Raw genomic sequence first — 144,179 nt, 5'->3', positions numbered from 1 at the left:
CTGTTAGGATTTCTGGGAGCTGAAAGCCAAACATCTGGGGACCCACAGGTTGAGAACCACTGCCTTAGTGCAAGCTTTGGACAAGGTAAAGTAAATCGGATTAATAGAATTATACAGTTGGAAGGGAGCCTCCTTCTGAACCCACAAAGCAAAATTCCTTAGCATTGCAGAAATTGCACACCCATCCAACCTTTGTTTTAAAATCTCTAGTGATTAAAACTCTTTCTCATTACAGTGTAGTCTGTTCCAGTGTTCAACAATTATTACTGTCAAGGAATTTCTTTCTATCGCTTAGTCAAATTCCCTCTTCTTATAGTTTGAATTCATTGGTTTGGGTCCTATTACTGTAAAGCATATCCAGCAGTAAAATTTTCAGTTGACTAGCAGTAAAGTTGCTAGATAGCATTCCAACATTCATGTGCACACACCATTTCAATATTAATTTCTTACCATTTTTATCTGACATATTGAAAGGGTGGTGCTTAAATACCCTAAAAGGCACCAGATTCTGTTTGATCTTGAAAGCTAAGTGGGGACAACTCTGGTCAGTACTTGAATGGGGGACTGGCAATTAAAAGCAGGTGCTATGGGCTATATATTTTTTTAAAAAAAGACCTGAAGAAACCAACTCTTAACAGAAACATTAATGCTGGCTCCCAGTGACAAAGGACTCTTGCCACACCTTGGACACAGATATATATTCTTTCCTTTCCTTACTTAGTTTATCCATAACTCACAACCTCTGAGGATGCCTGCCATAGATGTGGGCGAAACGTCAGGAGAGAATGCTTCTGGAACATGGCCACACAGCCCGAAAGACATACAACAACCCAACTCTTGAGTGTTCCTTGCCTAAGAAAAACCTATGAAATTGGTAGTTTATCCTAATCAGCAAGGCAGCTTGAGATGCACACACAGATACAATATTTCATGGCTAGTAATGACAAATGGAAAAGGTCATTTTTTCACTTTCTGTGTTCCAGTTTGTCTATGTGTGTATTATCATCATCATAACATCATTATTTTGTTGTTTCTTTCTATATCACCATCAGTGGACACTATGCATTTAAAAAAGAAAAAGAAATAGTTTCCCTGTCCTCAGGTTTACAATGCAAAGACACGAAACACAAGGAAAGACACAACACACAAGGAAATGGGTGTAGAAATTAAGCAGATCCAGCTGATGCCCTTACATTTTTGGTCTCTCCATGGCCAGAACAATGGCAATGGGATGTAATGAGGATGTCTCAGTTTCTTCTAGGACTAGACATGATGAAACTATGCCTGCCTCTTCTCCTCCATGGACACCAAGGCAGGGGCAGTTGGGATATATGGAAGGTCTTTTATCTGCTTCTGGGTTTAGGTGTGATGGATCTGTGTTAAATGCAGTTAAACTGCATTATATGCCACTGTAGGTGGGGCCTAAATTAGTCAGTTTATTGGATTAAAAAGTGAACCCAGAATCTGGAAATATTGTCAAATATAGTAGTTTCTATACTTCTACAGCTCCTCTCGTAATCATCACAGATAGAGATTTCAGCACAGCTGGAAACTAGCTTGCTTCTTCATTCATTAGCAATAGTGACTGATTAATATTGACAGCCTTCTAATTGTTTTACAGACCTTTGTCCAAAAGATCAGTTTCATTAAGTGTCCTGATGGCAAGAGAGGAAGAAAACGTTGGAAACAAGCATCAGTATTGGAGAAGTTGACCTGACCCAATGGGATAGGGAATAGGCTCCTTTAATATTGTTTCTCCTTCAGTTATTTTGAAAACTATGTACTGGCAGCCCTAGGCTCAGAATCATTTCAGTGCGGATGGTTCATCAAAGATCTGGCCAACTATATCTAATTTATTAATCAGTATTAATAAATTGTAAGACATATGTGTATTTGCCTGATATAGGATTTCTGACTGTCACAATTCACTCTGTGCTACAAAAAAAGCTCTAGAGCTTTCAGGACTGTAGTTTGTTCTGTGGGACCCAGTTACAACATCTCACTTCACTACAGCTCACTGGTCATAGGGAGCTGGATGTGTCATTCTTTAGTGCCCTACTGACCAGCACCAAAACACTCTTTTGGTTGGTGCAGCAGCCTGGCTTTTGAGGCGGTTCTTGGGGAAATTAGAAATCATGACAGTAGTACTGAGGTAATAAATGTGAATAACAACATTTACAAGATGGTAAGTCTAGCTTACAATATCATAAGTACTGAACAGGATGCCAGCACAATCATCACCACTGTCAGTTAGGTCTGGGGCAAGTCCAAATTTTCCATCCCACCTGGAGCACAGTCAAAATCTAGAAAGGATCTGAGTTGTAAATACATTGTTCCTTCTGTTCTGTTTTCCTCCTGACTGAAATGAGATCTCCGATGTTGGAGAGATGAAATGAGAAAATCTTTCAATGACAGTTGAAGCAGGGAATCCAATACTAGATCTTCTCTTTGGAGAAGGCTTTTTAATGTAGCCTGTGTTCCTTAAAGTGTAATCCAGAGATATAACTATCTACACTGTAGAATTAATGCAGTTTGACACCACATTAACTGCCAAGTTTCAATGCTATGGGATCATGGGAACTATCATTTAGGGAGGTACCAGCACTCTTTGGCAGAGAAGGCTAAAGCTTTTGTAAAACCATAATTCCTATATTTCCATAGCATTGAGCCATGACATTTAAAATGGTTTCAAACTGCATTGATTTTACACTGTAGATACATCCCAAGAAAGTAAATAATCATTGTTTATTTTTTGATCCATATCTTACAATTGTCTATGTGAATAAACTCAAAGAATAATTGGACTCTAAAAGACATTTATTCTAAGTAGCATCCCTGTGTCATTTCATATCTCTACTATATAACTTGTATGATCCAGCATACAAGTTACCAATAATGTGGTGTTTCTGAACAAATAGAATGTATGTCAAGGACAGAACGCCACAAGATTCAAAGTAACAGAGTTTATTAGATTACAGAACTCAAAAATGCCCGTAAAACACAAGGGCCAGGCAGTTTTTGCCTTTAGGAGCAAAAAGGGGCAAAAGTAAATGTTCAAAAGATAAACCGGATTAAACCGGAGTTTAATCCGGGTAAAAACAAACTGCTTGCTTCAGCCTGGGTATAAACGAAACGAAAGCCAAGGAACAAAAGATACAAAGAATGCAACTAATTGGCAGCAGATTCCTCTCTGCTGCCAACACTGTGCTTAGAGTAACTTGCGTCGCTCCCCCACACACACAGCAGACAGGATCTCCAACACGAGTAAATCAGCCAAGGATTGTAGCAGTTGAGTAGACCAGTTCCGTTCCGTAGATCAAAGCCAGAAGCAGACGTTTGTAGTTTTTCCAAGTCCAAGAAGGGGGGGAAGACAAGCCGTGGTCAGTTCAGTCCGAGTTCTCAAAGCAGGAGATGGCGTCCGTCAAGAAGACGACGGAAGGTCAAGCTAATAAGAGTAAGCACAGGTTTGCACAAACAAATGCCCACACAATCCCTCCCGCCGTCTGACCCTGGATTCCAATCAACTTACGTCACAGCACAGGAAAGCACACAAGTCTTCAGGGAAGCGTCCCACACACACACGGATCCCAAGCGTTTGCCCAGATTACCTTGCCCAACGCAATTTGCAATTGCTCTCAAGCCCCATTTTATGCCAGTTACAAATCTTCATCACTGTCAGCTGTCCTCCTTAACCCGGGCGTTTCCTCATCACTTTCCTCGTCAGAGCTGGAACACCTCTGACTACGCCCAACAGCATCTCCAGCTGTGGATCCCGTCCCATCCCTCCAGCTAAGCCATGGGTCTAATCCTGAAGGTCCCCATTCATCTTCTGTCCCATCATGGCCAGTGGCACCCACTTCCTCCCTTACCCGAGTCCAATCCATCTCATCCTCCTCTGAGCTAACCAGCCCCTCCTCCATTCTCTCCGTAAACCCTTCGAAAGACTCCTCGTCAGAAGGTGCTGCAAATATGTCTCGCAGTCTTTTTCTCTCTCGCTCCTCGAGAGTATCTGACTCTCGAGGAGTCTTACGCCCACGTCTGTCAGTAACAGAGCCATGAGGCTCAATCATAACACTATCCCCTCTCACAAAGGCCTCCTCCCCCGATGGCGGAGAAGTGGCAGTGATACCTTCCGCTATAGCACCACGACGACTAGAGGTATCAAGTTTCAACAGCGAACGATGAAAGACTGGATGGACCTTTAAACTAGACGGTAAACGCAAACGAAACGCAACAGAAGAAATCTTTTTAACGATAGGAAAGGGACCCAAATACCGAGGCGCAAACTTTCCCCCAGCCTGTTTAATATGTTTGGAAGATAACCACACCAAATCCCCTTCTTCCAACTCCTCCCCTGCCTGCCTGTGGCGGTCAGCCTGAGTCTTTTGCGTTGCCTTAGCTTCCAACAGTAAGCGACGGGCAACATCATGCAATGCAGCCATTTCCGAAGAGCGGTACACAGGGTCCGAAGAGACCACATTGGTCGACGGCGCCACACCTCCCCGTGGGTGAAAACCATAAGTTAGCTCAAATGGCGTATGCTGACTAGACGTGTGCACCGCATTGTTGTAAGCAAATTCCGCCACCGGTAACCACTTTACCCAAGCCGTGGGTTGATCTAAACAAAAACAACGCAGATACTGCTCTAAGAGCCCATTAACCCGTTCCGACTGTCCATCCGTTTGCGGATGGAAAGCTGAAGACACGTTTAACTTAGTCCCCAAACACTCATGGAAGTGTTTCCAAAAGCGTGACACAAATTGCGGAGCCCTATCTGAAATAATCACCTCGGGTGCTCCGTGCAAACGATAGATGTGCTTTGTAAATAGTAAGGCCAACGTAGGGGCCGCCGGAATGGTTGAACAAGGAATAAAATGAGCCAGTTTACTAAATAAATCCACCACCACCCAAATACAAGTATAACCCCCAGACTTAGGTAAATCTGAAATAAAATCCATGGAAATGATTTGCCATGGCCTCTCCGGAACAGGTAAAGACGATAACAACCCTCTAGGGCGCCCAACAGGCGTCTTACTCTGCTGACAAACGGCGCAGCTGTCACAAAAGCGCAGAATGTCTTGCCGCATCTTTGGCCACCAGTAGCTCCTGGTGATAAGCTGTACGGTCTTGAACCTGCCAAAGTGCCCAGCCATGGGTTCGTCATGGTGGGCTCTAATCACCTCCAACCTGAGGGTCCCCACTGGTACGTAAACCTGCCCCCTACGCACCAATACCCCGTCTTGATCCTGGAGATGCGGCAGTATGGTACGGTTACCTGCAGAGAGCAGCATCAGTTGCTCCTGAGTCCACACATCATCCTTCTGAGCCTCAAGGATCTGGTCATGTAACCCAAGCTCATTATCTACAACACACAGAGAGGCAGTAGGCAAGATGGTCTGACATACTACCTGCTCATTGGTCTTAAATTCCGGCTTGCGGGATAAAGCATCGGCCCGCAAGTTTGCCTTCCCCTCCACGAACTGCACCTTGAAGTTAAACCTGGAGAAAAACAAAGCCCAGCGGATTTGACGCTGGTTTAACCTCTTTGCTGTTTGCAAGTGCTCTAAGTTCTTGTGATCAGATCTGACCACGATCTGGTGCCGTGCCCCTTCAAGCCAGTGCCGCCACACCTCAAACGCCACCTTAATCGCCAACAACTCCTTCTCCCATATGGTATAGTTCTGCTCGAAGGGTGTTAGTTGCCGCGAGTAAAATCCACAGGGACGCAAGGTCCCTGAGGAATCCTTCTGAGACAATACAGCCCCCAACGCGTAGCTAGAAGCGTCCGCTTCTACCACGAACGGTTTGTCAACATCAGGATGGGTTAGTATGTTGTCCGATTGAAAACTAGACTTTAGTTGTAGAAACGCCTCGTGAGCTTCCCGCCCCCACACAAATGGCTGTTTCTTGCGCAGAAGCTGCGTCAAAGGTACCGTGAGCTTTGCAAAATTCGGAATAAACTCCCGGTAGTAATTAGCGAAACCCAAGAACCTTTGTACATCCTTCTTAGTCTTCAGCTCCTGCCATGAGTTGACGGCGTCAACCTTATGTGGGTCCATTTTAAGTTCCCTACCTGACACTACATGACCTAGGAACTCCACTTCAGGCACATGAAAGACGCACTTGGAAGCCTTGGCGAAAAGCCCATTAGCCCGCAGTCGGTGCAGAACCTGCTTGACATGTTGACGATGTTCTTTCTCGTCCTTAGAAAAAATCAAGATATCATCCAAATAAATCACTAAAAATTGGTCAATTAGGTCCCTGAACACATCGTTCATGAACCTCTGGAATACCGCAGGAGCATTACAAAGCCCAAAAGGCATGACTCGGAACTCGTGGCATCCGAAACACGTGTTAAATGCCGTCTTCCATTCATCCCCTTCCCGTATACGGATTAAGTTATAGGCCCCCCGCAGGTCAAGCTTGGTAAAGACCTTAGCTCCTTGCACCCTTGATAACAGTTCCGAGATTAAAGGGAGCGGGTACCTATCCCGAATGGTGTATTTGTTTAGGATCCGATAGTCACAGACCAGCCTAAGTTCCCCAGTCTTTTTGGCTACAAAGAATACTGGTGCCGCAGTTGGAGAACTAGATGGGCGAATAAACCCCTTGGCTAAATTTTCATCTAGAAACTCCCGCAAAGCTTGCCTTTCCGGTACAGTCAAGGCATACAGCCTCCCTGCTGGCAGTTTCGCACCTTCTGCCAACTTGATGGCGCAATCATATGGCCTGTGCGGTGGTAATTTGTCCGCTTCTCTTTTACAAAATACATCAGAGAACTCCCCATACTCAGCAGGCACTCCCTCCATATCAGAATGAGTAACATTTAGAGTGCAACAGTCCTGCCTCTTTAAGATCACTTTACGTGTTGCCCAATCTACTTGTGGGTTTACTACAGCTAGCCAATCCATCCCCAGGATCACATCATATCTAGGCAAGCTCGTAATATCCCACACAAACGTTCCCGTTACTCCCTGCACCTCCCACGTTACTGCTGAGGTTTCATGGTTAACCACCCCAGTCTCCAGCAGTCTCCCATCTGCTCCTTCCACCCACACGTCGCATGCCTTGCGCACTCTAGGAATGCCATGCTTCTTAGCAAACTCAATATCTACATAGGAGACCGTAGCCCCTGAGTCCAGCAGTGCCAAAGTAGAAACAAGTTCCCTTCCCCCAACAGATAATGTAATGGGTACGAAAACATGCTTCCTCCCCTCAGTTGACTGCTTGAGGAGCCCTAGTGCGTTGGACTCACGTCGCACTAGGGCTGGCCTTTTCCCGAAAGCTGGGAAGGTTTCACATTACAATTTTTGGCAAAATGCCCAGCATTCCCACAGTACAAACACAAGCCCAGCTGCCTCCTACGGCTCTTTTCCTCTGTAGACAGCTTTTTAAAGACCCCAAGCTCCATGGGCTCTTCCCCCATCACCACAGGTGCCCTGGTTACATGCATGGGTGGCGCACACATTGCTTTTGAGTGTTTACGAGCCTCGAACCTTGCGTCTAAACGCAGCACCTTAGCTACTAAGGCGTCCCAGCTTTCAGCCGGCTCCAAGCGTGCTAATTCATCCTGGAGCATATCACTTAACCCGGCAGTAAATAAAAGCATGAATGCATTTTCCCCCCAATCCAGCTGGTGGCGATACAGGTTAAACTTATTTAAGTAATCCAAAACAGTCCCCTTTCCCTGTTTCAACCGATACAGAGCCCACCCAGCGTTCTCCGTGCGGAGAGGATCCCCAAAAGTATCAGTTAACAACTTTTTGAAATTATTCAAACTGTCCTTGACTGGGTCATTTCCCAAAATTAAATTAGTGGCCCATTGTCCTGCGGGACCGGTCAACAAACTCAAAATAAAGGCCACCTTGCTAGTGTCTGTAGGAAAAGCATGAGCACTGAACTGAGAAAAATAAAGCTCCACTTGTGCCAAAAAGGTTGGCAACTTGCACCTGGTTCCGTCAAAGCGTTCAGGAGTCAAAACATGTCCTTTCACAGCCTGAGCTGTTTGGCTAACGGTAAAAGCCGTTTGCAATTGATCTACTTTGGCCCTTAACTCATCCATCGTCTTCCTGACGGGTTTATTGCTGCAATAAACTTTTTATGGGCGTTGGGCAATCTGTCAAGGACAGAACGCCACAAGATTCAAAGTAACAGAGTTTATTAGATTACAGAACTCAAAAATGCCCGTAAAACACAAGGGCCAGGCAGTTTTTGCCTTTAGGAGCAAAAAGGGGCAAAAGTAAATGTTCAAAAGATAAACCGGATTAAACCGGAGTTTAATCCGGGTAAAAACAAACTGCTTGCTTCAGCCTGGGTATAAACGAAACGAAAGCCAAGGAACAAAAGATACAAAGAATGCAACTAATTGGCAGCAGATTCCTCTCTGCTGCCAACACTGTGCTTAGAGTAACTTGCGTCGCTCCCCCACACACACAGCAGACAGGATCTCCAACACGAGTAAATCAGCCAAGGATTGTAGCAGTTGAGTAGACCAGTTCCGTTCCGTAGATCAAAGCCAGAAGCAGACGTTTGTAGTTTTTCCAAGTCCAAGAAGGGGGGGAAGACAAGCCGTGGTCAGTTCAGTCCGAGTTCTCAAAGCAGGAGATGGCGTCCGTCAAGAAGACGACGGAAGGTCAAGCTAATAAGAGTAAGCACAGGTTTGCACAAACAAATGCCCACACAATCCCTCCCGCCGTCTGACCCTGGATTCCAATCAACTTACGTCACAGCACAGGAAAGCACACAAGTCTTCAGGGAAGCGTCCCACACACACACGGATCCCAAGCGTTTGCCCAGATTACCTTGCCCAACGCAATTTGCAATTGCTCTCAAGCCCCATTTTATGCCAGTTACAAATCTTCATCACTGTCAGCTGTCCTCCTTAACCCGGGCGTTTCCTCATCACTTTCCTCGTCAGAGCTGGAACACCTCTGACTACGCCCAACAGCATCTCCAGCTGTGGATCCCGTCCCATCCCTCCAGCTAAGCCATGGGTCTAATCCTGAAGGTCCCCATTCATCTTCTGTCCCATCATGGCCAGTGGCACCCACTTCCTCCCTTACCCGAGTCCAATCCATCTCATCCTCCTCTGAGCTAACCAGCCCCTCCTCCATTCTCTCCGTAAACCCTTCGAAAGACTCCTCGTCAGAAGGTGCTGCAAATATGTCTCGCAGTCTTTTTCTCTCTCGCTCCTCGAGAGTATCTGACTCTCGAGGAGTCTTACGCCCACGTCTGTCAGTAACAGAGCCATGAGGCTCAATCATAACAATGTATGAGTTTGTTTCCCCCACACAAATGAAAGTTTAAATTTCCCTAGCACAGTGTGTCGATACAGGAATAACGGGATACATTAAGGTTAAAAGGTTGACTAAAAATCTTCAAGGTCCCATCTGTTCTTAAAAATCTCTGAGTTGGTAATAGGAAGACCTTAATAAGAGCAAATCCTTCATAGCAATGAACTTATGGCCTTTAAAAAACCTAATTCAACACAATCTCATAAGGTTTATGCTGCCTGTTAGCAGGAAATAACTCTGTACCTCCTTCATGGATATCCGAGTCCCTATTTACCACTGGTTCTCAAAAAGGTGGGGAATTTTCTCCTACAAAATTCTCCTCCAAAGCTCTCTGTAATTAGAACCATGATAGGACCCTTATGTACTTTAATATGTATTTTTATGTGGGGAAAGTTGTATTTCCTTGTCATTATTATCTCTTTCTTATAAAGTTCTTCACAGGCTTAGCGTTATCGCATATAATATTTCTTTCCTAATGACTATCTCTCTGGTTAACAATTCTAGGTTTTTCCTATAACTAGAAGGCGGTGGTGATTGCTGGGAAGGAATTTAGTGGCACCTTGGAAACTGCCATTAAAACAGTCGTTACCGTTGCAGTATCAACTAGAGAGCTACTTTAGTGAAAGTCTGTCACTTGCTGTATTGTGAGCGATAAGTCATAGGCTTCAGTGTCCTCATTTTTAATAATATTGATTTGTTATGAGCTTCTAGCAAGCAAACAGGATGGCTTTGGGATTAGAAAATGATCATTTGCCCTGACAAAATGCACCACCCATAAATTAACAGAGCAAAATAAATGTATGTTTGCCATCAATCTTATTTTCTTGCAGATTTATGATGCTGCTCATGCTGAGTTCACTTCATGCTGAGTTATCACAGTAAGTCCTTTCAGGGTGAATAATGAGAAAGAGTAATAACTCATGCCTATCATTGAGCAAATGGCAAAGAGGTGGAAAAGCGGTCAATCAGCAGCAGTCATCAATCCATCTTTCGACAGCCTTTGCCATGTTAAAACATTTCTAAGTGTAAAAGCCCGCAAGGTATTTGAATGACAGAACGCTAGACTACTGTCTGCATATCCTGTTGTTGTGCAAATGGAACACAGGATATCATCTCTTGAAAGGTAGGTATTTGCTGGGACAATGACCAAGGTCACCCAGGAAGCCTACCTGGTCACATGGGCTACAAGAGATTTAGCACAGTGATTGAAATACACTCCCCCTTCCTTGCAAGGACTTCAGAGAGACAGCTGAGTGAAGCAATACTTTGCCATTTGGAGCATTTTACTTGCACAATCCCCAGTTGCACCACCTTTCCAAATCCTGTGTAAGGAGGCATACTGTACCTTCCTACACAGGTGCAAATGTGCTAAACTCCTCCGACGATACAACATTACTACACTGGCAAGAAATTTTTCCACCACCCCCACCCACCCACCCCCCAACCCACACACACACACACACACACCCTTTATATTACATATTGAAGAAGACATCCTAGTCATAATAATGGAAGGCCAGAAATTAGAAAAGGCTGCTGCTTTGGTCCACAACTCCCTGAACCTGCCCCATAAAGTACTCTTTTAAGGTCAATATGAATTGTGCATGGGTACGCCCAAATCACCTATCAACTTCAGTGACCTCATGGATTTCATAGTATTTTTTGCCTATTCTGAAATACAGCTTGTAGCATGTGGTATTTATTGTTGGTTTTTGGAATACATTTCTAAGTCTTCCTCCTTACAGACTGAACAAATAAAATCACTTATATTCTTACAAACTACAGAAAAAATATGAAAAGAGTTGGGTTTTTTTTTTGGTCAGGTGTGACTTAAGAAACTGCAAACCACTTCTGATGTGAGAGAATTGGCCATTTGCAAGAACATTGTCCAGGGGACGCCCTGATGTTTAATGTTTTACCATCCTGTGGGAGACTTCTCTCATGTCCCTGCATGGGGAGCTAGAGCTGACAGATGGGAGCTCACCCTGCTCTCCGAATTCAATCCACCAACCTTTCAGTCAGCAGTCCTGTCGGCACAAGGGTTTAACCCATTGTGCCACTGAAGGCTCCATATGAAGAGGTAATATCGTTTCTATTTTCTGAATGAATTTGGGGGCCTAGGAAATAAAACTTCAATTGACCCATTTGATCTATGAATTCAGCAAATATTTGTATTCATTTTGTTGACACTGGCAGCTGGTTGTTTTCATGGAAATGGGTGGTAAAAATAATCTGGATTTTAGTTTGAGTTTTGAAAGAGCTACATGAAGTGCTGGATCCTATCTAACAAAATAGGTTTAACCTTTTACGTAGTGCCTTTAAAGCTTAGATAAAAACCTGGATCAAACTCACCATCCCACTGACAGAGAAGCTACCACCCATCACTGTACAAGCACACAGATGTTATGAACTTCACCCATATGGCTGTACACATGTGAAATGTGCAAAGAGCAGTGGGCTGAACTAGTGGACATCCTTCCCACTATACATTCACTGAGTATAATGTAAAAATTTATCTAACTCTAGAAAATCTTCCTTTAAAAAGTTCTGGTGAATCTTCTAAAGTAGTGGTCAAGATGAGGGGAGAAGAAGAGATGAGGGTGACAATTTACCAGGAAAATGGGACCCGGTGCCCATGCAAAGAACATAGCAATATTCTTCTACTTCTCTGCTTGTTGAAGAAAGCCTGGATTGTGTTTTGAGAAATGTGCTGGAAATGAAGGGAGGCCTCTGATTCCTTGTGATTGGAATTTGTCTACCCATATGAAGAGCTTGACAGAAGTCTTCATTAGACAATGTAAACATAATACTTCAACATATGGAAAGCACATACCAAATGAACACAGGCATGTTAATCCAAGTAAGAGAAAACTGACCCCATCAGAAAAAGGGCTACAGAAAGTGTAATAATGCAGGAGCAAGAGGTCAAAATTACCATTTTACTGAAATGAGACAAGTACCATACTATGAAGACAACCAAGGCACAAGTGGACTTTTAAAATAAGCTGCAGGTGGTGATTGTGGTGTTCTTTTCTCTCTTCTACTTTAAAGTTATCTGAGCTTGTATGTGCTATTGATCCACAAGTTCATTTCCCTCAGCTTGAGAATTTGCCTGAAAGGAATTAATTGTTAGAAAGAAGCAGGGGTACAATCAAGTTAGGTGACCCTGCCATTAGGAGGAAAGGAAGCAGGAAGCAGGAGCTATTTTGTGTTGACAGAGTAATGCTTTCATTCTAATGTATCATTGGGCTAGCTCTGAAAAGCTGCTCCACACCCAGATTTCATGATGATGGCTGAGATCCTGGATCAGGCGATGTACAGCACGCACATAACTATGATACATCTCCCACCAAATATCCCTAAATACCACCTTTCTTCTATAGTTGACCCAATATGATGAGTAGTGCTGTGCCAAATGGTGCAACTGGTCTCAAGCCAAAAGGACATTCAGCTCTTGATATGTTCATAGGTGACAGTTAGAGGTTACACAACAGATGCATGGAATATGAGAAGCATTAATCAAGGAATGCTAGTCTTAGAGAAACAAGAAATGGGAACATTGCAAAACCTTAGGTGAGCAAACTAAAGTGAACACTAATGAGATATTTTGAGATAGTTATTTACAAAGTGTTTTACTCAGGAGAAACAACTCATTTGAAATCTAAAATTGATGAAGAGTTCTGTGGATACCATGTTTTGCAAAAAAAAAATAAAAAATGAAAGGATCCTAGAGCAAATTATGCCTGAACTCTATAGAAGTCGATGACTAAATTGAGACTTACCATATTTTGGCCATATAATGAGAAGAACATTTCAATTTGATGCTGGAAATTTGGAGTTTTAATAAATCTCGTGGCTATTGAGGGATATCTGGCAAGCTTCGCTAACTGTGGATGTTTCAAGTCAGGAATCAGAAACTAGGAATCTCACCAGATTGAAGGCAAACAACAGAGAATTTGATCAAAGGGTACAAGTGTAAAAGCATAATCATTAGCAGACATTTTTATACACATGAATTCTCATGCACTAACATTGCTTCATTTAGAAACTGTCTCCCTTTACCCTTATTGGCCAGTGCCAAGAAGCTGGCCAGTGTTTCCCAAACCTCTGATTGATTAGAAGTTGGGTCCTAGCCGGTGTGTGTCCTGATTGTAGGAGGCAGCAGTGGCATAACCAGGTATCTTCTCCCAGGTGGGAAGTCTTCCAATGCTCTGGCAGAGGCAGTCTTGGGGTGGAGATGTCTCCAGAGGGTTATGCCAACCCTTGGGTGTGTAGCAATGAACTGCTGGAGACAAAGAAAAGTCCAAAATATGGTTTGACAGGATTATGAAGATACCAGTTCCTACTGGCAATCAAAGTTTCATCCTAGACTTTTGTCCTGTAGATAGCTGAGATCCCCAAAGGGGAAATTCTGGGCAGTTGGCAGATGGACTCCTGCTGAGATCCATTGAGATTCTTTGTTTCATCTCTAGTTACCACACAGGGCATGGAACGGATATCTGGAATTGCTCAAGAGAGGTTACTGAAGTTCATAGGTTCATGTACATTTACCTTCATTTGATAGTGTTTAATAAAATAATAATAATAATAATAATAATAATAATAATAATAATAATAATAAAGTATAAAAATATAAAAGAGAGTTCATGTGGTGTCTTTATAATAGGCTTATAGAGGGAAGAGGGGGCAAAGAGAGGAGGTCTTACCATTGCTGAGCATAATAATACAGTAGAGTCTCGCTTATCCAATGTAAATGGGCCGGCAGAATGTTGGGTAAACGAATATGTTGGATAATAAGGAGAGATTAAGGAAAAGCCTATTAAAATCAAATTAGGTTATGATTTTACAAATTAAGCACCAAAACATTATGTTATACAACAACTTTGACAGAAAAAGTAGTTCAATACACAATAATGCTATGTAGTAATTACTGTATTTACTAATTTAGCATCAAAATATCACGATGTATTGAAAACATTGACTACAAAAATGCATTGGATTTTGGATAAGCGGGTGTTGGATAAGTGAGACTCTACTGTAATAATAATAATAATAATAATAATAATAATAATAATAATAATAATTCATTATTTATATTTTCCTTTTCTCTCACACAGCACTCAAAGCGGCTTACAACATATTAAAATCACATAACAACAATCAAAGTACATTAATAATATAAGCATACTAGGATAAACAGATGAAGAAAAACAACTACAGTATACATTCAAGTTCATGAGGCATCATATTGAGACATAAGGTGGGAAAGGTTATTTACTTTATCTGTTTATATTTTATGCCCTCTGCATGTGTGTAATTTGCATTGGTAAAAATAAAAAATAGAAAGAAATATAGAGAAATACATTGTAGCAGGGGTTTGGAAATGGAGTTTTGGATACACTGTGGCTGCCTAAATTGTAGCTTGCCTGGGAAGGGGGGGGGAGAGAGAGAGATTGTTAAACCATCTCCAGCGAAGCTCCAGAGATTTGCTGCTGTGGACCCGCTCAGGCTGAACAGTCACCAGCTATCATGGGAGGCTTTATTGAGCAAGATGGGACTGTCTGGCACTGCAATGGTCTCTTGCTGCCTCGATGCAGACTGTTTGTCACAATATTTCATCAGTTTTTTGTGCATCACTCGTTTTCCTACATATTATTTTTATTTTCCTACATATTATTTGGAATCAAGTCACCTACTGTTCTATAAAATGTTCTACAAGATGGAGACATATCATCATTATAATTTGGACCTGGAACTCCACAGGTGAGGCACAGCAGAAGTGTATAGGGCCAGGACTCACAAAAAAAAGTATCAGGACATCTTGATTTTCAGTGTGCCTCCCTCTTCCCACACAGTTTTCAGTTTCCTCTGAACTTAGCTGCAAACTTAAGAGGAGCTTGAGGAAAAATGTAATTTCCTATGAGGTTTGTGTGTGGGGGGGGGGAGGGTTATACCTCTCATAGTGCGATTTTTTTTGGAGTAGTCTTGTGTAGAGCAATTATAACCAACTAGTTTTATAAAAGTACTACTCTTTCTGGACAGGAATACAACTAGAACTTCTTTGCAGGCAGAGATCAACACAAGTGTCTGACCCTCCTAAGGGGCTTGGCTGTGAGGACTGTCATGATGAACACATGCAATTCAAAACTGACCACAAAAAATTGTACCACAGAGCTACAATATAGCAGTCATACAAAAAATAAAAACATAAATAACTATTTTTAAAAAGCTTCAAAATGAAAATAGCTAATGGCATTTGGGGACCAAGGACAAAACAGGAAAGATTTCAACTATGTCTTCCTGTACGCAATAATGACAAACCTCCCCTGTGCTCAGTGGGGCATGCAATTTTCCTGCTTTTATTTTTAGATACCAAATACTGTCTTTGTATCTGTGGCCTTATGACTTTCTTAATTTCTTCTGTATGTAATGTGTTTTGAGAATTTGTAATGAGCTAAACAGCCTCATATTGTCCTAGGCACTGGAGGTCGTCAGAAAAATGTTGACATTAAAAACCACCAGTGTTCATAAATGCTTTTATTACCCTTTCAAGGTTGGGAGAGCGGCTGGAAGCTTTCGCCTCAGCACAGTCATCAGCATAATTTTGAAAGTCAGCGAACCTCCCAGCACCATCTTGTTTTAGACATTTTAAACAGAGAGGGGAATCAAAGTACACTCTTCCCCATAGAGCGGGTGTTATTAGTGTCATAAAGTGTGTGAGAAAGAAAATTGTAAAGTAATCATAAGGAATTTTTATACAGAAGAATCACTATAGTTGAAAGTCAATTAATGCCCTTGACAGAAACATTAGTACACATCTTGACATAATACTTACAGGAATAGGAGTCTTACATGGAGAGAGTATTTTAAAAATCTCTCCGAAAGACACAGTGTTACCGCTACTATAATGAATTGACTGATGAGTTTGCTTTTGACCTGCCAACCTCAGAAACAGAAAATGTTCCATCCACCAAAGTCTGTGATCCGTATCCCAGGATTCAGTCAAGGCTAGTTAGAATGGACATGATTTTTTTTTTCCTACAAGGGATAACATTATAATTTATGGACCTATTTTAACCAAGAACAAAGTTTTGAATCACTGTCATAGAAAGGATTTCATAGCCAAGCCGGGGGGGGGGGGGGGGATGGTACAAAGCCCTGAACTTAAGCTTATTGAACTGAAGCCAGAGGTAGATTTCTCTCATGTCAGCTGTTAGAAATGTGCCAAGCTTTGATGTCTATGAAAGGCAATGTTCACCAGAGGAGGCATTCTGAATGCTTACCCCTTTGGACTAAAATTGGTAACAGCGTATGAATGCCTATATATATATATATATATATATATATATATATATATATATATATATCCTATTCCACATCATGTCTTGAAACATATTGGTAATCCCTATTACAGTAGACCTATTGAATCCACCACTGAAAGCTGAATAATTATGTCAATCTGATTTGTATTGAGAAGAATGCTAGAGGAATATCTGCCAATATCCCTATTGCCTCAGACCATGGCTATTAACTGCTGAGTGTAAAGCCTGATGGAGCGAGTAGAGACTTCCAATTTGATTAGGAACTCTAATAAAACAGTATTCCAAATTGTTTGATACCCTCTATTCATGTTCCCTTCAGAGCTCTCAACTCAAAGGCAAAGGTCAGGGACTGAGAAAATGGGGATGGGGAAGTTGGGTGTTGCCCTGGGCATGTTTAGCCTGCAGAAGAGAAGACTAAGAGAAGACATGATAGCCATGTACAAATATGTGAGGGGAAGTCATAGGGAGGAGGGAGCAAGCTTTTTTCTGTGGCCCTGCAGAATAGGACGCGGAACAATGGCTTCAAACTACAGGAAAGGAGATTCCACCTGAACATCAGGAAGAACTTCCTCACAGTGAGGGCTGTTCAACAGTGGAACTCTCTCCCCCAGACTGTGGTGGAGGCTCCTTCTTTGGAGGCTTTTAAACAGAGGCTGGATGGCCATCTGTCGGGGGTGCTTTAAATGCGATTTCCTGCTTCTTGGCAGGGGGTTGGACTGGATGGCCCATGAGGTCTCTTCCAACTATACTATTCTATGATTCTATGATTCTTTGTAGACCTACATCTACGTAATTCCTAAAGCTTGGTAGTAAATTAGCTACAGAGAACTAGTTATTAGGCTTGCTCAAATAATTCGTTTTCCCCGTTTACCGTTATTGATTCGTTTTTTTCGATTGTTTTGAAGCAATATCGAACCTTGGTTGTCCACACGTCTGGATATCGCAGTTTCGAATCGCGAGAGGCCGTTTTTTCTTATTTCTTCGTTTTTTTCGAAAAGAAAAAAAAGCTTTTGCAAAGCACCCAAACTCCTTTCCTTTTGCCCCTCAGCCAATGGGAGGCTCAGCCAATGGGAGGGGGCGAGGGGGAAGGAGGCCGAGGAGGAGGAGGAAGACGGAGGGGGGAAATGGCCGCCGCCGCCGCCGCCTCGCCTCAGCTCAGTGCATTAATTAATTGGGCCTTAATGAGCCCCCTTCCAAGCCAAACCCACCAGAGAAACACCCTCAATGCAAACCTTGCAACGTCCTTCTCTCCTTCTTGGACACAAAGGCAAAGGGAGGAGGCACTTCGGGTTCCCAAGCGACCTGAAAAGAGCCATAGAGAAAGGGAGAGCCAGTGCGCATGCTCCACCCTCCAAGGCACACAAGGGGGAGTTCGCATGGGAGCCGGAAGTGTTGGGGCCTCCGTCCCTCCTTTGCTTTTCCTCTTTGGTCTCCCTATCTTGAACACAGAACACGCATGAAAAAAAACACACCATAATTTCACAATATATAGTTTAAATAACAAAAGGAAGAGGAAGGAAGAGGCCCGGGATGCGAGGGGGTGTGGGCCAGGCCCGTCCTCGGCTGCTCCCAGGGGCCCAGATTCGCACCCTCCCTCCCCCCAATACAGGTCTCCATTCCATACTACGCTACATGAACTTGAATGGATACTGTGGTTGTGTTGTCGAAAGCTTTCATGGCCGGGATCACACTGTTGTGGTATGTATTCCGGGCTCTATGGCCATGTGCCAGAAGCATTCTCTCCTGACGTTTCACCCACATCTGTGGCAGACATAGAGGTTTTGACGTCTATGCGAAGCTAGGCAAGTGGGGTTTATATATCTGTGGAAGGTCCAGGGTGGGAGAAAGAACTCTTGTCTGTGGGAGGCAAGTGTGAATGTTGCAATTGGTCACCTTGATTAGCATTGAATAGCCTTGCAGCTTCAAAGCCTGGCTGCTTCCTACCTGGGGGAATCCTTTGTTGGGAGGTATTAGCTGGCCCTGATTGTTTCCTGTCTGGAATTCCCATTTTCTGGGTGTTTCTGGGAAGGTAATGGCACTCCATGTAGTCATGCCGGCCACATGACCTTGGAGGTGTCTATGGACAACACTGGCTCTTGGGCTTAGAAATGGAGATGAGCACCAACCCCCAGAGTCAGACATGACTGAACTTAACGTCAAGGGATACCTTTACCTTTACCTACACACACACACACACACACACACACACAAGCAGGGACTATATATATATATATACACAATATATATCACACACACACCAATTTAACAAAGTTTCAGCCACAAAAACAAAGTTTCTGAAGTAGAACAATGACTTTCACAGTAAAGACAACCCAATTTAACAGGAAATAAGACTTTCAAACCAGGAACAGATTACTGCAATTATTAAAAAAAGGTTTATTATAAAAGCTATGAAAATTTGCCAAAAATCAGAGGATAAGGGAAACGTTCCACATTTTGGTGAGCTATCAGTGTTAAATGTGTTCTACCACTGTACCAAGTTTGAAGAAGATCACTCAAAAAATGAGGGCGGGAGAGCCCCCTAAGTCCCCCCCCCTTCGGGCTGTTTTTGGGCCACCGCGCATGCGCATCCGCCATTAACGAATTAATTTAGAAAATAACGAATTTTCATTAATTTCGAAAAATTTTGGGGGCCAAATTCGTTATTAGCAACAAAAACGAAAAAACTGCCCCCTCTAGTATTGAAACGAGTTTAGAATCAAATTTTTCATGGATCGATCAAGCCTACTAGTTATTTATAGTGAATTCCTTTTCCAATAACAGTCATAACTACATAACATTACAGTTGTAGCTTAATGTCATTCCATTATGCCAGAACTGCAGCTTTTGTAAAGGTTTTCCCCCATAGTTACAACAGAGGTGGGATATCATGTATTTCAGAACTTATCCTCGGCCTGATGTTGCTACTGTGCATTTTGTTGTGGGCATTGAAGTGTCAATGAAAAGAGTGTGTGCTCTGTACCACAGCTAAGCAGTTTCAAGCATTTAGAATTATTGAAAGGAGTTTGTAATGATAAATTCAGAGCTTTTATTTTTCAAAGCATAGCTACAGTAATACTCAACATTTGCTCTTCATATTATAACTATAGCTAATTACTTTTTAAAATTACTTTTTAAAGTTCTGCTTCTAGCCTACTTTAAGCCAAACTGGGCATTTGGCCCAGTCAGAACTAACAAACCCGCATCTATAATCACACTGCAAAGTTGTATACAATTCTTCAGTTCTCTTTTTGGTATGAAAACAGTGGCTACTTGTTTGACCACAGAATCATACTGGAGGACCAAGACATTCCTAGAGAAAGTACCTCTCTAGCCATTTATACATCTATGGTCAGCGTAAGGTCAGAAGTTCATCATAAAGTTGTGCTGGAGCACAAATTCCTAGTAAGATGTTTTCTGAGGAGATACGTGTGTGTGTGTGTGTGTGTGTGTGTGTGTTTTATTCAGTTTTTCACTTTCACAGTGGTTAGTTTATTTTCTCCAGATGTTTTCGAAAATGAAGTCCTAGTTGGTTAGTTGGTTTTAAAAGGCAATGTTGGCTTTTTTAATGTTGTGCCAACTGTGCAGATTGTTCAAGATGTAGTTGATGGGGGCAGGAAGAACATGTTTAATGGGTTGCAATTCCTGTGTTTCCAGATAGATGTAGGAATTCAAGCTGTTATCTGGTAAAGAAATCTTAATCATATGACTGTTATAGCATAAATACTACAAAATCTTGATAATATCAGTGTTATTAAATTAATAGATGTATTTATTAAATCTGTATAAAGTTGTGGATGAACAACGCTGGGACTCCTTTATTTCCAATGCTGGAGAGATGTGTCATAGGACCATTTTATCCAAGCTGTTCCAGCAACATTCACTCTCTATTTGCCTTGGAAAGAAAATCAGATGGAATGCATGAAGACAGGTGAAAGGTAAGTCTCCCTTTTATATTTTTCAAGGCAAGATAAGGAAAAATATCTTCACCCTTCACACACCCCTGGGCTAGTGACCTTGGGATTTTTTTGTGAAGCATGGTTTTATGCCATATGTGGTTCTGTTGATAAGGAGCATTTAATTTGGATGTGAGTGCAAGGAGCTTTTGATGCTTACAGAATCATTAGCACATACATTAATGGGTCTTTTATCTCATTTACTGCCATATGGTACATTTGCAGAGACAACATGGCTTCATTTCACTCTCAATGAGAATGGGGAGCATGTTTTAACTATGTGATTTTATGATAATGTGTGTTGGTTGTCCTTCATTTCACATTCAGACTGGAGATGGCATGTTGGGTAAAGACCAATGTGGTTTCCACATCTGTAGTATGAGGAACCTGCTGTTATTGCAGACTTTACAGAACTATCATATTTCAGAGAAATTTGAGCAACCCCTTAAAATCTGAAATAAAACTTGAAGCAGAGTTGACACACTATGAGAAACAACTAGCTGCCCCAATGTAGACACAGACAACATTTTGCCATCATACCTTGCAAATAACATGCAGAGAGACACTATTTAACTGTGGGGGAAGGGAAGGAGTACTGCAAAGGTGACTACATTTTCCTTTCAACAAGTAATAAGCTAAGTGTAAAAGATTTTCACTGAGGAATCAGTTAGAGCAAAAGGTTAAGCCTTATCACTTGTTGCAATTTAAATCCAATCCAAATTGCAAACATGCACAACTAGAGTGAGAAAATGAAATAATAATAAAAAAAGAAAAACAGTAGGGGCTCTAATATAGGAATTAAAAGAAATGTAGTTCTCCTATACTTCAGCGAGCAAGTGTCCTAGGAATCAGGTGGCTAGATTACAAAAACTAATATCAAGTAGTTAATTCAGTCTGGATCATCACAGCATATGCAGCAAGTTGAAGGGAGAAGTGAGTTGATGACTATCAAGCCAGACCCAAGGTCATTCAGTAGGTCAATAATCCAGATAAATAAAGCCAGTAAAAATTAAAACAGGATGGAAGAGTACTGATAGTTGTCAAGAAGAAGGGGTGAAAGCACTAAGGAACAGCTGGGAGATTCAAAGTAAGTTTTCTTTAAACACCAGGTGCCTAATTAGGTCAGTGCCTCCTACTTAATAACTTCTGGGAGAAGTGCAATCTCTCATCTCTTCATCACTTAATGAATGATGGTAATGGGTTTGCAACACCTGCAGCCTCTTGCTGGGGAGCTGACGCTCCCCTCGACTTCAACGGTTAGTTTCTCTGACGCATAGAGTCCACCAGCACCAGGAACTGCAATCTGCTTCCTCCTCTACTTCTGAATCCTCCAACTTGAGAGGGTGAATTATGACAGTAGATGGACTTGACATTCTCAATGAAAGTGGCATTATCCCAACTTCCAAAGCCTGGCCTTCCTATTTTAAAAGTCCATATCTCCTTCAGCATTTGAATATTTGCAAGTCTTACACTTCTCGAGGAAGTGTACACAAAACAATGTTTAATACAGGTAAAATGTTGGGGGAAAATACACATAAGCACACTTTAGTAAATTGGTAAGAGTTGCATAAATCAGGTAAATTACACAAATATATGGTCATGTTGGGAAAAAGAACACTGAAACATACCCACATTTTAGTGTGGAAAGAAAACATAAAGTCTTGCAACATGATTCACAACTAGAACAGGAAATGGAGGGACCCAGAAATACTAAGGGGGACATTTGCACATCCCTGCTGTAATCACAGGTTCCAATATCATGTTTATTTTAGTCCAGAAGTAGGCCTGTTTTGTTCTAATATTTGCTATCTGAGCAGCATGAAAGTAGATTTTGACGAGTCAGTCCTCAATAGAGAGTTCAAATGTAGATATAATTTAAAATTATCATTTTAGAACCCCTTTCCACTAAATAAAATGAAAATACTTGAACAATTCTTTTTGTAACAACCTAAAGCCTGTCTTTAAGATACCAGAGGATGCTGTGTTCTTTTGTATTGTATCTAGAAACAATCTCTGTAAGGTGGTCAGGATAACTTATTAAATATTTTAATTAAAGCTTGTTTCAGCTTGTGCATACTTCATGTTTGTCAGTGAATAAGCACTTAAATGTTGCTGTGAGACATGCTTTCTAGCTACAAATGTTTTTTCTTGTTCTTTTCCTTCTTTTCCTTAAAACAACCCTTCACTTTCTCAACAGATCACTCAGGAAAACGTTTGAGTTTGATCATGCATGAATCTATTGAGAACAACTCAATTTCATGTCTGAGCAGCACCTCTAGCATATATTTTAGTAACAAACCACAAACTGTCATCAGCTTACTAGGAAATCTTTCGTAACCTCTTTGGGAAAGAAAGAGCAAATAATGAAAAATAGCAGGTTCAGCCAGTCTTCATTTTTCCCTAAAGAGATTTCTGGCAGAAACACATGGAAGAAATACAAACATTTGCTCTCCTTAGCATACTTAGGTTGGAGAGAAACCTCAAGGCTGCCAAAATGCTGGCCCTTGTTTTGGCAGATGAAAAATCTACACAGAGATATCTGTGACTGCCCATGATCTGTTTTGGAAATTTTAAGAGCCTGTATCCTTGTGAAAATGAGCAAGTACCATGTTAGAAGACTACCAGAAAGGAACCATCACAATGTTTATTGGACATTTTGATATTTTTTCTGAACTGACAAAATAATTAGATTACAGTGGCTAATTTGTTATTTTGATAGTTTGTCCTCCCTTAGGTGACTCCTCATTGTCAGAGTATGATGGCCTTCCAAGTTCTTTGAAGATGCCTGGCATGAGGGTTTTTTTAATGTATGGAGGCGGTGCACAGCCGATCAACACACAGTCTTCACAAAGTGAGGGTCCCAACCAGTGGGGTGATATCAGGATGATGGTAGCTTCTTAATCTATTGCAGCCTTCTTCCACCTTGACAGCCATTGTAACATGTACCATGTTATCTTCTGCCTGATCCGCTGTTGAGGTCTTCGGATTGTGCTTGGTCTGGAACCTCCCCTGCCCTCCCCCCCAAAATCCGGGAGTGCATGACTCCGGTGATTACACCCGCAGGTTCCATCCATCTTGCCCTTGGCCGCCCCCTCTTCCTTTTTCCTTCCATTTTCCCCAGCATCATGATCTTCTCCAAGCTTTCCTGACTTCTCATTATGTGACCAAAGTACTTCATCTTTGCCTCTAATATCCTTCCCTCCAATGAACAGTCTGGCATTATTTCCTGGAGTATGGACTGGTTTGATCTTCTTGCAGTCCAAGGCACTCTCAGAATTTTCCTCCAACAGATCTCTAGTTGATGCAGATACTACAGTAAAAAGAAGGGAATGGGAATTGGCAGTCATGTGCATGGAGCAGGGGATGGAACCTCTGCCCAAAAGAGGTCCAACTTGACGAGGCTTCTTCTATGCCTGTGCAAGTGCAAAACAACATATATGTGTGAGTCACAGAGACCAGTAAGAATCCTTATTTTCAATAGCAATATTTCACAATGCATAACCAAAGGACCACTACAAATAGATACCTACCACAAGTGCATTAGTGTGCATCACATGAGGAATATTAGCACAATGGGACTGAATGTATAATTCCATTTCTGTAACCTTGAGCCAAAAAATGGAAATTTGGCTTCAGAAAAATTTCCAACTGCTTCCATGAGCAGGAGGCACAGCAGCATTCATGTCAAAATCTATGGACTCTGAGTATCCTGTTCTTCTAACATCTGCTTGCTGGCTACATTCTCTGCTCTTCAAGAAACTTGCAGAAACCCTTTTCATGAAATGACACTTCCAGGCTTTTCCCACAGGAAGCACAGTAGAAAATCCACTGTTGAAATAACTGAAGCATAGTTGGGAGTAAGTCTATCTTCTTCGACAAAAAACAATATGTAAATAGCACTTCTCACACCATTGCCATAACCTGTATTAAAACCACTGTCACAACTTATATACAGCAGTTAATGCAATTGTATTTTTGAAAAATACACAATCCAGAATATTCTAGTTTTTCCATATTAAGATTGCTGTTTTAATTAGCCTTTACCCAAAATAATACAAATACCTCCAGCTTTGTTTGCTACACACTGCTATCCCTTCCTCTGCCAGAGCTGTTCCACAAGAAAGAAAGAGAACAAGCAATTAACACATTTTTATGTCAAGGACAGAGATTCAAAGCAGATTGTTTGTCAAATTAGTTTATCCGCTTTTCATGTTTGCAAATTATCCATAAGGAGACTTTGACTTTAATAGGTTTGTTTATTTGCAAATGCGTTGTCTGACAGATGTTTGCCCAAGGCTTTCATGAGAGTGGTTCATCTTGCTTTGGGTTTACACTCTTTCTAATTGACACTTTTTGTCAACCAAATCACATGACGAACAGACTCAGTCCCCAAGGCATGTTAAGGACAACTATGTGAACCTTCTTAGAGGGCCAGTCTCTACAAGTGTGACTGTATTATCCTTGCTTTACCTAACATCCATTTTCCCTGTGTAAAAGTAACTGACACAGTTGCTTCCATTATTTTTTATCATGTCAGAAGCAACTTGAGAACATACTATAAGTCGCTTCTGGTGTGAGAGAATTGGCTGTCTACAGAGATATTGCCCAGGAGATGCCCGGATGTGTTACCATCCTGCTAGGAGGCTTTTCTCATGTCCCCGCAAGCTAGAACTGACAGACGGGAGCTGACCTCGTCTTGTAGATTTGAACTGGCAACCTTCAGGTCAGCAACTTAACCTTCAGGTCAGCAGTCCAGCCGACACAAAGGTTTAACCCATTGTGCCACTGCACCCCTACTTCCATGATAACAGTAGAATGTGGCACCTGTGATATTTGATTATTGATACTTTCAGAAATATACAAGTGTTTTATTTGCTGGCTTCTTTATCATTTGTCCTTTGAAAGGGAGAATATAAATAGCCATCATGGCCCAGCCATGTGAAGATTCTATCTATGTGACAATCGCTACTGTGTAGCCAGAGAGGACATGATGTCTGTCAATTTTTCCAAGTTGCCCTATCACAAAAAGTGAGACACAAACATATGGTGTATTTCTGAATGATGTCAGGATTTTCATGGCTAAGAAGGGATTCAACATCTGGTTCCCCGGAGTTATAGTCCAACACTCAAATCACTACACAACATATTAACAACCTATAAGAACTGCCTGTGAATGTTCATGAGGACAAGTCAATGCAATTAGATAAGAGGGCTACAGAACAAGCCTTTCTCTCCCAATCTCTTTGCAAACAGTAGGGACACCAAAACAAATGGTGAGGAATACAGTAGAGTCTCACTTAGCCAAGCCTCGCTTATCCAAGTTTCTGGATTATCCAAGCCATTTTTGTAGTGAACGTTTTCAATATATCGTGATATTTTGGTGCTAAATTCGTAAATACAGTAATTACAACATAACATTACTGCATATTGAACTGCTTTTTCTGTCAAATTTGTTGTAAAACATGATGTTTTGGTGCTTAATTTGTAAAATCATAACCTAATTTGATGTTTAATAGGCTTTTCCTTAATCCCTCCTTATTATCCAAGATATTTTCTTATCCAAGCTTCTGCCGGCCCGTTTAGCTTGGATAAGTGAAACTCTACTGTACTAGGAGCCGTAGTCCAACATTATATAGAATGCTATGATCCTCATACCAGGTTTCTAGCTAATGGATCAGGATAAGAACCTGGGACAATACTGGGTCAGAACTTTCCGCCACACCCTATTGTTGTTTTGTATTGTGCTAATATAGGTTGTGGTTATTCCTCTTCCTCCCTGTCCCCCCCTTTCCCTCTTTTTAACCTTATTGTTTGCCTTTAAGTTGTTTTGTAGTGACTGTAAAACAAAATTATCAAGAGATTTTCTTGGCAAGATTTGTTTAGAGGGATTTTATCTTCTGATGTTGTGAGGAGTGTGATTTGCCCAAGCTAACCCAGGGAGTTTCCACGTCTGAGCAAATATTCACTCTGGTCTCCAGAGTTCTAATTCAATTCTTGAACTATCTTAGAAATACAGTAACCGTATTTAATGCACACAGGTAAATAGGTCATAAATATTGTCACAAATGGTTTTCTTTGGCCAGAATGACAAGCATCTGCATCTTTTTAGAGAAGTGTTCTGCCCCCAAAGAACATATATTAACACTTAACAAGTAGGTGTTTTACTATCTTTGGCCACTAGAGGGAAGACTAACCTTTGCAGTTTCTTCAGTTTTGGAAAAGACAAATAAATACACATTATCCACAAAGAATAGAAAAATAATAAACATAATTTGTGGGTGGGGTGAGAGACTAATGGAAATAATCTGTTTAAAAAGAAAAGTACATGCCTTTCTATCTGTGGTTTCACAGAATGGAGAAATCCTATCTGATTTTTGTGTGTGGCAATAATGGGAATCTGGAAGTTTTTAGTTGTTGGGATGCGAGTTTTCTGGGCTGTATAGTCATGTTCCAGAAGCATTCTCTCCTGATGTTCACCCACATCTATGGCAGACATCCTCAGAGAGAATGCTTCTGGAACATGGCCATACAGCCCAAAAAAATCACAACAATCCAGTGATTCTGGCCATGAAAGGCTTTGACAATACTTTTTAGATGTTGTTGGACTGTATCCATGTAGTCACCATGGGCTATCCTGGCCAGAACTCATTGGATTTGCAGTTCAATAAAAAGGAAAGGAGATTCCCCTGATTCTCACATAAAAGTTAATATAGGAACTATTGGTCATCTGTGATACAATTCCAGCGGGCTCCTAGTGCAGGTACAGTTTTTTTCATTTCATCTTTGTGTATGCAATCCATTGGTCAGAAGTAGAAACCATGTGGTTGATGAGCCATATGAATTACAGGATCATTTTTGTAGCCACCAGTCATTTTCACCCATCCCTTCTGTGTTCATGTTCTTGTACAGATATGTGCTAAGCATATCTGATCTCCACTAAGCAGAGATAGCTACACAACACATATGTAATAGAGAGAAAAGCTACTCAATATCTAAACTCCTTTTGGGTACTCACATTCTGGTTTATAATAGCAAATGGTAATATTGCAAGACTGACATATTAATTAATCCTCCACAAAGCTAATACCTGCTCTCCATCAATGAACTATCATCAATTAACTTCAACTTATTAGGGACAATGATGCTGCCTTCTCAAAGGCTCTTGGTGGCAGGCCTTTATTTGACTAGGCAGCCTAACAGCCACAAACACTTGGCCAGGAAGGCACACAACATGGATTGGGAAAGTGCATCTATGCACCTGAGGAAATAAGACTTGATGTTACAAAAGCCTGTGCTACCAATTTCTATCTTGGAATCCCAAAGATTATGCAAGATCACTCTGCATACCTCTTCTCCAGACATGGTATAGATAATCACAACCAACTGGAGTTTGGAATCACATTTTCATTTCCTTTAGCCTCCATGGTTTACTCAAGTAGACGTCCCATCCATTGTGTTATGTAATGTCTTCCTGTTTTTCTTGCTAGGGATGCGGTTGTTTGACGAGTTCTAGAATCATAGAATCATAGAGTTGTAAGAGACCTCATGGGCCATCCAGTCCAACCCCCTGTCGAGAAGAAGGAAATTGCATTCAAAGCACCCCTGACAGATGGCAATCCAGCTTCTGCTTAGGAGCCTCCACTACACTTCGGTTCTTCGGATCCTCAGTGTTTTGGTACTGTTTTTGTGTTCTGTCTCATTGTAGCCTAATCCTGTTTGCATTTCTTGTTAGTTTTCATAGTAATCTGTTTAATAGGTGCCCTAGTTTTTCTAGGTAGCAATACTTATGCTTCCCAGCCAACTCTGCTACCCCAATTTACATTAATATTGTTAGGCATCTAATTTGCTTTCCCAGTTTGATTCAAAAAAAATTTTTTTTGTCCGTATACAATTTTCCCCTCATCTGGTCTGCCAGCAAAATATTTTATTCATAAAATACACATATATTACACATTTAATTCATATAATAAAACAAAGGAAATATTATTTTATTGCCCATTTTATTCATATTAGTTGAGAAATCAAATCATTAAATGTAATGCTCATTAGCTCAACCCATTAGTTAAATTCACAATTTTAACAACGCTTATCATCATACTTGACCATTTAAACCAATTATGAAACATCTCCATTGCTATTATACAGATAATGAAAGGTGTCTATAGGGCCAAAAGTAAGCAAGCTGATTGCTTACACTGCTATTGAAATCAGTAAGTTTTGATGGGCAAGATGGCAAACTACCTCATTTCCAGTAATATCTGTAGGGTATTGGGATGTCGGTAGTGGACTCAAACTGTTTTCCATTGTGAAGAGATTCCAATTTGAACCTGAATATCAGAGGAAAATTGAAAATAGAAACAATAGAAGTATTATAACAGGAGGCATCTCATAAAGGTGTGCAGCCTGAGTCACTACAAAAAAGTTATAGTATTAACAAGGACCAGATTCTAGGACTGCGACCTGTCTTCACTTTAGGCAGCAAACTACTTGAGATAATCTGCCACCACCGTTGTCAACTTGACAGGTAGCACAAAGTGTTCATTCTCAGAACAGAAGCAGAACAGCCACAGCACCCAGTCATCAGGGACAAGACTAGGGCAAAAACAGAAAGTGTTCAATAGTCTGTCAGCAGCTCTTATGCCCTCCACTGATTTGCCACAAGAGACTAAGGACCCTTCCACACAGCTGTATAAAATCCCACATTATCAGTTTTGAACTGTGTTATATGGCAGGGTGGACTCAGATAACATAGTTCAAAGCAGATATTGTGTATTGATATTCTGGGTTATATGGCTGTCTGGAAAGGCTCTAAGTCAAGAAACCATATGAGATGGAGTGAGATCGATATCTCCTGTACAACTGAAATCCTCAAATGCCCCAATGAGGTGGTAGCATTGAATGACTAGATTGCCCTTAGCCTTGTTCTTTTGTAACTTATGAGTGCTTTTGGGGATTTGATATTGTGTCTTTAAAGCTAGGGGAACTATCAGCATAAAAGGGTTAGAGTTATTTGACTGCTGCTATGCTCTACTTCTTGATCTGCTTTCCTGACTTTGTGAAACAGAGCTGCATTCCTTTGCCCACCAAGCTGCTTTGTAGTAAAATGGTCCTAATCTGAAAATTTCATTTGATATTTATATTTATGTCATCTGTGAGAAGCGAATTGAGGGTACAGTTATAATGTACAGTAGAGTCTCACTTATCCAACACTCGCTTATCCAACGTTCTGGATTATCCAATGCATTTTTGTAGTCAATCTTTTCAATACATCGTGACATTTTGGTGCTAAATTCGTAAATACAGTAATTACTACATAGCATTACTGTGTATTGAACTACTTTTTCTGTCAAATTTGTTGTATAACATCATGTTTTGGTGCTTCATTTGTAAAATCATAACCTAATTTGATGTTTAATAGGCTTTTCCTTAATCTCTCCTTATTATCCAACATATTCGCTTATCCAAAATTCTGCCGGCCTGTTTACGTTGGATAAGCAAGACTCTACTGTATTTAAAAATCACTAAGTTAAAATCTTTGCATTATTATATTTTGCTGACCACTTGGAGTGCCTCTGGTGTCACTGTAAAAAGGTTCTCCAACGTGCATGTGGCAGGGCTCAGATTGCATTGTAGTAGGTGGTCTGTGGTTTGCTCTTCTCCACACTTGGATGTCATGGACTCCACTTTGTAGCCTCATTTCGTAAGGTTGGCTCTGCATCTCGTGGTGCCAGAGCGCAGTCTGTTCAATGCCTTCCAAGTCACACAGTCTTCTCTGTGCCCAGGTGGGAGTTTCTCTTCTGATCTCAGCCACTGATTGAGGGTCTGGATTTTAACCTGCCACTTTTGGACTCTCGCTTGCTGAGGTGTTCTTGCGAATATCTCTGGAGGTCTTAGAAAACTGTTACTTGATTTAAGGTGTTGGCATGCTGGTTGGTATCCAAAGAGAAGATGGTCCGGAAATGTCAATGCCTTGGTCCTTTCATTACTCACTGATACTTCCCGACGGATGTCAGGTGATACAATACCAGCTAAACAGTATAATTTCTCCAATGGTGTGGGGTGCAGACATCCTGTGATAATGCGGCATGTCTCATTAAGAGCCACATCCACTGTTTTAGTGTAGTGAGATATATTCCATACTGGGAATGCATACTCAGCAGCAGAGTAGCAAAGTGCAAGGGCAGATGTCTTCACTGTTTGTGGCTGTGATCCCCAGGTGTGCCATTCAGCTTTCGTATGATATTATTTCTGGCATCCACTTTTTGTTTGATATTCAAGCAGTGCTTCTTGTAAGTCAGAGCATGGTCCAGAGTAACTCCCAGGCATTTTGGTGTATTTCATTTGATCTCTGCTGCTCTACAAACCACGTGGAAGCCCTGGCACACTTTAATAAATTATGCAGCTTTCTAAGGCCGGGGGGGGGGGGCAGATTAACAGTGTATTTTGCTGTATGTATACATAGGCAAACTACACAAACTAATTTTTTATAGAAACAGAACAATATATTAAAAAGTTGTTTACTGCAGTATACTTTAAATGTCGCACTCACTCAAATATTAAAATTACAGTTTATATTTTCAGCATCATGAATATACTGTACAGAAAAATTAGCACTGATGAATCACAACTAAGAATTCTTCAAAACTTTATTTATTGAAACATTCAAATGTATCAATGTCAAAATGAGAGTTAAATGCCAGCGAAGTCAGAACATGTCACAGCTCTTTTGAACTGGTAGCACCATTTCTGCTGAAGTCATATCCTACACTATGGTTTCTGGGTGTGTAAAAACTACAACATTATAAAACATAGCATTCCAATAGTAACAAAAAGCTTTTCCAAGCAGTTTAAAAATACCATATGAAGAAAATGTTTTAAAATGCAGTTACGCATTATTAGTTTTTTAAGTAAAATTGTTCATTTCTCTCATAAATCTATTTCCCATGGTTACAGGAGAAGTGTTTGAAAAGAGCTTTTGGCATCCCTTTATAAAGAAGTTAAAAACCATTTAGTACACTATAGTACAATCACTATACTATAAAAAACAAGACTCAGCTTATAAAACCTAGTCTATAAAAGTACTAAATTGGCTACAAAACGAAGCATTGTCAAGTTCCTTTGGCCACATGCAGCCAATACGACAAACTGCTAAACTCACTGCTTTTTATCACAGCACAAATGATTTGAACACAAAACAGAAAGATAAGGAAATGTATTAAGTCAGATCTGAAGTTTTCTACTTCTTACGTAACTCCACTACAAATGATATTTGTGTCCATAGTACACATAAAGTGCTAAAAGTGCAAAGAACAGAACTTTTCTTTCCTTATATTCTTGTGGTTATTTGTATATGATATGTTAGTTTGATTTTTTTTTAAATGCTTCTAGATTCTAGGTTTGACACAAAGAGCCTGTAGTGCATGCAAAATGCTTTCTGTGTGGACTAACCTGTAATGGTCATTTACAACAAAGGTGGGAACCTTTTGGGTCCTTACATTATTGATAATGGCAACTAACGTGGACCATGACTGATTGGAAATGCAGGGTAAAACATCTAGATTGTTTCTGACAACATCAGTGACTTTAAAAAAGACACTACATGTTGGTGTACATATTTTTCATATGTTCAAACCAAACATAAACTGCCATGTGACATTATTGTATGAGCAGTCTTCACAGAGTCTAATTTGTGTATAAAGCAGTTCCTGTGTTGTAGGTAAAGGTCAAGTGTTCTCAAGTTTTGTGAACAAAAAGCAAAAAAGCAGTTGGATACATGTAACACTTTTCTGCGTACAATTCATCCAGAGGACACGTCAGGAAAAACCATGATTTGTTGAGTGAATAAATGCTTTTGGTAATGTTTGTTTACTTCAGTGTGGAAATCTCTGCAGTGGAACAACAAGGAACCAAAATGAATTCATTCAGTTCTTCAAGCAATATCCATTTGACAGCAGCTAACAAACAAATCAAGTTTAGCACAAAAAAAAGTTTGTGATAAAATTGCTGACAGACATTGTACATTTATGACTTCTTAACTCAATCTAGAATGAATTTTGGTAAAAATAAAACCATTTTAAGCTGTATTCATTTGCACTTAGGCACACAAGGATTTACAGTATCAACCTTCTTCAAAAGGCAGATCTTTTGACAAAACAAAATGCAATGTTTAACTTCTCCTTTAATATGGTCTTCTGCGACAGGCATCATAATAGTTGGTGCTATTAAAGGGAGAAAACATGTCCTTCTTAACAAAGTGGACAAACTTCTCTAAAGGGCACATGAGCTTGCCATAATGTTTGTTATAATCCCGGCAGAAAGAAGTCTGGAATGTGACATCAACACCATTATAAAGGATACGAATATAGTGTTCTTTATTTTTCTTTCCATCCGTCCATAATTCAAAGAGCAGTCTAGCTGCAAATCTTGGAAACCTGGCCTCAGTAATACCTAAGGCGCTAAGAACAGGTGACAAGGTGACATCATGAGCAGAATAAAGGGCAAATAATTCTTCTTTTTTGCCATCTGCAATGCGTTGCATTCGACTGACAGTCTGGTTAAGGAGAGGATGAGTTGCCAGCAGTGCATAAAAGTAATAATATTTCTTCAACTGCCTCTCTTTTTCATCTTCAAGCTGATGTGTCTTGATTACTTTAAAGTGCTCGATGTCAATGCAGCCATTCTTAGTACATGGGAAACTGACATTATGACAAAAATGACACAGCATAGAATCTATAGGGTTAGAAGCTCTTAACTGCCTTGTAGGTATGCCAACTATTCTTGCCATATCTGTGTATGTTTTCTCCAAATGTATGTTTTTCACCCGGAGGCTATACTGTCGACGCTGTTCCTCCTCTAAGTAATGGTTTCTTATTGGGCAATCACAATTTCCAGAACAAAAAATTGTGCTCCATTGGTTCCTGAAGTTAATTTTTTTCCAGTCAAACTCTGGCAGGAAAGAATAGAGTAATGCCAGTCCACTCTGTAGCGTTCGACTCTTTCCAGTAGTCTCCAAATACAAATGTTTAGTTGTCCAGTCACTTGGTATCAGGTTATGCTTCTTTATATAAATATTTCGTAGCAGTTGTCCATTTTGCAAGTGTTGTACAATTCCTTAAAAAGAGAAAAAAAGATAATCATTCTCCCATAACAGCATCTCAAAAGTACATTTTCCCACAATTAGGATAATTAGAACTTATTAAACTCAAGTTCAAGATATAAAAAAAATAGTTTCTGGCTAAGTTCTGATCTTACATAGGATGACACAGAAGAATCCACTGCAAAATATATATTAAGGAAGATGTCAGCATTCTGTACTGCTCAACGGAGAAGGGAAACTTAACAGCTGCTTCTGTAACTTTATGATAAACAGCTTAGGCATGAATACTATCTTAAGAGGTATTAAACAAGGAAGTCAGTTTGACAAGCCAGGAAACATACAATGAACTTGATCCGTCAGAGTTGATCAGCTCTCAGATATGACAGCTCAATTTAGTTTCTAAGAAGCAACTCTGTTGATATGGTGTGATCCAGGAAAATAGACAATATCATAGAAATGACACGCTGAAATCCTCAGTAAAGATGACACATTTTCAATACCAACTGTATTGTCAAAAAAAATAAATTAGGGCCAAAACTGTACATAACACAAGATAACCATACTGACTGTTCTTTTTCCCTCGCTCTTTTTAAAAAACTTTAAACGCAGTAAGGCTAGCACTGACAGTTTCTGTTTTTTATTCTGGAGACAATAAAGAAATTAGTGGGACCATATGAAACATTTGGAGTTTCATGCTCTGGATATTCCTCCAAATTTGGGACATGATGATTAAAGTTTTGCAACCAATTTAACCAAATCCTAAATAACGAAGAGTATTGAGCTGATTTGGACCAGCTCTGTATCAGAGTACATTTGCATTTACATTCCTATCATCATATAAGGAAAATGCCAAGATGAAGTGATTCATGGGAGATGATGTTAACTGACAGCTTGAACAGTCAATGGGGGACATTTTTTTTTCATCAGTCTAGGGGGCCAAGATTCTCCTCAGCAATCATAATACTTTGAGGAGGGATAGTGTGAGATCTCTAAATTATATCTTTAGCTATTTCTTCTGGCATTCTTTAGATTGTTTTCTTATTCCTTTAGTGCCAGACTAAGAAAGAATAATGGTAAAGTGTGGGTAGTTTTTAACTGTTATTAGAGTTGGCCACTCTTTTCAATTTCCTTGCGTGATGTTGAAACTAACATAATTTAATCTTCTGTTTGCCTTTGTCGCTATGGTTAATTTAGCTGTTAATGAGTCTGTATGTATTTAATTGGTGGGATTTATTTTCTCCCCCCCCCCTCCCAATTTGCCCCAAGTTATCTTTGGTGTCAGAAGGAAGGAAGACTGAGAAAACAGAAAAAAAATGTTGTCTGGGACCACTTTGAAGAACAGATCACAAGATAATTATCTGTCTACCCTGTAGGCAGGAATATACTACCAGGACATTATAGAGCCAGCAGTTTGGTCCAATTAGGGATAAGTTTCTCTCAATTATTCATTCCCACAAAGGGGAAGAAGTAATTTAAACAATTCTCACCTTCCTGCACAAATGTCTTTGAAAACTGTGCAGTTTTAGAAGATGTCTCATAGTAGGGAGAAAGATTTCCTGTCAATTCACCTCTTTCCTTGTCTCCACTGGTGCTAAACCATGTAGGGAGTAGGGAAGTGAAGGGGCTTGCCCACTGCTAGCTAACCAGCTCCTCTTGTCCAGAACCACATATGGCAGGATAGAAGGAAAGTGTCAGGAGCAAATGGAGGAGACCTGTCCACCTCTGGTTAGCCCAGTCTTCCCACCCGCTTTCCAGCCAATATAGAAATCACTGGCAGGAGAGGTTGGGACAACAGCTTGCCTATCACAGGAAGAAAGGGTACACCCTACTCCCGTAGCTCTCTCTGCCACTGTCTTGATTGCTTTGAAAGCGAGGATTAGGAAATGCTGGTTGAAGGGTCAGAGGTAGAACTGGAGCTCAACAGTGTCCAGCAGTTCCAGCAGTAGCTACTACTTCTCAGCCTGCAGAACAAGTTAAGCAAGTTCCTCTAAGTAGACTGTGGAAGAGTTAAATGTTCCAGCTTTTGTGGGCCTGTGAAGAGAGAGGTCTCAGCTGCACAGGTCCTCGAGATTAGCTGAGAAATGAGCCAGCAACAGTAACACCGGAGAATTTAGGATTTCAGGAGCTCAAATGTGGCAGCTTGTTGTTGACTGCAATGTCAACGCATAATGCTACAACCATGGGCTCTTGCTATTTGTATTCATGATCCCTGAACTTACCTTTGGATTTGGACTACCAGATTCTGATTTATCCCTGGGCTCCGAACTCTTTTGTATTCAGCTCCTGGCCTTGAAGTAAACACTTGGCTGCTCTGTTGGTTTACTCTCTGCCGGTAATTGGGGTTGAGATTTCTTATAAACACCTCCTAGGTGATTTGAGAAATTTAATTCCATCTTCAGTTTCTACCATGTCTCCAAATTTGATGTGGATGTCTGAGCTTTTTTAATTTACACCTATTTTTTGTTTGCCAATGCAAGTCATGAGGAAGCACTGATGATCTAGATTCTTGAATCTCAATCCTGATCTGGGGCCTGGCCTGGACCAGATCCTGATTGATTCAGACCAAATCAGGCTCAATTCTGAATTGCTGAATTGAGCTTTGAAGCAAAGGCTGCATGCACAGCCCTAATTGCTATCACAACCAGGAAAGAACCAGCATGCCCTCTAGCTAAATAACTTCTAAACACTTAGCAATCACTTAAAAAGGCCCAATTAAGAGAGAACCAAAGATCCCCTTGGCAGACTGATTTTGCTGAAAATGAAAATAGAATAGCTGTATACACACCTGTCTGCGTAAGTTCTCCCATTTCACACTGTGAATGGCTGGGGTAACGAGGCATGATGCTAAGAGTACCATCCATTTGTGCTTCTGCTCCTTTAGACATATGGTTGATAAAAGCTTCAAGCTGAGGATGAGAAGGTTTTCTAAACAGACAAAACAAAAAGAAAAAAACACACATACAGCCCTTTTAAGTGCATTTTAAAAGTTGCAAAGATTAGAGTGCTCTAATTATGTCTATTTACATAATTTCATAATGAAGGCACATTTCTTGCTGAGAAAAAGTCTGATCTCAAAGAAGTGGAATCTGTAGCCATGTAAATGGACATGCATAGCTGAAAGAAGCATATGGGCGGAAATGGAAGAGCAAAATATATGAGCTAAAAATATAGCAGACAATCCTAAGGACAATTGTTACATGTTTTTTTTCTGTAATTGTTACATATTTTTTCTGTAATCTGGGTTGAAATCTTTCAGATTATCAATTTTGTGGGCAGGGCATTGCTAACCTTCAATAAATCTCTGTAAAACAAAATAATTTCATGTCTGATAGAAAAGATGGCAGTGTTAGTGATAGAGTTCACCTTGAATCAAAGTTTGATAATTAACTACTGGAGGATTGTGTGTTGCACACACAATAGTAGTGCTACCTTTGGAATAGTCATTAATATAAACGGATCTAACAAGTGCCAATCATTTTAATGTTTCTACAGTTTCTACAGGACTAATGCTGGATTTAGCTCAATAGCTCTGAACTGTTTCATCTGATGGTGGTTGGACAGGAAGTATCATTTTAGAAAATCCATTCTGACTAAAGAAGGTATCATTTTTGTATACCTTGAGCTGGATTTTTTTACATTTTGCTATGAAATAAAACTTAAGCACAGAAGAAATGATGAAAAATAAAGGGCCACTATTAGAAAATTATCAGAATAGTGATTCTGGCAGAACAAAACCAAAGAATACCATCTCATCAGTTTCCTATGATGTTCACTTTCAGTTCATACTCAGTTGAGTTTCCTTGCAATACTGGGAATGGAAAAAATGGCAGACAATAGAATTTTTAATAACATCTGTTAATTCAGGACTGGGAAGGGCAGCTATAAAGGAATTAGACAAGATCCTTAAGTATAAAATTATAGCATACTACAGTCATGCTATCACATTTCCCATTTATATGTATGGTTACAATAGCTGGACAGTTTTATTATTTCATGTCAAAAGCATTGCATAAATAAATATGTTTAAAAACAGATCAAATAAAGTGATCACAAGCAGCTAAATAGTTTTAGACCAAAAACTGGCAAGAAAGAAAGATCAATCAGTATTATGAATATAACAAATTTGTTTCATTGTATATTACTGCTTGTTGCATCCTTTATAAGTTGGAAACAAGTATATGTTTGTGATCACTTTATTATTATAATAGTGGATTATTGTTCTGCTGATTCAAGGGACTCCACTGTCTTTATATTTACCATCACTTGTGGGCCATGCCTCTATCAAACTATCTATTAATCTATTTATAAAATTATAAATTATTCTAAATTATAAAATTATACCTTAAAAATTAAATGGAAATTCCAAAGTCTGTGTGGCACGGGCAGCAGCCTGCGAGCAGACAGGTTTACTGGCTTTAGCTCAGCCAGAAAAAAAAATAGAGAGAAAGAAGCAGACCCCTGGCAGCTTGGAAAAGCAACAGGAGCTGGGTTAAGTGGGTGGACTGGGTCAGCCATCCTTTGCAGCTTTGGGCCCAACCAAATGATTACACAGACCTTATGCCCTCTTGGAAAATTCATGCCAAAATCACCATGGGCAGAAAATCACCCAAATTTTAAGGTAAATACCTGAGAGGCAAAAGCATAAGAATTAGAACCCTATTATTCACTGGGATGGGGAAGGAGAGGGAGGAAGATGGGAAAGACCTAGTTCAAAAATAGCAACCTGCCTACTACCTCCCAAGTGCTGCCAATTCAATAGTTCCCCTTCATCCCTGTGCCAATCCTGCAACCACAATAAACCAGGCAAAACAAAACCAAGAAAAGAATGGCCACATATTCTGTGGAGCGATGCAGCAGTCTCCCTGATCCAGCCTTGGAAAGAGCAGAAAGAGGGCTAGGAGGTGACAGCCAGGGCTTATAAAACCTCTGGTCTCTCCTCACCCAATGACCTGCCTCAGCAGATACATGCATCAGGCATTTCAACCCTTTTCTCTACCCAGAGAGGCCATCAAAGGTGCTCCCTCACCCACAGCTATGGTGGTCTTGGGCGCAAATTATTTTGCTTTGATTGCTGCTCTAATCCTGCATAGTGGATTTGGAACTTATCCAATGTTCATATCATCAACTCCTGAGGTCTTTTTTGTGTATTGTAATTTTTTAAATCTTTGCCTGAGATTTGGTTTTTGTGAGGATTGTTAAAGACACCAGATCTAGGTCAGTACTTCATGAGTATTTGGATGAGAGACAAAGGGTCAGACGAAATGGTTTCAGGGATCACATGCAGCCCCCAACAGGATAATCCTACTCCTGTCATAGAGAAAGTAAAAACTGAACTATTTATAGAGCCAAGATGATGAAACTGAGAGTGCTATACTTCAGCCATATCAGACAGAACTTTCCAGGAAAGGTAATCATGCTTTGTGAGATAGAAGACAAAAGGAAAAGAGCAAGACTGAATTTCAGATGGAGAGATCCAATCAAAGAAGCCACAGCCCCAAATCTGTAAGATCTGAATAGGTCAGTTGATCACAGGGTGATTTGGAGCTCTTTCAACAACAAAACATATATACAGATATGTCAATACTTCATTTTATGTGGTATATTTATCTAGTATGTCTTTAGATTAAGGTATACCCCACATATTATCAAAGCTGTTAGGGGAGCTTTGATGTACATGTTTTAAAAGTAAAAAAAAATACAGATCTGAGTCTGTATCTCAATTTCTAATTCCATCTCCAGGATAGTAAAAAAAATTTGGCATAAAATTCTGTATTCCTTTGAGTCTCAAGATATTTAATGAAACTGAGTTAGATCTAAACTAAATTTCAGTCACACAGAATCAATGAGAAAAGTTAGTTATTGAGCCAATATACAACATATAGAAATTTGTATCCATTTAAATGCATTCACCATCTCTAAAGCAGCTTGAAATACCATTAGTTAAAATTAATCTCAAAACATGACAAATATTAAAGACATTGACTTTCATTCAGAGTTCTATAAGAGTTTTGTTGTTGTTTGAAAGAATGAACACACAACTGAGTATTTGTTTTTATTTTCAGGTCCCTGTTAAACTAAAAAGTAAATTTTAAACTGAGAATGGGTTAAGGCTTTGCCTGGGAAAAATCAGAACACTGGTTACTAGAGTGAAAATTGCAACAGTAGCACATGACACAAAGCTTATTTGTATCAGTTTTTCTGAACAGGTTTTCTAGTGCACTTTCTGAGTCCCCAAAAGATCATTCCAATGAGCTACCCAGAAAAAGCACTGGGTTAATAGGGGTGCAGCAAACACACCCTACACATACACATCATTTGCATGTAGAAGTACATTCCGGCAATGTTAACAATATAATTGGATCAAATACATAGTTATTAATGGATTGGAATGTCCGACACTTTTTGAGACATACTTATGGAGGTATGTTTTAATATGTGTATTTTACAATTTTTTAAAAATGATTATGTGTTTGGGTTGCTGTGAGTTTTCCGGACTGTATGGCCATGTTTCAGAAGCTTTCGCCCACATATGTGGCAGTCATCCTCAGAGGTTGCGAGGTATGTTGGAAACTGTTGGATTATGTGTTTATGTTTTAGTAATGCTGGAGCCTGCCTTGAGCCATAAGGAGAGGCAGGCAAGAAATAAAACTATTGTTTTTATTACATACCTTTATTCCAACAGATATATCTCATTTCATTCTGAATAACTCCTTAGATTTCACAACTTCCCAAGTTAAGTATGTGACCTACATTATTAACATTACAAAAATATCTATTTTATATCGCTAAAGTTGCACATTATGAATGGGCATAAGAGCACACAATTCCTCTAGCATTTCATTTCTTAGTCAGAGCCCTGTAATATTTCCAATGGCTACCTCACATCATGATTTTTATGGAAAGTGCCCATGGCAAGCCATAGCTACTGTCCCTTGAACACAAAAAAAGTTTAGTTTTTTAAATGTTTTAGAAGCACTACTGAAAATAAGGGCATAAGCCGCTCTGAGTCCCCTCGGGGAGAAGGGCGGGGTATAAATGCATGTAATAAATAAATAAATACCAGTACTATTCAGCATACACTGTTCTGCAGTCATGGTAAATATATAATCAGGACACTTTTTAAACCTTGCTTAAATAAGCATAATATGGTCTCCACATTCCAAGAGATAAGCTGTCAGTGTGACAATTCATGCTCAGAAATCAATTCTTAATTCTCTTGCTCAAAACATTTCTCACCGGATAAGTCCTTTTGAAATAGGTTTTCTGTCTCTCATCAATAATATAGTATAAGCTAAGAAATCTTTTCCCAATTACCAAACTTACTAAAGTGATGCCTTAAGTCTTCCAAACTACTGTTTATTAATATGCAAGAATAAAACATTTCACTTAAATAGTAGAAGTATTCATAGAAAACTATGTGGTGTTAAAGACACACCATCTTAAAAGCATGACCAGTTTACACATAGATAGCTAGAACACAACTGCATCTCAAATATGTTAATTGGCAGATTTGAACAAAATATAGGTCTACCATGAACAGATAATTACAACAACAAAATGTCAATGCTAGACATGTCACTAGTAATCACAACACACTAACTTGATTTTCATATTCTCCTTTCTTTCATAAAAACATCTATATATGTTGCTTGCCTCTTGCCAATAAAAGGGATATGATTGTATCCAACATGGTCACTGCACTCATGTAAGCAGCTTCCACATAAGATAGGAGTTACGCAATGCAACATGGCCACTGCTGTCATGTTTCAACTCATGTGTCATAAAATTCCCCTCTAGAAGTTTGAGAATCCCTTTGGAGCAGATTTTCATGGTTAACGAAGATAGACGAGAAAAGAGCTAAAATCTCAGTGCAGACCAAAGCAATATATGAGATGTGGCCTCAAACGTTATTTCATTCTTCCTATTAATATTCAAAACCTTGACCAAGATACACTGAAGTCTATTATCTGCTTTGAGATCAATCAATAATAAGATCCTTCTCTACTCATTGCAGTGTCTAGCAATTAATTCCAACTAGTGGTGGTTTGTTTCTACATTTTAGGAGGTGAAATCATCTTCAGAGATTAAAATAAAGTGTGCTTTTTTTTACAAATAATAATAATAATAATAATAATCATCATCATCATCATCATCTCCCCAAAGGGGCTCAGGGAGGTTTCCAACATAGGTAAAGAATTCAATTACCAACACAAAAATATACAACACAACCATAATAAAACATAAAACATAATTACTATTAAAACAAACATACCCACTTAGAATTAAAAACTAGTTTCACTACTACTCCATTGGGTGAAATTCAACTACCCTGTTTCCCCGAAAATAAGACAGCATCTTATATTAATTTTTGCTCCCAAAGATGCGCTAGGCCTTATTTTCAGGGGATATCTTATTCTTCCATTTTATTGTTCAACAAAAAAAATGAACATTTATTATATACTGTACAGTAGTTGTTATCACAAACCAGCATAACCAAACTGTGAATCCTATCAAGAATTTCTTGTTACTACCATTATTTCTATGTACAACAATCTATGGTGCATACATTTAACGATCCTCCATGTTCTGTTCTGTTTGGCGGACATGCTTCCAAACAAAACTTTGCTGGGTCCTACTTTTGGGGGAGGCCTTATATTTAGCAATTCAGCAAAACCTCTACTACGTCTTATTTTCTGGGGATGTCTTGTTTTCAGGGAAACAGGGTACCAAGCACTAAACAATGCAATGGAAGAATGTTCTTTAAACTATCAAAAATAGGCTTGTTTTGCATCCTCCATAAAGAGATGTTACATTGATCCAACACAATAATTGAAATATTGTGAAACTTGCAGATCTTAACATTTCTTTACGAGTCATTTCTTAAAAGACATGTTATTTTGTCTAATCCAGATTGAATGATTTAAACCACAAGAGGGTGCCACACTACCATCTCATGATGTGCTGGAGGCTTTAGAAATGTTTATCAATTTAATAAGACTACATCTTAAAGCACTTCTGAGCATCTTGTGGTTCGCTAAATATTGCTGAATTGTGACATCCCTCAGCACTGACATTGTAAATGGTGAATTCCAATCCAGCAACATCTGAATTGCCACAATTTCTCAATCTTGCTCAACAGCAAAGATACCAACATTAAATATTTACATGTGTATTTCAATTATTTGAATTGTAACATGGAAGCATAGCAAAGTGTTGCTACATTTTGCTCTATTCCACATTGCATTAGAATACCTATTATCACACTCTCAATTTCAGCCTTCAATCGAAACTGCATTGTGAGTACTTTTTGAGTCAGCATAATTTTTGGTGTATGCTTATAGAACATTTTCCTTGGAAATTTCTCACTTTGTTAAATGAGATTTGATTCAAGTTAATGTGCATGGAATTTCTGACTGTGTTCTTATTCAGAAAAAAGACCAATTTAATCAAGAAACAGAGTTAAAATTGCCATAAAGTGCTTCACAAGATTGCCATCTTGTACTTTCCTTCCAACATAATAATTGTCGACAATCTGAGTATACATGCTGTCTGCAGCTACTAAACTTCAAATTGTGTTATCCCATATATTTGTTGACAGTTACCACCTTACCAAATGTTTAAATGAGCCAAGACAGAATCATACTTCTCATACCAAAAAATCTGGGGAGAAGAACATGTTTCTACACATGCACACAACTAGTGCATTCATATATAGTAAGCAATAACCTAATTCTGTCAAAGTTCGTGTTCACTAACTTCTAAACAAATGTCAACATTATCATCCCACAAGAAAAAGGAAGGTACTTTCAAAATGAGTTAATGTACTTTATCTCAACTGCTATATCAATCCACAAAGTCTGGGTTACAAAAACTATAGTAAAGCATAAATTAAGCAATAATACAGTGGAAAATTAAAGTTCACCTTGGCCACTGCTTAGAAATGCGGGTGGGGGGGGGGGGGGGTTCAATTCAATATCTAAGTCATGATTCTACAGTTCTTAACATAGTATAAGAATTGCCATTCTGTACCGAGTGGAAAGCAGGGGTCAGAGCCATAGTCAGGAAAAAAATTCGGGAAGTGGCTTTGAATCCCTACCCCCCCCCCCCCTGGCTACAGCCCTGCCAGCGGTAGGAGTGGGAATCAAGTAAGGGATGTAGCCAATGGCATCTTCTGCAGAGATATGCCAGATTCTAGGAGAACGATGTGATTGGTTTGCATCAGATTATAGGGCATAGCCAGAAGCTTTTTCAGTCTCTCTTGTTCCCTACTAGCCACACAATGGTCATTAGGAGGACCTATCACAGCAAAACTTTGAGACTGGGAGAGGAGGTCCTTGAAGGAGATAGGAAATGATTTTTTTTGAAAAAAAAACACACACTGGCTGTATTATTGACATTTTCACCTATATCACTAACAAGATGCCAGCCCTGAAAGACTAAAAAAAAAAAATCAAAGCAATGTTAAAAACTCTAAAAACAACATAATAACTCTGCAGCTACTAGGCCTAACTTCAGAACAAAAGGTAAAAAACCCAAAACAGGACAGGTTTCTCCTCTACAACCTGTCATTATCATCATAGGCTAGCACTCGTGGCCAAGTATGATGGTCTTCTAGGGATAGTCTTGGCAGTGGGTTCGCAAGTTATTGTAGAGACCTATTATGGATCTGCATGATCTTTCGCAGTGATAGCATACATTTGCAAATGGATGACAGTCCCAACAAGGGTTTTCTTGGCATGCCTTCCTCTTTTTCGCCCTCTATTCATGCCTCTTCAAAATCCACAGTTAAAGAACTCAAGGCCATTGCTTCCCAGTTCTCAGTGTTTATGCCACATTTTTTCAGGTTAGCTTTAAGCTCATCTTTAAATGTCTGGCTCTCTGCTTTAAAAGTTTGAGTACCCCTGCCTTAGAGTCTCCATGAGTAGGAAATTATTTTGAAGGTGCATAACACCAACAAATTGAAGGCACCAGACAGAAAGGAAATAAGTCTATACTATATTATTAACAGTTTGATTGAAAATATGAGAATACAGCATCTTTTCAAATTCTATCCAAGTATGAGGGTAGACCACATTTTCTGAAAATTATATCTGAAGACTGCATTTCCAAGTGAAGAGGCTGTGGTGGAGCTCCAAGCCACACCCTGCATCCATTAACCGCAGCAAGTTCCACTACAGCTTGTGTGCCCTATTTGTCACTGGGCACATCCTGCAGCCATTAAGCACAACTCCTGCCAACTGCTATTACAGATGTGCCAGTAGCTCTGCTGCCACCACTCAATTATTCAGTCACCACTGATGTACTTAGTACAGGAAGAATTTAGTAAGACAGAAACAAGAGCTACACTTTCCAAATGGTTGGGTCAGAAGAACTATCCCTGAAGAAGTTTTGATCTAAAACACATTAGGCATATGCAGTTTGGTACTCTGGAAACAGTTTTATTCCCTTCCTTTCTTCTTTTTGTAACAGAGATCTCATTTCCCCGTATTCAATGTGTCATATCAGTGTCAACCATTTTGAAAAAATAGGATGGAGGCTATTAAAACTCCCACCCCTAAATTACAGAGCCAATCAATAAGTACATGATGTGAGAAATTGTGGGGAAGTATTGCTGGGTAGAACAATCAGTAAGGTCTTAAAGCTTGATGAGGTTGGATTTCTAAATAAACACTGCAGCATCACAGCACTACACCGGGAACTCCTCAAGCCTGACGGCTGGCACCCAATCTGTACATGCAGAATTTTCTTCCCAAGTCTATCTTCTACTTCAAAGAACACCTCAAGTTATTTATAACTGTATCAAATTGCTTAACTACAAAAATATGCATTTAAACTTCAACAGAAAACCACTCAGAAAGCCATTTTGATCCAATCAAATTTGTTTAAACAATGGTGAGTGTAATAGTCATCCCTTCCTTTGCTAATTTTCCACTCAAAATCATGAATTGGTCCCATTAACCATAAAACGTTGGAAGATTATTGTACTGTGTACTTGAATTAACTAAGCAAGATAATGGAGTGAGTGGCCCTCCAGAAGTAGTTAGCCTGCCATTACCTTCAATCCTAGGCAACACAGCCAAAATGAAGGATGCTACTCTCTACAAAAAGGTTTGAAGAAACAAATTTCCTGTCTCTGTTCTAAGGAAATTCTTCCACAACCTCACTCAGTTTCTTCATTTTAACTTAAACTGGGTTGTCGAGATCCATATTTGTATGCAATGATAATGAACAAGTTTAGTGTGTTCTTTAAAAAAATATCAATATCTCAATCTTTCATCCATTTACACAACCCTTGAGATACAGTATTTTGAGTTATTAAATATTGAGATATTAAATCTCAAGCTACGTTATGTAAAATGTTACAGCTGTATTAATTTGTGTATTCTTGACTTAGTTGCAGCCTCAAACATTTATAATTAAGACAAGTATCCTCAATATTTACAGTGGTAAAAGCATGCTGTTTATATGTCAGTCTAATAATGAAATCAGTAATAAAAACATGGACAGATATGAAAAAATTATATCTGAAGACTGTATAAAAAGATGTTGGAATTTATAGAAAACAGCCTGCATACAAGGCAAATTGTACTCAGTACAATAAATGAATAAATAAACTTTATTTGTATTCCTCCTTACCTCCCCGAGGTAATTCTTGGCAGATTCCAACAAAAAATGGCAAACATTCAATACCATAATACAATCATAAATACAAGTACAAATAACGAAACAACCAGATCCCAAAATAAACCAACTTCTAAGACAAAATTATATTATAAAACCATAAATTAAATAATAACATAACCTGTCAATTAATTTACATCTAACATAAAAATAAACATAAATTTATACAAACCACAATTAAAATTCATTTAATAGTCAATAAAATTAGTATGCAGCCAATAAAACCAACAGAACCAACAGAGTATAATATGATTTCCAGTCGGTGGTATATTAACTATATAGACTTCTAATCCTCTACCACTCCATATGCAAGTGAGCAAAGATGGGTTTTTAATTGGTTTTTAAAGGAAAAAGGGAGGGGGCACTTATATTTCTTTAGGGAGGGAGCTCCAGAGGTGGGGGGGCGATCACGGGGAGGGACTTTTCTCTCGCTCCCACCAGTCATACTTGAGAGTGTACTCTGAGAATTATTACTCACAAGAAAAAGGATGGTGAAGGAAAAATACAGATGGCAGCTCAAAGGGAATGGTATTTGGAGACTGTCTGGCCAATTACTTTTTACAATGACTTTTTCCTTTTGGAAAAAAAATAGATTAGCAATCTTGCTGTTGAACTGGCCAATTTACAGATGCCGCAGGAGACAGAGTATCCAGGCAACACTGTGAAAGTGGCTAGGACTGAACAGAATGAAAGAAATTATTCTGTTTAGTTTGATTAAATCTCCAGAGAAATTCTAGTATGGTAATTTCCATAAAATCATGGAAGAATAAAAAGAAGAGATTTAATATACAACTTGACCTTTCCTTAGTAACTATAAGCTAGGCATATGACTAGTGTGATAACAAAAATTTAAAACATTTATATAAAATAGTCTTATGTAATAAGACATAAGTGCATTTTTCGCAAAAGATATAATTTATGTTTTATTACAGGATAATTTTTGGTGATATGTTTATTTTTTTCTTTTCAGATAATTTCCAATACACTAAGGATTTAGAAGATGATCACATAAAAAACCTCCAACAGAATCTGCTACCAATTAGAGGCAACAGCTCTTTTTGAAAGTAAACTGCTAAGAGGCTGCTGCTCTATTTCCAATTTCTTCTCACATTTCTGCCTGCCTTTTCTGCTTTTCTGAATTAATGAAAGAAAGTGTACATTCATAGAAAACCAACTTTTTCCACTAGGGATTGATAATCTATTAATATAAAACCTGTATGTGTCCTTTCTGCATATTCTCATAATGAAATTCATCCCATTCTGTTTCTGAACTAGAGGGATTTTTCTTCTAATACATCTACACAGTTATATTCAAAATACTTAGATGGTGGTCTAAAAGATGGATTTGAATAAGTTTTATTTTGATTTCTGAAAGTCCATAACTGGTACATGTGGCTAAAAAGGATGCCTATATTAAGTAAATGGGAACCTTAGGAGTGTTTTTGTTCTATTCACCTCCCACCAGGAAGCCATGTACGATGATGAGAACCACACCATGGCTCACTACTGGGAAAGGGCTGGATGCATCTGCTTCATCATCCTTCTCACCATTCTCTCAGAATTCTTTAGTGTCTAAGGTGGGATGTGGGGGAGGGGATATTTGTGGTCATGACAATGGTGGCATAATTGTATATGTGAGTTACAAAATTCATGAGGGCACATGTTTGTAAACATTAAATACAGTGGGGAATATCAGCCACAATATATTATCCAAAAGTGGGAGCCCATCTATATATATAAAAGAGTGATGGCATCACGGCGACTCACAAAACAACAAAAGTACAGGCCCCCCCAACCTCGAATTTTGACAACACAACCCATCATCCATGCCTCCAGGTTGATACAACAAAAAGAAAAGAAAAACAAAGTCCTAATTAGAGGGAGAGCAATATTTTTTTTTATCCAATTGCTGCCAGTTTAGAGGGCTAATCTCTGCCCACTTCGTCTCCTAGCAACCCACTCCTAGCAAGCCAAGGGACAGCCAGGGTTCCGTTAGGGGACAGGCAGACTTAGGCTATCTAATTTGCACTGGATTATATAGCAGTGTAGACTCAAGGCCCTTCCAGCTATATAACCCATTTATAATCTTATATTATCTGCTTTGCACTGGATTATTTTGACTCCACACTGCCATATAATCCACTTCAGTGTGCATTTTATACAGCTGTGAAGAAGGGTCCTAATATAATCCAGTTCTAAGCAGATAATTTAAGATTATCAATATACAGTGGAGTCTCACTTATCCAACATAAACAGGCCGGCAGGATAAGTGAATATGTTGGATAATAATAAGGGATTAAGGAAAAGCCTATTAAACATCAAATTAGGTAATCATTATACAAATTAAGAACCAAAACATCATATTATACAACAAATTTGACAGAAAAAGTAGTTCCATGCACAGTAATGCTATGTAGTAATTACAGTAGAGTCTCACTTATCCAACACTCGCTTATCCAATGTTCTGGATTATCCAATGCATTTTTGTAGTCAATGTTTTCAATATATCGTGATATTTTGGTGCTAAATTCATAAATACAGTAATTACTACATAGCATTACTGTGTACTGAACTACTTTTTCTGTCAAATTTGTTGTCTAACATGATATTTTGGTGCTTCATTTGTAAAATCATAACCTAATTTGATGTTTAATAGGCTTTTCCTTAATGCCTCCTTATTATCCAACATATTCGCTTATCCAATATTCTGCCAGCCTGTTTATGTCACAATGAATTTAAAACACTGACTACAAAAACATTGATTATGAAAAGGCAGACTGCGTTGGATAATCCAGAACATTGTATACGTGAATGTTGGATAAGTGAGATTCTACTTTAATATGAAATAATTACTGGGATAGAATAATGCAGAACAATATACGGTAATCTCTAAAACCAGGACAGTAAATAAACAGGGCAATTCCACACAGGAAACAATCAGGGCCAGCTAACACCTCCCAACAAAGTATTCCCATCATCAAAGTCTGGCAAATCCTCTGTTTTCTCAGGGCCACAGACAGTAGAAGCACATAAAATATCGCAGAGAACACCACTCTGAAAACAAGGGAATTCCAGACAGGAAACAATCAGGGCCAGCTAACACCTCTCAACAAAAAATTCACTCAGGGAGGAAACAGCCAGGCTTTAAAGCTGCAAGGCCATTACATCCTAATAATTTTTCCTAATTGCAGCATTCATACTTGCCTCCCAACAGACAAAAAAAAACCAATCAGAAATATTGTATATTCACAACCTTTAGGAAATAATATCCCCTGATGGTGCAGCGTGTTAAAGCGCTGAGCTGCTGAACTTCTGGACCGAAAGGCCGCAGGTTTGAATTGGGGGAGCGGAGAGAGCCCCCACTGTTAGCCCCAGCTTCTGCCAACCCAGAAGTTCAAAAACATGCAAATGTGAGTGCATCAATAGGTACTGCTCCGGCGGGAAGGTAACGCCGCTCCATGCAGTCATCCCACATGACCTTGGAGGAGTCTACGGACAACGCCGGCTCTTCGGCTTAGAAATGGAGATGAGCACCAACCCCCAGAATCAGACATGACTGGGCTTAATGTCAGGGGAAAACTTTTACCCTTTACCTTAACTACCACCAATTCCTCAATACTTTATTTCCCATACCACCATACTTCGCCAGAGCAACGCGTGACCGGGCACAGCTAGTATATACCTAAAGTAGCCTCTCACTAATACATCTTGCCAAACTGTTCTTAAGGGGTTTGCTGGTGGACTGTGTGCATGAGAGAGGTGGAGGACAGCAGATAAGATGCTGTTGAATAATTTGTACACATACACAAATGCCTCTGAATCACAATTGTGTATTTAAAGATGATGACACAGTTAAGAGATGTCATCGTTGTTCATTACTATCTTTCAAAACAGTATCAAGAGTAATCATTTTGAAAGGCTAGCACTATGAAATTACCAGATGACAGTTTCATTTTTAGTCTGGGTTCCCCCATCCTTTTCCTTTCGGCTATTAAAATATTATTCCTTATGGAAATCAATGATGGCATTCTAAGTTATTGTAGCCATACAAGGCATTTGTTTATTTATTTCAAATATTTGCTGCATTTCAAATTAAAAACAGAACTAAATATTATGTATTTCAGTTATCCCCACACTCATTCCCACCCTTTCCCCTCAAAATCAAAGTAAATAAAATACTGTGACAGAAAATTAATTGTGCTGGTGAACAATGATAAAAACAAGTTTTCTCCATGGAAATCTACCTTGATTTGAAAATGCTAATTGAAATTTGACAGATGAAATCTCCAAGGACACTGTCTCTTTCTTTACCTACATTCTACGCTTTTCATATGCCACAATCCTTAATTCGCAAACCTCTAGAAAGACACCCTAAGCTATCCTGCTTGCCCATTAGAAGTCCATAGGGCTGCAGCATAATCTGCGTAATTAATGAACTCCATCTGTGGAATACTAAATGAAACAGAGAAGGGAACTGAATACAAATGAGATACTTATCATAAAACAAAATCCAAATAGCTTAAACAAATAAGAATTTCAATAAGAAAACAATTAAATCTTAAATACTTGCCAATCTATTTCCAAAATGCATGACGGGTCTTCTCATATTTATGTTCTCATTAGAAACAACTATATTTCCATAAAAATCTATCAATGCCAACTAACTTTCCTGAATTACAAAAGTGTGGTTGTTGTATGTCTTTTGGGCTGTGTGGTCATGTTCCAGAAGTATTCTCTCCTGACATTTCGCCCACCTCTATGGCAGGCATCCTCAGAGGTTGTGAGGCATGGATAAACTAGGCAAGGAAGGAAAAAATATATATCTGTGGAGAGTCCAGGGTGTGACAAGAGTCCTTTGTCAGTTGGAAGCCAGCATTAATGTTTGACAAAGGAGTCTTGTCACACCCTGGACTCTTCACAGATATATATATTTTTCCTTCCTTGCCTAGTTTATCCATGCCTCACAACCTCTGAGGATGCCTGCCATAGATGTGGGCGAAACGTCAGGAAAGAATAGTTCTGGAACATGGCCACACAGCCCGAAAGACATACAACAATCCTGTGATCCCGGCCATGAAAGCCTTTGACAACACACAGAAGTGTATTTGTGGAAATATGCACACATGTAAGATCTCATACATATGCATTTGCATATATATTTCTCTTTCACACATGAACAGCTACCTACACCCTTTACATGAACAAAATGCACATTTTATTGGTACTTTCCCTTCTTAATATATTCCCACAAACACAACACACACACAGAGAGACACAGAGAACTGGCTATTAATTGTAAATTATTTTTCTGCCCAAGTATCTCTATTAGCAGGAAACGTTGAATGCAATTTACAGTTTCTAGTCCTTGTATAGATAAAATATTACACTTTTGTCCATCAGATATCAAAAGCCTTCAGGACAACCCTCATTTACTGAAAATTGCACCAGTGCTTCGGATTTTCTGTTTGCTTCTAAGAATTCTAGCTTTCAACTACAAAGAACTATAAAGACCAGTAGTTTCACTTTTTCCTTAAAGTGGTATAGATGTTTTTGCTTATTTGCCAGCATATTCCTTACAACTCTCAAAAGCATCTTCCACGCATGATTTAAAGAATGAAAATAGATGCTTTGGAGATTGCTTCAGTTTATAAAATTATTGGTTAACCATGCTTAAGCTACAGATCTCAAGGTAGGTTACAAAGTGAAACCAAAAACACATGAAAAGATTTCATCGAAATTCATAAGAGCAATACAGTTAATAATACTAGAAGAAAAGAGGAAAAAATAATGACTGTGCCAAATGAGCCTTTCTGTGAGGGCAACTCAAAAGACACAATGTGCTCAGAAACCAGGCAATTTTCTCTTCAGATGTTGGGACATATCAGGCTGTCCTTGTTAGGTATGCACCCACAGCATCAAAGAAGAATTTAAATTAGATGACACAATAAATTGTGGCATGTTCTTGGTGGTATGGGGATACCAAGTCACCTTGTCTGTCTCCTGAGAAATCTGTATAAAGACCAAGCAGCCAAAGTAAGAACAGACCACGGAACAACAGACTGGTTCAAGATTGGGAAATGAGTATGGCATTGCTGTATACTTTCACCCTACCTATTCAACTTGTACGCAGAACACATCATGCGACGTGCAGGGCTTGACGAATCCAGGGCTGGAGTTAAAATTGCTGGAAGAAACATTAACAACCTTAGATATGCAGATGATACCACTCTGATGGCTGAAAGTGAGGAGGAGCTAAGGAGCCTTATCATCAAGATGAAAGAAAAAAGTGCAAAAGCTGGGTTGCAATTAAACATCAAGAAAACCAAGATTATAGCAGCCAGACTGATTGATAACTGACTAACAGAGGGAGAAAACATGGAGGCAGTGACAGACTAGGTGCAAAGATCACTGCAGATACAGACTGCAGCCAGGAAATCAGAAGATGTTTACTTCTTGGGAGGAGAGCAATGGCCAACCTTGATAAAATAGTGAAAAGCAGAGACATCACACTGGCAATGAAGGTCCACATAGTTAAAGCAATGGTATTCCCCGTAGTAACCTATGGATGCGAGACCTGGACTATAAGGAAGGCTGAGCGAAGGAAGACAGATTCTTTTGAACTTTGGTGTTGGAGGAAAATCCTGAAAGTGCCTTGGACCACAAGAAGATCCAACCAGTCCATACTCCAGGAAATAATGCCCGGCTGCTCACTGGAAGGAAGGATATTAGAGGCAAAGATGAAGTATTTTGGTCACATCATGGGAAGGCAGGAAATCTTGGAAAAGATCATGATGCTGGGGGAAATGGAAGGAAAAAGGAAGAGAAGCCAACCAAGGGCAAGATGGATGGATGGTATCCTTGAAGTGACTGGCTTGACCTTGAAGGAACTGGGGGTGGCGACGGCCGACAGGAAGCTCTGGTGCGGACTGGTTCATGAGGTCAAAAAGAGTCAGAAATGACTGAATGAATAAACAACAACACCTTTGTTCTCCTACATGCAGAGCTATTTTATTTTTGAAGACCTTTAAATAAATATACTTCTCTTGGATAAGTGCATCATCAAATGCCTTATTATCTAAACCAGTGTTTCTCAAACTGTGCTCTTCCAGGTGTTTTGGACCTCAGCTCCCAGAAATCTGAGCCAATTTACCAGCTTTTAGGAACTAGCAACACTGAATATTTCTTGGATTCATGGGAGCTTTAGGAAAATATTGAGGGGAACTGATGTACAAGGTACCTTTGGAAAGCATAAAAGACTCATACCAGAACATACTGTAACCTTCTCATTTCTAGTATCTCAAAAATAATTAATTAGCAATGTCCTTGGACACATCCACAAAATGACCTTCTCTGAAGTGCAATTCTGCTAGGTTTCCTTCTATGGACTTTATAAGACTGAAAATTGTTATTTAATTACTACAATCACAGCATGCATGTGCCCATTCTGTAAAGTGTTCTCTTTAATACTCTACTGCAGATGTTTTAGACCCAGAATGTCAAGCCCTGTAGAATTTCCAAATGGCTTTGAACTATCTCTCTTCAATTAATGTTTCATTCCCCAGAGTAAGTTCATTAAAAATCGTATCACTGCAATTAGCAAATTACTCATTGCTTATCTTATTATAAAATTTAATTGCTCACTACAGCCAATACAATTTCATAGCACTTAGTAAACTCCATCTTGAAATATTCAATATACATGCCCTTCTTCAGCATACCAACATTTTGTTTGCGAAAATGTGTTTATCACAATATGTTCGCTATCTTTCAACTACTCCTTTCTTTCCCAAATAGTGATTTATCTACTGTGCTAAGAAATCAAAAGTTTAAATCCCTAAGTCTTGTATGATGACCCATATTCACTGAAGCATTCTAAAACTCGGGTTTATCCGGGATGCCACCCCAATCAATTATGATACACCATTGTGCAATATTTCATTTGTTCTTCTTTAACAATTATAATTAACCTTTAAACAGTCAGTCTGAACTATTCAATCTGGCTGCTTATCACAGTTTGCAGCTAACGTAAGGCAACATAACAAACCTGTATCAATAAGGAAATATAGACTCCAACAATGATATTAATTAATGCTTCATACTGTTTCAAAATTAATTGTTTTAACAGCTATGTAAAAATTATGAAGCAATGCTAATGGCCAACATCTCTACTGAAAATAATGAATCCATGTTGAATTTGTCAACATCTCAGAGATTAGAGAAAGTTTAGCTCAGAAAAGCCATTGAAACATTTATTACCAAAAGCCAATTAACCAATGAAAAATATACAAAACAGTTCTCAGTGACAAGAGGGAAAGCAAGGGGGTAGTGTCTGTATCACAATATCTTGATACTTTTAGTATCTCATATCCTTTCCAATCACGTCTCAGAAAGATAAGAGAACATTATCCCCATCTATTCATCTGTTAACAATATGCTAGACAGGGATGAGACTGACCTCAGGGACAGAGAGCTAGAGGCAGTCTTTCAGTGAAATGGGGCTTTAAGAGTTTGAGGTTGGAGCCAGTTCCTTTGTTTACCTCTGTTTGGACAATTATTTTAATTATTTTAAAAATAAAAGAAGGAAACAGAAGTTAGCAAAAGATAAATCACAATGTTGAGTACTATGAATGCAAAGAAAAATGTTAGTAACATGTTTGCAGGTCCCAACTTGTGTACACAATAAATCACTATCTGGACTTTAATTAGATGTTTATATTCTACTAAATTTTTATATTATACAAAGTATACAAAGAAAGTCTAAAGGAAAAAATATGACATCAAGAAAATTTACCTGCCAGGAACTAAAGTACAGTCAATGTCTGGCCTTTTTGTTTTAGGAATGGCATAAAGAGGATATCGGTCACCATGACGGATCAGCACATGAACAGAAATCAGCTTAAAATAATGAGGTGCATGGCCTGTAAGAGGAAAAAATGTGATTTATTATAACAATCACAAGGAGCCCAAGAAGGATACTTGCTCAAATATACAGAAGTAAGTAACGTATAAAACATGCAATGAAAAGTCCTATCAAAAGGATCTTGCATTGACATAACTGGTGCTCAATTACATATACTGCTTTCATTCATTCATTAATTCAAACATACAAATGTATACACACAGACACATATAAAACAATTTTATTCTAGATCAGTGGTTCTCAACTTGTGTGGTCCAGGGATGTTTTGGCTTACAACTCCCAAAAATCCCAGCCAGTTAACCAGCTGTTAGGATTTCTGGGAGTTGAAGGCCAAAACATTTGGGGACCTACAGATTGAGAATCACTGTTCTAGATACATTGACAGATCTAAAAGCTCAGAAGGAATCACATGTATTGAGTGCACTCTACTAGCTTTACTGTCACAGATGAATACCGACTTACAGCCTTGTTCTCTTTTTTCACATTCAGATATAAATAATGATGAAGTTAAGTACCACCTTTACATCTTGTTGAATTTTCACGATCTTACAAAAATAAATGACATCTCAAATGACAGGTTTTATTATTCAACTTGTTCAATTTTCACAGTCTTACTAAAATAAATGACCTATCTCAAATGACAGGCTTTATTATTCAACTTTCCAAGATCCTGCAAACATATTGTAGAGACAGAATATTTATTAAATCTTGAAAAATTGAATGCTGATAATGTCAGCAATGCATGTTTACTTTAGAGGCCAATAAAATTACCTTGCTTATTATGACTCATGGATTGATTCTTAACAATGCACACATATTGTGCCTTGACTCCTAAATGCAATTCACAGAACAACAGCAAATCATCATCAGATATAGTGACATGCTATGGTCTATGTTACAGAAGTACATAAAGAACATACAGGCAGTTTTGCCACATCAGACCAAAAGATCTACCATATATGATTGTTGCTCCCCATAACTGCCATTCAATAATGGCTAATCATACATTGAAAGTCCACAGAACCACTGTGATATCAACCAACAAGATAGGTGTCCACCATGCATATCCCCAATCTCCTCTTAATGTTATTCATCCCACTACCTATAGCCTTAGCTAACCAGCTATCTGATTGATAAGGCACTGCTTTACTTTGGCCAATTTATGAAAAGCTGGTAAAAATCTAATCACAAACAAGAGGAAACAACATTAATAGAGAGTCAGTATGGTGCATTAGTTTGAGCACTGGACAGCAACTCTGGAGACCAGGATTTGGAGATCTGTATAACTGCACAAACCCATTGGTTAGGCTATTCACACACTCTCTCAGGCTCAGAGGAAGACAAATTGCTTAGGACTGTTGAGACCTGGGAATTCAGCAGTTTTAGAAGGAGGAACAGAATACCAAAAACAACAGAGCAAAACATATCCATTCTTGTTTTCTTCAGCTAATCTCAACAAAAGGATGCTGTACTTTAGGTGGCAGTTACAGAAAACAGAAGATGGTATATTCCACAATAAATGTATGATGCTCAGCAAGTTTTTTCTACGTTGAAACATTTGGCATTAGTTATTTTGTGTGTCAGTAACGACTTGAGAAACTGCAAGTCGCTTCTGTTGTGAGAGAATTGGCCATCTGCAAGGACATTGCCTAGGGGACGCCCAGATGTTTTGATGTTTTTACCATCCTTGTGGGAGGCTTCTCTTATGTCCCCACATGGAGCAGGAGCTGATAGAGGGAGCTCATCCGCACTCTCCCTGGGTTGGATTCAAACCTGGCAGCCTTCAGGTCAACAACCCAACCTTCAAGTCACAAGGCTTTAACCCACTATGCCACCGGAGGCTCTGTGGCATTAGCTGCTAAGGCTATATAGATTCTATGTTAAACCTCTGTACACAGAATATACATCAGACTACATATACATCCCAGACCTCTATACATGCTGAAATCTGATGGTACTTCAGATTATCTATTCAGATAATAGATAATATGCTATTATGTTACTTGCTGTTTAAATTTCTCTGTTAAGACCTATGGTTTCTGAATCATATTCCCAGACCATTGTTATTTTATCTACCTTTTAAAAATTATATAGAAGGTGTTTGCAGTCAATGATATAATTAGATTGCATTAACTTCCATTCCCACTCTTGGTCTTGCTAATTACAGTGTTCTTAAAGTTTTCCTTTTCAGTGTTTCCTGAGATTCCCTTAAGTGAGGCAGCACTTCATTTCACCGAGATTAGCCATGTGACGTCACCTCTCACTAGTAGTCTCTATAAATTTGGAGACTGTCAGAGAATAAGCTTTCTGATAAATTAGCAAGCTGTTCAGAACTTGACAGCTTTTCCTTAACTGACATGTTACTGTCAGGAGATGGAAATTCAATATAATGTTGTTCCTTTTTGCTTGACTCATATTTTATGGGAATGTTTTTCTTTTCACACACATAGAGAGCGACACACACACATACTTTCTCTTTCACACTTAGCAACTGCTTCATCTCTGTTTCAGCATTTTCAAACATAAGCACTATAAATAAATTTCAAGATACAACCAATAACTATGCCTTGGAACAATCATCCATTAAAATTATCCATGAAACTTGATCCTGAATTAGATAAGATGTAAGTGCTGTCAAAGTGCAAAGTCCAAAGAATCATCAGTTACACATTTACATAAAAGGGGAATCATAGAATTGGAAGCGACCTCATGGGCCATCCAGTCCAACACCCTGCCAAGAAGCAGGAAAATTGCATTCAAGGCACCCCTGACAGATAGCCATCCAGCCTCTGCTTAAAAGCCTCCAAAGAAGTAGCTTCCACCACACTCCAAGGCAGAGAGTTACACTGCTGAACAGCTCTCAGTTAGGAAGTTCTTCCTGATGTTTAGGTGGAATCTCCTTTCCTGTAGTTTGAAGCCATTGTTCTGTGTCCTAGTCTCCAGGGCAGCAGAAAACAAGCTTGCTCTCTCCTCCCTTTGACTTCCCCTCACATAATACATGGCCATCATGTCTCCTCTTAGCCTTCTCTTCTGCAGGCTAAACATGCCCAACTCTTTAAGCTGCTCCTCACAGGGCTTGTTCATGAGACCCTTGATCATATTAGTCACTTTCCTCTGGACACATTCCAGGCAGAATAGAGGGGTAGCATGACTTCCCTAGATCTAAACACTAGACTCCTATTTATGCAGGCCAAAATCCCATTGGTGTTTTTGCCGCCGCATCACATTGTTGGCTCATGTTTAACTTGTTGTCCATGAGGACTCCAAGATCTTTTTCACACGTACTTCTATTGAGCCAGGCGTCCCCCATTCTGTATCTTTGAATTTCATTTTTTTTTTTTTGCCTGAGTGGAGTATCTTGGATTTGTCCCTGTTGAAGTTCATTTTGTTAGGTTCGGCCCATCTCTCTAATCCGTTAAAATCATTCCTGTCTTCTGGAGTATTTGCTATCCCTCCCAATTTGGTGTCAACTACAAACTTGATGAAGCTGCCAACACCACCACAGTCAATTGCAAACGAGGGAAAGTATTTGTTGAAATAGTGTTATAAGGACAATTTAAGAGGAACAAAATCTTCAGATTACTAAAAGCTGGTACAACAGAAAGAGAGCATCTATGGCACCAATTAGAGTAGCCCCTGACAAACTAATAGGATGCTACCACAAATAATTAGCAGAGCCTATTCTACAAAATAAGCAATAAGATCTTCTTGTAAAAACATAAGTGGCTCCATTTGAAGAACGGATTTCATTTGTACAAGGATGTTACAAAGATCTAGAATCAAACTAAATGGGAAGATGAAATACTTTCCTTATGATGGTTATAGTATATGATACCTTTTTGATATAATTTAGCTGAGGGAAGCATAATAGAGTCGTATATGCACATGATATAGGGAAGTGGAATAATATTTATTTTCATCTCAGGCAACAAAACCACAGAACCACCTAATCCAGGGGGCCTCAAACTTTTTAAACATGATCCCTCAGACTATATCCCGGGGGGGGGGGGGGGTATAATTTGAAAAAAATGAACAAATTCCAATGCACGCTGCACATAACTTATTTGTAGTACAAAAAAAAACATGAAAAAGCAATATGACATTTAAAATGAAGAACAATTTTAACCAACATAAACTTACCAATATTTCAATGTGGCCTGTTTTGGCTGATGATATTGTTAAGTTAATTAGGATTCTTATTTTTGTGTGCCTTCAAGTCGTTTTAGACTTAGGCCGACACCAAATCCAAAGATTAGGGCGGGGGCTGGGTAAATGACCAAGGGGGGCACATCCAGCCCACTGGCCTTAGTTTGGGGATCCTTAACCTAATTAAACAAGTCAGAATTTAACTGAGATAAAGTAAAACAAATAACTTCATGTAATTTGTATTTTTATCTTGATAACATTTTTCTTTTAATTTTTTTGTATGATTGGAGAAAGGGAGGATGAATTAGATTTATTATAGTACTGTGATATTGTATATATTGTAAACTTTAAATTAAAGTCTTAATTTCACATAATTTGTAGAATTCTTTGTTGTATGATGTGATGATGGCAACTGGCTTAGATCAGGGCTTCTTGAACTTTTTTCCACTCATGATCCCTTTCTTCCCAATATATTTTTACATGATGCCAAGTATATAGCAATTTAAAATACCATAGATATAAAATTAAACATTTAATGATAATAGGTTGCTAAATAGGCTGGCTTTCCTTTTTATGAAGCAGAGCTAAAGCATTTTCTGCAGAGTAAACATTGCACATTGTTGCTAACAGATTAGCATAAACAGATGGGATTCAGAATGCTTTACTATTGCCAATTTTTTGCAACCCCAACACTGGCCCATTTGGGGTCAGGATTAACAGTTTAAGAAGCAGGGGTTTATTTTTAAAGTCTTAAATAATACAGGGGACTGCAATGTAGATAAAATGTGATGTTTCTTATAGTTTTTATTCTTTTGTTTCAACAAAAATAAAGGTTGTTTTATGATTCTGGAGGGCTTGGAAATCACAAAAACATCCTTTAAAAAGACTGTATGCAGTCCCAGGACTGCAATTTGCCAACTCCTTTCTAATTCATTGAGCACAGGTATATTGACAACAATGAGCCATCTGGTTAAACGAAACATGTAGGTTCAGAAGCATCATGGTTTTCAGTGCTGTTTAGCAGGAGGTAGCACAGAGACTTTTGTGTTCATGTTTGGCTGTAAGATTCTCAAAATATCTGGTTGACCAGTTGGAAACATAGTCCTGGACTAGAAGGGTGACCATATCCCACCCAGAATGTTAGCAGCTCAGGTTAATACAGAAGGTAGGTTTTAGATTTTGCATTTTGATTTTAATTGCTACTTCTGCTTCCTTCTACACCTGGAAGTTTTCTGACAACATGCTAGAATCTGAAAACACAATGAATTATACCAAAATAAAATAGCACACATCAACACAATGATATATTTACCTTCCATACTGCGTTCAGGTATGCTGGGAATGTTACAATAAAATTTGGCTTCATAAATTGGATCTATAGCAGGTGGTTCTGTCAGTGGATTTGGCATAATTCTCTTTCGATTCTTAGAATTCAAACCATCTTCTTTAACCGGATTAATGGGGATCAAGTGTACTAAAAAGATACAAATAAGCAATATTTATGGCTGGATTATTTTAATGCTAGATCATTTATTTGAATAACTCACAGCAGGTTAGTTTACATGTAATACACAAATATAAAAGAACAACACAAGATTGTTGATATGAAACCTATTTAGATTGATGGTGCAACTTGTTATCAGCTCGTAATTTTGTTGTGCATTAAATCAGAACACCTCCAGTTTATGCACTAAACTAAACTAGATTTATGATTTGTGTCTCAAAGGACTTCAGTTTGCAGAAAAGGGAGAGTCTAGTTTCTGTTCTAGTTTCTGTTCACTTAAGATACCATTTCCCTACATTTTTGTGATGTTTAATCTTTTTCTTCCAATAAGAGATATTGTAGAAATGAGCTATCATTTCCAATACATGAGCATCCCAGCAAGAGTGCAAACCAAAAATGGAAGAAAAATGCACAACCACAACCAGATCTTGTCCTCAGAAATGTTTCCCACAGTCGCAGAATATTTAAAATTACCATTTCAATGATACACATGTCTCTATCAACCCTACTCTAACTATAAGCAAAAGAAATTATGCTACGTACTCCAGAATAGTGAACTCTTTCCCCTCACCCTGCATCCACTGTTGTTAATAGAAAACATTCACATTTCAATAGATAAAATATATACACTGAAACATTTTGTTTAAACAGTAACTACTGAAAAAGAAAAGATGCAATACAAGACACCATATCAATGTTGGATCACTGAATACAAGTTTCATGTATTTAGAGTAGACTGCAAAATACTAAGGTGTGTTTTCCTTATGTCTAGAGTGCAAATATTAGAATAGTAACCTATATAAGCGTTATAAAAGAGCATAGCAAAAAAAAGAAAAGCAATGTAGTCAAATCACCATGTTTAGACCAGACTAAATATTTACCTAAAATTAGAAGAAAAGAAAGCATATCGGTTTCCCTTTTTCTTTTACCTCCCCAACGCCAACTGTTACAAAAGGAATAAGCAGCAATGCGAGCAGCCATCTTAGCCTGGATTTTCCACCTTTAAGGTTCGTCTCAGACACAGAAGGCTCTTTCAGTTCCATGCAACCAAACTATTTAAAACTATTTTCAATGCCCTGAAACTACACAGTATTTTTTTAAAGAGGTTACGTGGCACATTTTCACCAGCTAAAAACAGAAAGCATACACATTAGGTATTCTGGTTAATTATTTCACCTTTACTCCCCCGCCCCCAATGCTGTTTTTATAGTTTCACAAAATCTGCAAGGGAATTGTCACTATGTTGAAATAAGTATAAAACATTTCACTTACATAAAGTAAAATGTGTAAGAGAACAAGTACAGCAGCACAGTACAAGACAGAAATAGGCTATATAAGGGAAGGGGAAAATTGCTAACAGCCATACAAAGAGCAGCCTGCAACAGACAGATAAGGTGCATATGGATTAGAACATTGTGAGTGTATAGCGCCGTGATAACAATTTGGAAGACATACTATCCTTGAAATACACTACAGAAATTCTCACCACCTGTTCTGACTAATTTAAGGACTCTTGCAGTCACTTACATACCAATGATTATGTGACATCTTTATGTTGATAGAGATTCATCTATTATTTAAATTTAATGCTGGTATCTAATTTGAGTTATGCATTGTGATGAACTGGAAATGCGCATAGGACAGTATAACCTATCTTATTCAGCAGAAAGCAAACTATTTGTGCATATTCCTTCAAGTTGCCTGTTCCATGGCCTGTTTCTTATGGATATTCAGAGGTGGTTAGTCTTTCTCTGAAATATAGTCTATAGTACCTGGTATTTCTTGCACTCCCTCATCCTAATACTAACGAAGCCTGACCCTGCTTAGCTCCAAAGATGAGATGGGAGATGTTGCCTTCAGAGCAAAATTTAGTCAGCTAGCATTCCCAAGATGAAAAGGATGTTCCACCTTGAATCCCCTTGGGTGAGAAAGACGCCTTGAGTACCCTCAGGTGAGAAAGGCAGGATAAAAGTGCTGTAAATAAATAAATTCCAGAGGATGGAGCCCAACATTTTGAGTGCTAACTACCAGAAATTAGAAAATTAATTTACAGGTTAAGTAAAGGTAAAGGTTTCCTCATGACATCAAGTCCAGTCAAGTCTGACTCTGGCATGTGGTGCTCATCTCCATTTCTAAACCAAGGAGCCGGCATTGTCCGGAGACACCTCCAAGGTCATGTGGCCTGCATGACTGCATGGAGCACCATTACCTTCCCACCAGAGCTACTCACATTTGCACGTTTTTGAACTGCTAGGTTGGCAGAAGCTGGGATTAACAGCAGGAGCTCAACTTGCTCCCCGGATTTGAACACCGACCTTTCGGAGAGCAAGTTCAGCAGCTCAGAGGTTTAATCTGCTGCGCCACTGCTGTGCTCCCTTATAAGTATGCCTTATCTGAAATGGTCAGGATCAGAGGTGTTTGAGGGTTTTTGTTTTTTTCCTCCAGATTTGGGAATACCTGTACAGTCAGCCCTCCACACCCGCTGTCATGGATCCGTTTCTGTTGTGTTCGAGACAGGAAGAACACCTCTAAGACATGGGTTTCATAGCCAAAGTTAAGCCAATGAAAACATCAGGAGGCCCAGTAAACCAGGGAGCCTAATAACATGAACCAGCTCAAGACCGGGAGGCCAGGAGGCTGGATGGAGGAACTTTTAGGAGTTGAGGGGGTGGCTTTTTGGGATTGAAACTGAGAAGTTGCCCGCATTTTCTTGCTGTATGGTAGTAGGATTAAAGAAATTTCCAAGATTTCCTTTTGAGTTGAATTTAATTGTTACCAAGGTTTCGCTATCATCACATCTGCTTGTGTTTGGGGCACAGGACTCCCGGAAAAGTGGAAAAACTGCAAATAAAAGAAACCAATTTTTCCAAGAATATTTCCCTTGGAATCTCTAGATCCTCAAGTACAATACTATGCTAGAAGCAGACCATAGAGTCACCCTGGAGGACTCAAGAATTCAAGGTGCAGGTTCTGACCTATAAAGCCCTATATGGCTTGGGACCAACCTATCTCCGTGATCGATAACTATATATTTTTGAAAAAATTCAGTGTGTAATTATTTATGAGTAAACTGCACCTCTGCTACTGTAACTAGTAGGACAGATTGATTCCCTCTTACTTCAAATTCCAGAATATTTCAAAATCTGAAATGGTCCACATAGATGACTGAGATAATGATGGTTTAATTTGCATAAACTTTGTTTCACGCACAAAATTATAAAAATACTGTGTAAAATTATCTTCAGGCTGTTTATAAAGTGTGTTTGAAACATAAATGAATTTCATGTTTAGACTTGGATACCATCGTGCATGTGATTGTGTATGCAAATACAGATGGCCCTCGACACTTGCCAACTTAACTTCTTTGGATTTGATTATTAATGGATTTGATTAATATAAATAATAAATGAATAAATAAAACTTTATTTATATACCACCCTATCTTCTCAGGGGACTCAGAGTGGTTTCCAGCATATCAGGAAACATACAGTCAGTTAAAGCATACAGCAATTAAAACATTGTAAACATAAATAGAAGTGCATAAAGCATAAAGATAATCACACAACACCTAACCGAACATTTAAAAACCTATTAACAGGACTCAATAAATCTGCATACAGTGGTCAGGATTATAAGGAGCTCGATTCAAAAATCTGCTTAAACCACAAGCTTTTCAGCTCTTTGGAACGAGAGTAAAGTGGGGCCTTTCCTAATTTCTCTAGGAAGGGCATTCCAGAGCTGGGGAGTCACCATTGAGAAGGCCATAAGGTCCTGAACTTTAAGGAACACATGAACTCTTAAAGAATCTTTGCTTTTGCCAATGTATGAGAAACAGGAAATAAAAAAACATTGAAAACATAAAAAAGTTTATCATCAGTAAAACATAGGCAAACATGTTATTTCCTTCAATTCTCTACAGTATCACACCCACATAAAAGATTCATTCCTGTGAAAAGAAATGAGAAAAGGAAACCAAGACCAGAAATTGAAATGATTTAAGATACTTCACATAGTCTTGCATAAATGTCTACCTCCTACACAGTTTTTAAAATAATGCAGAGGGATTATATACATGAACACACTGCTTCAAATATTTTATTCATTATCTTAAAAGAAAACATTGATATCTTTATACTGAAACTGTTAATATTTGAAAAATGCACCTGAAAAATGTTAAATGTTATTATGCATTATGTATAATCCTTGTAAATATATGTTTTAAATACTCCTGTGCCAGGTCCTTGTTCACAGATAGCAACAATTGTTTGTCTGCAGCACAGTGAAAGGATTCTAACACATTCCCTATCAAATGCTACCAGTAGGCAGCATGTAGTATTCCATTTTTTGGAAGTAACTAAACATAAGTTGCAAAACAGATAAATACAATTTTGTTTGTTTTTTATTTATTCTACCTATAGCGATAAGTGGTCAATGAGGAAATACAATGCTCAATGAGGAAAAATAATATAACACTTTTAGGAACTTCACTGTTTAGATACTTCAACAAATCTAAATGACTGCTTTTTAGGGAAAAGGATCACACTGTGGAATAGAAGATGCATGGCAAGACAGACAATGAAGAAGTGGAATCTAGTGCCCTAGGAAATGGTAAGGAGTCCAGTCAAAATAGTGTGGCAAATATAACCCTAATAGTACAGTGGTGAGTAGAAAAATCTGTAACAAAAATAACAGCAACAAAAGGTTGTATTCACTCCATAAATGTTATCACATTCTATGAACATTCAACAGGGTCTCTTGTTTGTTACAGATGCAGAGAAAAAGCTACAAAATATCAAATACTGCTTGCTTCTATTAAGTCACATGAAATTTTTATCCTATTCTAAGACCGCCATTTAGATAAGCAACATTTTTTCCAAATATTAAAGTATGAAAAAGATTTGTTCATTAAAACACAAAGGACACCCAATGAATTCCCAATTTTATCCCACCAAATGCCTTACAGGGGGAAAAGGAGCACAGATAAGGCATAGCACAGGAGGCACTGAACCACTTTCCAAGCATTTTCTTTTAATTACCTCAATAAACATTGGCCCAAGGGTCTAAAGATAAAAGTCATCAACAGCCATACTATATTCCATCATTTAAATTCTCCTCTGGAAAGGCATTAGCAGTATCTACATGTATCAGGGAGGAAGGTTATACAATGATAAAACAGAACAGTGTGATTGCTTTTCTAAGAAGGCTATGATTACACAGGTGGAAAACATAGGAGAGACATCTATAGTGCAGAATTTACAGTAAATTATGTGTTCTATGATCCTTTCCTGTTTATACGAAGCGTAGCCACAGAAGACTGGCTTCTAATTATGTTTAGAAAAGGAAAAAGGAAACTTTGAAAGAAGGGCCCCCCAAAGTAAATGATTGTCCATCATACCAAAGCTGTACGTGTTTAGGGTTTCTAATTAACAGACGTACAATACTGGTTTACTGAAAAGTGAGGTTTCTGGAATTATTTGGTGTAAACAGCAATAATATGAAGTTCCAGCAGCTTTGTTATACTTCTTCTTTGTTATACATCTACAGGACTGGTTATAAGGGGTTCAAATATTATTTACAGCTTTTCTCATCCTCAAAATAAAGGAGTGGGGCGGTGTTGATAATGACATACCCAGAATTACAGCAGTTTTACTTCACTTTAACTGCCATGGTTCTATCCTATGGAATCCTGGGATTTGTAGTTTGTTGTGGCATGACAGCTCTGACAAAAAAGAGTACATATGTCAAAAACTACAAACCTCAAAATTCCATAGCACTGAGCCATGGCTGTTAATGGGATGCCAAAGTACTGTGATTCTGCAGTGTAGATACTGTCTGAGAAAGCCTATCAACCCACACACTCCCACACCCCAAAAAAGAACAACAACAGCCGGTTGACAAAAGATTGATTCAGATTTTGGAAATCATTTGCAAAATATTTAATTGCACAAAGAAATATGAGGTGCTGTTTTAGCAGAGAACTCTATTTTACACAAAACAACAACTTTGGAATATATACATTATTAGCAGACTTTAAACAACCAACACAATTAACAATAAAACAAAAATGCATAATCTACTAGGCTCATAGCTTTTAATTAGTACTTGTTTTATTTTATGTGATATGCCTACTAGGTGAAATGATTTTTTATACAAACTATTTTTTTGCATGGAGTCCTGAAATGCAGTAACAAAAATTCACTAGAGGCAGAAATTATTTGTTCTAGCAGGTAAGAATAAATAAGCAAAGATTTCCCTCCCTGCTTACTCTCATTTCCAGCACAGCGGACCTAAATTACAAAGTATGAAAATTAAATTGAAGCAATAATTCTTCTTCACCCAACCTTGGAAATTCAAATGCAAATACAAAAGAAAGTATATTTTGGTAGACAGTCAATCAAGGGGCAAATATAAACTATCACTAGCAAGGTGGAGATTTTAATTAATGCTTGGGAATGGAAAGAATTCCAATGAATGTAATGTAGTCCAAACCAACTGTCTCAGTCAGAACCACATGGAGAAAATTTTCTTATAAATCATGTTTGCAAGTAATTCGTTAGAAATAACAAGTTTAGTTGTATTTAATCCCTCTTCACAGTAAATGTATCCCTTAATAAGCAGCAGAATATTTTTGCACTTTTAGTTACTTTTTTACCTGGAAGGCAGATCAGAACTTATGCTGGATGGGTTGCATTCCTCTCGAAATCTCAGATTCATTCCTTGGGCATATCCATAGGTTTAGTCATCAGTACATTCTACATGTGGATATTTAATATAACTATGATTACCACTTTGTAGAGAAAGGTGGAAAAGAAGTAAGTTGCAGCATATCTTATTTCCCCTTTTTATATTGTGGTAGTGCTCCCCAGAGTGAGGATTATCATAGTTGTAGAAACCTATAGTATATTGCTTCATTTGTATTGATATTCTACTTTGTTATGTTGCTTATGTTCCATTGGTAGAGCAAGACTTAGCAGTTATGTCTCTCTGATAGGTATAATTCAGCAAGGTTGTGCTGTTGATCTTTTTAATGGTTAAATTCACAATTCTTATGACGTTTAATCAAGAATTTTACAATTTTCTAAAAGTCATATTTGAATTATTCTATGTAAATGACGAACACTGATGTATGGCTGCTTTCAGTGTTCTGGAAATTTTGCATGTCTTCTATTTCTACTTCAGGTAAAGAGCTAAGATTCTTTTAGATGCTTTACCCACATAGCTTTTTGTCTTCTTTTCAAAAGACTTTACCTTTTAACCACATATGCTGTCACCTCTCATTTCATCTTCATTTTTGGAGGAGGGGGAGGAGGAAAAGCATTAGTGATGGGATATATAAGAAGGGTAGTTGTGTGTGTGTGTGTGTGTGTGTGTATGTGCACACACTTACCAATATAAATTGAATAAATCTAAAGGTGCTAGAATATTTATTTTTTATTTTTTACCCTGAAAAATACATAGCTCTTTCTATTAAAGATGCACATTATTTGGCAATGTTAAAGCTATGAAGTAAAGCCATTCTCTACTCTACCTGCTCTTTTCCCCAGAGGAAATATTTCTCAGCAATTTTCAATATAGGTGAATGCTTCCTTTCTTATCCAACACAGACTCATTTCATTACTTGAATAACATAACCTGGTTACCGTACAGAATTGTACCATTTGGCATATGTGACGTGTGTGGGATAATCCTATGAAGCAAAGGCACATCTTGCTTCTATGTAGGAATGCTGGGAACTTCAGTTTCAAACACACAGCCTTAGTTTTAACAAGCAAAACTGAGAATACAGCCAACGTGAGAAAGAGTGCTGCATCCTACTATATCATATGCTTTACATGGTGTTTGAGGAAATCGGCACAGAGTTGACAAGAAGGATAGAGGCAGGTCAAAATCCACTGTATACCTTTATGAAAATTTGAGCATCTTCTATTGGCATCTTATATGTATTTATTATATTTAAAATATTTATGTCTAAATCTAAAGTACAAGACTCCATAAAACGAAGCTAAAACCATCTCAATCAGACAACAAAGCTAGACAGGTTGGGAAAAATCTAAGCAAGTTCTTAATAGACATTGAAGGCACATTATCATCCTTATGTGACATACTGTGGAAAAGTTCATTTCAGAAGTTGTTAGAGATTGCTTTACATAAACTATTTTTGCTATATTTAAAGGAATAAAATGTTTCCCATTTCCAAAAGTTGCTTTAAGTAAAATTTCTCAGGGACAGAAAAGTCCATCATGTTCATTTGAATATGGTGGAATTTTAGCTCTTTTAATTACAAATCTATTAAATAGAGTGTACAGCACATGATATTCATCCAATTACTGAGCAGGACTAACGCTGCTTAACTTCCAAGTTCAGACAGGATCTGGAGCTTTTAGAGTATCTAGGCCCTTACTCCGTTATGCCAATTAACAACTATGGCCAACCATTTGTAGTTTGTAGATAGAAGAAACCGTTCTAACGCAACTATAATAAGTGGTTATTTTCAAACAGTCCTTTTCTAGCTTATTAGAAAATAAAATAAGAATGAAAATCACAAAGTGGTACCTAATAGGTAAGGAAACGGTCTTGGGTGTAATTCCACCTAGGTATGGAGAACATGATTCTATGAGGGTTCAGTTAATTTTGTTTTCAAAATGCTATAGTCATTTATAAAATGAATCTCCCAAGTCTTAGGTCAACACTCTAATCTTCAGCACATTTCAACATCAAAATTTGAATACATTTTAATTTTTCAGTTCATAATCTTTTGACTTATAGTTTTAAACTTAAATTTGTAATGAGCTTTCCTTTCCTTCTCATATTAACATGGTTATTTGTGGACTCTTTTTAATACCACAGTTGGTTTAATTAATGTATAACTGAATTACTGAAATGTATTAATGCTGGAATTTAAACTTTAAATCAATAACTTTATTAGCAATAAAATTATTAAGTTGTTCCTATTCATTAGCAAATTTCCAACTGAATTCATAACTTATGGTATGTCTATATATTTTACGTAGCTGGGAGTTGTAACAGGATATAGGCCTGAGTGTTCAAACTAACCATCACAGAAACAATGTATTTGACCCTCAATGATCACTGCAGATGCTTTCTCAAATTCATTTTCTTCTGTATGAGTCTCTCTTAACATGATTAATTTTTGATTATATAAAAATAATTCCAGAAATATTACTGAAATCTCACAGACATGTTTTTACTGGAAGAATAGAAATTTTATGTCTTTAATACACAGTTACATATTTGTCTTTCTGGTATATATGCTATTTTGGCATACATAGTTGCTTTATATTTACTGTAAAACGCACTAGAAATATGGATTTTAAATAATACGTTTCTCCCTGTCTTTCCCCCCGAAAGGATTGAGAGGTCCTCATAGCCTTTCTATATTCCTAAACAGAGACTTGACAGAAGTCAATGTTTCAATAAATGAAATATAAAAAAATACAGAAGTCCGAAATATCTGTAGATACCTAGATGCATAGCTATATGATGGTCTGTTGCTAATTCTAGGTGTTAATGCAACATCTGCCAGCATGAGCTATTAGGGAATGACTACAGAAACTTAATGTAGTCAAGCAGAAGGATGACAGACAGCAGGGGACATGGCATATTCATGAAGTTGTGGGGAGGGGGAAGGCATGTTCAAACCTGACTGCAGAAAGAAAGTAGCAATAGACTTAAAACAGTGCTACAAATCAAGAGTTTGGGTGCTTAGCAACAGAAAGATTACTGCAGGAAAAGGGTGAGTAAATTGTACAGTAAATTTAAGCCTATGCCTTACTATGAAGGCTGGAAGAAAAGCAGAAAGGTGCTAGACAATGTTTGGGAAAGAGAATATTCGATTTCTAGGATACCTAACTTCTAACAAAATCTTGTAGCGTGGAGTGCTTTCATTAAGTATGTAGCCACACCTTCCTACCACTTCCTCCTGTCTGTCTTCTTTTCCCTGAAACAGTTAGTGATCCCCTCCTAGGTTATTTTCAACAATGTGCTGGCTACTAATGGGGCAGGATGGGAGGAGTAGGCTATACTTTTACAAGCACTCTGGCTACCTTGAATTTCCCTTGTGTATGGATGCTGTTGTTTTGACTACCAAACAACTAAACACTCATAACTATAAACTAACTTTTAGCCTACATCATGGGTAGAGAAAATATTTTTAGGAAGAGAAAAAGTGGATGAGACAACCCTAGAAGATAACTGCTAGAGCAGAGTGAAGTACTAATCCTTTAGGTTTAGAAAACATGTAGGAACCATACGTTCTAAGGAAGCACCGTGGATCCTGGACCAGTGTTTGGCAGTTGTGATGGACTGGATGAGGATCAACAAACTGAAGCTTAATCCAGACAAGACAGAGGTCCTCCTGGTCAGTCGCGAGGCCGATTGGGGTATAGAGTTGCAACCTGTGTTCAACAGGGTAACACTCCCCCTGAGGACACTGGTCCAAGTCTGGAGTCCTCCTGGATTCAGTGCTGATGCTTGGAGCTCAGGTGTCGGCGGTGCCTGGGAGGGCCTTTTCACAATTAAAACTTGTACGTCAGCTGTGACTGTACCTCAAAAAGCCTGACTTGGCCAGTATGGACCATGCCTTAGTCACATCTAGCATGGACTACTGCAGTACACTCTATATGGGGCTGCCTATGAAGACAGTTCAGAAACTGCAATTAGTACAAAGGTCGGCAGCCAGATTACTAACTATGGCTGATTATAGGGAGCATACCATGCCCCTATTAAAGCAGCTCCACTAGCTGCCAACGAGTTTTCCGGCCCAATTCAAGGATAGGTTATTACCTACAAAGCCATGTACGGTTCAGGTTCAACTCTGCATCTCCTTCTATTAACCAGCACGGCCGCTAAGATCAGCCAGGGAAACTGTCCTCTCAACCCCACCTTTGTCAAACTCAATTAGTGGGGAAGAGAAAGGGCCTTCTGGGTGGTGGCTCCCTGGCTTTGAAATTCCCTCCCTAAGGAGATAAGGGTAGCCCCCACTCTCCAAGTTTTCCATAAACTCCTGAAACATGACTTTTTAAACAAGCCTTTTAACTATGTTTAGTGATTGTGGCCTTAATCACTACAATCAAGGATTTAGTGATTTCACTTCTGCACTTTGTTCTAGTATCTTGTAAAGTCTCTATTTGTATACAGCTACTATTCCCTTAGCTTGCTGGGTTTTATTGTATTTTTAATTAATTGGAGTTTTATTGCTGTTTTAAGTATAATTGGGTCAATTTTATTGTTATTCCTCTATACTTTTCCATATTTTGTTGTATTCGTATATTGTTGAGTGCTTTCTGTGAGCTGCCCCAAATCCCTTCGGGGAGATGGTGGCAGGATACAAATAAAGCTTTATTATTATTTATTGTTATTTATTTGTTAAAATACAGTAACATAAATTTCTCATGTATAAAATTAATCTATACAGCAAGAGTGTCTGGCAATCAACAAAATAGATATAATGCTGTACCTACTTCAAATCACCCATACCTCATACTAATTCTGATGTAATATTTCAATAATGACAGTCCATATTATTATTGTTGTTGTTGCTGCTGCTGCTGTTTATTTATACCCTGCTTTATTTCTCCCGAAGGAGACTTAAAGCAGATTACATTTTACAATCATCTGAAAATATTTTTCCATAATTCAATCAATTCAATTGCTTGCAGACCATTTCATAAGTTGAACTGCAAAGACAGTTGCAGCTCAGAGATGAGATGTATATTTACTGGAAACCAACCATGCATACAAACCGATAGGGATGGACTGTAATTTGCAGCCGTGGATACAGATCAACACATCATGTAAAGCTGTGTCAAATCCCCCAGCTTAATACATTATACTTTCCCAAAACAATTTAACTTATATAACAGAAAATGAACATGAATCTGTCATCACATTGAAGTATTTATGAGTCAAAGAACAGGGAATTTTGAAACAGAATTAAAAGGAACAGGTTCTATAATACCAAGAAAAATATAAAATATGATTAAGAAAAGACATAAAAAGATTAAAATAAAACAATTCCAAATACTGTAGATTCCACTACAATTAGAATCACAGTGGACATGCAAACCACCTACAGAAGCCAACTGCTATGATGGTGCTGAAGTCATGAAACATACTATTTCAAAACATATGCTTAATATAAAGCAACAGGCATCCTGCCAATGTAAACATCAAAGCAGAGAAAAAAAGTATCAGAAACAAGAAACAAACTGGCACATTGCAGTGATACTTCCAAGCTACACAGAAAATGTGGCATTTTTTTCCATTCACAAGGCAAAAAATAACTGTGCTCTATTTGCTCATCACTTTTGCCTGTCATATTTTTATGCTTTGCGTAATCAAGGAAGCAACTTTCAACACTGATTTTGATGGACACAATCTTTTCTAAATATATTTTGTTACCAGTTTGTTCCTTATATCTACACATATTCAAATGAGATAGACTATAGCAATATATCAAAGAGTTATTAGATAAAATGCAATGCACTGGCTGCAGAAGACAGAAGACTGGTCCTCTCCCCTCCTCACTACAGTTTCTTTGTCACCAAAAAGCTAGAAGTTGGAGAACCATCCATAACAGCATGATATGCACATAAAAGGCTCGCAATAGGAGGTGTAGCATGTTTTCCAAAGAAAAAATTCAATTGTAAGAAGCCAACAGCAACTCCAGTTTTTTGTCTGAGCTTTGACAGTCAAGTCCTGATTGTGTGCTTTATAAATTTTCCTGACAAACATATACAAGAGGCATCATGGTATAGTGGTTTGAGCACTGGACTACACCTCTGGAGGCCAGGGTCTGAATCCCCACTTGGCCACAGAAACCTACTGGGTGACTTTACACAAGTCATACTCTCTCAACCTTATGCACCCTAATAGCACACTTCTACACCTGATCTCTCAGGGGGTTTTTTATGCCAAAAGCAGCAGCCAAGGCAAGATACAACAAAGGATGTGCAGAGTTGTAAGAGTTCGCAGATAGCCACTAAAACCAGCTATGGACAAGAAACCTATTCTCCACAGTCTCTGTGACTCGCACAAATGGGAGACTAGCGAGCTAATAACCACAGGATGGGAGTATCCTACACCCCTCCCCCCAAAACCAGTTTCTGCCCAAAGGCTAGTGTCCAATCTTTAATCCAAAGTTAACATCAAAGGCTAGGACTATGTAGATAACAGGTCATTTCAGGAGCATCCTTCTTAGCTGCTATGTGCTGTTGCTGCTCTCCCTGCCACACTTGTTGCCTCTTGCCTGCCTCAGTGCCTACCCTGCAATCTGCTTATTTTTTTAAACCTCCGTTCTCTTCTGCATATCGAGAAGGAAACCTCTCAGAACCAGTGGTACCTTAAGACCTGCCTTCAACCTCAGGTCTTCTCTGCAGATTGAGAGTAAAACATCTCAGAATAATTGGTATCTTAGGCCCTTAGGCAGGACCAGAAGGGAAGGAAAGAATGTTTTTAAGGAGATTTTATTCATAGAAAGAAAAAATTCCTAAAATTTGGGGGATGACCCAACCCTTGTAAGAGTTAGAGGGCTAAAAGTGGTAGATATGCCCTCCATGTGTGGTGATTTTCACCCCTCTAGCCCTAAAACTGAGGGGAAGGGGAGCCTGGGCAGCCCATCCATTGCCGCCAGTGGAATAAATGCATTTGTATATTCGGATGGTGAAATAAAAGAGCTGATTTGGATAGGCGCCAGTTTTGGAAGTGGCAGAAGGACACACAAACGGGAACCTATGAATGGAACAAACAGAAATGAGTAGTGACTTTATACAAATGCACAAGACTACAGATAACCCATTTGTATGTCTCACAGAGACCATAAAGAAGCAACAGTATAACAAAATCTACAACAGGTTGGAAAAAATTAAGAAAGAATGTGACTTGCCCTAAGCATATATTACCCACTCCTGTTTAAATAGAAAAAGTCATTGCTAAAAGCAAAATGGGTTATGGTTTTTTCATAGTTTCAAAATGTGACATTTTTATCTTTATCATAAATTTTAAAATTCTTAGCCCTAATGTATTACTCCACTGCTTTCAGTTTAATATTACATCTTTGTCAGTAAGAATACATCTGGCTTTCAGTCTTATCCTTTAAAATATTAGACTATACAAATCTAGGAAGTAATTATTTTTGAGATGTCAAAATCCAAACTACTCTGAAAACTGTTTTTCATTATAAGCTTATGTAAACATTTGTCACTATAAAAGTATTCTCAGTATAAGCCAAACTAATGAGACTTAAAATGATTTATCCAACTGACTTTAATTGGACTGCATTAGCAATGCAAGTATGCCAAGCTTGTATACAATAAAGGTAGTACAAAAAGTGTAGTCTGAACAAACATAATAATAATTACTCTTAATTACTCTTAGCTGAAAGCAGACAGAATTAGAAACAGGTTTATTGGTTGACTGAGAGAGAAAAATCCCACCAGCCTGGATTTAACACTGAATGAAAAGTTGAGTAGAATTTGCAAAAGGGAGATATTAGGGGATGTGAGCTAGTTTATAGTTTGGCCATCACGATGCATAACATCTGTTCCTTTGAAAATGAAAAACTATTGCTTTTACAGCCTCATTTAATGAGACCAATCTGATATGGGTAAGACTCCAACTCGTCCATATGGTGGACAATAAGAATTGATGATAAAAAATGTCAGGTCCACATGAATTAGAAAAGACAGGATCCTGCTTAATCAAGTTGTCTTGATGCTGAAATAATTTTGAATTAACTGTGCCCTTCAGTATGCTTTTGTACAAGAAAGAAATACTGATTAATATCTATATCAGAAGCCACATTCTAGCAGAAGTCAGAGCAAAGGGAGGGAAACTTGGAAGAAGACCTTTTAGATTAGACATGGGCAAACTTCAGCCCTTCAGGTGTTTTAGACCTCAACTCCCACAATTCCTTCAACTGTGGGAGTTGAAGTCCAAAACACTTGGATGGCCAAAGTGTTCCCATGCCTATTTTAGATGGCGAGACTGTGAATGTGGAATGCATTTCACCAGAAAGTAAGGCTGCTTGGTTAATTATTTGTGGCAGATCCATGGCTATCCTGGAGGACATGAGGTCCTGGGCTTCTCTAAACAGATTCCCAACATGGGTGTTGAACCCCCAGCATGACATGTCAGGGGAATCCTGAGACCACTGACAATAACAACTCAGCCAGTTCAAGAAGAGAGAATATTAAACAGTGGACTGGCAGGGGTGTTACACCTATAAAATTTGTAATCTGAATTACCACTCAACCTTCAAAAAAATACATTCAAATTTAGCATACTGGGGCACAGGGCACCTTGTGAAGGAGAGAGAAATTACTGTAACCCTACATCCATATCTCCAAAGTCTTGTCTGCTACAATACATTCCTAGGTTCATGCAGCTAGAGGCACATTTGCACTACACAATAATAGCACTATTATTCCATTTTAACTGTCATGGTTCCATCCTATGAAATCCTACATTTTTTTAGTTTCAAGAGAAATTGGAGCACTCTGGCTGAGAATTCTAAATGATCCCAACTAAATTGCCAGTCCTATTATTCTGTAGGATGGAAAACGGACAGTTAATGTGCAGAGAGGGCAGTTTGGGGCCAACCAAACTGTCTCTGTATCCCATATCTCTCCCTTATGCATTATTGCTGTTCTAGCCAGTCCCCAGGTTGCTTTCCCTCTCATGCCTCTTATAAAACATATTTTCTTTTGTTTGCAATACTATCTTGAAAGACCATGCCAAAAAAAAATCCTATCTCCTTCCCCTCCCAAACATGAGGACTGACCTTCACATGAGCTCCCCGAAGTAATTTTCTTTGGCATTACCCTACAGTTAACAATCTTCAACTTCAGGAAACCTACATCCCCTGCAAAAGGGGACAGGAAGTCCACTGGTCAATTTGCCAGAAACTAGCTCAGGGCCTGAGGGTGAAACAACAAATAGGAATCCTCAGGGAGAGAGGCAGAATGAAACAAGGAGGTGGAAAATTTTCTCTCTACATGTTGGTGTTGGTCTTGCCTCTTCTATTCTCTTCAGACAGTCTGGTATACTATATACTATTCAGGGAAAGGGAAGTGGTAAGCAGGTTTAGAAAAACTACACCCTGTTTTTGTGTTGTATTTGTGCTAAGCATGCATACAAAATCAAGTTGTAATTCAAAGTTAGGTAGTTAGCAGTAGAGGGGACTGGCTGATTCAAATCAGTATAAAATCAAAACAAAAGATTTAAATCTTAAAACCAATTTAAAGAACTAATTTAAATCAAGCTTCCCACTGATACATCTTCTTATATTTACAACATAATAAATGTATATGAACGACAATCATTTTAAATTAAATATGTGAATGAACACCTGTTGGGCATGATGTCCCTTTTGACTTCATTCTTCTTTGGCCAAACTTCATTCTTAAAGAAATTAAGACTTTAAAGAAGTATGAAATGATAATGACTGAAAAGCTGAGGGACATTTAAAACTACTGAGCTGATCAGATCAGTTTATTTTCATGAACTTAAACTGAATGCTTATTATTGTAAACAATATTTCTCTAAAATTGTTTTTTTGTTTAGATAGGAAATCTGATTAATTCAATGTCTCTGGTCTTGATACAGAATGTTTGCAGTCTCGTGAGAGTAGGTCTAATTGTCATACATTCAGATTTAATATGAACTAAAGAGAATTGTTGTACAGTAGGCCCTCCAAATCCACAGATTCAATCATCCATAATTGAAAATACCTCCCTCAAATCCAAAAATGCAAACCTTTATTTTGCTATTTTATAAGGGACTCCCATTCTACTATGCAATTGTATATAATGGGACAAGCATTCACAGATATTGATCTCCATGGGTGTCCTAAAACTAAATTTCAGAAGACACCAAGATCCCATTACATTAAAAATGTTTAAAAACCTAGTTTATACACTAGAAAGAAAACATTTTAATCATCATTTTTGCCTGCCCTTAGACCTCAAGTGAGTTATTATCAAAGACAAGAATGTGTGTGTGTAGGGGGGGGGGGCACCAATTAGGAAAATCTCTTTTCATTCCCTAAAATATTTATTTAGTTTATCAACCCTCCAAATAATGAAATAATTACTTTTTTAAAGCATGCAAAAAACAAGAGATGAAATCTGTATCTAATAAGATTTCAACAGTCAACCAGCTGATTTGTTTTATTCATTTATCTGGATATCATAACTAATGATCAGGTAAAGCTCCCCAACATAATACAATTCTTTCTGGAAAAAAATATATGTCAAAATATTTTATAATATACAAATGAAGATACCCTTCAAAAATCCAAAGGACTCCTTCAAAACAAGACCTTTTGAAGTGACAAAAGTTACAGACTAGACCAACAGTATTAACTACTGTTTCAACAAGTCATGATAAAAATTTCCTGAAGTCACTTATTCCTAAGCCACGTACACACATCTAGTCAGCTAAAGCCAGCATATGAGAACATCACTTTTACTGGGGGGAAAAATACTGCCAACCCTGGAAAATGAGGTTGTGTTGGACATATAAACAGTAAATTCCACGACTATAATCCAATAAAAATAAGAACATGCATTTTCTCTTTTATCTCCAATCTGTTTCCTTTTTAAAAAAAATTAAATATCACACTGACTTTTAAAAAATAATAAGTATCTTTTCCAGCTTTCCTATATATATATATATATATATATATATATATATATATATAAAGCGATAACAAAATTGTGAAATATTTTAATGTAACATTTAAATTAGCTTATTCATAATGGTCATCATCTTTATTTTCATCTGGCATACTGTATGGTTAAAACATATTAAAGCAGTGGAACTCTCTGCCCTGGAGTGTGGTGGAGGCTCCTTCTTTGGAGACTTAAACAGAGGCTGGATGGCCATCTGTCGGGGTGCTAGTTTGAAGGTGATTTTGACAGGAGGTTGGACCGGATGGCCCATGAGGTCTCTTCATACTCTATGATTCTATGATTCTAAAAGATTTTAGCAAAAAAACAAACCCATAGAATATACAGAAATACATCTAAAACATTCACTTTATAATATATGAAACATAATAATTACACAGCTGTAAGTGATTTGATGAGGAAAGACAAATTCAAAACTTAGTCACTTGCTCAATGTCTGATTTGTTAGATCACTGTGGCTAAATGATCAAAAGAGAAACAGGAAAGTGGCCTGAGCAAAGCTATATATTGACTTTTTCCTACCCCTTTGATAATATCTACAATGAAAGAAACCATGCAAGATGAACTTTACAAGCTATTACAAATAGCTTTACAAGCTATTACCCTTTGTTCAGGGTGACTTAAAAGAAACTGACAATTGTCTTAAAGACCAGGAAAATGGTGTTAGTACATACTAGTCAAGGGGATTTCTTCAAGACACATTTCTTAAAACAAAGAAATTTCTCCTAAAACTCAGAAATAATTTTGACTTTAAAAATCTGGATAGTTTTGGGAGAAAATATCCAACGTTACTTAAACCAGGGATACACAACATATGGCCTGCAGGGCTCCTTGCCACCCCAGAAGCACCTTCTCTTTTGTTACTTCCCTCCCTGCCTCCTTGCTCACCCAGAGCCCAATGAAGGAGACAGAAAGGGAAATTCTGAAGTAGGTGGCTAGAGTAGCTGCTGCCAAGGCAGCAAGGAACCCAGTGGAAGAATGATGTGCTAGCTCTGCCCTATCTGTCTGGCCTTGGTAGGTGAGGGGAACAGGTTAGGCAGACCACCAGCCTTTCATCAGTTGGACCGGAGGGGGGGGGGGAGCAAGTATTACAAACTACAATACAAACTATATTTTGTATAATTTGTAAAAAAAATACTGGGAAGAGCGGGGGTGTTTGAAATAAAAGTGGCCTCCATTTTTTGTGTTCATGCACTCTGAAGTTAACTCTATGCTCTCACCTCCCCCTCTCCACTGTGACCTGCTGACCACTGTGTACATCCTGATTTGAATTTTAAATCACACTGGGAATCAGGGGTCTAATCCCTTTCTTTTTGATATATGAAGAAAAGTTGCAGTTAGACAAGACTGAGCTGGGCATGTTAAAGAGCTGGGCATGTTTAGTCTGCAGAAGAGAAGGCTGAGAGGAGACATGATAGCCATGTACAAATATGTGAGGGGAAGTCATAGGGAGGAGGGAGCAAGCTTGTTTTCTGCTGCCCTGCAGACTAGGACACGGAACAATGGCTTCAAACTACAGGAAAGGAGATTCCACCTGAACACCAGGAAGAACTTCCTCACTGTGAGAGCTGTTCGACAGTGGAACTCTCTCCCCGGGGCCGTGGTGGAGGCTCCTTCTTTGGAGGCTTTTAAGCAGAGGCTGGATGGCCATCTGTCGGGGGTGCTTTGAATGCGATTTCCTGCTTCTTAGCAGGGGGTTGGACTGGATGGCCCATGTGGTCTCTTCCAACTCTACTATTCTATGATTCTATGATTCTATGATTCTAAGACGTGTATCAAATTGATATAAGCCACACATGATTTGCACAGCAACCAATGGAAAGTTGATGAACCATCGATAAACTATAGAATCTTCACCTATAATGTAAGGAAATATATTATACTCACAGAACTGTAGGCTAAGGCTCAGAACAGCTAATAAGGCTGCCACAGCCAACAAGAACAGGAAACGATTTCGGAAAAACATTATTATTCTTTCTGATTCTTCTTCATGGTTTCAACTCCATAGTCAAGGTATTTCCTGCCAACAGAAACACAAAGGATTTATTATAGATAGCCATTAATCAATTAGTCTTCTCAAAAATATCGGCATTAAGAACAATAGAGACAATTAACAAACTATGATTTCTTTATTTTCCTTACCTAAGGTATCAATGTGTAAGAAGCGAATTTAATTTATTTCTCTGATTTATACTTGCACTTCTTTTTTTATTCTTACGTTATTCAGATGTAAACACAGAATCATAGAGTTGGAGGAGTCCCAAGGGCCATCCAGTACAACCCTGTCATGCAGGAACACACAATCAAAACACTCCTTACAGATGGCCATCGAGCTTCTGCTTAAAAACCTCAGGAGAACAAGATTCTACTACATCCTGCTGCAGCATATTCCACTGTTGAACAGCTCTGACCATCAGGAAGATCTTCCTAATGTTTAGGTGGAATCTCTTTTCCTGAAGTTTGACTCTACCATAGATGGTCTCACTAATAAAGAAATTACAGTGTTTTTAACTGAGAAAACACCTCTCTAGGAATTTCTAAGTCTTTCACCACAACCTTATTGTCAACTTCAACTGGAAGCTGACCACAGAATCTCATTAAAGAACCTAGAGAGTCTCAGAGAGGTGTTTTTAAATCTCTAGGTCCTCCAGCATGACTGGAGGATGTTGAACAAAGAGTCACACTGGAGGGCCTACAAATTCCTAAAGATAACATTTGTAATCAAATCAATAGAAGTCAAAACCATAAATGTGAAGGGACAACTTTTTCTTTCCTAGCTGGAATAAAGGAGGAAATGGAGAACCTCTGACAGAAATCTTCTCAAAATCCTCTCTTCTCCTCCTTCCCTACTCTCACAACCATGCAAGAAAATATGATCAAAATGTTCTAGCATTTTTCAGCAATGGAGCAAATCTTGTGTATCAATAAGATGTACAACATGGTTTCACAGCCATTGTGTTAGAAGTGTAGATGAGGAACAGAAAATAGATACATCACAAGAACTATGGGGGAATGGGGAGCTAGGCTCAAACAGTGAAACAGAAGAATGCCCCAGTGGCAACATTTTCTCTCAAGTACTCATTCACCAATCTCTAATGAGATCCAATCTCAGAAACACTTGCAACTGCTGCTGACTATTACATACTAATCCATTTCTTTTCTCTTCACAAAGCCAAGCAATCGTATAGACATATAAAGCTATACCTCATTTCTACAGCGATTCAGCTCATACATAAGGCATACATAGCAACAGAACAGTGAAAAGCTAGTTCTTCCCCAGAAGAATTTGTTTTTATATTCACAGGATGTTTGTGACTCTCTGAAGTGCACGCCACAGAACTCACGAGTACAACAGCACACATCACAAACATATAGTTATTTTAAAAAGCTGTGTTTGTTGCCAATGTTTGCAGCTAATAAAGGCAAGTGTGTCTGGGTAACTTGAAAGGAACTAATTGAGGCAGATAGCTAACTGAATGTGGTCACTTATAGTTACAAACCTTTTAAAAATGCATTGATACACAACTTTTTCTCCATGAAATCTATGGCTAGACAATGAATCTGAAGTTTATTGAGTCTGTATAGTTCCCACAAAGTTAAAGCAACACAATGGGATCCCTTCTATAGAACATAATACATCTGGAGGTCTTAGGGTAAATGTGCAAGTTAACATGGTTCCAATAGAAAAATAGTTATGCTAAACATGGGTCACAAATGAAGATAAATATGGGTCCCAAACATAGCCTACTTGAGGAATACACTATTTGAAGCCACATTTTCCTCTTCTACAAGCCCTTCTCGTTAATTTCCTAATCAGTTATTTTTCCCCACAGTGACCTATCCAGTTGCTCCCTGCGAGATTTTTGAAGTAGATCTTCTGAATCATAGCTACTATGCTTCTTAACTGGAAAAATGACATGGTCTGGGTTTTATAGTTTAGGTCATGTGTTAAACTTAAACAGTCTAGTTACAGAAACTGCCAAAAATCTGTTTAGTATTGCTGTATTGTACACAATGGTAGCAATGTCAGAAGGCTGATAACCATCTGGTTTGACTTAATCATTCCGGGACATTACCCTCTTAGGTTGTGCAGTACAAATATGAAAAGTGTTCATGCTAAACCACATGGATAGCAGTTTTTATTTTTATCTGGCATACAAAAACACTAGACACTTTTCCATGAGGTAGCTGCATCATTAGAACCAACTCATTATTCTACCACTTTAGAACATCAGCAGCTGTCTCACAGAGAATAAACACATTATTATACTGAATCACTGTGACAACTTAAATAGATTGATTAAAACGCCCTGTCTCCATAATAATCAATAGCACTCTTCAAAGTCTGCCTCCATGAAATCACTGTGCTTATCTGGTATGAAGGATCTGAATGTCACAAAACCACCATGACATGAACAAGCACAATCACTGTAAAGTAGGTACTCAAAGATACAAAATAAAAAAAATAAAAAACAGGCATAATATGCATATGGCAGCATGCACTAGAAAGAAAAAGAAATAACTACTCCCCACTAACATACATTCTCCAAGAGCATTATATAAATTGAGTATCCCTTATTTAAAATGCTTGGTATCAGAAGTATTTTGGGTTTCATATTTTTTTGGATTTTGGGATAGTTGTATTTGTTTATTATTAAATAATGAGATATGTTGGTGATGAGACTCAACATGTGTCATATCCATTTCATAAACATAGCTTTAAAATAATTTATAAACAATATTTTAAATAGTTTTAGAGATGAAAGCAAACGTATCACCATCTCAGCCAGCCATGGATAAGGGATGCTCAACCTGTACTGTGCTTGTCAGAATAAAAAAAAAACACAACTGGACTCCTCTTATTGTACCACAAATAGCCTATGTGAACTGACAAGCATCCCTTAATTCATCTCTGTCATAATACTGGGCTTCAACAGAATTCTTGTAAGTTGCAAGCAATACAACTTACAGCCTCCAAAGATGATCAAGTCACAAGAATGAACACCAGCATTTTGCCTGCTGCGAAAAAAGATGCAACCTATTCCTAGAGACCAATGAGTTTTAGTAACAACTCCAAATCAATTACCACTTTTAGGGTACTATTCCATTATCCTGGTGGAGCCCACAAAGGAGCACTAGACAGAGAAGGATAGTCAATTTTATGGGGATGGGGGTTGAAGATATTAAACTATTTCCCCTGTTACTTCCTCCACTTATGTCGCTGTCATTGAAACAACCATCATTTATTATATGGGAAGTGGGAGAATAACCAGTGAAAATAAGGAAAATGGTTTCCCTCCTTCAACTCCCTCCCCCCCCCCCCAAATAAAATGGATGCTCCTTCACAAAGTCAGGGAAAAGAATCAGCTAGTGATCACATATTGTAGGAGCTACCAAGGGCAGGAACATTTATGCACACCAGATGATTATTTCCAACTGCACCACTGCTCCCCTGGTAAAATTGCATCTATTTTCTGTACATATTAGGAAGTAATGGAAATATTTGCTGATTCCTAGTGAAACATCCGTTTATGGTTTAACAGAAAGAATCTGAAGAAACTAGCAATATGATCTGCTTCTGTCACATGGAAGCTCAATTTCATATATGTTCAGTCATAAGTACTGTATTTCAAAATTTCTTAAACCACAAAATTGCATTTTGTTTATTACACATCTAACCTAAGGTATTCATTTTTGTGTTTCCTCCCAAATACTGATTTTTATTTCTTGTTTAAACAAAGAACTGTGCTGCAAAATGTAGAGAAGTGTGCAATATAGCTTAATTTGCATATTAGGTCAGGAAATTAAATGAAAATTCAAAGGAAAATCAGTATCTAGTACTAACTTTGAACATTGGTGCTTGTATAATTAGTCTACTGTCCTATTTTGACTGAAAGTTACCACTTCCGAATACACAACATGTTCATCACTATAAAGATGCAAAATATTGCAATTGTGGCACAAACATTAAGTAACAATAACAACTTGCACTTGCAGATTACATACGTATTTACTTCCTTTGGAATTAGGAATTAGGCACCCCTTGGGGATCCTTCCAATAAAACAATTTTATTTTTGTATGATTCCCCATGTGAAAGGACACTGGAGTTAAAAAGTAGAATAAGCACAGCACCAAAGTTTTATTGGCAGATTTATTCCTGTCTCAAATCTGAAGTATACTTCCAGTATTATCTGGTCAGAAGCGCCAACTCTTTGAATTACAACTATATCACAAGAGGAAATATTTGCCTTTTAAATTAAATTTAGAAACTTTCTTTGTCCAAAAATTACCATAAGTAAAGGTAAAGGTTTCCCCCTGACATGAAGTCTAATTGTGACTGACTCTGGGGGTTGGTGCTCATCTCCATTTCTAAGTCAAAGAGCTGGCGTTGTCCGTACACCCCTCCAATGTCATGTGGTCAGCATGACTGGATGGAGAGCCGTTACCTTGCTGCTGTAGCGGCACCTATTGATCTACTCATATTTGCATGTTTTCGAACTGCTAGGTTGGCAGAAGCTGGGGCTAACAGTGGAAGCTCACCCTGCTCCCTGGATTCGAACCCCCTGTGCCACCGGGGGCTCCCAAAATTACCATAATTGGATGAATTACAAATGTGCTTATTTATTAAATTGCATGTTAGTGCTCTTCAGTAGTAAGTCACCTAAATAACTTGAGATGGTTTCCCATCGCACATGATTTCCACCCAACATATTGTGATCAATACAGGCTCACTTCGTTATAATTTTCCAAGTTCAACAACCCTTTGGTATAGTTTGTCTGTTTGTTTTTATTTAAAATCTCCTTCCCAGTGGAAGAATTATTTTACACCCCACATTTTTCCTCACACAGGACCTGAGGTGGCTTACACCTAATTAAAAAAGAAAGATAGAGCTAATGAAAACACCATCTGTGCAATGTTTTATAAAACCAATTAAATAATTGTATTAAACACAAGTATAACATAATAAAAAGATAAATGCACAGCCCCATTAAAACCCCCCTTTGCCATGTGCATTATAAACCAAAGCTAAACCTAAATGAGATGGTATCGGCCAGCTGACCGAAAGAGAAGAGGAATGGTCAACTAAACCTCCTGTGGGAGGAAATCCATAATCTTAGAAGGCTCTCTACCATATCTTTACCAAACATGGTTATCAGGGTGGTAGGATCTACTACTAAAAGCCCTCCCACAAATACCTTAAAACAGATGGACTCATGTTGAGAAATATGGTCTATCAGATAGCTATTTATTTATTTATTTATTTACTTTATTTAGTTTGGACATAAGCCTGTATACAGACTAGTAACAATGAGGCTATTGAGTTATTTGTTCCTGATGACTAGCTCAGCAAACTTCCTGCAACATTTTGGACTCAATGAAGTTTCCAAACACTATCCAAAGATAGTGCCACATAAGAGTGTTTTACAGTAATCCAGTGGGAATGTAATCAAGGCATGTGTTCCCATGGCCACATTTGATATCTCAAACTGATGCACCAGTTATAAGTATGTGAAAGTACATGTGACTGCTACCAAAAACTGGACACTTAGGATCAAATTTGAATCCAGGAGTATACCCAATTTGAAAACCTGAAGTATCAGGGAGAGTGTGATACCATCAATCACAGGTTGAACCTCTATTCCCTGATTTGCCTTTCAACTGACCAAGAGCACTCTGTCTTGTCCTGATGAAGCTTTAATTGGTTTGTCTTCATTAATTCTACTACTGAAGCCAGGTGCTGGTTTAACACCAAGATGGCTTCACTGGAGTTAGAGAGATAGAGTTTGTTTATTTATTTATTTATTTCCAACATTTATATCCCGCCCTTCTCACCCAAAGGGACTCAGGGCGGCGTACAAAATTGGCAACAATTCAATGCCTACACATAATTAAAACAGCAATGAAAATCCAATTAAAACAATTAAAACAATATAAAAATATAAAACATATGATTAAAATCCATTCCTCCAAAATCCTCATGCTGTACCGGTAAATCAGTCCGGGTCGTCTTTATCATTTAATCTTCGAAAGCTTGGGCACATAGCCATGTTTTCAGGGCTTTTCTAAAACTCAAAAGGGTTGGGGCTTGACGTATTTCTCTGGGGAGGGTGTTCCATAGCCGGGGAGCCACCACCGAGAAGGCCCTGTCCCTCGTACCCACCAGCCGCGCTTGTGAGGCAGGCGGGACCGAGAGCAGGGCCTCACCAGATGACCTCCATTTAGGGCTTTATAGGTCAAAACCAGCACTTTGAATTGGGCTCGGTAGCATATTGGCAGCCAGTGGATCTGGCTAAGTAGGGGGGTGGTACGCTCCCTGTAAGCCACCCCAGTTATTATTCTGGCTGCTGCCCGTTGTACTAATTGGAGCTTCCGGGCCGTCTTCAAAGGCAACCCCACGTTGGGTGTCATAATCATACTAGGAATACCCAACCATAAAATTCCGGATGATCTCTCCTATTAAGTTCACTATCACCTAATAACCAGAAACACACACCATCACCCTCATCATTCGAAGAACTATCACTATGCAAATATAAGACAATTCCATCAATACAGGGCAACCAAATCAAAGCTATTTTGAAACCAGCCTCACATCCTTGCTAGCATTTGTAATATGGAACATTTACAAGATAAAGAGAGAGATTGAGAGTGTGTGTTTCCTCAGCAAGAAAAACAGAAGAGGTCAGATCTCTTGAATGCTTATCTGAAGCACAAACATCAAATCTTGATCTCATAGAATTACATAATTCACAACAGATTGCTATAGTACTGTATAATAGGTGCTCTTCAGTTGGGGAATAGTTTCCCAGAACTACTACCAGTTATGTCCGTTTCACTGGAATCAATATTTTACAGGCCTTCAATATTTTATGCAAAAAGAGAAAATATTTCTATTTAGTAGAGATGGATGAAAGCATAACAAATGCAAGAATAAATACCATCCTAGGGAAAGGATTTAAAAATGATTTTTTTTTCTGGAAGTGCCTGACTAGAAGCTAGGCTATTTTTTTAATGAAAAGGCAGCAGTGAGGATTATATCATAGTCTGAAAGGATTATTTAGTAATTGGATTCTTGCAAATACAGAGCCTCTAATCTTTCCTTCTTCAAGCCCTTCCTGTCGTCTTTGTCAGCAACCAATATGCTTCTTAGTCATGCTTGTGATCAGGGAATTATGTTCAACATGGCCTTTCACCCTACATTCCCACATCTGACATTTTGAATCTTGAATTTTCCTGCATATAAGCTCCAAGAACATGTTTCACTCTACATCACTGCAGTTATCATGCTGTTCTTCCACTGAAGCTCATTTCCCCTGAACAGCTTCTTTTGACAATTGTAGGAATGGATGGTGGAGGTAGAAAACTGCTGACACAATTTGTGTGACACTACACACAAAAGTAAGGGACACAGAAATCAAGCCACTGACTCTTCATCGCTGGCTCCAAAGCATTATTTTCAATATTCTAACCATTTTTCTTTTGCCATTGCTTTACTTTGCTCTTTAAGTCACTGGTCAAGATCTATTACATAGGTTAAATATTACACACCTGAAATGCTTGAGGCTGAAAGTGTTTCATATTTTAGTTTTTCTTTTTCCAAATGTTGGAGTAATAGCATTTGCATATACATGTAATAAGATGTCTCGGAGATGGGACTAAATCAAACTTAGTCACAAGTATTTTTATTTATTATTTCTACAAGAATATTTGGAATGTACTGGAAATCCAATTTTGCTTGGGGAAAATATATTGAGTAAATATGACATCACACAAAGATACTTTGCTTCCTCCTCTCCAGTGGTATATCATTTATTTACCTATTTATTTGTTATATCCATACCTGATCTTCCTTCCAATTAGCTCAAGACAATATATTTGATATTCATAACCCTATCTGGAAAAATCCCAAAATGTTATGGAAATACAGTAGAGTCTCACTTATCCAACATTCTGGATTATCCAATGCATTTTTGTAGTCAATGTTTTCAATGCATTGTGATATTTTGGTGCTAAATTCGTAAATACAGTAATTACTACATAGCATTAATGTGTAATGAACTACTTTTTCTGTCAAATTTGTTGTATAACATGATGTTTTGGTGCTTAATTTGTAAAATCATAACCTAATTTGATGTTTAATTGGCTTCTCCTTAATCTCTCCTTATTATCCAACATATTCGCTTATCCAACGTTCTGCCGGCCCGTTTATGTTGGATAAGTGAGACTCTACTGTATGTTGCTCCCATGCTAGTTTGAGTGTCTTTTTCTCTCTTAATCAGATTACACACAAGTACTATCTAATCTGTTTCCTGTATGTTTATGCATATATACATACACACTTATACACAAAATAAGCCACAGTATTGAAAAGGCATGCTATAATTGAATGTACTGATACTATAAACCATCAACTAATTTATGGCCCTTAGTACTAACTAAACATATGAAATCAGAAAACTACAAGTTCCTAGTTGAAGAATCAAAAATAAAAGATATCAAATTGTGAAGTACAGTCATTTATTCAAGCTTTCAATATAATGTTTAAAATCCATGTTCCATATAGAGTAAGACTAAAGCAATGACAAGTCTACCATGGCTTCATAAGTACATAAACGGTCTGCTGTAAAACGATCCTGTCATTACATATTGCTTTTCTATTATCAATTTAGTTCGTGCTTTCTATTGTGTTATTCCTGAGGCAATATAGAAGCAACCATCACAAAAGTTACATACTGGTTGATAAAAGCTGCAACTTTCATTCAAGATAATAACTTAAAATTGTTTTTGTACTAGAAATCAGTTGTCAAGGAAACTCCCTAAAGAATTACTTAAACCAATTTTTAGCAGCAGATAACCATGGCCATTATGCCCTTCTTGCAGCTGTCACCAGACACATTTTTTGCCACAATTTAATATCAGATCTACTGCAGTTGATCAATCAATATGTGGTAAGGCTCAATTCATGATTAACAATTTATTAACTTATATTCATACATCCCACTTTCAAACCTGAAGGCTTCCCTAAACGACTAACCATTAAATATTTTAAATCAACCATCAACAGGGACAGAAATTGAAACCACTTAAAGCCACAAAATCCAACACTTGTAACAGCTAAAAGACCTGAACTACAAAAGAACAAACATCTTCACCTAGTGACTAAATTGAGCCTTTCTAAAGAAGACACATGACTGAAATCTCTAAGGAAAAAGAACTATCTTGAATCACCACCAATCTGATTTCTGGTGCTGCATGGGGACACAAATAGGGCCTCTAAAGACAATTGGGGACCCAGTCATCTAATATTGAATGATTTGAACCATATTGGTTCCACACATTAAATAACTTTGTGCTGTTATTAAAAATGGAAAGGAAGCCACAGTAGTTCTTTCAAAAAATAAGATCAAAATATTCAATCTCAATTAACTGTTGAACATTTTTAAAATGCAAACCCAACACCAATATTGTACGTCAAACATAATGTAGTACAATCTGTGAGACCTGATCATTTATCCGCTGCCAAAAACAACAACAACAACAACAACAACAATAAATTTGTATTTGTTACGCCTCTCCCCACAGCTTGAGGCAAGTTAAAACACCCAGACAAAACACAATGCCATAAAACACATATACTGTATTAAAATACATAGTAGAAAGATTAAAACACAATGCTAATATAATGTAAATTTAAAATGGCCTGCCAGAAGAGATAGGTCTTTTGCATGCCAATGAGCTGTCTGCCAATGGTCTTCTGGCAGGTCATTCTACAGTCTAAGGGCGGCCAATGAGGGATAATTGGCAGTCAAATTCTGGCTGACTGAATTAAATGCCCCCAGAGGACCTCTCGGATTATACGGGAGAAGGCGGTCGTGTAGGTAACCTGGATCCAAACCTTGTAGGAATTTAAAGTCAAAACCAACACTTGCTACTTTTCCCTCTCTAGACATTGCCCTTTCTAGGCATTTTATAAGTCTTCCAGCATGACTTTATGGTATTATTGGGAAGCAAGTCTTTTATTTCGATAAGGTTTGCTATTATCAGCAGTTTTGCATATCTCTTCAAAGTCAGGGAAAATATCCACCCTGGAAATGGGGAACATACTGACATATCATTCTGTGGATCATCATTACCAGGCTGGGAGACTCTGACTGACATACCACCCAAGACTGGTGAAAAGTGCTTTGTGCAACGGACTAATCTTGAGTGGCTAGAGATGGCCTGATTTTAAAATTCTAAGATGCAATGATGCCACAAAATCCCTTCCTCCTCTGCACTTCTATCTTCGCCACCAAAGTAGGCTTGAAAGTGGGCTCTGGTCTGTGTTCTATCAACAACAGTTCCTCCACTCAAATCATCATCATGGCTGTTTCAGTGCCCATAAAAAAGACATACAAGCTGCATCCGGGGGAAACCTACTCAAGAGTGATTGTGTCCATTTATCTGTTTGAAACTGAGTGACCAAAATACTGTCTGCAGTTCCAACAATTTTTCCAAGAGTTAAAGAAATATATATCTATCTTCTCAAAGTCAAATTCTGCCACTGCCACAAATCTAGGCACAGCACTGACAACTGCTAACACTTTTCCCCACTAACTACTAATGGTCTGGTCACATAGAAAGATAACCAGGCAGGCAAACTTCCATCATCTCTTGAACATAGCTGTTGTAATCATTAACATTATAATTATGAAATGTGAAATTAATTTTCCCTCCTTTCCCCAGTTTGAGGACATTGACTGTCTTATTATGTATCTTACCAAACTTTCTAGGAGACTTTTTGGCAAAATAGTAAGATATAAATGCTTTAAATAAACATAGGTCAAGATTTTTTACACTTTTAGTGTATCATAGATACACACCAGTGCAATTACACTACATCTCAAAGTTGTACAACTGTTAACAGGGCCTTGAGCTTACACATTGCCTAATGGTCAATTAACTTTAGGGCCACAAACCCAAAAATCAGATTGTAGCTGAACTTTGGAAAAAAAATGCTGTAATATGTACAGTACTTACAAAACCACTCTGAAGTACAGCGAGCTTTGCAAAAAAAAAAATGCTACCTTGCTACTACTAAGATTTCCAACTTACTTAAATAAACCTTTGTCCTTCATATGTGTAACTTTGTAACTACCATAAACTAGGCCTATAATGTATCTCCTTTGTAACCCTACTGTGTGAAATTAACCTACTAAGCACAACACAACAGTTGTAGAGACAGATGTCTAAAAAGTGGCATCTAAACAATTACATCTTGTATGTGTATGAAAGATATAGCAGAAGCATCTAATATAACTTGCATTAACTCTCATTTTCCACAGGAAAAAAACATAATTTACTCAGTTATGGTTTTTCTTTTTCTTCCAAACCAAAGCCTTGTTGTGAAGAGCAAATCATAAGTGGTGGATCAAATCCAGTGATCCACAGCTTCTACCAAATCCTATTAATCTGTTTATGCTCTATAGCAGGGGTTCTCAAGCTGTGTGATAGTGAGGGGTTTTGTGGCACCATGATGCTTCCCTCCTCCTCCTCTTTCCTGCTCATCCTCCTAAGAAATTAAAGTTTGAATCTGCCAGAACAGCACCAACAGCAGTATCCTCCCAAGGCACAAACTCTTTTTCCTCACTTCCCTGGCTGCCCAGACTCTTTTTCTCACCACCCAGATCCTCCCCCCCCCCCCGCCTTTCCTCCAAAGCCCTATTTCCCTCCCACTGCTCAGAGGGTTCTTTGATTGTGCATAGCATAAGGGGGGTGACTGGATGGCCCCTGGGGTTGCTCCTATTCCTAGAAGGGTGGATGGCCATCTGTTGGTGGTGCTTTGATTGTGCTTTTACTGCATGGCAGAAGGGGGCTGGACTGGATGGTACCTGGAGTTGCTCCTAAAATAACAACAACAACAACAACAATAATAACAGCTACTACTACTACTAATGCTGGATGGCCATCTGTTGGGAGTGCTTTTCCTGCATGGCAGAAGGGGGGTGGACTGGATGGCGCCTGGGGTCTTCTACTGAAATACTGTTAAGTTTATGTTGGTTAAATCTGTTCTTCATTTTAAATATTGCATTGCTCTTTCTTTCTTTCTTTCTTTCTTGTACTACAAATGAAATATGTTCAGTGTGCATAGGAATTTGTTCATTTTTTTTTTCAATTAATGGGTTGCTGAGTTTTCTAGGCTGTATGGTCATGTTCCAGAAGCATTCTCTCCTGATGTGCATAGAATTTGTTCATGTTTTTTTATCCATCCATCCACATCTGGCCTAGCCCATCCATCTGTCTGATTCTAAAATGCAATGCAGCCCCTATATCCAAAAGTTTGCCCATGTCTGATATATATCTATATATATAAAAGAGTGATGGAATTCGAGCACCGAGCAAAACAGCAAAACTAAACACCCTCCAAACTCCAAATTTGACAACAGAATCCATTATCCACGCCTCCAGGTTGAAACAACAAAACATTGGGTCAGAACCTCCACAGGATCCGCGCAGCCCACACTCCTCCAAAACAAGCTTTGCCTTTCCCTCTCTCTGTTACCCCTCCTCCCATGACGTCACTCCCCGGCCAGCCGACAACAGCTGTTTCCCTCGCGCGCGCCCTGCTCGCAAGCCCCGCCCCCCTGGGAGCCGGAGCCCCAGCTTCTCCTTCTGGCTGCCTCCTTCCCCTCACTCCCCGCCATCAACATGATCTCTCACCAGAGCACCCTCCTCAGCTTCTTCCCCAACTCAGGGAAAGTGCCAGCCAAGCACACCGACAACGAGGAAGCCACAGGTACCTCCTCCAGCCCAACTTGAATAACATTGAATAGCCTTGCAGCATCAAAGCCTGGCTGCTTCATACCTAGGGGACTCCATTGTCGGCCAACTTAAAGACCATTGAATAGCCTCGCAGCATCAAAGCCTGGCTGCTTCACACCTAGGGGACTCCATTGTTGCCCAACTTGAATACCATTGAGTAGCCTTGCAGCATCAAAGCCTGGCTGCTTCATACCTAGGGGACTCCATTGTTGGCCAACTTGAATACCATTGAATAGCCTTGCAGCATCAAAGCCTGGCTGCTTCATTCCTAGGGGACTCCATTGTTGGCCAACTTGAATACCATTGAATAGCCTTGCAGCATCAAAGCCTGGCTGCTTCATACCTACGGGAAATCCTCTTTATGCCACCTTCCATGCCACGTAGAAAACCCCACTAAGGACTACGCCACAGCAACGCGTGGCCGGGTACAGCTAGTACATTATATGTATGTAATGTGCATTTTACTATGGAATAAACAACAAAACCACTGAACCAAATCACACCAAATTTGGCCACAAAAAAACAGTCATCCAAAATATGTCTTTCAATTAAAAAAAACCCTAGAAAAATAGTCCAAATTACAGAGGATGAGAAAGAGCCTCCCCCCCCCCAACTGCCAGTTAGAAAGGTAGGCTCTGATGCCTTTAGCCCCCCCCCAATGCCTTTAGGCCCGCCCCCTTTGTATCCTAGCAACTCCATCAGCCAAAATGGCACCCAGGGCACAGGCAGAGCGCACTTAGGCCTGATCCACACTGCCTATAAAATACAGATTATCTGCTTTGAACTGGATTATCTTGAGTCCACACTCCCATATAATCCACTTCAGTGTGGATTTTATACAGCTGTGTAGAAGGGGCCTCATATAATCCACTTCTAAGCAGATAATATAAGATTATAAATATAATATGAAATAATTACTGTGGTATAATAATACAGAACAATATAATCCCTAAAACCAGGACAGTAAATAAAGAGCAACATTCTGAAAGCAGGGAAATTGGGAATTCCAGAAAGGAAACAATCAGGGCCAGCTAACACCTCCCAACAAAGGATTCTTTCAGGCAAGAAGCAGCCAGGCTTTGAAGCTGCAAGGCCATTAAATGATAATCAAGGTAGCTAATTGCATCATTCATACCTGCCACACCGAGACTATTAATTGCTATTCAAACTGGCCAACCAAGGATTCTGCAAGGTAGAAAGTGGCCAGGCTTGCAAGCAGCAAGGCTATTCAGTTCTTTTCAACCTGGCCAACCAAGATTTCTCCTAGGTGAAAAACCCCAAGGCTTTGAAGCCACGAGGCTACTCTATCCCATTCAACCTGGCCTAGCAAGGATGCCCTATGTAGAAAGCAGCCAGGCTTTTAAACTGGAAGACTATTCAGTGCAATTCAATCTGGCCAAACAAGGATTCCCCCACAAAGGAAGTAGCCAGGCTTGAAAGTGGCTCTTTGATTGAGGGTGCTATTCCAGCTACTCCAGAAAACGGCCAGGCTTTGAGGCTGCAAGGCTATTCCACCTGGCCAACAAATGATTCCCATAAGCCACAGCAACGCGTGGCCAGGCAAAGCTACTATATTATATAATATATAAACATTTCTTGGACTGCACAATAAACTTTTGCTTCAAAAAGGGCTCCATGGCTGAAAAAGTTTGAGAACCCCTGCTTGATAGGAAAACCAAGTGAGAAAAGGATTTTTTAAAACCCACATCCACATGTTTTGATGTACACTGGAATGCACTGCAGCAGGATTGGAGACATTCCATACAGCAGGTTGGACAGTTTGAAGGTTTTTCCCATCTAGACTACAAGCTCCACATGCTTTTTATCTTCTATCAGAGGTGTACATTTTTCTTAATTATACCCTCTTATATTCACAGGAGAGAATATCCTAAAGACCTAATTTTCCTAAAGGCACCAGGTCCCATCTGAGTTTAGAAGCTAAGCTGGGTCAGTCCTGGTTAGTACTGCACTTGGGTGGAAGACACCTCCTAGATCATGTGGCCGGAATGACTGTATGGAGCGCTGTTACCTTCCCGCCGGAGTGGTACCTATTGATCTACTCATATCTGCCAACAGCGGGAGCTCACCCCATTCCCTAGATTCGATCTGCTGATCTTTTGGTCAGCAAGCTCAGCAGCTCAGCAGTTCAATCCACTGCACCACCGGGGTTCTCCTTTAGGATATGGATATGGGTACTCGAACTTTTTAAGCAGGGGGCTGGTGCACTGTTCCTCAGACTGTTGGGGGACCGGACTATAGTTTGAAAAAAAAAACATGTACTAATTCCTATGTACACTGCACAGATCTTTTTTGTAGTGCAATAAAATATTAAAGAATAATGCAATATTTGAAATGAATTACAATTTTAACCAATATAAACTTAACCAGTATTTCAACAGGAAGTGTTATGGTTGAGCCTTATGGCTCCAATTCTGGGAGACGTGGTCGTAAGACTCCTCGAGAGTCAGACTCTCTTGAGGAGCGAGAGAGGAAACGGCTGCGGGACTTATTTGCAGAACCAACAGACGAAGATTCCTTTGAGGGTTTTACCGAGGGTATGGAGGAAGAGGTGGTTAGCTCAGAGGAGGATGACATGGAATGGACTCGTGTGAGGGAGGATTTGGGTGTTCCTGGTAATGATAGCATGGGAAGCGACTGGCAGGTTGCAGGATCGGATCCGTGGACGAGTTGGAGGGATGGAACGGGATCCACAGCTGGGGATGCTGTGGGGCGTAGTCAAAGATGTTTTAGCTCTGATGAGGATGATGAGGCACCTGGAATTAGGGGAGCAGCTGATAGCGATGAGGAGTTGTAAACTGGCATAAAATGGGGTTTTGAATCCAGGGCTAATTGCGTTGGGCAAGGTAATCTGGACGAACGCTTGGGCTCTTGTTGGGAATTTCCTGAAGACGGGTGTGTTTCGTTTGCTGAATACCTTGGACCTCCGTCGTCTTCTTGACGGACATTATTTACCTACTCTGGATTGACGCTGGACTGACTGACTGACTACGACCTTGGACTACCCTTTCTGTGGCTATCGGTGGAATTCGTGGAACCTTAGACGCCTGCACCTGGCTATCGACCTCGGACCGGATTGGGACCTCGCTGACCGCTGCAACCCTGATTGATGTGTTTGGACCTGGAGTTCGCCCGCTGCACGGAGGAGTAACAACTTAGTTACTCAACCTCAGCTGCTGAGTAGCAGAGAGGAATCTGCTGCCAGTATTTATGTTTTATTGAATCTTTGTTTACCAGCTTTTGTTTGTTTAAAGTGCCAGGCTGAAGTAAGCATTTTTGGTTTAACCCGGATTAAACTCCTGTTTAATCCGGTTTATCTTTTGAACCGTTTTTGAGTGACTTTTCATTTTGAAGGCGAGTGTTTGCCTAGCCCTTTGTTTTTTACGAGCGTCTTTTGGTTCTGTATCTTTAATAAACTGTGTTGAATCTTATCTGGTGGCGTTCTGTCTGTGACAGGAAGTGTGTGCTTGCTTTTGGTTGATGAGATTGTCAAGTTTGTTAAGATTGTTGTTGATGTGTGCCTTCAAGTCATTTCAGACTTAGGGTGTGCCTAAGTCTAAAGTTTAGGACAAGGGCCAAGTAAATGATCTTGGAGGGCTGCATTCAGTCCACAAGCCTTGGTTTGGGGACCCCCGCTTTAGGACATTTAGGCTCTCAACTAAAGAATTAACTTTCTTTATATTTATCTCCTATGATCTTAATATGTAAATAACAAATGATGATGCTGATGAATTAAAGCCATGTCAAAAATACTGGAAAGAACATAGAAAATACATTAGCAGACATTCCATTTAGCATCTTTAACTAGACAAAAGAAAAGAAAAGCCAAACAATTACTCTCAAGTGTAACAACATATTTTAAAATTTGAATTGCAAAATACACAAATTAGCTGACAGCCTTATCTCAACAAAGTAGAACTAGAAAATAAGGGGCAGAAATCCATGCCCTTTCCAAACTCTTGAAAAATTCAGAAGCTACTGTGGGAGAGAACGAATAGAAGATTTTCTACGCCTCTATATTACTCTGTTCATTACAACAAGGGCACAGATAATTAAGCAGTACCGGAACAAAAGCAGAAGCCCTTGAAGACAAAACCCTCTCTTCCTCAAAAAGTCTTAGCATCACTTGTTCAGTTCTGAAAATTACTTTCTTCTAGCTCTTTTACACATGCATGTTTTCCAACAGGAATTGTGATGACCCATGGGCCTTGTAGTCCTGCTCAGGACATTGTAATTCCTGATGAAGATGAAAACTTGGGTTTTTTACCTTCCCAGTCTGAACTGGATTCCTCTCAGCCAGATCTTTCCCAGGCAGATCTGGGAACCTTGCACCTGCAAGAAAGTTGTCTCCCAGAAGTATGTCAAACAAGCCCAGAGCCTACTTCTCCCGTGTTCTTGCGCCGGGAGTTTTGTAAACAACAGAGAAGTTTGGAATCAGCTTCGCGCAGGAGTGCGAGGATTGCAGCTAAGAATGTAGCCAATTAAGACTGCTTCTCGTGAGAATCTTTAAGGAGTTTAACATCTGGTCTCAGAGTTTAGCTTTCGTTTCTGATTCCCAGAGAACTGCTTCGGTGGGAAAGTTAAACTCTATATAGGCGTTTTACCCGCGTAGTAACTTCGCGGAGTCAATTCGTCAGCCTACGGAGCGAGTTGTGTCTGGACAGCGCGCTCCGATTCAAGCCTCGCTCCTGCTCAAGCCTTGCCTTGCTATCCAGCCTTCGCCTTGCTTCCCAGCCTTTGTTTATCTACGGACTTTGCCTTGCTTCCCAGGACCAATCCTTGCCTTGTTCCACGGATTTTACCAAGTTATTCCACGGACCTTGTTCTCGTTCCTATTTACCTTGTTCCACGTTTTAAGCCTTGTTTCAAGTATCAAGTTATTTCCTAGCCTTGCTCAAGTTTATGGACTAAAGGACCTTGTCATCTCCCCTCACTTTGCCTGGCAAAGTGAGTGTTTCGGTTATTGGATTACAACTTTGGACCTTAATATTTCATATTGGACATTGTTTCTTTGGACTAATTTTGACCTTTCCTGAAAGGTCTAATTCTGGACTATTTTCTACACTTGTTTTTATTAACTTTATATACTCCTTCAATAAAGATATTAGATAGATTCTGGCCTCTGTGTATGGTTATTGGTGCTCTGCAGCCTGGGTCTTGACAGTTTGACTCCGCCGCCCTAAGCACCAATTAACCTCGGCCAGAATGTCTACCGGAACCGTGCCCGGTGGGCAGCCACTGAGCTACACCATCAGCAAGGACGAAGTGGATCGCATCCGCGACAGACTCAACGCCCAGGATGGAGAAATAAAGGGCTTGCGGGAGCGCGGAATCCGCCTCCCGGCCATGGCGTTGCCTACCAAGTTTACTGGAGAAGCTTCTAAGGTTCATGTTTTCCGTCGCCAATGTCAAGCTTATCTAGAGGCCCGTGATGCCGAGTTTCCCCAAGAAGACATCAAAGTGGCGTGGGTTTACAGTCTTCTAGACGGGCCAGCGGCCAATTGGGCGACGGCACTGTTCGACCAAGCCTCTCCACACCTAAGATCAGCGCAACACTTCTTGGACCACCTCAAGGAGACTTGGGGAATCGAGGACAATTTGGAGGCAGCCGGTCACAAACTCCGTCGCCTTTTCCAAGGAGACAGACCTATGTCTCAGTATATAGCCGAGTTCCGAGTGCTGGCCCACAACACCGGCTGGAACGATGTAGCCCTCAGAGGACAATTCCGGGAGGGTCTCAACATTGAAATGCTGGAAGAAATCTCCAAGGTGGATCCTCTCCAGACCCTCGAGGCACTCATTGATCAATGTTTACGGGCTGAAGTCATGATTGCCAACAGGAAACAGTGGGTTCGAGGCCAGGGCAGTAGAGCCGGGGCAAAACCCCCCGCTCCCGCCAGCGTTCAGCCACGTCCAGTGTGGAGACCCCCACCGCCAACCCCATACCCCAGAGGAAGCGAGGAGGTGCCGATGCAGTTGGGCAATGTGCGTCCCAGACTAGATGCCGCCGAGAAGGCCCGTCGTCAACGCTTAAACCTCTGTTGGTACTGCGGGAACGGGGGCCACTTCGCCAGAGAGTGCCCAGCCAAAGGGAAGCCTGCCGCCCGTCTTGCGGCGGCGTCCTCCACGGAGACGAAGGCGTCTGAGCCGACTGGCACACAGCCGGCGGGGGAAGCCAACGACCGGGTGTAGAGAGGCTCGCCAACCCGGTCAAAAAATCCATTCAAGAGCCGCCAACCGGGGTCCTGTTCCTTCTCGTGGTCACATTATGGTCAGCAAAAAGGGGACCCGTCATGATCCACGCCATGATAGACTCTGGAGCTACCAACAATTTCATTGATAGAGAGTATGCCGACTCTCTGGGATTACAATATCATGATTTCAAGAATGCCCGTGTGGTGCAAGCCATAGACGGCCGCCCCCTCAAGACGGGCCCCGTAAGTCAGTGGTCGGAACCCACCAGGATGTGGATAAGGGAACATATGGAAGAGATTTCCTTCTTTGTTACCGAGGTTCCCCATTTCCCTGTGATTTTGGGAATTCCATGGCTGACTCTCCACGACCCTAACATCTCCTGGTCCAACAGAGAACTGCAGTTTGCTTCACCGTACTGCCAAAACCATTGCCTCGTAGCCAAGGTCTGCCATGCCACAGACACCGAGCCCATCATCACCTTGCCAAAGAAGTACTCCGAGTATTGGGATGTATTCAATGAGAAAGAAGCCGAAAAATTACCCCCACATAGACCTTATGACTGTGCCATTGACTTGGTGGAGGGGGCCCCGATCCCGCGAGGGCATCTCTACTCCCTGACTGAACCAGAGCAAGAAGCTCTCAGGGAATTCATAGAGACAAACCTTCGCAAGGGATTCATCAGACCCTCTCAATCCCCAGCCGCCTCCCCAGTGATGTTTGTGAAGAAGAAGTCAGGGGAACTACGCTTGGTGGTGGACTACAGAGCATTGAACAATATCACCAAGCGGAACAGCTATCCCCTGCCCTTAATCTCGGATCTACTGGATCGGCTTCGAGGAGCCAAGGTTTACACTAAGCTGGATCTTCGGGGGGCTTACAACTTAGTTCGCATCAGGGAAGGGGACGAGTGGAAGACCGCCTTCCAGACCAAATTCGGATTATTCGAGTCCCGAGTTATGAATTTCGGTTTATGCGGAGCTCCCGCAACGTTCCAGCATTTTGTCAATGACATTTTTCAGGACTATCTAGACAGGTTCTTGATAATCTACCTGGACGATTTTTTGGTGTTTTCTAGATCACAATCAGAACATGAGAACCACGTCAAAATGGTGTTACAACGATTGCGGGATCATGGACTTTATGCCAAGCTGGAAAAATGCGCCTTTGATCTACAAGAGGTAGATTTCCTTGGTTACCGCATCTCGCCTCTAGGGCTTTCCATGGATCCAGCCAAGGTTTCAGCAGTATTGGAATGGCGGGCGCCAACTAACAAGAAAGAGGTGCAGCGTTTCTTGGGGTTCGCGAACTATTACCGCAAGTTCATTCCAGATTTTGCCCGCTGGTCCGACCCCATCACTAGCTGCATCCGTGGAAAGCAGCCTTTCCGCTGGACTGATCAAGCAGAGAAAGGGTTCCAGCAACTAAAGAAACTATTCACCTCCCAGCCAATTCTACAGCACCCAAATCCTGGAACCCCTTTTGTTGTGCAAGCGGACGCCTCTGATGTGGCAATTGGGGCTGTACTCTTACAACCGGTGGGAGATCACCTCCATCCCTGTGCCTTTTACTCTCGTCAACTAACCACACCAGAGAGAAATTACACCATTTGGGAAAAAGAACTACTGGCCATCAAGGCAGCCTTTGAAACTTGGAGACATTGGCTAGAAGGGGCCAAATTTCCCATTGAAGTCCACACTGATCATCGTAATCTAGAACATCTAAGAACTGCCCGCAAACTAAATCAGAGGCAGCAACGTTGGGCTTTATTCTTTGAACGTTTTAACTTCCAGATTCATTATGTGACCCCAGCCCAGACCAAGCAAGCAGACGCCCTGTCACGTAAACCGGAATACGCTGCAGGACGCAAAGAGACCTTTGAATCCCAACTATTACAACCCGGGAACTTTGCCACGCTCACAGTGGGGAACACCAAATCCATTCCCATTGGTTCAACTTCCTCTACTCCAGGACCCCTCTGTGCTCAAGAAATCAGGGCTAGTCAGCAAGCAGATGCCTGGGCGCAGGACCAACTTCGCCAAGGTCTGCATTTTCCCTTTTCGCTTAAGGATGGGCTGCTTTGCTATAGAAATCATGTTTATATCCCACCCGGACCGGGCAGGGAAAAAGCGCTTCGTCTGTGTCATGATTGCAAACCAGCAGGACACTTCGGACTATTTAAAACCATGCATCTGATCCTAAGGGATTTTTGGTGGCCCAAGATCCGCAAGGATGTGGAAAAATATGTCAACACCTGCCCAGTATGCCAGCGCTCCAAGATAAGAAGGGAGAAGCCCTCAGGGCTTTTACACCCCCTTCCTACCCCATCTCGCCCATGGGAAATAATTTCTGCGGATTTCATCACTGACTTACCACCTTCCTGTGGATTCACCACGATCTTAGTGGTGGTGGACCTTTTCACCAAGTTAGCCCATTTCATTCCCTGCGAAGGCCTCCCCACGGCCAAAGAGACTGCGGATCTATTCCTTCAACATATTTTCAGACTACATGGATTGCCCAAGAGTTTAGTCACAGACCGTGGATCTCAATTCACCTCTCGTTTTTGGAAGGCGCTACAAAAACTATTGGGCATAGACTCTCGCTTATCTTCAGCTCATCATCCCCAAACAGATGGGCAAACGGAGCGCACCAATGCCACTTTGGAGCAGTATCTTCGCTGTTATGTAAACTACCAACAGGACAATTGGGCTTCTCTGTTACCACTGTCTGAGTTTGCCTACAACAATGGAGTTCAAGCTTCTACAAAAGAAACGCCGTTCTTTGCAAACTACGGCTTCCATCCACGTTTCTTTCCCCCTGTCATTGAAACTTCAGAAGTTCCCGCAGCAGAGGATTGGCTGCAGGAACTCACAGCGGTGCAACAACTTTTGCTCCAGCAACTGGACCAAGCCAAGGAGGACTATAAACACCACGCTGACAAACACCGCCAGCCGGGCCCCGAAATCAAGGTAGGAGATCGGGTTTTTCTGTCCACTCGCTTTCTGCCCTCCCACCGCCCTTGCCGGAAGTTAGATGCCCGTTTCATTGGCCCCTATCCAGTGGTGGCGCAATTAAACCCCGTGACTTTCAAACTCCAACTTCCGCGTTCAATGCGCATTCACCCAGTGTTTCACCGTTCCCTGCTCCTTCCGGCGGATGGTGTGCGTCCTGATACAGACCAACCGGCCCCCCCTCCTGTTTTGATGAATGGGGAGGAGGAGTTCGAGGTTGAGGACATTTTGGATTCTCGCTTTCACCGCCGCCGCCTACAATATCTCATTGACTGGGTGGGTTTTGGCCCTGAGGAACGCTCTTGGGAAGACGCCTCCACAGTCCATGCTCCTGAGCTAACCCGTCGCTTTCATCAGACCTATCCCGCCAAGCCGCGACCTCGCGCCTCGGGGAGAGGGCCCCAGTTTGGGAGGGGCCTTGAGGAGGGGGATAGTGTGATGACCCATGGGCCTTGTAGTCCTGCTCAGGACATTGTAATTCCTGATGAAGATGAAAACTTGGGTTTTTTACCTTCCCAGTCTGAACTGGATTCCTCTCAGCCAGATCTTTCCCAGGCAGATCTGGGAACCTTGCACCTGCAAGAAAGTTGTCTCCCAGAAGTATGTCAAACAAGCCCAGAGCCTACTTCTCCCGTGTTCTTGCGCCGGGAGTTTTGTAAACAACAGAGAAGTTTGGAATCAGCTTCGCGCAGGAGTGCGAGGATTGCAGCTAAGAATGTAGCCAATTAAGACTGCTTCTCGTGAGAATCTTTAAGGAGTTTAACATCTGGTCTCAGAGTTTAGCTTTCGTTTCTGATTCCCAGAGAACTGCTTCGGTGGGAAAGTTAAACTCTATATAGGCGTTTTACCCGCGTAGTAACTTCGCGGAGTCAATTCGTCAGCCTACGGAGCGAGTTGTGTCTGGACAGCGCGCTCCGATTCAAGCCTCGCTCCTGCTCAAGCCTTGCCTTGCTATCCAGCCTTCGCCTTGCTTCCCAGCCTTTGTTTATCTACGGACTTTGCCTTGCTTCCCAGGACCAATCCTTGCCTTGTTCCACGGATTTTACCAAGTTATTCCACGGACCTTGTTCTCGTTCCTATTTACCTTGTTCCACGTTTTAAGCCTTGTTTCAAGTATCAAGTTATTTCCTAGCCTTGCTCAAGTTTATGGACTAAAGGACCTTGTCATCTCCCCTCACTTTGCCTGGCAAAGTGAGTGTTTCGGTTATTGGATTACAACTTTGGACCTTAATATTTCATATTGGACATTGTTTCTTTGGACTAATTTTGACCTTTCCTGAAAGGTCTAATTCTGGACTATTTTCTACACTTGTTTTTATTAACTTTATATACTCCTTCAATAAAGATATTAGATAGATTCTGGCCTCTGTGTATGGTTATTGGTGCTCTGCAGCCTGGGTCTTGACAGGAATAATCTTTTCTTTTTTAAAAAAAATTCTGGTAGACCTTTTGCCCAAATTTAAAACCCTATTAGTTCAACCCAGACTACTTTCTCTTCTCTTTCTCACAGGCCTTTCATCTCCTCCAGCCAGTACTCATTCAGCCAAACCCAGCTTTGTTTGCATTAGAAACCACTTAGTATTGCCTTCCTCCAATCCTTTTCATATGTTATTTGTCTCTTCTCCCTGTTTCCCACCACTGTTTTCTTCCTTGTTGATCTATTTTGCTTTCCATCCCAATGCTAATTTGGTGTTTCCTCCACCTTTGTCCTCCTTTCACTGTACTGGCAGGAAGAGTCACTCTCCTTTGTCTCAGTCATATTCTAGTTCTCCAAATTCAAAAAGCTGCATCTATATATCATGAAAATATCTGCTTACTGTGCACATCACAATAATCATAAGTAACTGATAAGCAGATACACAATGGTATGAATGCAAAATACTCATGATAACACTCGGTAATGATATTGGTAGAATTCAATAATGCCCCTCTGAAGCGACTATTTTTAAAAACAAAAATGAATCTGATAGATCATGTACAGAATGCTTCCCACTCTAATAGTTTCTTTTGGAAATGGAAATTAATGTGAAATCCCATATGTTCATTCAAATGTAAGTAAAATTGGATTCAATGTCTTATATCTGATGAAATATACACAATGCAATTGAAAGTCAAAGTGACTCTGAAAAGGGATCCCCCTCGCTTCCATTCTTGCTTTCTGATGCAACATACAATCATGAACCTCCCAATGCAAACAAAATACAGTTTTGAAACAGAAACAGGAAAAGCTGCCACATATGGGAGGAAACAAACTTTTGCACTTTTATTTAACACATGCATGGGCTTTTTTTTCTACTACAGAGCTGTCATTTAAAACATTTTCTAATAATGCTGTTTAATGTAGATGACCACAGTACATGCGTATTCAATGAAGAAATCAAAAGGTCAAAGACTCTCTGAACTGAAGCTGAGATTTAACTAATTGGTCAAAACAAACTAAAAGGTGGCAGGAGCACCAGACTTATTTCTTGCAATTACAAAAAGAAAATCTTGTGCAGAACTTTGAATGCAAAATTGTCTCATATGTCACCTTCTAACAAAGGCAAGAGACTTTTAAAATAAAAGCTGGGAATCAAGTTCAACAAAAGTGTTAATGGGCATCAGGTGGCAGCTAAAATTCAGGTAAAAGGTAGCCAACTATGTAATAAAGCTACTATATTCTTTTCCTAGCTTGCTTTTTGTTTTTTCCTCGCACTTGTTCACCTTTATAGTGTTCACTCAACCAGCCCATCATTGCACTCTCCTTTTTATGTACCCCATAATAGGAATGTACACAACTCCATTCATTTTCACGCACACACATAGACCCACTCACATGCACATACTTGAAGTCAAGAGCAAGCAAGGCTCTCCAGGCAATTATGAGCTGTTTTGTTCTAAGAGAGAAAAAGTTGATTAAAAAGGACAGGCCTTTCTTTAAAACCCTGTCCAAATCTATCTGCAAGCATCTGGGACAAATTTTAAAGCTTCTTGGATTTGAGGACAATCTGTAATTTCAAAGAAGCTCTAAATGAGTCTGATATCTGCTACCAAGTGACTCATTGGGATACTGTAGATTACAGGCACACAACACAGTTGACAATCTATTACAGTTTAAAAAAAAATCAAATATGCTTTTCAAATCCAAGTAATCCTGGGAATACACAACCTATAGTCCCATTGGGAGTGAAGTGGTCAACCATGACAATGATAGTGGCAAAATTATCATCTTGTAGCTCTGCGGTGGGAACACCACCGCATTTCCAGAAATGACATGAATTCAACTTTGTAGTCAATTTTTATAGAAGGCTAGATAGGTGTCTTTATTGGAGAATTGCTCTCCAGGAGGTACCTGGAATAATTTGTTCCCAGTTTGCTATTTAAATGGCAGATGCAGTCTCTCCATCTACACAAAGCTTCAGATGTTTACCCGTATTTACTCGAACCTACTGGACAAATGAAAAGGAAGAAATGAAAATAAATTTTAAAAATGGCTGGAGGATAGAAAGAAGGTAAGAAAGGAGGAAGGGAAGAAAAAACGAAAGGAGGAAGGAAGGGAAGAAGAAAGAAGACTGGTTCTTTTGTGTATGTATAGAGCTTTACTTTTTCTCTTTTAGAATGTTCGACCATTGCAACATGGATCCCCAAGATGTAAGAATAGTCTATTGGTCAAGTAATTTCACTAATGCACACATATAACCAAATATGACATGCATATTCTTATGATGAGACAATTAGCCACCCCATCTTCATGAAATAATAGCTTTTTAGTTTGAGAAATGCTATCATATTTCAGAATCGGGAATAGAGGCTATCCTACATCAGAACCCTGGAGTTTGAGTTAATTCAAAGCAAAATGACAATTTTAGAATACATCTATGAGGAAGATAACATGCACGGATTTCCATGCTGAAGGATTGTACAAATTCATACATTAAAACTCAAAAGTAATTCATTATAATCAAATCGGCTTAGAAGGCTTTAGATAGTCTTTGAAAATCTTATATAAAGTTGCCTTTAATTGAAGTTATAGTCCTCTATCAAGTTAATCCGCTTTGAAAGAATTTTTTAGCAAAATAGACTAAGGATATGCTTTCATATATATCCTCAATAATTCACATATTAGAAGAAACAGCTTGCTGAAATGGTCACAGCATTTTCTACCCACAGGCTGATTTTTAAAGAGTCATAATCCTTGTTTTGTTTCTTCCTTGTACCACACATTTAAAATGTGGATGGGGAAACAGAACCAAACAATTACATTGTTTTAAATGACACATTTACATGATTGATAAGCTACAAAGAGATATCAGATCTCCATTGAGATTGGAGCTACATGGGCAGAAATACAAAGGATTTGGAAGTTGGCAGAAGGTTTTATTTTTATGGTGCTAGCTGGGCACATTAAAGAGAAATATTCTCTATGGGCAACAATTTTAGCCAATTTACATTCCATGCCCATTCAACTCGACTGAAATCTCTAAGGAAACTTTGTGTTGATTTTGCATCCTTTGATCAAATGACATGAACATTTGGGACAAACTTTTGTCCAAACTGAGTTTAAAAGGGTCTTTTAAATTTCTGGTTAGACAGCCTAAAAAGAGATAATTCCCCTATGAGAGATAATTCCAGCCAAAAACAGTTGCATTCCGTATCCACATAATCAACTACACTGACTGCCAGGCTGTTTCTGGATACAATTCAAAGTGCTAGTGATGACCTACAGATCTCTATACAGCTTGGGTCCATACTGTTTAAAAGACCATGGCCTCACCTACACTGCAGCTTCAAGCTGTCTCTGAAAGGTGATGGCTTGGCCATGCACAGCACAAAAGCACACTGGAGCATGTTTTAAACCCAATAATCCAACGCAAGCAAAGTTAGGGAAAAGTTCAAAATGAAGCCCTTAATGTGCATCAGCACGCTGTAGTACAAACACACTGCACAGCAAACTAGCTTACCAGAATGCGAATGCTACTCAGATACCCAAACCACTCCAGTGATGTGTACATGTGCATTCCAGAGGGGGCTGTTGAGGAAAAAAACATTATCTGCAACTGTTAAGCTATAGATACAGTGGATCCTGGAACCTGTTCAAGGCCACCCTCTGTGTATGTGTAATTATCATGTAGGCTTCAAACTGGTTCAAGGGTTTACCATTTAATCATCTGCATACCTGAACAGCATTATTCAAAGCCAGTGTAAAACTGACCTAAATAGTCAATGTAGATGTGCCCCATATTGCCTATTAGAGCTCTAAAATTGATTGAATAATATTCACTTTTCTCTTGGTATGAAACAGTCAGGAGGGGCCTTCTTTTTGTCCCTTCACATACTTGTTTGTTCGGAACAAGGCCTTCTCAGCAGCTGCTCTCAGATTTTGGGATTCTATGCTTGCTCTCCTTCGGTCAGCAACTGAAAATCTTATTTTGCCATCAGAAACTAACTGATAGGCTTTTAATTGGGTGCTTCCTATTTTGTGGTTTGTATATATTTTAGAGCAGTATTTCTCAAACCATGCTCCTCCAGATGTTTTGGACTTCAGATCCCAGAAATCCCAGGCAGTTTACCAACTGTTAGGAATTATGGGAGCTGAAGTCCAAAACATCTGCAGGAGCACAATTTGAGTATTGCTCTAGAGTATTGTAATAGTTTCAACTTTATAAATATTTTGTATTTAAGTAAATTGAATATTTATACTTTCTCAGCATTTTTGTATAGATTTCAACCTGTATTGTTTTTAACATGTTGTAAGACACATTGAATCCCATTGTAGGGGAAAAGGGGGAGATATATGTAAATGGGTAAAATAAACACATATCATCTTGATTTTCACTTATTTACTCTAGAGAAGCAGATGCACCAGCTACAAGATACAAAGGGCATCTTAAATAAAAGCAAATTCACAGACTTTATTTCCCATCCATCAAGTGTGCCCTTAAATCATTTTTTCTTACCATACTCCTCATACACAATTCTAGTTCTCGAAAAAAAGTATTCTAAATTTTTGATCAAATCTGAACTATACGATCTCCAGAAACTCTCGTGCCACTGTTGTGCCACTATATATCCCTACTTGTAATAGTTCATAGATTTCCTGTGTTTATTTGAAAATGTTCATAAAAAGTCTGCTTTACAAAAATAGCTTTGAAGGGTGCTAAGTCAAGAGAAGTTAGACAGGAAATTCCACATATTGCAAACTGTTTTCAAAGGAATAAAGCTTTCCTTTAAAAAGTTCATTTTAAACTGTTACACATATACAATATGCTTTGTTTATGAAAAAAGCCTCTTCTTTCATTATTTGCCTATTGGGATTTGTGCTTTTTCACATTAAACAAGAACTAGTGTTAAATATACCATTTAAAAATAAAACAATCACTTGCAAGTCTCAAAAAGGCCACTGTCATCAGTTATTCACTATATGAAATTACTAATGGTTAATGTTGCCACGTAGAAATAGGTCAAATATTTCCCAAGCCAGGCATTCCATTTGTATTTTTTTTCTGAACTTGTTGAGAAAACTTCTTTAGAAAGAAATTAAACAAACATGTTTTACATGCTATACTGAGAAGCAAGGACAATTCTGTAGCAATATACCAGAAGGAATTGCTAAATGGGCTGAGGGTTGTGCTTGCTCTACTACACAAATAGTGAATACTACAGAAATAGTCAGTGTAGTTCAATAGACACACATATGCCTTTGAAACCCTTTAATCTGAAACATTTGCGAAAACCAATATTCTAGACTTGAAGATGGAATACCACCAATGACAATAACAGCAAAAAAGAAAAAAAAACTCAAGGTGGATACTGATAATGTTTTCATTAGAAGATGATGCAATATTTGAACAGCTTCTCATTACACATTAATGAGACAAAATTGCATACTGACAAAAGGTCAACAGTCCTCACATGGGGCAGCAGACAGGATAAACAGGAAAGGTATAAAACAGAACTATAAGCAAAAGTTGTATTAGCTATCAAAAGACTACGATAAAACAGTGCACAGAATTCCAAGAAAAGACAAATTACTGCTGTGATTGCTTTATTCTCTCAAATTATTTATTCTGTTTTTAATTCTCACACCTGTACTAAATAAAAGTTTGATATTTTTGACAAATTGCATAATGTTTAATCATCAATTTACTTTTCCTGAATTAAAATTCATAGTTCCAAAATAATTTACACAGCACCAATATTTATTGTTCCCTTTCAGCTCCATGTCATGCATACCATTCTCTAAGGCTGAGCCTTAAAGTGAAGTTACACTGTAGAATGAGAGCAGTTTGAATCTCAGCTCAATGCTATGGTATTCTGAGATTTATAATTTAGTGAGGCACCAACACTCTGGCAGAGAAAGGTAAAGACCTTGTAAAACTAAAACTCCAATGATTCCATGGCATTAAGCCATGACAGTTAAAGTAATGTCAAATGACAATGAATTTATTGGGGAAAGTCTTGCCCCTGGAAGCTACTTACTGCTGGACAAGTTCTGCTAGCTAAACAATACTGGGATTTTGTATCTTCATGATAATTGATAGTAGACATAAGATTTTTTTGTTGTTGCTGATCCACTTATATTGTGTTACGTTTTCTATAATAGGACATGAGGGTTTTGAGGCCTTGCTAAAGACCTAGGTTTGCCCAAGAAGAAGTAGGATCTTCTGTAAGAAGAAAGGTTTTAAGTACTCTAAGGTGTAGTTACTAGAAGCATGTATGACATCAACTCCTCTATTAGATGCATGATAGTCTCCTTATCTTTTCCATCTTCAATTTTTTATCTGAATGATAAGATTTCACGCATATCACAAAAGAGGGTGAGCATGAGCATTAAAGCCTTACCAGTAATGGAAAAGAGAGAAGATGCCATACAATGAACAGACAGACTTCCACTGTCTATTGAAGTGCGTATGGGTACTGAGATCTGCAGATTATTAGCCTTTGGAACATGCAGTTTTAAAAGCTCCAATACATATGTAGGAACTAGCTGTGATGGTGACCAGTTAGTGATCTACACCAGTGGTTCTCAACTTGGGAGCCCCCAGATGTTTTTGGCCTTCAACTCCAGAAATCCTAACAGCTGGTAAACTGGATGTGATTTCTGGGGCCAAAAACATCTGGGGACCCCAGGTTGAGAACTACTGGTCTACACCACACGAAACCTGATTGTGTGATTAAAAATATGGTTGTAGCAATTATTGAAACAGAACGCTGTATGTACCTTCATGTACATACATGAATGGCTCACTGACATATGATAACCACACAGATTTCATAAGGTTTTCTTAGCAAGGAATATTTAGATAGTTCTGTAAGTTCCTCCCACTGAAATATAGCCTACCATGCTTGGTATTCATTAGGGGGCTCCCATACAAGTACTAATCAGAATGGATCCAGCTTAGCTTCCAAGTTCATATGGACTCAGGTACATTTAGGATATCTGTGTGCAAACATAAATGTAATAATTTTGGATTGTTGTGTGTTTTCCGGGCTGTATAGCCATGTTCCAAAAGCATTCTCTCCTGTCATTTCACCCACATCTATGGAAAAAATAGTAATTTCTACCCTTCCTAATTCAAAAAGGAACAATTTCCTAATTAATTTGTTCTTGTGCACCTTCAAATCATTTCTAACTTATAGTTTTCCTAAGTCAAACCTGTCACAGGGTTTTCTTGATGAGATTTGTTCAGATATTGGGGGAGGGTTGTTTTTCTCTGAGGCATGTATGTCTTGCTCAAGGTCACCCAGTGAGTTTCTATGGTCAAGTATGGATTTGAACTCTGGTCTCCAGAGTCACATTCCAGTGCTCAAACCATTATACATGTTCACCTTTTTGCTACAGAACACCAAATCCTTACCAGGTTAGGCAAAACAAATCTGAGATAATCCCATGACTATCATGGCAGCCACAAAGCCCAAATTCATAAATCACAAAATCTAGTGCTTTTAACTATTTTATATTTTATATGCGCAAAATCAGTATTAACATATATTACAATACAAATAAAACAATAATTCAAAGAAAAGCTAGCAGGGTATTCAATTTGGTGACAGTTACTAATCAAAGATTCAAATTCATTTTATGTGTCAACTAAGGTTTGAAAGAAAGGTAAAGAAGAAAATGTAGCATCTGTCTAACCATTTTTGCAGTTCCATTCTAAATCCTTTAGTTTAAGAATTAAATAACTTGAAATCCATCCAATTTTAGAAAATCACTCTAATCATGCAGTGAGTAGAGAACAGTTCTGTGGGAATAATCAGTTTTAGAATAGAAATGATTACATAGCATTACACACTCACTGGAATTTTAACATACTCATTTGGCTTTTTTTAAAGACTCACTCTTTTTGACTTACTTTAGAACACACAATGAGGTGCCCAGAACTAATGAAAAACACTCCATAGTTTCAAAAGCAAGTAAAATAGGGATGCATAGCTACAGAAATACAAACAGCTACTCTGCAATCCAGAAGTGGGCAAGTGTGGCCCTCCAGAAGTTTCTGGTCTATAATTCCTATGAAACTTTATTACCTGATATGCTGGCTTGGGCTGTTGTAAGTTGCAGCACTGCACCCTTTGAAGGCTCTGGTGGTGCAATGAGTTAAACCCTTGTGCTGGCAGGACTACTGTATGAGAGATCGGTGGTTCTAATCTGGGGAGAGTAGGTGAGCTCCCTCTGTCAGCTCCAGCTCCCCATGCGGGGACATGAGATGGTAAAACATCAGACATCCCCTAGGTAACGTCCTGGTGTGAGAGCCAATTCTCTCACACCAGAAGCGACTTGCAGTTTTGTGTGTGTTCCTGACACACACAAAAAAGCAAAATCATCAACATGAATTTTATTTGCAATTATGTTGCTAATATTACAATTATAATCATTTACTAGAAATCTATCAATATCTACTAACAAAATTATGGATTCCAAACAGAGCACTATATGAGCAGGCAACATGGAATCCTCCCCCTCAATAGTGCATGCATCAATTATGTATTAACTCGTTATTGCCTCCAGGCTTCTACAGCCAAATATGTGCATGTATGTTTACACACACAAAACTTTTCACATGACATGAAGCTCCACCTCGGCCACCTCCAGTTTGGGTAGAAACATTCAAATATAGGTACATTTGCCTGTTCATAGGCCTCTTCAGTATAGATGTTCTCAACAGACAGAAAGCTTAAGAACAATCAGGAATTGTGACATATGGGCATCTCCGTGCACACATTGGCAATTAGCAGATCTCTGCTCATAAAATGCTCTACAAGGCAATTACAGTAAAGTCTCACTTATCCAAGCCCTGCTTATCCAAGTTTCTGGATTATCTAAGCCATTTTTGTAGTCAATGTTTTCAATATATCATGATATTTTGGTGCTAAATTGATAAATACAGTAATTACAACATAACATTACTGCGTATTGAACTACTTTTTCTGTCAAATTTGTTGTATAACATGATGTTTTGGTGCTTAATTGTAAGATCATAACCTAATTTGATGTTTAATAGGCTTTTCCTTAATCCCTCTTTATTATCCAAGATATTCGCTTATCCAAGCTTCTGCCGGCCCATTTAGCTTGGATAAGTGAGACTCTACTGTATAAGGTATGAACAGTGCTAGACTACTGTTCTAATGCTATTCCTTAACACACAATAGCCATGAATCAGTAGTATCACTACATTAGATTCAGCACAAATAAGTTGCACCCACAAAACCTGGCATATATACTTCTGTATAAGTCAATCTCATGTATAAAGTCGAGGGCAGATTTGGGGGCCAAAACTATGGATTTTGATATGACCCATAAATCAGTCAAGAGTTACTCCACAAAGAGAAGAAGGATCAGCCTCTGGAGGCCTGTCATCCCAGGTCACTGCCACTATTTCCCCAGACATTCATAAAGCCTTGAAGTGGCACCACAAAGCGGAGGCGGTCAGTGCTTCATTTAGGTTCTTCAGGATGAATTAAGTCTCTGCTCTTTCACTACTCTACTCAGAGATTGTTCCTTTTTAATACACTTTAAAGTGTGGCATATTGACTCGATAGCTCAACCGGGGGGGGGGGGTATCCATTTTTTTTATTTTAAATAGATTTATTTGACACCTTTTGAGCACTATGTACACAGAAAGGCAAAAATTATTTCTTGATTTCTTCTTCCTTAGGCAGGATTTTGATGATTTCTTCTTTCTTGGCTTGCAGGCGTTCTTCACGGCGCTTATAGGCCTCCTTGGTCTTGGGCCTCCGGCTTCAGCCTGGTCAGACAGAAGCTTCTTGAGATCCTTGTCTGCCTTCAGTTTATGGATGTGCTCCATCAGGATCTGCTTGTTCTTGAACACATTACCTTTCACCTTCAGGTACAAACTGTAGTACATATGGCGATCAATCTTCTTGGATTCCCTGTAGAAGTGAAGCAGACGCCTCAGAATCCTCATTCTTCTCATCCAAGTAACTTTCTCAGGCATAGGGGCATTGGCAGTACCTTTTCTCTTACCGATACCATATGCCTGCCCTTACAGACAGCCGAGGTGTTTTTACAGTATCATGCTCTTGAATGAACGGTCACTGATTTACGAATAATCAGACCATCTTTGATTAATTTTCTGATCAAAAATGGGAGGTGTCCATTTCTGACTAACATTTCTAGACTCATTGATGAGTATGTACAGAAATTCATGCTTGTGTGATTGGAAGAACTCTGCTAAGGCACTGATTTGCTCCCTTTTTATTATACTGGACATGTCTATGAATATCAAACCCTTTCATACAACCCAGTTAATCTAGTAATCCTCAAAGGAACTGTTAATGGGGTCCCTGTGAAAATATCCTATATTACCCAATTATAACAGTATCACAAACTAATTAGAAAGCTACACATAGCATAGCTAAGAAGTGATATGATGCTTTGAACTAGTTGTGACAGTCACCTGTTTTGGAATAAGGTTAAACCTAACAAGATTTTGCTTGTTATCCTACTCACACTACACATTCTGTCTGCTCTAATCCTCTTTTGATACATGTCAAAATAGAATCTAAGTGGTAAAGCTTAGTCTACACATAGAATCATAGAAGAGGAGAATGAAGGAGAAATTAGGTAACAGCTGTAACATCTCAGATACATGTGAAAATTTTAAGTGTTCCTCTATGTGGGCAGAACAAAGTGCTACTTCCTAAAAACAGAAAATTAGCAATGCTTAACAGAAGACTCACTGCTTGGGGTTTTTCTTGCTTGGTTGCTTTTCTATTTGTAAGAAGCTATCAAGTATAACAGGCCACTGAACTAACTTTCAGTTCTGTATATAAATCAGACAAGGAGGCATCACAATTTGAGTGCCACTTCAATTTATAAGTAGAAGAACTGCATTTCTAAATGTGACCTCATGGAATCTCCAATACACAGGAAACTAACACATAATCAGAAGAAGCACTATGCACTACTTTCCCTCAGGTGCTGTCTCATATTCAGAGACATCTCTACATTCAATGCCCAGCACTATGCTAACCAGAATGGGGTGGCTATATCAGGCTGCAGGTAAAATGAATTGACAGCAATTTACAACTAACTTAATTGCTGGATATACTGTTCTTCACTATCTGTCAAAAGAAAATTTTGTCTGACTAGGTATAATAGATTTTTGATTTGGATAAACAAAGGCCATCATTTGACATCTTGGGCCTGCCCTGGATAGCACACTTCATGCTTCTACCACATCATCCAGCAACAGTGTATAGAATTGATTCCAAGAGAACTAGTAGGCAGGGTACGATACTCAACTACCAGCAGAATAATTTTTATCAATAGAAATACCTTCCCATCCTTTCATTACTACATCCACTTAGTACATTGATTTCTTCTACTGCTTCTTTCACAGAAGACTAATAAATATTTTGAACTTTAAACTGAAAGCTTTAGACTGAAAGCATCTGCCTGGCGACAGGAAAGCACATATAATAACAATTCAGTCTTTCCAAAAGGAAATTACAGTAAAACTACATTTGGAATGAACTGAGAAATAATTTAACCACATACACTTGAAAAAGCTTCTGTACACCAAAGTCACTGGCACAATTGAGGTGTAAATCACAGTGGATAAGAATTTAAGTGGATCTCCGGATGATTCAAGGATTGTCAAAGCTTTAAAGACTATTATAGAGTCCCTCCAGCAAAGAGAAAATGCTTTAAACTCAATTGTGCTTTTGAGTAATAAACCTGATTCTGTATTTGTTTTATTCCCGCAAGGGAAGAGATGGAATTTTAGACTGTAAAGCTATCTCAATTTACTGTTTCTCAACATATTAGACTTCATTAACTAAGACAGGTCAACATAAACCCTTACTATCCTTCAAGCACTCTTTCCCTGCATTGCCTCCCGCTTTCTTCACAGACAAAGCTATGCCCCAGATGGTGTCAGACTCCACTCATCTACTGCCAGCTCAGAAGAACAGAAAACAATGATCACTCAGGTGAAAGACACAAATTGAATGAGCTGACAAAAACTGTACGTACGGCACTGTTAAGCTGAATGATGGAAAATATTCATGTTATAAAAAAAAAGTCTGCCCCATTTAAACGTCTCAAACCTCAGGTTCTTCCCAGTCAGATAGTAATCCTCAGATATGAAGCTCACATAGCAAGATTATGAAGTAACCATACCAAGAAACAAAATGACATAGGTCACATCACAATTACAAAGTATCTGAGTGCTGTACAACAAAGTAAGCCATCTGCTTCACTAATTTATAACACTTCAGGACACTACTAGAGGTTTAGACCTGTATATTCAACAGTAAGTCCCAAAGAGCTCAAAGGGTTTCCCTGTTAACTAGATAAGTAGATATAGAATTGCAGCCCATGCAATGCCAGTGAAAACGAGAATGGGTTGAACAGAGATCAAGAAAAATAATGAGCTTTGTATAGGTTTAGTATCCCTTATCCAGAATTCCAAAAGACTCAAAATCCAAAATTATCCACCTGGGAGGCTGAGATAGTGACAGCTTTGCTTTCTGATATTTTGCTGTACGCAAACTTGGTTTCATGCACAAAGTTATTTTAAAAATTCATTACCTTAAGGCTATGTGTATGAGGTGTATATGAACTATCAATGAATTTCATGTTTAGATTTGGATCTGCTCTCCAAGGTATCTCATTATGTACATATATTCAAACACAGGTATTCCAAAACCAACACACACACAAATTCAAAATACTTTTCATCCCAAGCATTTCAGATAAGGGAGACAACCTGTATCAAGATGTCTTGTTCAAACAATATAGGAGACACAAAGGAAAGCACATAAGGGAGTCTTTGTTACATCTACCCCAAGGTGTCCCAGACAAAAGATGCATGCAGTCAAAAGTACTGTCAGAAGCACAAGCTGGAGTGAAAGAGACAAAAAAATTGCCTCACCTGAGATACCTGCAAAAATACTAGACAAGAGGATCTGAAGAAATACAGAGGAGAAATAAACTGAAGCTGCCTGTGGAGTGGTGGCATTACATTTGGATACAAAAAACTCCACACACACAGTATCTCTCTAAAATAAATAGCAGGATTTCAGGAATGCCAGCAGATGGGAGAATTAGTTGAAAAGAGATAAAGAAAAGACAATGGATTTTGTACAGGTTGAGCTTATCCAGAATTCCAAAATCTAAAATACCCCAAAACTGTCTTCATGGGAGGCTGAGCTAGTGACACCGTTGATTCCTAATGGTTTGGGGTTTCATTAGAAATACTGTGTAGAATTACCCCCCCCCCCCCCGACTATGTGTACAAGATGCATGTGAAACGCAAATTAATTTGTGTAGACCTGAGTCCCATCTCCACAATCTTTTTCATTCCATGCAAAGAAGAGCTATTTCAAAATCACACACAAAGAGAGAAAAGGGAGGCACAACCTGTAACAAGATGGGTTGCTGTGAGTTCTCCAGGCTGTATGGCCATGTTCCAGAAGCATTCTTTCCTGACCTTTCGCCTACATCTATGGCAGGCATCCTCAGAGGTTGTGAGGTCTGTTGGGAACTAGGCAAGTGGGTTTATATATCTGTGGAATGTCCAGGATGGGAGAAAGAACTCTTGTATGTTTGAGGCAGGTGTTGAATGTTGCAATTTGCCACCTTTATTAGTATTGTATAGCCTTTCAGCTTCAAGGTCTGGCTGCTTATTACCTGGGGGAGTCTACTGCATATCATGCAGCTGTGGACAAATCTACATAGAGACCACCAAATGCAGCATTGCCCAAACACAAATCAAGGAACATGAAAGGCACTGCAGAATAAGTCAACCAGAGAAGTCAGCCATAGCAGAGCACTTAATGAACTAACCTGGACACAGTGTATTATTTGAGAACACAGAAATGCTGGACCACTCTAACAACCACCATGACAGACTACACACAGAAGCCACTGAAATCCACATATGTGTGGACAATTTCAACAGAAAGGAGGAAACCATGAAAATGAACAAAATCTGGCTGTCAGTATTTTTTTAAAAAACTCTAAAATCAGAGCAGTAAGTAAAGAACAACTGGGGAATTCCAGATATGAAAAAATCAGGGCTACCTAACACCTCCAAAAAAGGATTCCCCCAGACCTTGAAGCTGAAAGCCTATTCAATGCTAATCAAGGTGGCTAAATGCAACATTCACACCTGCCTTAAAGAGACAAGAGTTCTTTCTCCTACCCTGGACATTCCACAGACATATAAACCCCACTTGCCTGGTTTCCAACAGACCTCACGACCTCTGAGGATGCCTGCCATAGATGCAGGCGAAACGTCAGGAGAGAATGCTTCTGGAACATGGCCATACAGCCCGGAAAACTTACAGCAACCTAGTGATTCCGGCCATGGAAGCCTTCGACAACACTTTGTAACAAGATGTCTTGTTCGGAGGCACACATGCATGGTGTCTTTGTTGCCAGTCACATTCGCCCCCCAAGGTGTCCCAGCACAACAGGATGCGAGCAGCCTTCAAAGGTATCATCAGAAGTGCCGTTTACAGTCAGGAAAAATAAAAACAATAACCTCGCTTGAGATTTCTCCGAGACAAGAAGAAGGAGGGGAAAAGATTTTGGAGAGGGAGGGAGGAAAGAAACTGTGGAATGGGGAGCTGAATGCAAAGAATATACAGCAATGCATACATCACACGCAAAATTCCCATCTATTTTGGTGACATGAAATGCAAAGCACCCAGGAGGTGTATTTGCAGGCAAAAGTATGGTGAGAAAGAAATCCTAGAAGGGAAGAAGTCGGGGAAAGAAACGACCATACAGCAGCCATGGGCAAACTTCGGCCCTCCAGGTGTTTTGGACTCCAACTCCCACAATTCCTAACAGCCTACCGGCTGTTAGGAATTGTGGGAGTTGGAGTCCAAAACACCTGGAGGGCCGAAGTTTGCCCATGGCTGCCATACAGTATGCCTGGATCTCCCTAAAATTCGCGGGAAAGTGGCAGCCAGGCTCACTGAGGAAGAGACGCCGGCGGCGATTGGCACGGTTCCCTACCTGGTCCGCTTCTTCCTCCTCCTCCTCCTTTCTCCCGACGCGCTTGTTCCTCCTGCTGATGCCGCTGCCCAGGCTTCTATTTTAAATAACTCCGCCCCTTCTTCGCTCTCATTGGCTGCCCCTTGAGGGTTTTCAGGCAGCGCCCCCTGTCGGCCTGCGGGGGAGTCTCGCAAAGGCAACTGCGCCTGCGCAAATCAAGCCATTCTCTCAGTCTCTCCTGCTCCCTCCTCCCCCGCCCCTTCCGCAGCGAGTGCGTGCGTGTTCTGAGTGAACCCACAGCCAAGCGGCTTTTTTCACTTGGAAGGAGTGTTCTTGCCCAATGGCTCCGCGCGGGCACACGGACCCCGAGGCGAAGGTTCCTCCTGTTCGGCTTGGAGGCTTCACAAATGAAGCCAGATTGGGGAAGGGGTCTAAAAGGTTCGGAAATCCAAAATTGGTGGCTGAGATAGTGGCCCCATCTTCACTGCCATATCAGGCTGTTTGAAACTGAATTATATGGTCTGTTTACACCAGGCATGGTCAAACCTTGTCCCTCCAGGCAGGGCCATAGCCAGAAAAAGAATTACGGGGGGGGGGGGGGGGGAGGAAGGGGGTTGAAACTTTTTAAAACGAATCATGAAGAGTAGTTCCATAATGAGTTCCATAACTACATAACTAAGGGGGCCCCGGTGGCGTAGCATATTAAAGCGCTGAGCTGCTGAACTTGCGGACCAAAAGGTTGCAGGTTCGAATCCGGGGAGCGAGGTGAGCGCTCACTGTTAGCCCCAGCTTCTGCCAACCTAGCAGTTCAAAAACATGCCAATGTGAGTAGATCAATAGTTACCACTCAGGTGGGAAGGTAACAGCACTCCATGCAGTCATGCCGGCCACATGACCCTGGAGGTGTCTACAGACAATGCCGGCTCTTCGGCTTAGAAATGGAGATGAGCACCAACCCCCAGAGTCGGACACAACTAGGAGGCCGGGCTGTGGTGCAGGCTGGTGAGCAGCCTGCCGCAATAAATCACTCTGACCATGAGGTCATGAGTTCAAGGCCAGCCCGTGGTGGAGTGAGCACCCGACAATAAAAAATAAAAAGTAGCCCCTGTTTGTTGCTGACCTAGCAACCCAAAAGATAGTTGCATCTATCAAGTAGGAAATTAAGGTACCACTCATAAAGTGGGGAGGCTAATTTAACTACGACTCCATAAAAATCATCCAGCCGCCGTTGGGATGAGGAAGTGTAGTCGCAGTGGATGATGAAGCAGCTGCTCCCCCTGTGGCCGGAATCGAACATCCCCTCAGGAGAAGGTTAAATTGCCTCTGCGTCTGTCTCTGTCTTTGTTCTATGTGTATATGGCATGAATGTTTGCATTATATGTATACAGTGTGATCCGCCCTGAGTCCCCTTCGGGGTGAGAAGGGCGGAATATAAATACTGTAAATAAATAAATAAATGTCAGGGGGAAACCTTTACCTTAAGGACATTGCCCAGGGGACACCCAGATGTTTTGATGTTTTACCATCCTTGTGGGAGGCTTCTCTCATGTCCCCGCATCTATGCTTTCCCCAGGTGGATTCAAACCGGCTACTTTCAGGTCAGCAACCCAACTTCAAGTAATCAGTCCTGCTGGCACAAGGATTTAACCCACTGTGCCACCGGAGATTCCTACAAAACACTGCATTATATGGTTGATGTAACTAGACATGGGGAAACTTTGTCCCTCCAGGTGTTTTCGACTTCAAGTCCCACAATTCCTAACAGCCAGTAGGCTTTTAGGAATTGTGGGAGTTGAAGTCCTGAACACCTAGGACAAAGTTTGCTCATGCCTGGTGTAGACTCATATAATGCAGTTCTATGAAGTTAAACTGCATTATAAATGTCTACACACTGACCATATAATGCAGTTTCACACAGTATTATATGGCAGTGTAGATGGGGCTGGTGGCACTTTTGCTTTTTGATACTTCATGCATCAAATATTTGGTATAGAATTGCCTTCAGGCTACGTCATTTATATGGAATATAAATGAATTGTGTTGTCGAAGGCTTTCATTTCCAGAATCACTGAGTTTCTGTGAGTTCCCCAGGCTGTATGGCCATGTTCCAGAAACATTCTCTCCTGACATTTTGCCCACATCTATGGCAGGCGTCCTCAGAGGTTGTCAGGTCTCACAACCTCCAAGGAAGCCTGCCACAGATGTGGGCAAAACATTGTCGCACCTCTGTCCTGAAGCCACCTATGACCATAGCATCACACAAGAGTACAGAGTAAAGGCAAACAATTTATTACAAAATCACACAACAGATTTGTAGTACAAAGCAGGGATAAGGAATCAGGTGTAGAATCAAAAAATCAGCAATAAATTGTCTCTGGTAAATCCAAAAAGCAAGCAAATAGTCCCAAAATACAAAAGCAGCTTAAACCCAAAAGCAAAACTTGAACATGAATACAAATCAAAAACACGAAGAACTTCCAGAATGCTTGAATCCCAATACCAAGTCTTGAAAGAGGAACTAGAGAACCGGGGCCTAGCCATACTTGAAAGCCATGTTGCCTGAACTGAAATCAAGAGTGTCTGTTAACTCCTAATAAACAGACATGAAAGCATTACGTCTGTTTCGATTTAGCCTCCCATTTGTATGTTACCTATGTGCCTTCAAATTAGTCGAGTTATGGTGACCCCTTGAATTTCATAGGGTCTTCAAAGGAAGGGCCTAGGAATTTCCAGTTTACAAGATCTTTTGCTTTCTATACCAAAAATATTGGCGCCTCACCCAAATACAAATCCCAGGATTGTGTAGCACTGAGCCGTGACAGTTAAAGCGGTGTCAAACTGCATTCATTCAAACTTTGTAAATACACCCTTAGGTATGGAATAATCAGAGGTCATTCTTCTAGTTCCTCTCAATATAGTACCAGGCCCCCCTCCAAGTACCAATCAGAGCTGGCCCTGCTTAGCTTCTAATATCAGACAGGATTTGATGCCTTTGAGTATTTGGTATTTAGGCTCCTGACTGTGCCTTAATTTGCTTGACGACCTCCAGTTCCCAGGCTATTACATTTAGACAGTAATTGAAGGCCTCCGCAGCCTTCTTGACAACTGCTGAAAAAGGCAAAAAGGGGAAATAAATAGAGAGAGACTGGGAGGGTGAGCAAATACATCAGATAGCCTGAGAAGCATTGCTGTGAGGCACTGAAGACTTTATAGGAAAGTGATTTTTTTTTCTGTTGCATTGAGCATAGTTCTTGGCTTGTTAGCCAGTTCTTCAGCTGAGGAAAACTGTGACAGCTGGCTGGAGCCATATTATTTTGGGACATGATCAATTTCCCTTTGGTTGTGGCTGAATTTTTCAACGAAATGAGCAATTTGTAAATAAACTATCATTGCTACAGGTCCTGGCATAGGGCGGTGAAGCATCATTATTGACACATTTAATATGGGAAAAGAATTAAATGGAAAATGTATTTAGTTTTTTGCTGCTATCTTACTTGTTCCAAGCCTCCATTTAATTTTGGGGTAATTTGGTCACTAACAATAAATGCAGACTAAAGCTGTTGATATTCTTGAGAATTAGAATTACCATCTATACGTAATATTCAGGGTGGATGTGCTTAAACTGGTTTGCCGCGTTTAAGAATTCATCTCATTAATGCTATTTGACACCACTTTAAAAGCCATGGCTTAATGCTGTTGTACTGATTTTGCTAGAGGTGATCCTGACCCACTCTGCATCTGGGAAACTAGTTGTACTGTTAGTAATGAAGAAAGTTCTCACTAATCACTTTTTCCAACCCATGGATCTCCATAGGCAACAAGGCTTTGCACAGTAAACTTTCTGCATTGGACTCTGGTATAGGAAGCAGAACTGATTCATGCAATGTACCACAAACTAGGAATAAATCAAATGTAATACTTTAGGCTTGCCTACACTTAGCAAAGGGGGGGAAAGAGACTCATTTTGAATGGAAGGCTATCCATTCAGGATGAGTACCCCAGTTTTGTTTTGGAAACTCTGGATATCAAGCAGCTCCATGGCAGCCTGGACAGTTATGTAGCTTGACGTGTCCTTTAGCCTTCTCTGCCAAAGAGTGCTGGTGTTGCTTCACCAAACTACAATCACCAGACTTCCATGGTAATAAAATTGGTGTCAACTTGCATTAATTTTACAGTGCAGATGAACCTAAGATAGGGTTGGGAAGAAACCTAACAAGAAGTGGGCCTGATTTTGGACAAAGGAGAGAAGAACCTTAAGGACTGTATTCCAGGCCATTTTGGAACACAACTTTTCTGCTATTTCGGAAGAGCATTCTGGAATAGTATTCAGATGCCAGCTACCTTTTATTTCAATCTGTTTTGTTAGTGAACTGAAACTGCAGTGTACTCTACCTAAGGGAAATGGATTTTGTTCTGAATTGAAAATGCCTTCAAAGAAAATAAAATATTGAAATCCAAGAGCATTATTAAGAAAAGTGTGGTTAAAGATACATTTGTTTTATTTGCAAATATGCAAGCACACTTACTTACTTAGGCGATCCCTCATAGGTTGAGGATGATTGTCTTCCATTTCTGGTGTCTTGGGGGTGGGTTTGTAGGTTGCTGAAGAGATCTATTCTTGACCCACACGTTCTCCCGCAGTGAGGACATTGGTTTCCAGGTGGAAGGCGATCCCGGTCAGGGTTGGCTTGACGCTCCTTCCTCTTGGCACGTTTCTCCCTTAAGCCTTCCATTCGTGCTTCTTCGAACTCCGCAGCACTGCTGGTCACAGCTGACCTCCAATTAGAGCACTCAAGGGCCAGGGCTTCCCAGGTCTCAGTGTCTATGCCACAGTTTTTAAGGTTGGCTTTAAGCCCATCTTTAAATCTCTTTTCCTGCCCACCAACATTCCGTTTTCCATTCTTGAGTTGGGAGTAGAGTAGCTGCTTTGGGAGACAGTGATTGGGCATTCGGACAACGTGGCCAGTCCAACGGAGTTGGTGGCGTAGGAGCATCACTTCAATGCTGGTGGTCTTTGCTTCTTCCAGCACGCTGACATTTGTCCGCCTGTCTTCCCAAGAGATTTGCAGGATTTTTCTGAGGCAACGCTGATGGAAACGCTCCAGGAGTTGAGTGTGACGTCTGTAGACTGTCCACGTTTCGCTGGCATAGAGCAGGGTTGGGAAGACAATGGCTTTATGAACAAGCACCTTCGTATCTCTATGGATGTCCCGATCATCAAACGCTCTCTGCTTCATTTGGAAAAATGCTGCACTCGCAGAGCTCAAGCGGTGTTGTATTTCGGTGTCGATGTTGACTTTTGTGGAGAGGTGGCTGCCAAGGTAGGGGAAGTGGTCAACGTTTTATAATGTTACACCATTAAGGGTACAAACAGATAATACATTTTGTAACAGATTTCCAGGGAAAGTCCTTGCAATGCATATAGTACATTGAACAATTCATAGTTCTCTCTCTCCATTCAAACTGCAGAAAAGTCCAAAGCCAATATTGCGCTGAAAACTTACTTGTCCTTTGTAAGTTCTTTGCCTTCCCATGAAATGTTGTTTTTTGTTGTGTGCATTCAAGTCATTTCCAATTTATGGGGACCTTGTCCTCACTGTTATCTTGGCAAGAGTTGTTCACAGCAGGGATTGCCTTTGTCTTCCTCTGAGGCTGAGAGAGTGTGACTTGCCCAAAGTGACCCAGTGGGTTTTCATGGCAGAACAAGGATTTGAATGCTGATTTCCCCAGGGAATATACAATTGTGTTTCTCTTTTTTTTCTTCTTTTTTTTTGGGGGGGGGGGATTGGGGGCAGGGAATTTCTGAGGAATTTTACAGTGGTTCACTGCTCACCTTACTGTAGCATAAGGGTGGAAATCTTGGTTTTCAGAAAGTCACTAGCATCATAACATCTTCCCTTGTACCTTCCCTTGGGATGAGGTGGAAAGTAATGCAAACATACAAGTAGTTATTTAGACAACAAACGTTCACTCAGATTTTTAGTTACCCAACAGAAAGCATCACAGGAAAGCCCCAAGAAAGAACTAAGCATCTGGAGATTTTTCAGGAAATCAAACTGTTATTTATTTTGTTCTCCACTTTTCTCCCAGGGTTGAGATAGAAGGTGAGTCAAAACAAAATTACCAAGATTCCAGCGAAAGAAAAAAAAATCTTATTGAAACATTACTTATCAGAGAATTGTTTGCTGAAAGTCTGTTTGAATAGAAAAGTCTTTACCTTCCGGGAGCAGGATAACAAAGAGGGTTCTAGTCTAACCTTTTTGGAAAAGAAAGCCATAAACTGGGAGCAACCACCAAAATTTACACCAAACATCAGATAGTCTGGATAGTCTAACGGCTTTGTCAGTCATTGCCAGCATTTTTGAGACATGCACAGAAACCAATAGCCAGTGGAGCTTTTGTAATTGGGTGTATAAATCCTAGTAGCAAACTTGAACCCTCATCAACAGTCTGGCTGCAATATTTTGAGCCATCTGCACTTCCCACATGCTCTTCAAAGGCAGACCCATGTAGAGTTCATTACAGTAATTCCAAATGAGATATGACTGAGTTGTTAGCCATTGTGGTCAAATCAGACATCTCTAGGAACTGGGATTCTGGTTTTAATTGTGAAAATACACTTCCTTGCAATACTGAAACCTGGACATACAGCCTCAAGGCTGAATCTACAAACCCAAACTCCCTTTTCAAGGAACTTTTGTCTTTGGGGGAGTTGTATTCCACTCAGCATAGATTGAATCTCTGTTCCCTGATTTGCCTTTTGACTGATCTGTCTTGTCTGAAGTAAGCATCAATGTGTTTCTTCTCATTCTGTCTCTTATTGGCTCCAGATAGTCCATGCCCTCCAACATTTAATGATGAAAATTCAGACACATGGCAAAAATTATTAATGAGGAAGAATACATGAGCTAGAAGGGGCTGTAGCAATTTGCTTTTGCCAGTTCACACCAGGATGAGTAAAATTCTACCCCTCCTCTCATTAGAATTACAAATTACAACAAATGCTTTCTCTGTAGACAAAACAATGCTTATTTTGAGTCCATATTTGTTTTTCATACAGGATGTACACAACACTAATTTCAGCATCACGCATGTCTTGCCTGACTGCTTTCTTCTTCCAATACTACAACAAGCAGCCATGATGAAGGCATAACAGATTTGTCTTTCCGCACTTAAGCACTCCAGCTGGAACACTGCCTGCTTACCTCCCAAGGAGTGCGTATGACTCGGTCAAGCTTTGGCACTGTAGAATTCAAACTAGCATAATCATAACTCTGTCAGTGCATCAGCTGCTGCCTATGAAACCTTTGCTTTGCTAGAATACTAGAGGAAAAATCCCATACAGTATGGCATCTGCTTGTTTCTTTCAGGTCAATGCTTACTTTCCTGCCTTCTAAAAAATTATAGACTTTGCACATGGAACTGACACCGTGAAACTCCCAATCTGTTCTGTCCTAATTAAGTCAATTCAATTTCATTAACATAATACTTTTGTTCTGGTAAGTTATTTTAATGTCTAGATAACATAAACAAACCAGATTAATATACTTGTGTTATTAGAGGTACATGTAGTTCAGATCTTTTCCCCAACACAATACTTTTTGTTGTGGAGTAGCCATAATATTTTATGATATTATAGGATATTATAATATTACAGTATATAATATAATACACCCTCTCTCTCTGTTTCTCTGTCAGCTAGAGTCCTCATCCCAAATCTCCAAGTAGGGCATCTGAGAGGGTGTTTTATCTTCATGGCATTCCTTTAGAATTTTGGGCTTTTCAAGATTAAAAGTTCCAGCTCTGCAGGGAAGGATTCATGTTAGGGTATACATTTCACTAACTCAACCAATCGTCAGATCCTTTTCTTTCCCAGTCTTGAGCGATAGATTTTGCTCATATATCTCAGACATGTTTTACGGTCTGGAAACTAGAATTTTTACCCATAGTCAATCACCTTATCAAACTCAACTAGCTAGGTATCCTTGAAGCACAAAACACAGAAAATTACAGAAACATAAACACTGTAAGTGTTGCACTGTAGCCCTGGAACACCTTTTCCCCCCACACCACACAATGCTCAGATAATCCAATAAGTATAAGTTTATTAATGAATAATAATAAAAGGAAAAAAGCAAGTCAAAAAAGCAGAAAAAGGACAAAAAGTAATTCCCAACGAGATCAAGAGTTCATCAGCTTTTGAACCAAGGCATCAAAAAATAATCCACAGAGACTTGCGTTAACACAAAGCAAAAGAATTCTTAAGCAGAGTATTGTTCAAAAGTTATATCCATAAACATGAAAACAGGAACACAAGAAAAGCAAACCTCCAAGAACATGAAGTCATAAGCAGGAATCAAACCAAGAATTTTGAAATACAGGAACCAGTAACAGGACTAGAAACTGGGAGCTGTTTCCCTTTTTACAGTTTTGTTTCCCCTAAAGGCCTGAGAGCCCAGAAACCACTTAAAAGGCCACAATCCCTCCTATGACATCACTTCACACACACCTGCTTTTTCTCTCCTAAGCCTCTGAGAAAAATGAGTTTGTCTTAATTTTACATTCTGCCCTCTGATTTCAAGGCAACTCAATGTGGAAAAACTTTTGTCTTCCACATTTTCCTCCAAAGGCCACTCTGGCCAATTCTTACGGGAACTGATATCACTTCCCTCTGTTGCCTGGGAATGGCCTGGGGATTCCAAAACATCTCCCTCCAGGACCCTGCTATCTTCTACAGACTCATCGGAAATTATAGGTTGGAACCCATCATCCCCTTCCTCATCCTCCAAGTACTCAGAAAGCTCATACGATGCTTGCCAGGCTACAACAATAAGGCAATAGAAACGTGACAGAGACAAAGCCTTCTAGCAGCCTATTTTTAAAAATTCCCATTGCAACCTTATTTCTTTTGTGGAGTATCCATTATATGTACTACAACAACATATAATATTATATATACTCCTTCTCATTCTAGTAAAATATAAATGTATCAAATGTAATGTATCCAGCGTACTGTATATATGGCATTGGTTGCAAATCTGGCACTTGTAACAGTAAATGAGTGCTTAATGGAGATACTCTCATCCCATTCCTTCATCTGTGCTTATTGGTTCCCAGTTACTATTAATAGCACTAACCTCAGTAAACAACACCTGTTTGGGATCTTCGCTACTCTATTGCAATCATCAGTGCAATCATCTGGGATTGGTATGGAAAGACATTAAAGTTCCCAATTGTGTCACTGTCCTGGCACTGCTTAAAAGGGTAATAGTCTTTTCCTCACAATGCAATAGAATAATCATACTATTGGAAAAATGGGTAGAGCTGCTTTGATCTGCTTTGACAGCCCATGGGTTGTCTGTCCCTTCTCCAGATATAATTTCTGACTTTAAATTTACATGATTAGATGCAGACATGCATTTACAGGAACCGCCTTCTAAACTGAGTAGCATAAATGAGAATGCACTTGTCCATTTTGCAATGATTGTGAGAATATATATGCTCATCTGTAATATAAGATTATTACATGCAATGTGTTCACAATATCTAGGCCACAAGGTATATATTTTTTGTTTTGTAATCCCAAAATGAAAAATGCTGTCAACATTAATTTAATAATATAGACTTGTGTCTAAAAAGAAAATGCTATAACTGCCTTCTGAATGTGATGTAGAAAATGCTATAAGCCTATGCACACTTTTCATATGACATCATATTCAAGAAAGACTTCTAATACCTTCTTTTGCACCTCTGTTTCCAACACTGTCATATAAAACTAATGATTAATGGTTAACCTCCTTCACACTACTTTGAGGTCCTGTTTTCTGCCTGTCTCAGTTCTGTCTTCAGATCTGTTATCCTATATCAATGCTGACACTTGAACAGTCCCATGTGTGACATTGAACGCAACCTTTTATGGTGTAATTTTACAGACAACACCAGACCTTGTAAGAATGAGGTCAAATGTTATAACATGTTTAAGCGCTGTTTTACTAGGATGACTAAGTACAATGACTGGCAGACTGCTAGTATCTCTAATGGTTATAGAATAAAGTTTACCTGAACACAATTGCTTATTAATAGATGCTGAGCCACCTGCTTTTAAAATAAAACTAGAAAAGATACAAGTTTCCCTGTCTTCTCTGGAATTTAAATGGCTAGCTTTCTGTTTTTTGTTTTTTTAAAGTAAGCAATGTGCTGAATTTTAATAAGAGAGAAGAGGAGAAGTTAACATAGGACTGAGAAACCAAAATAACTCAGGTCACAAAATATTCATTACAGCATTACAACAAGGTTAGTCAGAAAAAGTGTTTCAACATTATAAATATGTTGGTTAAGACCCCCCGGTGGTTAAACCACTGAGCCGCTGAACTTGCTGACCAAAAGGTCGGTGGTTCGAATCCAGGGAGTGGAGTAAGCTCCCTCTGTCAGCTCCAGCTTCTGCCAACCTAGCAGTTTGAAAACATGTAAATGTGAGTAGATCAATAAGTACTGTTCCAGTGGGAAGGTAATGGCGCTCCTTGCAGTCATGCCAGCCACATGAACTTGGAGGTGTTTACAGACAATGCTGGCTCTTCAGCTTAGAAATTGAGATGAGCACCAACCCCCAGAGTCGGACATGACTAAACTTAATGTCAGAGGAAAACCTTTACCTTTACCTAAGAGCCTCTTAAGAGCCAAGAAGTCACCTAGTTCTCTTTACATTCTAAAAGGCTGCACATAATGACCTTTAGGACACCTATGAGCAGGAATTAACAGCTACTTCCTTCAGCAACTGATATATAGATAACTAGCTGTGCCCGGCCACGCGTTGCTGTGGCAAAATATGGTGGTATGGGAAATAAAGTATTGAGGAACTGGTGGTAGTTAAGGTAAAGGGTAAACGTTTTCCCCTGACATTAAGTCCAGTCATGTCTGACTCAGAGTGTTGGTGCTCATCTCCATTTCTAAGCCAAAGAGCCAGCGTTGTCCATAGACTCCTCCAAGGTCATGTGGGATGACTGCATAGAGCGGCGTTACCTTCCCGCCAGAGCAGTACCTATTGATACACTCACATTTGCATGTTTTTGAACTTCTGGGTTGGCAGAAGCTGGGGCTAACAGTGGGGGCTCTCCGCTCCCCCAATTCAAACCTGCAGCCTTTCGGTCCAGAAGTTCAGCAGCTCAGCGCTTTAACATGCTGCGCCATCAGGGGATATTATTTCCTAAAGGTTGTGAATATACAATATTTCTGATTTGATTTTTTTTGTCTGTTGGAGGCAAGTATGAATGCTGCAATTAGGAAAAATGATTAGGATGTAATGGCCTTGCAGCTTTAAAGCCTGGCTGCTTCCTCTCTGAGTGAATTTTTTGTTGGGAGGTGTTAGCTGGCCCTGATTCTTTCCTGTCTGGAATTCCCTTGTTTTCAGAGTGGTGTTGTTTGCAATATTTTATGTGCGTCTACTGCCTGTGGCCCTGAGAAAACAGAGGATTTGCCAGACTTTGATGATGGGAATACTTTGTTGGGAGGTGTTAGCTGGCCCTGATTGTTTCCTGTGTGGAATCCCCCTGTTTATTTACTGTCCTGGTTTTAGAGATTATATTGTTCTGCATTATTCTATCCCAGTAATTATTTCATATTAAAGTAGAATCTCACTTATCCAACATTCACGTATATAATGTTTTGGATTATCCAACGCAGTCTGCCTTTTCATAATCAATGTTTTTGTAGTCAGTGTTTTAAATTCATTGTGATATTGTAGTGGTAAATTTGTAAATACAGTACAGTAGAGTCTCACTTATCCAACATAAACAGGCTGGCAGAATATTGGATAAGCGAATATGTTGGATAATAAGGAGGCATTAAGGATAAGCCTATTAAACATCAAATTAGGTTATGATTTTACAAATGAAGCACCAAAATATCATCTTAGACAACAAATTTGGCAGAAAAAGTAGTTCAATACACAGTAATGCTATGTAGTAATTACTGTATTTATGAATTTAGCACCAAAATATCACAATATATTGAAAACATTGACTACAAAAATGCATTGGATAATCCAGAACATTGGATAAGCGAGTGTTGGATAAGTGAGACTCTACTGTAATTACTACATAGCATTACTGCGCATGGAACTACTTTTTCTGTCAAATTTGTTGTATAACATGATGTTTTGGTGCTTAATTTGTAAAACGATTACCTAATTTGATGTTTAATAGGCTTTTCCTGAATCCCTTCTTATTATCCAACATATTCACTTATCCTGCCGGCCTGTTTATGTTGGATAAGTGAGACTCTACTGTATATTGATAATCTTAAATTATCTGCTTAGAACTGGATTATATGAGGCCCCTTCTTCACAGCTGTATAAAATGCACACTGAAGTGGATTATATGGCAGTGTGGAGTCAAGATAATCCAGTGCAAAGCAGATAATGTAAGATTATAAATGGGTTATAGAGCTGTGTAGAAGGGCCTTGAGTCTACACTGCCATATAATCCAGTTAAAATCAGATAATCTGTGGAAGAAGCCTAAGTGAGGCCTAAATCAGCCTGTCCCCTAACTGAAGCCTGGCTGTCCCTTGGCTGGTTGCTAGGCAACCAAGTGGGCAGAGATTAGCCCTCTAAACTGGCAGCAATTGGATAAAAAAAATTATTGCTCTCCCTCTAATTAGGACTTTATTTTTCTTTTCTTTTTGTTGTATCAACCTGGAGGCATGGATGATGGGTTGTGTTGTCAAATTTCGAGGTTGCGGGGCCTGTACTTTTGTTGTTTTGTCCACTGCCCTGATGCCATCACTCTTTTATATATATAGATGATATAGCATGGAAGTTCAGTTTAGCTGTCATGCTAACAACTCTTGATAGACCTATTTGCAATGAATTTTGACTAACCCTTCATATCTGTTTATCTTTCTGTCTAATCACTATATCATCCCATCATGTGGCACTAAAGTTGGATTGTAGTCCCTTACCCAGATGAGAGCCCCACTAGTGCATTTTTGAGTAGATATATATAGAATGGCACTGTATTTTCATCCACATTGCCCTAGTTTTTTACACTCACCCATAATTACCCTTTTGGTAATCCCTGTATTCTTCATACTCTGGCTTTTACCATTCAAATAATTATGTGTCATTTGCAGATTCCTGCACTGTTTGATTGGTTCCAGATCATTTCTGTGGGGGATAAAAATACTAACCTTTTATATCATCCTCTTGATTCCTGTTTTTAATCTATAAAATGGCCCATCATTTATTTTCCTATGGCTGCTAAGAGCCAGAAGCCTTTGATGAATAATATTCTACAAAATTTTCGGAAGCATATGGTGTCCAGCCTGATCTATGGCTTTACAGAGCAGAGAAAGATTGCCATCTCTAGAAAAGGTGTAAAACAACAACAAGGTGTCCAAGAGTTGTGTGCTGCATAGACAGTCCCAACCTCCTTGTTTTGCCCTCCTGCCCCCAGCAGTAGTGGAAAATTATGACCTCTCACCAACATTACTGTAAAATGCAATTATGACTCTCGCTGACCTTTGTACATGGAATGTGTGGTACCACTTTTGCCTAAGATAGTGAATGATTTGAGCTAATCCTGGTCAGAAGAGTTCTGTAACATGAATGAATAAAGACTTTATTTGTAAAAACTATGCTAATAGTCTGTAAGACTTATTCTTCTGTACATTTTAGAATTCCAGTGGCTTTCTACTAATACAATACAGAAATAGAACAATAGTCGCAAAATTTGAATTCCACACTTTAAAATAAATGCCATCTATCCATGGTAGCTTGTTAGTTTGTCTTCTCTAAAATTTATTTGTCACTTATATTTGCCACTGTTCTCAGGTGCCCAGTCTGAAAACTAAAAGTTGTCTGTATCTGTCCAATATCTTACACAGTGGTATTCTAAGTGAAGATTTCATCTACAGTAAGTAGGGCATGAAAAGAGTTTGCCTGAGGCGACTGTGTGATTTAACCACTTAACAAAGTAGAAGGAAATCTATTATACCATCACTGTGTAGCTACAAAAAAATGTCCAGTCCGATTTACTTAGTTTAAGAGCTCTCTAAGAAAAATATTTTTGAACGCTTCAGTGAAATGATTCAAAGGCCTATTGTGTAGAAACTACTATATCGTAAAAGTTGCGAAGCAAAACGTGAACGCAGAAATGGCTTTTTGGAAGAATAGTTTCCTCCATACGTTATATTTATAGTTTCCAATGACTGAAGATATAGTGCACTCAAACTAAAATCAACAGTAGTTTCTGAGAAATGATATGGATAGTAGAGAGAGATACCTGGTGGTGATGGTTGAAATCATGCTTTTCTATATGGCATTCTATAAACAATTATTTAGTTACATCTTGTGGAATGATTTGTTTTGTCCTTAATTTAGTAAGCAGTGGCTTTTATTATTGGGAGCAATATCTGCTGCAGTTCTTATTACAGGACCACTGATGTGAACAATAACTGATACTGTGTTTACTATATAAGAACATTTCCAATAGATTTCTTGGAGTGGTTGACAACAGAAATAGCACAATTTATATGCAATTGTAATTTTTAAAAATGGTAAAATTTTGAAAGCAAATAAAAGTTCCAGAGATTCAAATCATCTTAAGTGTAGCATGTAGAAAATACATAAAGTTCCTTACGCCAAAATACAAGATAGGTACTAGATCCATCTTCGGGTAAACCTTCAATGTTTAGGGTGCCACCATTGCAAGAGCTGATTTCCATTAACCATCTAGAACAGCTCACTTGGTGATACTTCTGAAGAGGAATGCAAGGAACATAAAGTACATGTGAACAGAGGCTATCTTCTTTGGAAGTGTGGTTGCTGTCTCCTGAATAGAACTCTTTTATGCTTAGTGGATTATTGCCTGTGTTGCTCAGTTACACATTTCTTTCTTTGTTGTTGTTGTTGTTGTTGCTTTTTTTTAGCATACTTATACAGTGACTGAGAGGAGGGTAGTAGCTATATGGCAGCTATATTGCTCTTTTGCTAAATCTGAAATGCATGTGGAATAAGATAACAAATCATTGTGAAAGATAACATTTAAGGAAAGGAAAATTGTATGCCATATATCATTTTGTGAACTCCCTCTTAAATTTAACAAAGAGCCTGTGGTTCTTTTTTCCCCACCGCAATTTAGTTTTAAATGATTCCTTTCAGCCGTATAATTTGGATGCACTTTCCCCAAATGCTTTGCAAAATTCCTCTCTAGCAAGAGGTCACTAACTATTTCTGATAGTATCTCATTTCTAGCAAATGCTGCTGCTTTGCTAAGTACGGGTCTGAATGCATTATCATTCTCACAACAGATCTGAGCCTTTAAGGAACAAGTCGACAATCAGAAAGGAATAATGGCCCTTCATAATTAGAACAGCCTGTCCCACTTTCTCCCACAATGTGCATGGAATATAATGGGAACATGGGACATTTCTTTTTATTTTGTGGCAGCACTTTTGATTATAGTTACAAAATGACTGTATGTTATTACAGAATATCAAATAGTATGGAAGACATCCAGTCGAAATCCAAGAACAGAGGAAGCAGACCTTGGAAAGGTTCTTTTTTTTTTTTTTAAACTGCAGCTCCTAAGCCAGTATGACCAAAAGTAGTGGTCCAAAAAAGTTAATAAAAAAGAATTATATTGAGTCAAAGCACTAGGGCATATAGCTTTTTATTGTGCTCACAGCAATTAGAAAAGGGGTATGTGAAAAGTGTGACAGAATGAAAATCATGTGTAGTTCACGTTTGGCCAGTCCACACATTGTCTTGCCAGAGAAAAGATATGCCATGCAGATCATCAGTAAAGAACAAGAAGTTTACTGTTCAAAGTGCAAAGGAACATATATACAGTCACTTCAACAGCTGCGTGGACTCACACAATGTCCTTTGAGAGAGATTCAAATGGTCTTCAGATGTCCATGTAAAATGTCTGCCTCTCAGCAGCCTAGGATCAAAACCTCTCGTGCTAAGCTGCACAGAAAGCCATCTGTAACTGTTGCCAAAAATCCCAGGTTCAGCTAGCTCCATGGGTGTGGTCCAACCAATCAGCTTAGTGCTTAGCATTTTCAGTTAACACACACACTAACTGATTTTACATGCCCCAACAAAAGGAACCTCTAGTTTCCTAACAACGTGTTCCTTAAACTTTGATTAAAAACTACCCAACATCTAAATATTTTAGAAATGGCCCACAACACAACATTGGCGCTTGGACACCTTGACAATTCACTTGAAAGTCACATAGGCTGGGACCTTTTACCCTTCAATGACTCTCGTACTCCCTTACATTTGGCTAAACTGGGTAGACCAAAGAAAATTAGGAAGCAAAAGATTTGGGGAGCCAAAGATTCCTCAGCCTTGACTATGGTTAATGTGTTTGAGTTTTTAGAGACTTTCTTTGCATTAAAAACCTTCTCAGCAAAGAATCTACTTGTTTTAAAGTCTATTTCTGTATGGATATGTCATATCCACCACCCCTATTCCATTAACTTTTTCTTTTGAAATGCTTAAGCTTCAGTAATGGCAACCATTAATGATCAGTTTCTGTTTTTCTGGTGTTTTGATCAACATAGATTCATGGAATCATTTGGGTTCAGTGCTTGCATACCAGTTAAAACATTCCATTCTAATGTTTCTAATGTTGCTGTTGTGTCACAGAACCTATCTGTATTTTCTTATGCTTCATCCTTTTTCAGGTGAATTACAGAAATTACAGAAATTATCCTCTGTTATAAAAAAAAAGTAAAGAAAAGTGCATCAAAATTGTATACTATTTGTGGTATGGGAAGAAAGCAAATCTTCTCTCACTTATATAGAAATCCATTTAAGTCCTGTTTGGGAATATCCATATCTACTTGGAAATGGCTTTTGAAAGCTGCACTGAAAAGGGGAAGATTACACCATTATCAAGAAACATAATGTCTATGCCTGCATTTGTGATTTTTAAAATTAACAAAGAACTAAATTTAGGGGGAAAAAAACGCTTCATAGAATCTAGAGGTTTTAGTCATAAAATCTACCTCCCAAAATCTGGATAAATTTATCCATGGGTCAATGTAAAAACTGTATGGTATTTAAAACAAAAAAAACCCAACACTTTCTCTGAGTAGAATGATGAAAGGCAAGAGCTTCATCCTGGGAGAATTTAAAAGATCTACCAACTCTTTTTACTATCTCTGCCACAGTAGCACTGACTTACTTTGAAGATCTGGATGGGAAAATGACAGGCGTCCAGGCGTATCCAGCTTTCTCCATGGAATGACTCTTGACATATCCATGGGTAATATGAAAATCCATAATTTTGCCCCCCTTAAGTTATATATAAGATCATTTTTTACACTGCCTTTGTATCTCTACCTAGTGCACAGATGTTACGTTGTATTGTTGAAGGTTTGGTCTTGCAGCTCTACCACAGACATAAGAAGAGCTGCTGGTTGACATAAACGTTCCTGAAGGGTTCGAAATGGTGGATTGTGTAAGAGAAGGCAATCCTGTAGGTAACCTGGACCCAAACAATGTAGGACTTTAAAGGTAGAAACCAATACTTTGTACCATATCTTTATTCCTGGAAACATTTCATTTATTTTATTATATTTATTTACCCTGTTTACTTCTTGCCTTTCTCTACCCCGAAGGAGACTCAAAGCGGCTTACATGTGGCAATTATTCAATGCCTTAAACACATACAAAACATTAAGCCTAAAATAAATTGAATTAAAATATATACATTTAAACATTTAAAAAACATTACATTCAATATTAAAATCATGCCATCTATTTTTTCAATCCTTTCACAAAATCAGACCCCTCCATGAGGCTTCCATTGAGATGACTAACATGCTGAGCTCCCTTTTGTTTACCAGTCTGTCACCCATTGTATTAACTGGAGCTGAGATATCAAAACACATTTCAGCTCATTATCGCTTGTCCCACCACATTCAATTCTGATCTTATCCCTCTCCTAGGCTGATCAATAAACAGACACAAATCTTCAAAATAATCTAATGATAGCTTATTAAAGCATCCTGTCATGGCTGGGAACAACCAGCAATGACATCAGATGAAGACCAGCCAGAGAGAATAAAGCTATTATTTTGTTTTCAACACATCTGTATCTCCCCTGGCCTTCTGGAAGCTTGACACATTGGGCTCCAAACCTGTGATTCTTGTGGAAGCTGAAATGACATAATCCAACTATACTTTTCTTCTTCTAATGTTATAGGACTTTCAATACTATAGGTCATTCTCATTTCCCTTAAAAAGGTATGTTCTTTGTATTTCTAGTGCCTGCTTTCCATGCACATCCAATATTTGTAGTAGCATTCCATGCATGCTTATTGTTCCCCAACACACAAGAGAGAATAAGGAAGCTGTAGCCTCCTATGAAATTTTGGAATACCATACACATCCCATTTTCTCCAACAATGCCCACCCCAAATTTTTTTTGTTTCGCTCTAAAATAGCCTCTAGCAATCCAAAAAACATCTGGCCATGTTGGTACTTCCAAAAGACCGATGGCTTGAGGCTTTTTGTACACTCTCTCTTACTCCAACATATTGTTATTTTCAAACAAGAAGTGATTGCACAGCCATTTTGTTGGAAAAAAAGACCCACCCAGGTCTCCAAAAGGCTTAGCTGTGGGAATGTCACTAAACAGAGAGAAATATTTAATAGCATTCTAGAGGTTTTAAGGGGCACTACTGGCCAGCATTATACTTGTGCATTTCGGCTGAGCCTCGATTAGTTTCTGCTTGCCTGATACCAGTAGACCTCCCATAACCTTTTTTTGCGTACCTTCTGAAAACAGGTATGCAGCCAAATGGAGTTTTCAGTCCGCAGCCAGAAAATATTGTTAGACCTGGCCCTGGCCTATTGGAAGCAATGGGCAGGCTTTCCAGGCTCCCCTTCCCATCATTTTAGGCATTGTTTGTATATCCTTAATTAATTAAAACCTGGATTAAAAGCATCAGAGTTAGGATACCACTCTTTCTGCGATCCTTTCCCTACTGTCTATAGAGGAGGCCGGGTTTAATGCTTAGTTAAAGCTGTTTCTACTCTAGACAGGTGCACGTGGTGCTCTCTCCCTCCTTGCAGCATGCAAGGCATTTTAAGGAGGCTTGAATCCCCACTTCCCGGGGCAGGGAAGGAAGAGCAATTGGCATGGAGCTTTCCAACACCAGGCTTCCTTTAAAAAGCCCTCTTTTTTTCTCTTCATTTGCAGCCCTGGAGTGGTGCCTTGCCTCCTCTCCCCCTTGTGCTTTTCTTTCTAGCAGCTGCCTCCCTCCCATATTCCACTTGTAACCGAAGGCAACTCATTTTTGACAGCCACTGTGTCACGCCCGTGGCAACGGAGCACCAAGAACCGGACACGGAGGCCAATATCTATCTAATATCTTTATTAAAGAAATATATAAGAATAATAAAACAAGTAGAAAATATAGTCCAGCAACAGACCTTTCAGGAAAGGTCAAATTTAGTCCAGAAATGTAAAGTCCAATATATAATATTAGAGTTCAAAGTTAAATCCAAGAAACCGAAACACACACTATTGCCAAGCAATAGTGTGGGGAAACATCCAGGGTCTTTCAGGGTCCAAGGTAAAAACCACAACAAGGTCGAGAATAAAACTTGATTCTTGAAACAAGGTCCGTGGCTAGGAACAAGGCAAGGCAATTCTTGAATACTTGGATAGGCAAAAATACAGCCTCAGGGCCCATGAGCTGCATTTTCTTTATTATTTCCCTAACATTTAAAGTTTAAATCATACAACGAATATGGTGCTGCCAGTCTGTTTCAATAAAATGTGGAGTTTGAACACCTGCTTTTAATTCCTGACATCAACTGTGAATGTTTTTTTAGCTCTCCCAGGATAAATTAAAGTCTTCATAACAGCACACAAGAGTGTCCTAAGATGTTCAAGAATACAGTTACACTACTTATACGGAAATGGTTCCATTCATTCCATATGTTTAAATCACCAGCAGTTAAGGATTGTACAGCCACCGTGTGCTGAGATCTCTCCTTTCTCTGCCCTCATTTTCAGCTTATCTCCTCTTGTTGCTTGCATTGCAATATTTTTTATGCCCATGAATTTTTATTATGTGGTTAGGAACATCTACCATCAAATGTGTTCCTCAGTGATGCTACAAAAATATAAGTAATGACATGTTCCATAGTGAACAGTGGAAGAAATCATGGAAACTGTTGTATGCAACGTCTCTGATGTGCAATAAAGGATTTTACTCATCTGTCTACTGAGGAAAATGCCAGCTTTGGAATTAAAAAAAAATCTAATGCAGCTGTCTCTGAACCAGACCCACCATATCACCCATAATACAATCTGTGTGACCCCACAGAAAAGAGAATTGTGTTTCTTGATTGAATTTCCCATCATGTTTTGTATTCACGTAAGCACTCTTATCATTCAATGGGAAGATGTGAAATATTATTATTCCCAGTGTTTCCTCTGACTTGAGTGATGGTTCTTAATAAAACACTGCGATTCACTATTTAATATTGGGGTTTTGTGTGGCCATACTGGATACATTCCATTTCATGAAAGCATAAAGAAATGACTGCATTGCTTCCCTTATCTTGTTTTGAAAGCTGTCTGCTCTATTACTCAAGAGACTAATAATTGCACAAGGCTGATTCAAACACAGGTGTGTTTATATTTGCTATTCAGGCCTCCGTCTTTCATTTTAAATTCCATTTTAAGCTGTTGCTTACCATGGAACTTGGGAAAATCTGTATCTATAGTTAGTTTCTTCACTTTATCCAGCCTGACAGCCTCCTGTACTCATCTTGTCTCAAGGAATTTGCAGCAAGGTGAAGTTAGTGTTCCTCCTCCTGTTTATGGTTACATGAAGAAAATGAGAGAGAGGATTATGCCTTTTTACCCCTTCCTCTCCTGCTGTAGTCCTGAGGGGAAAAATTCCCATTAATTGCAATAAGGTATTCCTCCCCACCATCCTTACCATTCCACTGAAAAGCAAATAATGGCTTCCTAAATCATAGAGTTGGAATAGATCATGAGAACCAAAACACTGCCATGCAATAATACACAATCAAATCTAATAATGATGTTTTTGTTGATTTGTTTCTAAAGACAATATTTCCTTGTAGGAGGGAAAAAAGAATAGCCTGGTTCTTAACAAGGTTGAGTATCAGTCAAGTAAACATTTGAATCTAGTCACAAGAAGACCTTTGATCGGATTCCTGTATATACACCGGGGAGAGTTTTAAGACCTAGTGAAGAATTATTGGTGTCCTCAATCATTTGGGACACTCTTCACCACAAGACTGCTAGAGAGGGGTCCTTCTCAGGAATGCCCTCCCAGGGGAAATTAGATCTGCACCCTCTCTCCTGGCTTTTAAGAAGAGCCTAAAAACCTTCTGGAAAAACTAATAATAATGATATCCAAAGGTTAAGAAGGCCATTCGACTTCATTAGGTATTATCAGGGTGTTTTTATCTATCTTGTTCGGGTTTTAATAAGGGTTGCTAATATCCATAGTTTTAACTTGTTTTTAACTTTTATATTGTATGCTTTTATTGACTGTAAACCACCTTGGGCCTTTGGGGAAAGGCGGGTACAAATGTCATCAGTAAATAAATAAATAAAATTTGTTTAGGCAGAGGAATGTGTTTGTATCAGGTTAGAGATGTCTGGTGTCAGCAGATGTTGGGGGACAATGTGCTACCCTGTTTCCCCTAAAATAAGACATCCCCAGAAAATAAGACCTAGTAGAAGTTTTGCTGAATTGCTAAATATAAGGCCTCCCCCAAAAGTAAGACTTAGCAAAGTTGTTGTTTGGAAGCATGCCCGCCAAACAGTAACAAGAAATTCTTGATAGGATTCACAGTTTGTCTGGTTATGCTGGTTTGTGATGACAACTACTGTACAGTATATATAAAATGTTCAATTTTTGTTCAATAATAAATGTGAATTCTTCTTCATGGAAAAATAAGACATCCCCTGAAAATAAGACCTAGTGCATCTTTGGGAGCAAAAATTAATATAATACATTGTCTTATTTTCGGGGAAACACGGTATGTCAGTTATCCTTCAGTTCCTAGGTTCACTCTTACAGCCTTTGCGGAATCGCAGTGGATCGCCATGCATCACTGCAATCCTGGCGAATTTTTTCATGTCAGGAGCAACCGGAGTTGCTTCTGGAGTGAGAGAATTGGCCGTCTGCAAGGATGCTGCCCAGGGGACGCCCGGATGTTTTTGATGTTTTACCATCCTTGTAGGAGGCTTCTCTCATGTCCCCGGATGGAGCTGGAGCTGCTAGAGGGAGCTCATCCGTGCTCTCCCCGGGTGTGATTCGAACCTGACAGCTTTCAGGTCAGCAACCCAACCTTCAAGTCACGAGGCTTTTATCCCCTAGGCCACTGGAGGCTCCTAACTGTTTTAATAGCAAACACGCTTCTATTAGGCTTTAATGCAATTTTTAAAAACCTACTTCTTATTCTGTAGTTTCCAGAGAAAAAAAATAGCTTGCTATGAGTGTCCATCTAGATCAGGGTGGCACTGGATGTGTTTTTTTAAAATTGTATATGTTTAAAGGGTATATATTTATGTTGAATGTAATTTAACATTATTTTATTAAAAATTAATAACATTGGAGCCACCAACCACTCCATGGCTGAGTCCAATCATGAGATCAACAGGAGTAGTTCAAGTTTCTTACTGTTGAAAAAGAGGAAAATGTTTTCTCCTCCTCAGAGCAGCCCCACTGATGGAGTTCCCTTTTCTGAGGTCAGAACAAGGTGCCCAGCAATGCAATCGATCCCCAGTGTAGCTCTGGGGTAGAATACTCTGAATTGGCAACAATACTTTGAATTAAAGCTTGATTATTATGCTGATGTAGACAACTCTATAGAGTGACTATATTCTCTAAGTCAGTGGTTCCCAACTTTTGTTCCTCCAGTTGTTTTGGACTTCAACTCCCAGAAATCCCAGGTAGCTTACCAGCTGTTAGGAATTGTGGGAGATGAAGACCAAAACACCTGGAGGACTAAAGTTTGGGAACTATTGCTCTAAGTGCTCTACAATGTGCATCATGTTGCTTACGTTGAATTCATGGATGCTATCACATCTCTGACAATAGATTCATTTCCCTTTCCAATTGTTTTTTGTCCACGAAACAGGAGGGTGTAGTATCTTGTTCATTTCCACAGGTAGCAAAAGGTCTTGAGCAAGTCATGGCTATAAGGTAACCATACTGTTAGATTGCCTCTCTTCACATCAGCACTAGAACAGATTGCAAGCCCAGTTCTGTATTTCACTGAGAAATATGCTTATCTAGACAAGAGATGGGAATTACATGTGTAAATGAACGATAAGTGATCCTATAATTAGTGAGCACTGTAGGGAGTTTCTAGGTACTTCAGAAGTATTCCAGGGTGCAGAGATTAAATGCTGTCACTTCACGGATTTTTACTCATTCTCTGAACCAATCAGTATGTCATCTATGCTTTTCCCATCCCTAACAAGAGAATGCTTCTATTTTTAGGATAGGTTGGATCTAGAAATGGCACTTTTGTTCTTTGATCTATAGAAAGCTAGATATTGTTTGGTCTCTGAAAATATGCACTAGCTATAGCCTGCTTCAAGATGAGAAAGAATGCCCTGGGAGATGGGAGCAACCAACCATAGTTGTGCACACTATTAATTGCCTGTCTAGAAATCATCAGCACAGCTACCAGCCACAAGTTCTCATTTGCATCAGTGACAGCTGGGCTCAGAGATAGTTGGTTATTTGACTTTTTAAGGAAGAGTGCTATTTTTGGTTGGTGTACTCTATTGGCATTTTGACATAATTTGCTAGACTTGTCCTTTTTCTACTGGTAAACCCATGCCAAGATATTGGCTGCTTGGGAGGATGAATCAAAATCTGCCCTACCTCCAGTCATCCAGCTCAAGCCACATGGTACTCAAAACATCTGACCCAAAAGAGAGGAAATCTAACAAGCACCTTTCCCTGTACCTGTCAGCCAAGTGCTAAGTAATTTCCAACATCTCTAAGCTGGAAGGAGTTTAAGTCAACACAGATTCACTGAGCTAGTGTCGGCTCAGCTGGCCTTCAGTCATCTCAATAAGGTAGGATTGCACTCCATGCAATATTGTGATTCTGCTAGAGTTACTGTGACTTTTTCTTGTGCAATGCCAGTTTTGAGTTATGAATAGTCAAATCAACTTCTGACTTATGTTATGTATCCCTTATCTGAAAAGCTTGGGATCAAGCCAATTTTGGACTTTGGATGTTTATTTATTTAGCAATGCTTGTAAAGTAATACGAGATTAATTTTTTCTGTAATCAAGCTGGTAATTCAATTTGCTCGTATGTTATTAATCCGTCATTGTCCCCCAATCACACCTATTTTTAAAAGATAGCATTTTTTTTACTCAATTTGTCTTTTTCATGAGGATCTTGTGCTCCAATCTCCAGCAAGTGTGGAGGACTGACTGTAGCCGCTGCCCATAGCACTGAGCCATGGATCTCTCTCCCCTGCTGCCACTCACAGCAGCAGTCACAGTGCCAGGTGTAATATGGTCCCTGGGCTGAGGCTTCCACTGAGGCTGGTGGGTAGAGTGTGGATGCCATGGTGGTGGAGAGGGGAGAAGCAGGTTGTGGGGAGAAGGGTGGCGGCAATGGCCTCTTCAACATGGCAGGTGCCAAAGGTTCAGGTTCCCTCAATTGGTCCCTGCCCTTTGTGTTTCATTAGCCTTGGACACATGCACAAGTTCATGCCTTCCTTCCTTCTTTTCTAAGGCTATCTCTCTCTGTGTGTTTTGAGTGTGCACACTTCAGCTGTTCAAGAAGCACTGCTGGAAGGCTGTGAAGACAGACTCGGGGGGGGGGGGAGGCACATTTGAGGTTAAAAATAAAGGAGAGGGGACATGGTGATTGGCCACCTCTCTTGCTAGCTCTTGTACTAAAAACCAACGGGGGACATCTCATAACTCAAAAAACTCTCAAGTAGGGACACTCATAAGTCAATCTTCCACTGTATTTGCATATATGTACATAATAAGATTGGATCCAAGCTTAAACATAAAGCACATTTATGTTGCA

General features: G+C 39.4%; 1 protein-coding gene and 1 pseudogene across 3 annotated transcripts; both read right to left on the bottom strand.

Moving 5' to 3' along the window:
• Window positions 1-31,196: 31,196 nt before the first annotated feature.
• Window positions 31,197-119,235, bottom strand: pxylp1 (2-phosphoxylose phosphatase 1). 3 transcript variants are annotated; one of them, XM_008119637.3, is made up of 6 exons: window positions 119,123-119,235; window positions 80,511-80,643; window positions 60,724-60,885; window positions 55,137-55,263; window positions 36,450-36,589; window positions 31,197-33,678 (listed from the first exon to the last, which is right to left on the bottom strand). In XM_008119637.3, the coding sequence occupies exons 2-6, from the start codon at window positions 80,587-80,589 to the stop codon at window positions 32,747-32,749; spliced, it is 1,440 nt and encodes a 479-aa protein (XP_008117844.1). In that variant the 5' UTR covers window positions 80,590-80,643; window positions 119,123-119,235; the 3' UTR covers window positions 31,197-32,746. The 3 variants fall into 3 exon arrangements, with proteins under 3 accessions (XP_008117844.1, XP_062832633.1, XP_008117847.2); XM_062976563.1 differs by lacking the exon at window positions 60,724-60,885; XM_008119640.3 differs by lacking the exons at window positions 80,511-80,643; window positions 119,123-119,235 and adding an exon at window positions 61,797-62,161.
• Window positions 104,059-117,438, bottom strand: LOC134297830 (large ribosomal subunit protein eL19-like; annotated as a pseudogene).
• Window positions 119,236-144,179: the final 24,944 nt, after the last annotated feature.

Source organism: Anolis carolinensis, chromosome 3 (genome assembly GCF_035594765.1).
Source record: "Anolis carolinensis isolate JA03-04 chromosome 3, rAnoCar3.1.pri, whole genome shotgun sequence".
NCBI lineage: Eukaryota > Metazoa > Chordata > Lepidosauria > Squamata > Dactyloidae > Anolis > Anolis carolinensis.
Note: the sequence above shows the minus strand (reverse complement) of the source record. Positions and strands in the feature narration are given on the sequence as shown.

What these genes read in the sequence shown, in the direction of transcription:
- pxylp1 (XM_008119640.3), bottom strand. Translation starts at nt 61,896, where the DNA reads ATGGCTGCTCGCATTGCTGCTTATTCCTTTTGTAACAGTTGGCGTTGG. An exon ending in TTCTTTTCTTCTAATTTTAG is followed by an intron (nt 60,886 to 61,796) that starts GTAAATATTTAG and finishes GTATCTTTTTAG; the next exon opens with TACACTTGATCCCCATTAAT. An exon ending in TGTACTTTAGTTCCTGGCAG is followed by an intron (nt 36,590 to 55,136) that starts GTAAATTTTCTT and finishes TTGTCTGTTTAG; the next exon opens with AAAACCTTCTCATCCTCAGC.